The sequence below is a fragment of the Gymnodraco acuticeps genome, unplaced genomic scaffold (genome assembly GCF_902827175.1).
Source record: "Gymnodraco acuticeps unplaced genomic scaffold, fGymAcu1.1, whole genome shotgun sequence".
Classification (NCBI taxonomy): Eukaryota; Metazoa; Chordata; class Actinopteri; order Perciformes; family Bathydraconidae; genus Gymnodraco; species Gymnodraco acuticeps.
The window spans coordinates 255938-400116 of NW_022990463.1; the positions used below are offsets into that span (position 1 = coordinate 255938).

Consider the following 144179-nt stretch of genomic DNA (forward strand, 5'->3'; position numbering starts at 1 on the left):
CTACAGGGTGAAGGTGACCCTGGACGGCCCCAGCTGGCCCAACCCTGGCTTCATGTTCGTGGCCCTCTCTGGGGACAACGACAGCACCAAGGAGCACCAGCTTCATGTGTAAGCTCATTCTAACATGTGACGTCACTGATAGTGGTACAGTTGCAGAAATGGGCCTTCCTCTTGTCCAGGATGTTGAGTTTGTTTGACCAGGCCTGGGATCTTGAACAGCCAGTTCCTCTTATCAGACCATATGACTTTTTTTAGTATTGTTTTTACAATTACTAACACACATTTCTTTTTACTTTTGTAAAACCAAATCGTTTTCTTTCTTAACATTCAGTTAAAAAGTTACTCTATCACCCAACTAAAATGCACTACACTACAGGATCGACTGAAACAACTGAAACTTGACTTTAATTAAATGTATTATGTCAACACATTTCACTTGACTGTATTAGTTTAGTTAAAAGCAATAATGTTAGGTTGAACATATTTCAACTTAATATTATTGACTTCAACTAACTTAATGAACATTGTTGACATGATATATTTAATTAAAAAAATCGACCTTAGTTTTTCCGTGTAGACAGATAGGTAGAAACTTTATTTATCCCAATAGGGAAATGGTTTTGTCACAGCAGCATTTTGACACTCATTGTAAAAGAATTACACCATTTCTTAAAATAGAACAATATCTCTTCAAAATAGAATAAAATACAAATAAAATAAACATTAAAAGCAAATATAAACATATATGCAGTAAACAAAGACTTATATCCAGAAGGGTATCTAAGAATACACACTATAACATATACAGAATACATTAGATGACTCTCTAATAGACCAATCTACTAAAGGGAATGAGAGCACTGACAACATTTGTCTCCAACAGAACAAAACCAAGGGCTCTGAAAAGTGAAGCCAACATGGAAGAGCTTTACCTGCATCCCCTCTAATACCCAGCAGGGGGCGACTGCACTGGTTGCAATACAAAGTCTGATTTAGATCTAGTTTAAATATTTTTCAATAAAGCTTGATGATAATTGTATATAGTATGTTCCCATTTAGAGTTGAATACTGTAGTCTATAAAGCAGGGTATGCTTTTCGTCTTTTCCTCCCACAACACAACCCCTCTCAGAAGGTTTTCACTTGCGGAATGTTATTGGTGATATTTTGGTCGCCTAAAAATAATGTTTTGGTTGTACGGAGTTCCACCCTGTCGTGTCACAACGTGGTGACGGCAAAAATGACAAACCAGAGGCTTCAAATCTGTAGTCGCAAAACCGACAGGGTGTGTCAAGTGACTTTGTCTTCTTCTTTTATACAAAGCTCTATAATACTATTTTGTAGAACACAATGACTTCCACAATTAATAAGGACTAATCAGTCACGTTCTAATATGCTTCAATAGGCTTTTTGTATCGCCATTCTAACAAAGCATAATTCAACTATAAAACTATAATGCAGTACAAAACTCTGATCATGCCCTGACAGTCTTCTGCAGATATGTCCACACATCCACAAAGGGACAGACATCATGTGGACCGCGGTCCTAAACGTATCAACTATATGAGGGAAATAAGTACTCTGATGAGTTAAGGAGAGAAAAGTGGAAGGAGAAAGTGACCATCCCATCCTGGGATGAGCATTAAATGACTGTGACTGGGAGACACAAACAGTGTGCATCACATTGATTGAAGGCATCCTCCCTATGTACCACTTGTAGTTGTTTGTAATGGCAGCTAAGGTGATGGTGAGTGCTTATCCCGATGTCCAATTTTCCAAATGTTTGATATTGAGGTAATCCAAAAGTAACGGAATAAAATCAGGTAAGATTACTTTTTATACTCAGATTAGGTTACTGATAACATTTTCTTGCAAGTAACTGGTAGTTGAAACAGAAGACATTTTAAAAGTCTCCTCCCAACCCTGGTTACTGTACAGCAGCTCCACTGCCCCCTCTGTGATGGTGTTCCAGGAGATATATTTCAGAGTATGTTTTGATCTGTTGTGACCTCTCTTCAGGGGAGCGTTGGTGTCTGGGTGGACCTACGAGGTGCTGCTGGATGCTGAGTTGGATGTGGGGGTTGTCACAGAGGTGACGTTTCGCTGGTACAATCACATCTTTAACCCCGTGACACCCAGGTATGGTGCGTCCAAGGTGGAGCTGCAGAGAGGAAAAGACAACATGATGTAAGTCAGATTCTTCTATAAAAACCTTCAGGTGGCACTCCTCACACTTTGAGAGGAAACACACCTACACAGTGATATATTGTCAATCATCAGACATGTTATTGAAATGGTGGCTGTAAGGAGATGGTGATAAAGGCTGTATGTTGATTAGATTAATTTAGAGCTGTGTTATCTGGATGAATTAACGGCTGTCCTTAACCTACGTAAGCCTTTATGTCTTTTAACTGAATATTGCTATGCGGTACATAGAACATCACACACACACACACACACACACACACACACACACACACACACACATACACACACACACACACACACACACACACACACACACACACACACACACACACACACACACACACACACACACACACACACACACTGATGGCACAGAGGAAGCAAGTAAGTATCAAACTAGGGACCCTCCAATGAACGAACGAGTGCATCCACAGCTCATCAGACCAGAGAGAGGTTCAACTCTCAATTAACTCGACAGGAGGAATTCACTCAGACTGAACTGGATTAGAGTTACGTCAAATCTATCAAGACACAAATCACAATCTAATGTATCCATGTCTACCAGCTGGAGTCTACCCAAACAGAACTCATTGTTTTTTTAGAAACATGTCATCAATGTGAAATCAAGTTTATAAGCAATTCTCGTGAAATCAGGGAAATGTTACAGTACAGTAGTGGTGCTGGACTACATTATGTGTCATGGACTGCCTTTAGCCACTAGAGGGCAGCATGAGACTGTGTGTAAGGTTTTCCAGTACTGGTGGGGGGGAGAGTAAGGCAAGGCAAGTTTATTTATATAGCACTTTTCAACACAAGGCAATTCAAAGTGCTTTACAAAAAATGAAAGACATTAAGAAAATGGCATCTAAAATCAGTCATTAAAAAGAAAAGCTAATAAATTAAACATTAAAAGAAAAAATACATGGATAAAAGTTACAGTGCAGTCTAAGATATGAATAGTTCAATTAAACATTAAAAGAAAAAGTACATGGATCAAAGTTACAGTGCAGTTTAAGATATGAATAGCTCAATTAAAAGCAGCGACAAAAAGAAAAGTCTTCAGCCTGGATTTAAAAGTAGTCAGAGTTGCAGCAGACCTGCAGGTTTCTGGGAGTTTGTTCCAGATATTTGGAGCATAATAACTGAACGCTGCTTCTCCATGTTTAGTTCTGACTCTGGGGACAGAAAGCTGACCAGTCCCTGAAGACCTGAGAGATCTGGATGGTTCATAATTTAGCAGGAGGTCAGAAATGTATTTTGGGCCTAAACCATTCAGTGCTTTATAAACCAGCAGCAGTATTTTGAAATCTATTCTTTGACACACAGGAAGCCAGTGTAAAGACTTCAGAACAGGAGTGATGTGATCCACTTTCTTAGTGTTAGTGAGGACTCGAGCAGCGGCGTTCTGAATCAGCTGCAGCTTTCTAATAGATTTTTTAGTGAGACCTGTGAAGACACCATTGCAGTAGTCGAGTCTACTGAAGATAAAAGCATGGACAAGTTTTTCCAAATCCTGCTGTGACATTAGTCTTTTAATCCTAGATATATTCTTTAGGTGATAGTAGGCTGATTTAGTAACAGTTTTAATGTGACTGTTGAAACTCAGGTCAGAGTCCATGACTACACCTAGATTTCTGGCTTTATCTGTTGTTTTGAACATTGCAGACTGAAGCTCAGCGCTAACTTTTATACGTTCTGACTTGGCTCCAAAAACCATTACCTCAGTTTTATCTTTGTTTAATTGGAGAAAGTTCTGACACATCCAGTCATTGATTTGTTCAATGCACTTACTCAGTGTTTGAATTGGAGCATAGTCTCCTGGTGAAATTGTTACGTAAATTTGTGTGTCATCTGCATAGCTATGGTAACTTATTTTGTTGTTTTTCATTATCTGAGCCAGTGGTAGCATGTAGATGTTAAAGAGAAGAGGCCCCAAGATGGAGCCTTGAGGAACCCCACATGTCATATTTGTCAACTCAGATGTGTATTTACCTATAGAAACAAAGTTGTTTCTGTCCTTTAGGTAGGATTCAAACCAATTCAGAACTGTTTCTGAAAGTCCCACCCAGTTTTTCAGTCGGTCTAGTAATATGCTGTGGTCAACGCGATGTGTTGTGTCTTTCTCCTGTTTTGATTCCTCTTGCTGCTTGTCCTTGGCAGAGGGAACAGATTGATAATGCAGGCAGTTGAATATGTTAGAGATAAACAATTTCACTCCTGACTTGTTCAGGCAAACTCCATTTGCCTTGAAAAGATGTCTGCGATCCCATAAAAAGTTAAAATTGTCAATAAAATGAACAGAATGGTCAGTACAGGCCGTTGAAAGCCAGGTGTTCAGTGCAAACAATCTGCTGAATCTCTCCACTCCTCTTCTGACTGGCGGTAGAGGGCCACTGATGAACACCTCTGCATTTAGAGAGCTGGCAGTTTCCAACAAACATTTAAAGTCTTCTTTCAGCACTTCTGACTGTTGTTTCACAACATTATTTGTTCCAATGTGCAGTACCACATTCTTCACAGTCGGATGTTCAGCCCCAATATGCAGGATCTTCTCAGCCAAGTCAGAGACCACATCCTTGGGAAAACAGAGTACTTTGGTGTTGTTCTTATTACACAGACCTTTTACATCTCTTACAGCAGAGTCACCCACAATCAGAGTTTCAGGGCCAGTCGTTAGCTTTCCCTCTAGCCTTTTACTTTTGGATTAGCTATTGGTCCTTACCCTGCTGTGTGAAGAGGACAGGTTATCCCGGTCATCAGAAAGGGATCTCCGGTTCTGTGTCAGCGGAGCGTATCTGTTCTGGATTGGCACACTTGGTGGTTTAGGAGGATTTTTTGTAGTTCTCCCTTTAGCAGCTGTACACTGCTGTTTCCTAGTATGAATAGGGGTTGAAGATGCGCTCTTCCTGGGTGATAACAATGCAGGCCAGCCGGTCGCATCACAGATTTCAGAGCGCTGGGCTCTGCATGTTATCCGTCCTCCCAAATCCCATGGAAATGATTTACTCTTAGGCTTTGCACCCAGAGAGTTCCAGGGAGGACTACCACTTGTAGATTTATTACCCGGTACACAGCCTTCCTGTTCCTTGGAATCCTTGTAGCTGCTAATTAGCTGTGAGTTAGCATACCCTTCTCCATTATTTTGCAACACTGGTAAAGTGGTGTCATTCCCATGACATAGTCCATTCACTTCCACGTTAACTTCCAACCGTTGCATTTTCATTTCCAACACAGCCATCTTCTGTATAAGTTTGTGGAAGTCATCTGTAGAGAACGGAGGCATTTTGCTACCAACTAGCTTAAGCTAAATAGCATGCAGTAGCCTACCAGGCTTTAGCTGTTGCTAGGCCACGCTACTGTAAGACTGAGGTCGTCGTAAAAATGTTGAAATATGGCTGAAACCCTACGTCTATTTACGAAGATGAACTGTCCCAGTGATAAGTTAATGTCCAGGAGCCGCTGCTCGAAGTTTTCAGAGAATAAGAATAGGAAAATCAGCATAAAAAGTAAGCAGAGGCAGGAGCAAGCAGAAAAGCGTCTGCACTGTAAGAAAGAAAGATAGTCACACACACACACACACACACACACACACACACACACACACACACACACACACACACACACACACACACACACACACACATACACACACACACACACACACACACACTGATGGCACAGAGGAAGCAAGTAAGTATCAAACTAGGGACCCTCCAATGAACGAACGAGTGCATCCACAGCTCATCAGACCAGAGAGAGGTTCAACTCTCAATTAACTCGACAGGAGGAATTCACTCAGACTGAACTGGATTAGAGTTACGTCATATCTATCAAGACACAAATCACAATCTAATGTATCCATGTCTACCAGCTGGAGTCTACCCAAACAGAACTCATTGTTTTTTTAAAAACATGTCATCAATGTGAAATCAAGTTTATAAGCAATTCTCGTGAAATCAGGGAAATGTTACAGTACAGTAGTGGTGCTGGACTACATTATGTGTCATGGACTGCCTTTAGCCACTAGAGGGCAGCATGAGACTGTGTGTAAGGTTTTCCAGTAGTGGTGGGGGGGAGAGTAGAGAAGATTTCTCCTCCATAGTCTTTACTTTCATATCCTTCCATTTATAAATAAATATATAGTGATGGCAAACAGATTTGACTTTGACTTTAAACTTCATATACAAACCAGATGTTTTTATCATTTTTGGAATTCTACGTTTTAATATAGTTTGCCTTGTCGGCCAAAACAGATTTCAAACAATCAGTGTTTACTAGGATTTTAAATTTGAGTAAGAGGAAATTCTGCTGTTTTGACATACTTATATGCAGTAGATTAAAATGGATACTTAAACCAATATATGTATTCACATAGTGTTCTATGCTGTTTCACTCACTCACTCTCTCTCTCTATCCTTCCTTCCTTCTTTGCTTCTTTACAGCGTCTCCTTCTGTGGTACGGAGAACGTGAAGGAGAACGCCGTTCAGCATGTGCTTCCATGCCAGGCCTAGGCTCTCTCAATAAAGACACGTTATACTCTGATACACTCAGACCTCTGCACGGCTCCTTCCTTTGTGCTGCTGTGCAGACTGTCATATTGTTCTATTGAGATCACACAATGAGGGAGCGGAGAGAGGCAGAGGATGGTGCAGATCGACTGGAACTCTTTGAAATAAAGAGACTCAAATGTTAACTGAGACCAAGTGGTCATGGGCCGATGTAAAAACCCAAACTAGTTTTCTTACAGCATATTTGTATTGAGATAAGATAAGATAAGTGGACCTTAATGAATCCCTGTATAGGGACATTCAGGTGTCATAGCCACAACAGAATAAGACAGAAACACAGATAGTACACATGGAATATATATACACGGGCATAATAAGAATACAAGTCAAATAAAAATTGAACAAACATGTATTAACAGTATAAATATAAATAAGAAAATGACTAACACAGTGACTCAAGTACTGTACTTCAGCATACATTTGAGTGTACTTTACCTCAGTATTTTTTTCCTCTTCTACTCCATTTTTCTACTTCACTACAAAACAAAGGGACATTTTGTACTTTGAGAAATGTAGTTACTAGGTACTTTATACATTGGTATTTTCTTACACACAACACTTGTGTAACAATGCCATCCAACATTATATTAAAATACCTAAAACAATACAACTACAAATGAATTTGCAGCAATTTTGCACACTTTTTGTGTACTTTTTTGTTAAGAAACATTTCACAGTTTCAACCTCTCAAAAATGAGACTGAAAAATTTGAATATTTTGGATTTTATTTGAATCATTTAAAGTTCTTTCTGCATTCAATAATTTGACTCCTAATACCTAAGTACATGTTCCTCTTCAGACTTAAATATCTTTACTTACGTACTATTCTCAATGCCGTGTAATGGACTGTTTTTACAGTAAGGTATTAGTACTTTTACTTGAAGGATCTGAATTATTTTTCCACCACTGCTGAGTGGGTCCTGCTTTACCTCCATCAGCAACACCATGTGGGACAGAACTCTGCAGGGTGTCCAAACTATGGCCTGAGGGCCAACTGTGGCCTGTGGTCAGTAGGGTCAGATGGAGGCTGTGTTTTTCATATATTTAATTATCAAGCAAAACATTTACCTACTTTTGATTGATTTTGCAAACTTATCACTTCACTTATGAGGCGATATACCTCACCTCTAGTGAGGGGCCCCACCCTTTGTGTGTTTTTCTGTATGTGGCCCTCTGTGAAAAATGTTGGACACCCCTATTAGACGAACATACAAAGAGACAGAAAGCCACCACACAGATGGCGCATTTCCACTACATCGCGGAGCTCGCTTTAAGCGTGCCGTGCCCGCGCCGTTTTTGGTTGCGTTTCCACTAGGGGTAGTTCCGGCTAGCGGGTACTATTTCACAGTTTTTCTGGCCCCATAAAATCGAGGTTCTTTCCGGGCCAACAACCAGGCTGAGTATGCTAAACTAGAGAGATAATCGCTTGCAAGGGGGATACCAAACTACAACAAAATGAACATATTTCACCGTGATTTAATACTAATACACGTTTCTAAATGATGCCGAACTGCATTGTGGGAGCGTTGCTTCACTTTGCTCGCGTTGCTTGCTTCAAAAGCAGAGCAATGTTCTACGTTTGAAGCTTCAACGGAAGCGTCAGCCAATCGAAACATATGCCAGTACAAGCTCTAGCCCAGGGGTGGCCAACCCGCGGCTCTCGAGCCGCATGCGGCTCTTTGCCTAGTTTCATGCGGCTCTTCAGTTCATATCGAATTTTATATGTGTGAGTTTGGGAGAGAGACGCTGACTCCTTACTAGTGTTGCACGGTGTACCGATACTTGAAAGGTATACCGCGATACCCTGCCGTTAAAAACGTTACGATTCCTCCGTTTCATTAGTATCGGTACTTTAAGAATGACGGGGAAAAGTACTCCGGTGAGAAAGCGCCGTTTTAATAAGAGCCGTGTGTGTTCAGCGCTCTGCTTCCACTCCCTGCAGCCGTGCCTGCAGTCCCTCCCCTCTCAAGCACGCTCTAAGTGCCTCCCCTCTCTCGTGCACGCGCTAGCTGCCAGAGCATGTGAGAAAACGAGAAGCATGGCTGCAAGTGGGAGTGCAACTGCCGCTGCGCCTCGGCTTGTTGACAAAAAAGACACCAGGAGCGAAATTTGGAAGTATTTGAGCCATATCTCTGACAGTGAGGGCAAGCCTACGGACACCACGAGGCCTGTCTGTAAGACATTTATTAATTGTATTTAATATGAATTCTTGTCATTTATTTTATTTATTGTTCTCATTGTTTAAACGTTTGTGTTATGGTTATGGTTCTGGTGTGAAATAAAGCACAATAATTACATTTAAGACCGTTTCCCTTTTTTTAAGAAAATATCGAAAAAGAATCGGAATCGCAATTCTTGACTTGGTATCAAAACCAAAATGTTGGTATCGTGACAACACTAGCTACTCCTGACAGTTAAACCTGATATTTAGTAGGTCTGTTAAGTATTGAATGCTGATAATTCTGACGTAATTTGGCCGCTCAAAGTTGTTTGGGCTCGGATAAAATCGCTCCGTTACTTTCGTCCCGTGTTATGTATGTTGTGTATGTGTGGTGTCAGTGTGAGAGGATGACAGCGCGTATAATTTTGATGTGGCCCAAGAGCCAATCACAATAATACCTGCGATGCAGTGAACCAATCACCTTTGAGGGGGGGGGGAAACCTATCGTTGATTAAACATTATCCAGTGTTTCCCCTGCCATTGTGTTGGAGGGGCGCTGCGCCCCGCCAACAGAGCCCCGCGCCCCCCTGAAATTCAAGGTGTTTAAAAAATATATATATATACTTTTAAAAATATATATATATATAGCACCAAATTGCAAATAATCTATAACTACTGTCACTTTTCACATTGAACATGTGCTCTTTTATTAAATAAACTAAACGCTTTCATTTTAAGTTGTGGGTTTAGTGTTTTTGACCCTAAGAAACACTGATGCATTAATCAATAACAATAGTCCACAGCTCCTCTCTCTGCTCCAGAGGATTTAAAAAAAATATATCCCAATGCCACAAAAATGCATCAGTGACGTGGTTGAAATCTTGTCTCCAGAAAACAAAAAACTGAAACAAGCGGTATCAGTGACTGTGTGTTTGATGTGGCTCTTTGCAACATAGAAAAAATGTGGCTCTTAACCTCTGACTGGTTGGCCACCCCTGCTCTAGCCAATCAAACCACTGCTTGTGTGTCCGGGGCGGGAGATTCAGGTGATTGGTTGTTGGTCTAGCTTCAGACATGCCAGCCGGCAAGTGTCAACCATGGCGTCAACGCACGCCATCGTGTGTAGGGGCTGTATGGAAACGCAGCATAAAGTGAGCCGGTCCTAACAAGGCCTAGCCATACCGAGCGAGGCCCTGTAGTGGAAATGTTCCAAGAGATGCCCAGAGACTCAGAAGGCTGCAGAGATCTGTGAGCTCGGACAGAGGGCATTTGAGTGTAAGCCTACAATCTACATTCATCATTATTAAATGAGAACTCACATAAATCACTTTAAACCAATCCCTGACAACTTCATTGCTAATTATAGTCCCCCATTATGTCAGTGTTACTACTGTCACTTTAACAAGAGCAGCAGAGGATACTTCACATGTCCAACTGTTAGCCTCTTTCCTCTGCACAAAGCTAACTGTTCCTCTCTGCCACAGCCTGTCAGGACAAGCAGAGGGTAAATATTACCCTTGTTAATGATGAGAGACATCAGGCTCCGTCTGTACGAACACAAATCAACATGGATGACATGTTGAGATCACTGCGTCTGCAGAAAGACCAGGACTAAATCATGTCTAATGTGTCAAATATATCTGTAATTCCAAAAGGCCTCTACATGTACGTGTGTGTGTGTGGGTGGGTGTGTGTGTGGGTGTTTATGTGTGTGTGTGTGTGTGTGTGTGGGGGGGGGGGTGTGTGTGGGTGTTTGTGTGCGTGTGTGTAAAGGCAAAGCACTTATTAATCTGTCCTTGGCCTTTCGCTGGCTTATGAAGTCCTGATTGTGTGTCATTGTTTTGGCTTCATTTATTTGAACACACACCCCATAATCACGCTCGCAAATATACGGCTTTAAAAAGACGAGCTGCCATTTTCATCATGGCTCTAACAAAGTGCATTTGAAATCTCTCTGACTTCCCCTGAGCTGAGGCATCAGGGCTCACACAATACCAATCAGAAGAGAAATCTCTCGGCTTCAAAGCTTCAAGCTTGACTACATTAATAATATTAATAAAACAGCAAATTGAATGTGTGGGCTGAGAGGTGGGGGGAGAAAGTGTCTTGAAATCCTCTAAAGACAGCCGTCTTTGTCTCTGACTCTTGTTTCTCTTTTCATTATTGGCTCATTGAAAGTGAAGGCTAATGACAAAATAGCGGGCTAATTCCTGTAATTATGTGTGTTTGTCAAAGGAAATGTGCGAATGACAGCGCTTCTCCTTCTTCTGATCTTTAAGCCAGTAGCTTTGGGGGTGGCATTGTTACTAACAAAGCATTTAAAGACAGGTCATGAATTAGTGAGGTATACATGTAGGTGGCAGCAGAAACACAGCTCCCCGGGGAAAGCTTGAAAAACAAACTTAACCTCTGACCTTTAGCTTCATTGTATTATAGTCAATAATAGTTGTGCATGAACACATGTAAAATATTTACATGCCTATCACAAAGTTGAGGCAAAAGCTGGAAATGAATGAAGGACACAACACAAATGTTACATTATGGGATAGAACAAAAGAGAGCTGAGAGCAGCGGAGGGAACCGGCTCAGGGTTCCGAGGGGTCTATTGTTCCGTGTCTCTCTGAAGCTGCACAGGAAGACGCTTTAGTCTGTTTGACCTCCATAGGAAAACTATTTCGAATACCACAATATTTTTAACCTTCATAATAAATTGATTCAGCAATAATGTGAGAGTAAACAAAAGAATGCATTATAGTGAGCATAGAGGTTGGATAGAGGCTGATGGTGCAGGCTTTTTAGAAAACAGCTGATACTCAGTTTGTGATTCCATAAATGCTTGAGTTTCTGGATTATTTGTAGTAACCCAATTATTGAGTTGGTCACAGCAGCTACCCAGTGTCTGTTTGTGTCTCATTTAAGAATTGCCAACATCCAAGGACCAGTTAGAACAAAACTTTCCAAAAGCTTATGTGTCTTAATTTGGAGAGACAAACCAATTCTCTAACACTGAGAGATATTTGAGTGTTTATTTCATATGCACCCTTTATTCATTGCATTTTGAACATTTTGGTTACAACGCTCAATGATTTCTTGGATTTCATCAGAGGTGGAATAAGTGATTTAAGCAATACGAAATTGTAAAAATACTCATGTAAAAGTCCTGCATTGAAAATCTTAAGTAAAAGTACAAAGGTATCGGCCTCAAAATATACTAGAGTACTCGTGTGCGCGATGGCTCATCTCATAATCGTAATTTAAATGACTGCATTATGATTATGTATGCATTAATGTGTCTATAACAGCTGGTCAATGTATTTGATCTACTTTATATTCCGCTGCTGAGTATCTTCACTTATAATGTAGTGTTTTATATGTAGTTTTCATTATTATATGTCGTTTTTTAATTAGATAATAATTTAAATCTGTAAAGTAAGTAAAGTTTTCAGATAAATGTAGTGAAGTAAAAAGTACAAGTATCATTAAATGAAAATAATCAGTACAATTACCTCAAAATATAACTTAAGTAAATGGAATCACCTAAAAATATCCACCACTGGATGAAACAGATGGAATGGATCATTAAAAAATGTAATGCAGCACAGTGCTACAGGGTCCAGTCCGGACTCAGGAAGGCTCTTTGGAGCGCCCTGAGTTTAACTAATTAATTCATTGAATTAGCATCGATATTTCAAAAAGCGTTTGCAGAGAGAAAAGCACAAACAAGCCTAAAACAATATGGCAGACATCGGGACGACTACAAATATTGCATATCTGCCGGCAGATGTTCTGAAGGAGTATTGTAAAGGAGGCAAGTGTTGAGATCAAAGCAGAAATAGCTAACCAACATGAAATAGGATGTAGTACAGTCATCTTGTGGCCCAGGTCACATTCAGTCCATGAATGGAGACATGTACTTTAGTTTCCAGTGATTCTGTCAGCTGATTATGTAAATACTGAAGTGTTTATCTGGTTCAGATTAGAGAGAATAAGGTACATATTCACAAACATGCATACAGACGAGCAAAGTAGCAGTGAGTTGCACAGTCTCTTATTTGATTCTGTCATTAGATATCATTATTTAAATCCCCTAGGGATTTGAATGCTGTATGTGAAGTATATATTTTTGAAATGCTCATTAACATATCCATGCATGCACAAAGTCTGTTTATGGTTGCTGGCTGTGCAGTTTCCATTTATTTCCATGGAGTGAGTTTATTGTTAGTAAACCTGGATGTCATATCTGAATCTACCCTGACACACACACTTCTTAACAAGCATGAACACCATTCAATACACAGAGCTGCAGTGAGCTGCTCTCACCATATTCAACAGAAGGAGAACACACACAAAGTTTATGTGGAGTATACTGCTGTTTTAAATAGTCAACACCAGACTCAATGTGTGTGTGTGCGTGTGTGCGCGTGTGTGTGCATGTTAAGTGTTCAGGAGTACCTTTACACCTGAACACTTAAGAAGGTTACACAAATATTCAATTCAAACAAACAAATTCTAATGAGCTTACATTCTGTCTGTTTTTAACCAAGTGAAGCTTTAACAAGTACAAAGAGTGTCAAGCCCCCTGTTATCGTCCCATGATTTCATTGGTTAGTCATGTAGCTCTGAACCCTGCCATTAACTGGAAGAGAGCACACATGTGGGAGGGCAGCCGAGCCGGGGACTAAAGTGCCACTTGGAGAGTTTGGGTCCCTCCAGATTGCCGTAGCAACTATTCTACTTCATAGCTATTTGAGGGAAACCAACCACACCTATTCAACCCTCTCACCCTGTTTCCACCGTCCCCTTCCCCTAACCCCCCCCCCCCCCACACACACACCACACACACACACACACACACACACACACACACACACACACACACACACACACACACACACACACACACACACACACACACACACACACACACACACACACACACACACACACACACACACACACAACCTTGCCCTGTAAAGGGTTGAGTGGCTCTCTACTGCCACTTCTGTAAGAATAATACACTCACAGCGTAAATGTATTCTGGTTACTGAATAAGTGCCTGTGTTTAGTTTCATACTCACCTGGGTGAATCACTGGTGGGGGAGTTTTCGGGGAACTAAATGAAAAATCCTGTGTTTCTTGGTAAAGTGTTTCTATATGGGAGCAAGCTTGATAACACAATATAAACTACTAAGGGAAAGTGTATTTTCCCCCGAAGCTTTGCAGTTGAGTCACAAATGTACCGGCACCTTATATGGTAACCTCTCAAAAAACAACGTAATGTCCTGCTCAACACTGTCTAATTGAACAACTATATATAGGTAGAAATAAACAGAGGACCAGATAACCTGTAATTCTACACCTCATTCTTACTAACACACTGCTAGCCACCACTACTAATGCTAGATGCTATCATTGTAAAAAAGAAGATCAAAGTGGTGACTGCTAATTTACAAAGAGGCAAAATCATTAAAATGATGTTTTCAATCTGCTGTGATGTTGAACAGATCAGTTAACAATGCAGTCATTTGTTTTCCAAAAGGGAAAACATTTCCAAAATGGCTGCCAAATGAACATCAAAGAAGATCTCCTAAAATGTAATAATGAGTTAAAAAAAGAAGAAGTAAAATAGATGGGTTAGACCCATATAAAGCCAATGCTAAGACTTTTATTATAAAACAAATTAGTAATCGACTCTTTTCCTGCTCATCTGCTCGCCTGACTCCACTTGGTGGCAGTGTTGCTTCACAAGACTTCTCATAACACAGCCCAGCTTTTCTCTAAGGGACCGAAGTGAAAATGTAATAATTGTGTGTAAACCCAGCATTAATTATGACCATCTCAACAAAAGTGGACCGCCATCTTTACTACATTTAAATATAGCAATAAACTTCCTCTGAGGTCATGGTTTCAGTCATTATATTATATAGTTTCTGAACCTGTAGAGAACACATTCTGCATTTGGTGAAGTACATACATTTCATCCTGTAGGTTTATCCAATGTTTGAATTATAATCATACTACAAACTCAGAGGAAATTAGCAGAATAAAGACTACCAACAGAATGTTCTTTGAAATACACATACTTTATTGGTGACAGTCTGACAGTGATTACATGGCATTGATCAAAAGACACCCATTACAGTAATAGTTGTCTTTTGATCAAATGTTTTTTTTTTTTAATTGCAAGAGAAGAAGACATTTGAGTAAGTGAAGATAAATGCATCATCAATAAAGGAAATAAAGAACAAAGTGTACATTTGTTGTGTTTCAGAGTGGCTGAGATGATCCTAACTAAAGCTCAATCATTCTAGCAGTAATATTATAGTGTATTTTAAATAGTATTAAGCAGATACCTTTACATGATTCAAGCTGGCTAGGCTGCAAACTCAGATTACATCCTGAACCACTCAGACTGACCAATCCAACAACTGACATCTCAGCCGAAGTGTCACGTGCCGCTGAGAGTAGAAGGCTAATGTCCACTAAATATGTCTTCATATAATGTTATCATAGTTTTAATTTGAAAACTGCTACATATCAGAATCCTGTGCATTATACTCAAGGTTTCACACATAACATTGTAATTATCTACTCAAAGAATCAATAAAACATGGTGTTATTATAACCTTCTGGTTCATATCCATCCTTTGTGAGTAGAGAGTTGTGTAGAGGAATACAAGCTTATGAGATCAGTTCAGATCAGTAAAGTATGTGAGGTGCTGCTCTACTGTCAGTTCAGAGCATTAGCATGGATTAGCATTAGCTCAGAAAACAGAAGCAGCAGCAGAGTATTATACACAGCACAGCCACGCTCCAACCTGTGACAGGGCTGATAAGCACACAAGTTATTATATAACACTACAATCATCATCATCATCATCTTCATCACAGTGCCGAACCTTGATTTTGTGTATTAGTAGCAAACAACTTATTGTTGGTAGCTTGTTGCTGTTTAGTCATTCCTATGCGACACATGCGACACGTGCATGCAGAAAGAGAGCCGGATAGCATCCCGAGCGACTTTGTACATTGAAAATGAAAAGCGAGACAAGCTTTGATTCACAGTTAAAATGGAAAACCTGTCTTTAAGATCGTACTATTTAGAAACCAAGATCCCAGAAACACTAAATGTCAAAATTACTAATAAACCTGCTGGTTAATGACTGAAACATTACTCGGCCTTTTTCTGGAGCAAAACCGAAGAAACATCCACAGGTTTATTCTTCTTCCAGTTTTTATCACGGTGATACTTTGCCTCTTTACGGGATGTTTTGTTTCTAGCTCCAAGCTAATAAGCTAGCTTAGAGACTTGTGCAAGTCTTGTGAACACCTGTCTCTTGAGTTGTGTGAGGATGTGGTGACGCTCATGGTCAGGTACACACATCAAAGTCATGAACTGGAAGTGTCCAACTGTAACACAGCAGGAAGAAGGTGCAGCGTTCTGTACAGAATAAATGTAACTATGAAAGCTAACGCTAACGTAGCTACTCTGATGTTTAGCCTACTGTGACCTTCACACATGAATTTGCACAGTTGCAGTAGCAGACTTTTTTGACAATGGTGACCTAAATTGAGGAAGCTATAATATAAGCTGTTGTAGTTTCCGTGTATCGAATTAATCAAATTGATGAAACACCAATAGAGCATTTTCCCATGAATAAACCTAGCAACAACCATGATGTCACTACATCACCAGGCTTCATCTTTCTACCAATGCTGTTTTAATACAGGAAAAGGAACTTCCATCCTGTGAAGTGTTAGGGTGAATGTTGAACATTTAGATGTGGCAAAGTCCTTTCACAGATTTACAATCAGTGCGATGCTCAGTGATTACATCTGAAGTCACATATACAGTATATAAAGCTGAGTGATGAAAGGATGCTGATGGGATGCAGTGTATGCACTGATGGGGTGAGTCAATCTTGACATCACAATTATTATACTAGGCACTCTTTTACTTAAGACTTTAATAAGTAAACCTTTCATGATCATCTGGAAATGTGGCTCTTCACTGGATTATTGCTGACTATGCTTCAGTCTTTAACAAAGAAAACAATTTCTAAATGAAATGGCTTAATTGTATTTCTTCAAAGAATATGTAATAATTATGATCCTACAGTTCAGCGGGTGAGATGTAAAGGGGACCGGACACAGACTCTGCTACCATTTCAAGACTGAAATGCTTTAAGGACGGAGGTATTCAAGTTTATTTTGTGTTTGCGAAAAAAAAGCGCACATCCACTCTCACTTTAAACAGAGCATCCAACCTGCTGCGCCTCATGCTATGGAGAAAAACAATTTGAGATGTGAAAGCACACACAAACACACACACACACACGGTTCTAAAGCTGCAGAATAAACGCTAAAAATCTGTACAATATTTAAATACTGTATTTACACAGAAATAAACACACTTCATTTCTTGTCTCAGCTGGCCTGCATCTTTGTGCAGAACAATAATCTATTAGTCAGAAGCATAAACAAATAAAGGCAACAGTTATGCGCATTGATGGCTGTACTTGCTATTCAGATTGAGCTTGCAGCACATTTCACATTCTAGGATTCAGATTTGACTGTGGATCATTTTAATGGAACATACTGGTGGTTTTGCATGATTTGGCTGATTGGCTAAATTCAGATATACTAAGCATTGCCAGTGATTGTCAAAAGTAAGCCATAAGATTTACATTGACTTCCCATGTTATACCAGGCCGGGTTTTTACCTTTACAGTACATATGGTAATACTTCAGTGCTGACAAATGGTTCTGGTCTCTCAATTAGTAAAATACATACTGATATGTTCTCCTAATGTTGCTGTAAAAACAACAAAGCTGTAGATGTTTATCTGTTAAATAACCAATATATCCACAAAGGCTATCTGTAAACAAATGTTAAGCAAATACACAAATCAGAATTAACGCTAATGTTGCTTCAATTCTCCTGGATGTGAATTCTAACCCTTTTGGCTTCTGTTTTAACAGCTTGTTTTGCTGCCCATGAATTGCCAATAAGCCCTATGGTTGGTCCCTTCTTCATCTAGGGACGATTTGTTTCATACAGTCATACAGAGTTCTTTATATGAACACGCTAAATAAGCTAATGGTTCAGCCTGATGTTTTTGTCGAGGGTTTCTATACTTTAGTGAACCTGCTTACAGCACTACCATAAAGTGAATCCATCTCCTTTACTGCAATACACAGGAATGAGAGGGAAAGGTCAAACAAAAGAGTATGCTTTGGAAAACACTGGCAGCACTGTGACATGTGACAGTTTACTCTGTCAAAAGAGCTGAATCATGCAAAACCATGATGACATGTTATTCGTTTACAGATATACATTGATCTGCTGTAATCTGAAGCAAAGAAGATGCAATCTGAATGTGTATCCACTATAGGCGCATTCACACCGCAGTACTTTTCCCACAAAGGTTCATGAGAACTTAGTTCATGAGAACTCTTTTGTTCTCATGAACAGATAGCGTTCACACACCGGAATAAGTTCCTGGGGAAGGATTAGGCAAATGACGCCGCTGACGTCCCCGGAGTTGGGGACTGGCTTCAGTAGAAGCTGCTGGGACTCCCAGCAGCTTCTACTGAAGCCTTCCGAGTAAATCGCCAGAACGCCGACACCTCCTCATCTCCGCCGCTCCCATGTTTTATTTTGTGTTGACATAAGTTAGTCTCTCTACGTTTCTGCGCTGGGCTAATGCTAATAATGCTAATAATGCTAATGCAAGGATAATAAAATGGCGGCTTCACAAAACTTTTGGGAGTTTTACGGGGCGTGGTTTGCAATCCGCCCAGCCAATCAGACATAGGAACCTTTTTCTCCCACTAAAGTACCTGCTCGCTAGCAGGGATGGAAAAGGGGGTGAAAAAGCTTCTGATTAACTAATTTTAGTTCCGGCTCTTTTTGGTGTGAACGCGACATTTTGGAACTATATCGGAACTAAAGTGGGAAAAGTACTGCGGTGTGAACGCGGCTTATGATAGTGTAGAATATTATACCGTATGTTGTGTTTTTCTGGGGTTGTATAGAGCGATGATTTCAAAAGCTGTCCTGTTACACGTTATGTCTGAGAGGTGATACGCCTTTATCTTCCTTGTGAAGAGCTCTTCAACCTGATTCATCACAGAGCAGCCTCAGCATGGGGTACACAGGTACGTATGTTATGAGTGTGTGAACACCATAAGGCTCCTCAGCTCACACACTGCACTCTCTTTTCTTTCTGGTTGTAAAATGAATTCTACTGCTGAAGGCCTGCCCGGGTTAAAGGTAAACTTTAACACTTTTATTCAAACCATCTACCAACCACACTTAACCTCTGAGTGACGCAGCCTTGAGATTCACTAACCTTTCCATCAAACATCCCCAGTTTATGTGTTTAAATGTATGTATGTGTGTGTGGGTGTATATGTGTGTGTATATTTGAACAGATCCTAAATATTTGGGAACATGAGCTCTCGTTCCCTTCTTAATGGCTTAGGAAGTCAATGCTAGCTTTGACGGTGCGTCCGGTGGACACGTCCACGGCCATGGCTCGGATCTCTGTGTCTCCAAACTGCATGAGCGTTTGGATCTCGCGGCGTGGCGCCGTGCTCTCTGTTCCGCTCACATCCAGGCGAAGTGTCCCACACTTCCTTACGCCGGGCTCGCTGATGAAGCCCACCTTCTCCTTCTCGGAGCAGTAGACGTGGATGACGATGACTTGCTGGGAGGGCTTGGCGGGGGTGTAGCTCCTCTTCACCAGCTCCCCCAGTGCCACCGACTGGTCGGCGGCGATGAAGGTGTCGAGGACGTCGGTGCACCAGCGCGTGCCGTCCTTCACCAGCAGCTTCTCTGGAGGGTGCTTGCCCTCCACGAAGCGGTTGAGGACGCCTACCCCGTATGTGAGGGGGGAGCGGCGCACTTTGATGATGCTGGGGTCCAGGCCGAACAGCACGGCCCCTTTCAGAATGGTGAGGCCCACGTCATGGGGGATGATGATGCGGCTGCGGCCCTGCAACATGTCCTGGACAGCCTGCTGCAGCAGGAGGGACTCAGCAAAGCCCCCCACCAGGAACAGGAACTTAATGTCGCTCACCTCCGGCTTCTCAAACAGCTCCGCTGGAGGAGGAGACAGAAACTCAATGAAGGAAACAACTGACTGTTATAGCAAGGAACACATGTGCCATCAGCCACTACTGGTTGAAGTTTATGTGCAACATTTACTGTGGGATATTTATACTGTCTTTTCAATTAGCTTATTTGTTCAAATGGATCTCCGATTTTCTCTACCGACATTACAGCTGTGTGTCAGCTGACCACAGATCAGATCAGTCATTATTCATTCAAATGACCTGCGTAGTCTCTCCCAGCATACACGCGGTTTGATTGGCTAGCGCTTGTACTGTCAAATTTGCATACGCGGGATTTGATTGGCTGATGCCAAGCATCGAGCCTCAAAAGTTGAACAATGTTCAACTTTTGAGGCTCGATGCTTTTGATGCCGATAGATGCTCGTGATGCTTGCAAAGCCATGCCATGCTCCCCACAATGCAGTTCGGCGAAGTTTAAAAATCTTCTACGTCACCCCATTCAAATGAATGGGCGAAGCGTTGAAAGCATTTTTCGATGCCTGTAGTGTAGACGGGCCGTTAGCCCCACCATGAAAAATGATGTTAAAGTAAGCAAAATAAAGTCCGTCAACTCGTGCGGAGTAAATTGCACAGACAGCAGTTAGTAAGATTGATTTCAGTAGCCACTTGTCTGGAAATACCGAAGACCAGAAACGGTTTTGAAAACTTTTGTCACGTAGTGATCGTCTTCTCAATAGAACATCTTTGATAATGTCTTCTGGCCAATCAGAATCAAGATAACGGCGTGGTGTTGTTGCAGGAAGTCCCGACGGAGAATACTTTTGCTGTAGTACAGGGGTGCAAATAACTGGTACGCAGGTTATGTGCGTAATCTGAAATGAGTACCGTCACTTGTGTCACAAAGCGCATTTGCGTACCGACGTACTTGTGAAGCTTTTCCAGAAGGCGGTTAGATCACCGGACGACAGAGTCGGTCTCCGTGTGCACAGACAGGGCTGCTGTTAACGTCGGTCTGTACAACGGAATTGTGCCAAAACTACGCCAACCGGCTGCGGAGGGAGACTCCCCCCCTTCACTGGAGAACTGCGCTAAAACAGCTGATCACAGCGTTCACACTCTGTGGTCACGAAGTACTCCACTAGCCGCCTAGCCGACTTTCCTGAAGTACTCCCCCGTTGATAGAAATCAACACGTAATGAATTAAGACCCCACGGTTTGATGATTGATAGGTGTGTGGGCTGTCTTTCATTTTGACACGCAGAAAAATGTTATAATAAACATAGATACTGTATGTTAAATGGATATATCCGCCTTCTTTCATTTATCTTTCCATTCCCACAACAATATGCATAAATAAATGGCATATTTTGGACATAGTTCGAATGGTGATTAATCGTTTGACAGCCCTAATATATATATATATATATATATATATATATATATATATATATAATGTCTATCCTTTACATTCTTCCAAATCCTTACTAACGTTATACCAGCTAGGCCTATGTTTTACTTCAAGAAAATCAGAACTTATAGCAGAATATATTTAATTCACACAGGACTAAACAAAAATAATTCATTTCATATACTTTTTATTTATTGAATTAGAAAAATGCTATATCTTGATGTCTTTAGCATCCTTTTTTAATGCTAAATTGTTTCTTAAAAATACTTATTTTTATTATCCTTATACTTTGCAACTTGTTTTTTTAGATGGTTTATGTTTGCACAGTGAGATACCAAAGCAAATTCCTTGTGTGTGTAAACATACTTTTTATTTTTTTATTCTGATATATATCTTTATCAGGATCAGGATATGAGGTTTTTCCATATCTCTAAAGCATATTGTATTAGTTACTTGCACAACTTAAAGTGGACCTATCATGCTATATTTGAAACATATATTGTAGGGCCATACCTATATAAAGTATATAAATATATATATTTTTTCAAAATACCAAACAGATCCTGCATTTTAGCAATGCCTCATTTCGCTCTATTTGCTCTTTCCAGCCCTGTTTTTGCAGGGGGCTGATTCTGTGAGCTGCAGCGGACCACACCCCCCTGCAGGAGAGGGGAGTTGCCAGTTACTTTGGCATTAGGGCAGGGATATCTAGATACTTTCCAAGGTTTGACATAATGAATTGTGCTACTTTTAAAGCAAGCAACGATGTTTTCAAATCTGTAATCAAAAAGCTCCTCAAAAACGCTATCGAAGCAGTTCCTGCCGTTGCTACGTTAGTTCAAACAGTAACAACGGACTATTTTTCTTAGCGGATGCATGTCAATTTAAATCAATACAACTATTTTTTAAATCAATAAAATAATTTTCTAAATCCATAAAAGCATTTAAATTAATATTGGGAGTCATGTCGTTACTTTGTCGAGAATGTAATAAGCGGGATAATGTGCACATTGCACATTGCATAATGTGCCTTCATGCCGATCTAGATCCTTCCGCTTCGCGTCGGGCTCCTGATCAGCCTGTCGGTGTTCTTTTCCCCATAATGACCGCGTCGCTGCACATTAGCCCTTACATATGATTATATAGAGTCATTATTCATTTGTTTTAAAGCAGGAGGCGCAAACGCTTGCCTCGGGGTGGGAGAAAAAGAGCCACAGCGGAGAATAAACAGAAGGGCAACCATGGCAACCATGCAAGGGAAGTCTTCTTCACTGCTTTTGTGGCAGACTACAGCGCCACCTACAGGCCTGGCATATCTACTACAGCGTCTCCAGCGCTTTCGAGCAGCAATGGCCGGCCGTGGCCCAACCTCTCCCTGATAGGTGGAGAATTGACCAATAGCCGTAGTGCCACTTTACTGACGTCAGTAAAGTGTTCAAATCTGGATCAGTCTGTATCAGATCCGTTGCAGACACTTTTTAAGAGATTTGGGTATGGAGGAAAATAGAGAGGGTTGTGTTTTCTGACACTTGGTGAGTTCCCTGGAACACCGGGGACACATGTTCATGAATCAAAGACGTACAAAAGTGCATTTTGCATGATAGGTCCCCTTTAAGAGTGAAGACACTATGAATACCAGCCTTAGATGTGGAAATCCTATTAATCAAAGCATGACATACAGTTTGTTTGACCACAATAGTGTGTGTTTGTGTGTGTGTGTTGAGTGCAGCTTACTGAGATGTTGGATGATGTGGTCTATGGTGGGCTTGAACAGGGAGTTCATGGCGTCTGGATTCATCCTCAGCATCCCCTGAGACGACCATTTGACAAAATCCACACTGAGAGAGGAAGTGACAGTATTTGAATATATGAACGAAATCTGCAGATAGGGCTCTATTAAAATGATAATGACAACATATTTAAAATAACAATATGTAACAATAAGGCAAATGTTTTGCATAGTTGTATATGAAAATAAAAATATGATAACATAGTTTACACTTACAATCTGCTTAGAATCTTAACATAATCATTTTAAATGATAGCCCAATGTTCATATCTAAACTGACACTAAACCACTAAGATATCAACAATGCTTTCTCACGATGGCTCAGTATCTGACATCTCTAATGATAATGTGCACTGTTCATTTTTCATCGTGAGATATTTGAACGATGATGTGTGTGTCCAATAATAAATCTATAGTGTCCGTCTGCTGTGATCCCATGTGTGTGATTCCTGTACAGTATGTGCATTAGGTTGTGTGTTCCACAGTTGAAGTTGGCACTTCCTGTTAGACATCATAGGAGCCTGGGGCTCAGTGGGCTCCAGTTTCAGACGTATAAATATCTTATAATGTCCCTCACTGTGGGATTATTACCATCCACACAGACAGGAGATAGGCCCATTAAATGGAGACTCCATGCTGGTCCCACAGGTCAGTCGTTACAGAACTCTAAGGCCTGGAAGCCCATTTATTACTTTCTGTCTAACACTAAGTACTAATTGTGTGTCATTATGGCAAAATGGATGCTTTTAATCTTGCTTTTAAATGTATCTCTCCAGCAACCATGGACAGTATATAAGAAGTGATAATGTCACATTTTGGAAACAGAAGTGACACATGAGGGTGGAACTCAGTACAATTGAATATAACATATTATAATTAACTATGATGAAGTGAAAACTCACTGTGGAAGTGTCAAAGTCAAAAGATGATTCCACACACTGTGGTAGCAACCTGTCAATAACTAGGTAACCCCGCCCTAAAGCAAATCTTGGTTTATCCTCAATTTGACTCTAAATAAGACCCTCATATACAAAACCATCATTATGCTGTGTGAAAGATGCACACTGTGATCTCATCAGGCCTTCTTTATGATCCAGACAGATCAGCTGTGGGTTGAAATAACGATAGTGCTCCATCTTACTATACTGATCTATTTAATATGTCAGGGACAGGGGCCTCATTTATAACGCCGTGCGTAGGATTCACATGGGAAGGTTGCTTACGTAGTAGAAATCCAAAAAATAGGTACAGAAATGTTCCGACATTTTCCGATTCACCAAACATTGCGTACCGGCGAGGAAAGTGCGTACGGCACTTCCTACGCCGGTTTCCCTTTATAAATCACAATCGACTCGAAATGCGGTGCAGCTTTTGCGGGCTTCACGTAACGCCCATATTTGCCTATAAATAGTCAAAGAAACGCCCATTCATTCATTTTGACTGACTTTCTGAAGAAGATCGCAGGAAATGACGAAAGAACAGCTAAAAAAGACATCTCACACCGTGTCAGATTCTGGTTATTTTGGGGAGGTCGAGATACATCATATTGTTTGGTGGATGCCGTTTGAACCAGAGTAGCAGCATGGAGGTCGGATCGTCACCAAAATAAATAAATAAGTGGTCTGAAAAAAGTTAATGACAACAAAAATACACATAGCCTTCCTCAGGCAGTGTGTTTGTACCGGGGACAGGAGACCCCCCCTTGACAGGAGACACCCCCTTGATGAGAGACTGTAAGAAGTGATCGGGGAATCCCTCCGGAGTGGAGTCATGACGACTGGATCTGAATTATGTTTTCGTATTTGGTGGTTTGTGTCCCAGCTGTCGATCAGCTTTGCGCAGCGTCTCCACTGCAGCCTGTGCATCTCAACCCCCCCGCAGCAACTCTATATCCACCAGTTAAAGGAAATACAACTAATGTGTTGTGTTATATTTGCTGTACAATTTACCACTTATGGTGTTCTTAGTTTCCATACCTCCTGTGTTTTACGAGCGACTTATCAAGTCTTGGCAAACGGCATAAAACATGATTAAACATGGTAGTATATAAAATCATGCACGTATCTACAACCTATAGAAATGCAAAACGGCGTCAGTTTAAAGTAATTCTGTCCTCCTGCTTACCGCATCATTTATGAGAAAACATTTCATAACATTAACACAACATATTCGAGGTGGTTTTAAATAACATATCCGTATTTATTTATTTCTCCAAGTTATGTGTTTGTGTGCACTGAGGAGTCGCAAACAGGCGTTTGTTAAATCATTTTAAGATTGGCTTTAATCAATGTTTGAAAATGAATTCTTCATATATGATAAATGAGAGGTAACATTTTATTGATGGTATTATTTCCACATATTTCTCTCCATTCTTCCTTCTGCCAACGCGGTGTCGCAGTTTCTCGTCTCTCCCGTGTTTGTGCTTAGTGTGTACGCATGGGTTAGAGTTTGCGTGGAGGACCGCACGTTTTCTCGTCAAGTTAGTATTTTATAAATCGCAAACAGTGCGTATAAACTGGCGTACGCCATTTTTTGAGCGTATATCCCTTTATAAATGAGGCCCCAGGTCTCTGGTTTCTGGTGTGTACTCACTTGCTTTTGCGCAGGGCATGTTCCACGCTGTGGCCCCTGAACTTCTTATAGTAGTCGATGAAGGAGAAGGGCAGGTTGATGTTGAGTGGGTTGGTTCTCTCGGGGGCCGCCGCCCTCTTCCGGGACTCAAACGCGATCATCAGGTCCACCCAGGCTGCTGGTCTCTTGATCTTAAATTGGTCGATGAAATCCTGGCCAAAGATCTTACACAGCAGCTTCTCAAATTCATAATCAATGCCAATGGAGCCATAGGGACCGCCTGGGAAGAGAGGGGTCCTGTGAGACTGTGACTCAGTACAATAGAAGCATAAAAAACACACCATGATTTTCTCACATCTCCAATATTGTATCACCTGCTGGTCTCAGGCAAGAAAGACTGTGCTCAAACTGGTTCAGATTCTTTTCAAACAAGCCTTAAACCTTTTTGATAAGACATCATTAAAACACATTAACTGCGATATATTGTCCAAATACAATCTCCTCAGCTTTGACAATCTCATTCTGTTCTTAAAAATTCGATTGGAATTTAATACCACCACACCACCTTTGAGAAGCTTTTCCACGTCCGCTCTGAACATATGGGGAGAACCTCACGATCTGCTCTAAACGCAGATGTATCCCTCTGCCTTTCACAATCAGTTTTCTCATTTACGGCCATCATTGATTTTGGGAAACCAGTCTTGCCAACATTACTTTACTGTAATTTGAGATTTTAAATGAATGGTAAAATGATATTTCTATTGGCAAATGTACTAGTATTTATATTTGATATGTCTGTGTTTGATGTCTGTTATGTGTGTTCCTTCAGGAACTGCTTTTATCTATTATCTAGCTTTTAGCATCTCTTCTATTTTAAAGATGAATGTATTTGTATGCATGGTCCTTGTTCAATAAAGATATATAATAGACCAGATGGAGTGGTCTTACCTGAGGCCTTATAGAGCTCCTTCAGATGTCCCTCTGGGAGACGGATCTGATGGACAGTCAGGTCCACGGTTCCTCCTCCACAGTCCACCACCACGTAACGGTCTCCTGCACAGAGGGGGGGTGCAGTCAGTCATGTGCATCAATGCTTCTCATCTAACAGCTCCCTCGCTGCCTCTGATCTACTCTGTACGCCAGGGGTGCCCAACCAGTCGATCGATCGCGGGGAAATTCACAGTCGATCGCGAGATGTGTCTAAAAATAGAACAACAATATTCTGTTTTATCGTTAATGTCCTATAACATAATCTTCCCGTGCCAGAATAATGCACTTGAACGCATCAAAGCTTTGTGATTGGCCGGCGTGACCCCATGGGTTGGGGCGTGGCTGGTGGGCAGTGGGCACTATTTCGCTGACATTGTCCGTGTCAACAGGAGTGACAGTCCGCACACACACAAGACCGCAATTACGGCAGAAGCAAAAAAGCCCAAAATATATAATTTTCACTCCGAGTGGGAGGATGATTATTTTTGTATCTATTCCAATTCAAAGTCCATCTGTCTCATCTGCAATGCGAGCGTGGCTTTATCGAAGAAGGGTAATTTAGGAGCGGCATTTCAAAACAGTGCACAAACGCTACGAGACGGAATTCCCTCCTAATTCTGCCCTACGCTCCCAAAAGGGGAGGGGCCTGAAAGCACAGCTAAATGCACAGCAGTCCATTTTCACCAGGCCCAACAACAAGAGCAAGGCTGCTACCAGAGCATCTTATCGTGTCAGTCACGTTCTTGAGAAACACATGAAGTCTTTCGAAGACGGCGAAGTTGTGTAAGAAGCATTCCTGGAGACTGCTGACGCGCTTTTTGGGGACAGTAAAAATAACAGTAGCATTTCAAAAGGTTTTTGATATAATAAAAACTCAAGTTGGATACCGTTATTAATCAGCTGTAAGTTTTAGTTTGTTTGAACTTATTCATTATAATTATTGTACAAAATGGTATAAGAATGCAAACTTAAATTGATTATAGTCTATTATCAATTCAGGTTAAGAAACTAGTGTTGCTTGCATCCTATTTTAAAGGCATTTATTTTTATAATCTACTAAAATGCAACAAAAAAGGGTTTGATTCTATTAATGTTGTCTTTTTTATTGCACTTTGGCAGCAGATTCCTGTGTAGCTTCAGATCTGAGTTGTCTTATTAGTAAGCCTCATTTATACTTTTGTAGCAACACTATTTTTATATAATGGCAAAGAAAGGATTCAGAGTCTTTTCTTTTTTTCCCTGTGTCATATGTGGCAGCACTGTTCATTGTTTCTTGAAAACATTACCTACTGTAGTGACGTGTGAATAAACTCCAACTCTGTATCAACAACACTGTTGTGAAACTTCAGTTAAATACTTGTATGTGTGTAGATTAGAAAGAGGTAAGATAAAGGATCTGCAGTATTTTATGAAGTATTCATCGTACAAAGGTCAGTTTTATACAAGTAGAAGTGTGTATTTACCTGGTAGTAGGCTGTCAGTAATGGCTACGCCTCTCTATTTGGACTGGTAGATCTCGGCAGACTGGCAACTTTAAAAGTAGCTCTCGGTTCAAAAAAGGTTGGGCACCCCTGCTGTACGCTGTTTTCAGGAACATTCTCAGGAGAGTTGGACGAGACTCTGTGTGTCTCTGCAGCTGGTTGAACCTCAGAGCCCTGCGTCCTCTCTGGGGCTGCAGTGTGAGCAGCACAGTGCAGGAGGTAATGACACAGACTCTTAAGGGGCTTTAGCTAAGACAAGATGGTGGGCAGTTTGGACATGATTTATGCAGTCAAACTACATGTAACAGAAATGCAGCTAAATGCGGGGAGTCAAGTAGTACGAGTTACATCTGTATTTAACCAAAATAAATCTCTTTCACTGAAAGGATCTAAGGGATTTTTTGTTATTATAATTGTATTACTGAAATTAGGAAAAAGGGTCTTTGGTAATGTATGCTGCTTCTTTCAGCTGAGTGGGCGGGCCATTGAGCGTGTAACTGACAGCAGAGCGAGCATGCAGGTAGAAAGGAAAACAAGTTCAGCTAAGACGTTAAAGTCAGTGTGGAGAGAAACTCAGCAGACTAATGTTGACAGTCAAAGTTGAGCACTGTAATCATAACCAATGGCAGGCGCAATGAAGAGAAACCCAGCATGAACTAAACTGTAGTTTGTCATCCAGGACTTTAGAAGTAAAGAAAGCAACACACTTTTAAAAATGATGACCTTCAGCGCCTTTCTGTAACAATTACATTTTCTCCAGATTATTACAGTTCCTCAAAAAAACAAAATGCTCTATTTCAGTAATATCTAAAGTTAGTACCTAAAAATAAGGATTGGCAGCAAAGGAAACAGCAACAGTGTTAACCCTAGAGGAAAGGAAGATGGAAAGAGGTGCAAAAGGAGAAAAGACTCTACCTTCTTCCAGCTCCGCCCAGAGCTCCCCTATGACATTCTCCACCATAAAGGTGCGGCTCTGCCGGTTGCGCCGCACATGCTCCTTCGCTGCTTGTTAACAGAGAGAAAGAAGGTTCTGGTGAGTGTGAGGAAGCTCTGCAGTGAGAGGCTGTGGGGCTCAGGTACAGGAGTGTATGAGGCAAGCAGCAAGCTGAGGTGCACAAGTATCACACTGTGAGCTACTCTCATACTATAATTACTTATTAAAACCATAATGCATACTTTCAAGATCAGCTAAATCATTACAATTAGAAAAAGATCACTTGGCTGTTCAGTACATACAATTGCAACACATACATATGTATAGATATAGAGAACATTAGTGCTCACAGTGTTACCATGCAGTGAAACAAAAAACACTTTAACTCAAGGAAAGTCAACTTCACCTAAATCAGTTCATTATTACGGAAGAGCATTAGGGCCACATGAGAAAATGTTTTAGGGATGTGACCAAAAGCAGCAGGAAGACCTGACAGGAGTTCATGTCAGAGGGACACTTCCCCCTACACAGAGGAAACAATACAGGGACTCTCACAGCTCTGCAGAGGGCATTAGAGAGGGGCATGTTGTTCCAGAGGCAGAAGGACATGAGGTCAATGACCCATCAGTCAATCACATTTATTTATACAGGCCAATATCACAAGGTACACATTCGTGTTGGGAGGCTTTAAAGTATGTTCAGCACACAGCATCCTCTGTCCTTAAAACCCTTCAGAAGGAAAACTCCCCTTGAAATCCCCCAACTAGTATGGACATGTGGGAGACACCTCGTTGGAGAAGTGGAGATACTCTGAGATATCTCCACTTCAGCAGACATTAAAAAGCTTCTTTTATATCTTCTTTTGGAGAAAGAGATATGCTTTACATCAGATCTGTTGTTGATGTTTACAGCAACCTGTCACTAATACTATTCTTGTGTTCCTTCTTTTATTTCTGATCTGAAATCTCAGATGGTTACCATGAATTACATGGCAGTGAAAAGGCAAACAGATCAAGCTACATGTACTGCACTGACTGGAGACCACTGTACATCAGCTGTAACAGAGCACCTGATCCATGACTAATGTTCCACACTCTGATTTCTCTCACCAGCACTCCTGCTACAGTATATCGTGAGTGGGATGTACGGACAGATGTACAGACTGACTCAGAATGACTTTATGCCTCTGTCCTCTGCATGCCAGCGGGGAGACCTAACACACACAGACTCAACACAGCCCAACAGTCAGCTGGGGGACATTAAGGCCAGTAACAAAGTCAGAGATGTGAAGTATTAATAATGTAAGAAACACTTTTTTGTGTAGGATAACTTGTAAAACTTGTAAAAGAAGCCAAATCAAGCTCAAATGTGAAGGTTGGAAATAGACATAAAGTCATGCATTTTGTGTCTGAATTAAAAAAGATAGCATGTTTACCATGACCTGGAGAAACTATGGATGGAACAGCATTCAACAGGAGAAAGAAATGTTACATGGTCAGTACTTGGGCTTCCAAACTGTAAGAATGCACACATTCAGAACAATCTGCAGGACAGATGTGAGCATGTTCTAATGATTTATGAAGCTTCATGGGTGAGACATTCTGTGTGAAAGCATCATGTGTTCAGATAGTCAGCACCACCTAATGTACCTTGGGTTATTACGCCCCCCACATTCTCAGTGGGGCTGCAGCCGTTCTGGGTGGTGTTGGTGCCCAGGTCCACCATCTGGTGGAGGCGGAGCTTGCGGCAATAGATGGATGCTGCCTCGGGTTCCAAGGCGATGATCAGCTGCTCAGGGTTCTCACGGCTAACCAGACCAGACTACATAAGGGAGGAATACAGACAAGAGAAACACCTTTAACTTGTGAATGAACATACTATTGGGCTAAAATGCCCACAATACTGTCTGAAGGTGTTGTTAGAGCCACAATGAAGTCAAAGTTATACATTTTAGATTCATAATTTGATAAATGAATTAATGATGGAAAATGATTTATATTGCCATGGTGAATATCTTTTCATGAAATGATTGTTCATTTCAAATCGTAAATATGATCTGTTTCCTTGTACCTTCCAGTGTTTATTTAAGTGAGGTAATTGAGGACAGCCGCGGGCTCTGAGACCTGATGAGACGGGGAGCGGAACAGTTTTTCGACCGCAAATTGTGAACAGAAATTAGTTTTGCAAATTGGACTGCAAAGTATAGTTTATATAGGAAAGCATGCCGCCGAAATATTGATTTAGATTTGTTATTTTGAGACTATTTAAGTCAATACTTTTTTGTTAATAAATTACATTTTTTGACTGAAAACCTTCGGCTGCTTATTGCTTTGGATTGCGTGTCGTCAACCCCGCTCTATAGTGGCAAAAGGAAACCTTGGATGCCACTACAGGTGTGTATGCTTTGTTTAAGGCTTTTTTTTATTATTGTTTCTACAGCAACCACAAAACACAATAGTTGTTGATGTTATTATGTTAACGGGTAAAATATATTTACCGCAAATGACTCACATTTCTAAACTTGACCCCAACTTCCTCCCAGAACTCCAGTGTGGATTTTTACCAGTCTAATTACATGGCTAACACGGACAACACAATGACTGTGAACAAATGAAGTATTATTTGCACAAAGCACATCTTGGCTGATGTTCCCTAAGGTGCTAGCACCGCCAGTCAGTTTGGATCAGAGTGTTTGTCAGACTTCACTGGCAAAGTGCAACAAGGGCGAGTCTGTCAACAAAGTGACACCAGCTATGCTAACCAATGCTATTGCTAAATGTTTCTTCATAGGCACTATGGCATTCTGTTTCGTAGATATGCCTACTCACTGTAGAATTAATTTGGATGAGAAGTTAATTTACAAACACTTGTTACTGTTTCTGCTAATTAAGTGCCATTCATGACAATGATTCAAGAAATCATCAAAAACAAAGCTGAGATCTTCTTATAAAGTAAAAATCCCTTTGATGTATCCTAACAGCTTGTCAATCATTTTCCTTTTATGACACAACACATTTATTTGTTTTTACCTCCCCAAAATCCAAGAAAAATATTAGCATTTAAAACTATGTTAAACGCACACTGTTCATAGCTAACCGTACTGAATGTAAAACCGTGTAATTCTTAACTTTTACCCAGGATGGGTAACCCACTTTGTCCAATATGAAACCAGAATGAAAGTATTTGTCCCATAACTTTGTAACTCTTGCCGTTATGTTATATAAAACACCATTATACTTCTAGAACTAGCAGAGTTGATGTGTTGCTGTACAGCACCATATATGAGGAATACAATGTCATAAGATATGATCACAATTGCGGTTATGTTGGTTTTAGGGGTGGATTAAAAGAGAGAAGGGCTGTGGGTGGTGTCCCAGCCCCAGAGGGCTGATGGATGACGTGTCCTCCCTGAGCAGCCAATCAAATGATCCTTACTGCCTGATGCTGAGTCACTGCAGACACCCCTCCCCTCTTCACTGTGTCTCCACCTCTGTGTTTCACTCACATCCTCTGTCAGCTCATCCCTCCATCCTGCCTCCAGCGCGGCTTTTTAGCTTGCCTCTTTTTTATTTCTGCCCTCCTCTGCACCCACACCCTTCTCTTTCCCCCATTTTAGCTCACACACTAGGGATGTGAATAGGACAAAAGGATGATATCATCGGGGAAGAGAGTAGCAGAAACCAATAAGAGAAACGCTTAACAATCTATTGTCTATAACCAAAGTTCCCCTTAGCTCTGCCATAGTTGTGGGTTGTGACAAGGCTTGTTATAATAGTCAGGTTGTCATGTTTGGTACTATCAATACCAAAACCTAAACCTGGGTGCACTGACCCCAAGCTGTTCCCCAGCCAGAGACACTGCACTGAAGGGCTGGGCAGATCAAATGTTCTCTATCAAAAACAGAACTTGTCATTGGTTGTCCGGTGCCTTGCTCAAGGGCACCACGGCAGGACCCAGGAGGTGAACTGGGACCTCTCTAAGTAGCAGTCCACATTCCATATTTTAAGTCTGTTCGGGGACTTGAACCGGCGACCCCACAGCTCACAGTCCAAGCCCCAACTGACTGAATACTCATAAACACATGTGCAGTGAAGTATCGATTTATAAAAATGTTCTAATATTATAATCTTTATTTCACTGGAATTATTATATACATCTCAGTTTCCAAGAGAAAAACAAAAAGTATATTTGACTGCTCAGATTCATCAGTTAACATAATAATGCAGTGAAGGATGTACAATCCCCGCCTCAGACCACCACCAAGCTAAAAACAACCTTGGGTTGACTGGCTCTCTACTGCCACTTCTGTAAGAATAATACACTCACAGCGTAAATGTATTCTGCAGCTAACTGAGCTGAATATCTACTTGTATCAAACCACTTCTAATAATCTTTTGCCAGCCCTTTTTGCAGTGTTGTTGAAAGGCTACCTTCACAAAACTATAAATAAAATAAAAAGTATTTACAAACTAATTGTCTGGTCTAGCGTGCTGCAAAACTATCCACGTTACAACTTTCAATAGTTCTCCTTCCTCCTTTTCTCTCTCTCTATACTGACTGCCTCCCTGTGTCCTCTACCACAGTCTGAAGGTCACTGTATGTGGGCGTCACACAACAGTAAGCACGCACCTCTCTCTCTGCAGTGATGATTATCTAACACACATCATTGGAGCTAAAGTCAGATCCTTTGTGCAGCCATCCTCACTATATGGTTACAATATTGAGTCTGTAAACAGATGTCAAGTTACACAGGCATATAAAGCTTCTCTGCCTACCTTATATGCAGCCTCTCTCATGAACTGCTTTGCAGGCATTTTCCAGATGGCAGGAACAGTAATGACCCATCTCACATCATTGTTGTCAAACTCTCCACCTGTCTGATCACTCAGCTCCTGCGGCAGGAAAAGTAAACACAACCAACAGGTTAGCAAACAAGTGCTACACATCGCTTTTGATGCAGTACAAGTTCCCTGAGCTATTCAGCGTGACACAAAGTGCCCCCTGCAGTAGTTAGATTTAGCATGTCTGAATACTAGTAGCCTATATTACAAGATAAGTAATTATTAACTTCAGGGTTCATTCTGGGATTAAGCCCAAATGATACACACTATGTAGATTGTAGATATAAGAATATAACAAATATATGTTGTTTTGTATGTTTACAACAAATGATTCGGTAGTGAAGACAGAGGTGTGTTACCTTAATTGCTTGCTCCTTAAAGAAGGCCAATGCATATGCAAAGATATCAATAGCTTTCACTCGCTTCCCATTGGCTGCGTGGAGGTCTGTTTCTATGGACAGATTCTGAGTGCAGGAAGAAAACATCAACATTAGAGTTTAAAAAAGGACATGAAATCAGAACTTCAGCAGAAAAGTATATGCATATGAGGTCTGGAAATACATTTCATATATCCTCTTTGAGGATCGTACATATATGTGACATTGCTCAGCCAATTGTCAGACGGTGTCTTCCAAACAGTGTATCTCTGCAGCCAGCAGCCAGACGGCCATCAAATATTCATGGGATGATTCTTAATGGTTGACGGCGCTTTTCCACTGCAGGACCTAGCACGGCTTAGTGCTTGGTAGGCCAGGCTTACTTTATGCTGCGTTTCCATTACAGTTTAGTAGCTGGGGCAGTAACTATAGTAACGCAGTGTAGGCGGAGGGATGCTGCGTAAAACTGCCGTGACGTCATCTTCAATGCGAACCACAAAACCAAAACATCAGCCGTTAGCTGTTAGCACTCAGAGCTCACAGCTCCTCATATCTGATCAGAAACTAGACAAAAGTTAAACAAGTACAGACCACAGACTGCCTGTGTTATGGCGAATACAGTCGCTGGTTTATTTATGTCTGTAGGCCGTTGTTGTGAGTGTGGACGGTCAGAGCATATACAGCGTTAGCTTAGCCTGATTGATCCGATCTTCATTCAGAAAACACCGAGATGTACTAACCGTATGTTGTTACTTCGGCATCATTTTGAAATGTGTATTACAATTAAATCACGGTATGTTCATTTTGTTGTAGTTGTAGCCCCCTTGCCAGTGATTCTCTCCACCATTCAGCAGTCGAGAGTGTTTACGTCACTAGTTTAGCATATTCAGCCTGGTTGTTGGCCCGGTAAGAACCTCGATTTTGGAGGGCCAGAAAAAAGTGAAAAAGTAGCCCAGAGCCGGAACTACCCCTAGTGGAAAAGCAAAAAAAGCGGGTCGGGCTACGTGCTGCAGTGGAAAAGCACCATTAGTAACCCAGTAACCTTTCCTCTTTTTCCATTATTAAGGTTAAGTCTTTTGTCATTCTATACTTTTCTCATCATTAACAAACTTCATGAAAATATCAAATGTTTTACTGTATATCTCAATCGTTTCACTAACCTACATGTCTGTGACACTCAGAATTTACTAAGGATGTCAATCTTTAAATCAGCTCACACATAAACAGCAGGCCAGTGCAGTTCTTATCAAATGTAACTCAAACTGTATTAGAGCAGTTGTTATGACATCTTTTCAGTTTTTATATAATTTGAGTTTGTTTGGCAATGAATTAGTGTAAGTGGGATTAATATCAAATACATGACAGGGTTTGTTCATGGTAGTACAGGAACATGGGAAGAATAAGCTATGGATACACAGTACACAGTACTTGATAGTAGGATAAATGTATTGTTGGTTAGGTCTGTACATGGGGTTTGCTGTCAATTAAATAAATATTGAATATTGATATGATTGACCCTTCAGTTTCAACATTATAATACCATTGTTAGGATATATTTATGCTACGGGTAGGACGGATGGCTGATTATCAGTCATATCAACCCCCTCTTATATACTGAATGCTTGGTGATTCTCCATAGGTTTTTATGGGTGGAGCCTAAGCAGCATTAACAACATCAACACAACAACTTTAAATTAAAATATAGTGCAACTGCAGCTATAATTAGTTATTTTTAAAATGTAGATTGACATCAAATGAAAAATTAGCTGAACCTTTTTTTTTTACAGATTTGTACAGTAAACACTACTAGGACTGCAGAGACTTCCCAGTATGCATAGATGTCATTGTAAAACCTACATTTTATGTTCGAACATGTGTTTGATCCAGTGATAAATAAATCATCTGTCCATCTATTACAACACCACAGCAGACCAAGAGGCAGGAACCCTGGCACAACAGCCACTGGCATAAATAACAAACACAGCAAGAAGGAGGAACAGTTGGTGCAGCATCGACCTGGGGCAAGGTGATGAGGATGGGCTGTGATGGGACCGCTGCTTGGCATGCCTGACTGCTATTCCGTGTGTGTGAACAGTGTGTATGTGTCCTTACTGCAGTGGTGTGGAGCTTCATTTTGAATTTTTCCAGATAGAGCCACTGTTTGGACTCGCTGGGGTCCAGGTCATGGTAGAAGTCACGGGCAGCATAACCAAAGCTGTGGAACTTCCTGTCTGGAGTCAGCAGGATGGTGGTTGGAGTCTTCTGATTGGACACACCAGGGTCCCCGCCTTCCCAACGCCTGCGAGAAAGTCAGTTATTATTTATGTACCATAAATCTGTATTTCTGTTTTCCTGGTAGTCAAATAAAGACTTTTTGAACTGTAGGCAGCTTAACATTGTCATGAATAATCGTTAGGCTGTTGAAACCACCCAACTTCTGACCATCACATCACATATAAATAAGCATCTATTACGACTTATATGCAAAGTGCAAAGTGATTTCAGTTCATGCTTTCTGTAACATTCACAGTTTACCGCCTAGACCCAAATACAAGTGTTCACGAGAACACTTGTATTTGGGTCAAGGCGGTCATTACATTGTGTCAGGATAACCACGATCCTCTCTTGTAGGCTAATTGAGACACCACAGTATTTCTGGATAAATGGAGGTCAGCTATTATTAGTCATATGTTCCTTGGGAGAGGTGCATGATGGAAAGGCGGGGCCATCTCACTAAGAGCACCTGATGTGAAGAGGAACTCGTTTGGGAGATCTTGTAAAAAACTGGATGGAACTGCTAACAACTGGAATATCTCCTACATTTTCATCCAGAATAACAGTGACAGTCATGCTGCTGTCTGTTCTCGCTCTGCTTTGTGTAATCTGCCTCTAACTCTCTGTTGGTGTGTGTTTCTGCATCTCATGTTATTTTAGTCTGCTCAGTAAATGTGGGTATTACAACAATCATAATACTATATTGTCCTTTATGTTTTTTTATTTCAATCAACTGTAAACATATAATGTACAACTGCTGTTCTCTCACATACCAACATACAGGACGACAGCACAGGAAATAACTGTCTTTCTATGAGGAATATAGCTTTTCCTTTGTAAGAGGACAATTATTTCTTAATTTAAAAGTTACAGTCTTGCTTAAATAAATGGCATTATTTAAAAAATATTACTGATCTGTCCCTGACTGTGATTGGCAAATTGGAGAACAGATCTACACCCCGTATATAAAACGATATGTTTTATTTGATCTCCTCCATTACAGAGAGCTCAAGCACCATGCAACACATTGGCTACACTCACAAGACATTGTTTATCTACTTTCTTCGCACAATACTAATAATCCATATGAACAGATATGATTGCAGAATTTGTAGGCAACGTTAAAGATTTCTGGTTCCTGTCTGTAGTTCGATTAGCATTGCTTAATAGAGCAGTCTATGGTTAAATGCAGGTCCATCTGGAGAGCAACAAAAAAGGAAAGCATTGGCAGAAATGAAACCTCAGATCTCATTGGGTACTGACTGACGAGGATTTAGCTCTTTATGCCCTAACAATGAAATAATCCGGTTGTAGTCTGTCAACTCCAACTCCATTCTAAGATTAAAGATGTTAAGACGGCTGTGAGCAGTAAGCGGCGCACAGACAGGAAGTGTTGTACTGATTTCCACTGGCCCCTGCCTCCACAGGCTAAAAGCCACACTGTTATCCGGAGGGTTCTTAGATTGTAATATGCATAACTGCAGACAATTGGCCGTCTGCAAAACAAATGAATGCAATAAACTGTACTCAAACTACACACAGCAAAGCCGTACAGGTAGGTAACAGAACTCAGCACAGATTCTCCAGGACAATCATTCCTCTATTTTAAAAACACAACTTAATATTTGTGACGCTTAAAGGGTTTTGAAAGATGAAGAGCAGCTGGATGTATTGTGGGACAGACTTGATGGCATTACTCTTTTAATGGGACATTTGTTTAAATATTATGGCAGCCCTATCCTTTAGGTCAGAACACCAGCAACACGCCAGGCAGCCTGTCCAGATCAGGGTGGAAAGCAAACAACGCTTATACTGAATCATGCACCTCACTGAAGCATACACTGAGTAAAATGTGTCTTTTTCTATGAGAAGGCCAACTATAAAAAAAATGTACTCTGAAAAACTGAAACGTTTACTTTAATCAAATGTATTATGTCATCAAATGTCACATAACTGTATTCGCATAGTTGAAAGCAATAATATCAAGTTTAATACAACATATATTGCTTTCAACTACCCTAATACAGTTTTTATTTGTTGACATAATACACTTAAAGGTGGGGTATGTAATTTATTTCAGAAACACTTTTTGTTATATTCCGTGGAATGCTCTTAACATCCCGATAGCAATGAATACATTAAAATGTAAATGCTTTGACAATAAATAACACCGTAGCGCTGTAAAAAGCACGACCAATCATCTGAGCCGGCTAAAGTAACTGGATGGCCTACCTGCCTGTCAGCCTTCCATCTGTGCACACACTTATCTCGTGCCCTCATTGGTCATGTGCGCGTTCGTGTGTGTTGGAGGAGGGGCTCTGGAAGGAAGTGGCAGATTTTTTCCGGCTGTGTATTTTCAAATTCTAGTGATCTCGAGCTGGTTTCTCCAAAATGACCTACCCCACCTTTAATTAAAGTCAATGTTTCAGTGTTTTCAGTGTATTCAATGCAAATAATATCTGGAAGCTGCATCTCTGTGAGGTTTTGAGGAGATGAGGAGATGAGGAGATGAGGAGATGAGGAGCTGTGACGCCAGCAGGTTTCTGGATCATTTGTTTCCCTCACAACACGTGAGGCCAGCAGGTGAATGCTAATGTTCAGTATGAGGAATGTCTGGTACCAGCACCCAGAACACCCCCACCCGTCTGATACAGCTTTTCAAGGATTCCTTGCTGGAAACGTAAACCCTGACAGGATCCAGGACGCCTCGGTCCAGCTCTTGTTTTTGTAAGGATTCCAGCAGAGCAGCTGGATCTGTTTAACTGCACATCTAGTAACACTTAAAATATCTCATTCTGTTTCTTATGATAGTCAGAGACAATGACTGGTGTGAGAGGGAGTTCCTGAGGCAAAGTACCAAGTCCTGTGTGGGATATTAACTCTTTAAAGGTATTAAAGAATATAATACTTTTTAACTTACTTTTAAAATCACAAGATATAAGTGAGTTTCTGTTGGTTTGGATAAATATGGAACGTTTAAAGTATAAAAACAAATCGTATTAGTATTAGTAATTATGTTCTAAATCCCTACCCTTCCTATGTTTTGTAACTTAGTGACTTTTATGGTGGCTAACTCAAGTCCTCCTCAACACGTTTCGCAATGATGACGTTTGAGAAGAAAAACTAAATATAACACAGGCTCAATCAATGTTTTTTTCTTTTCTGAATGATGTAGATATCTTTAGGGGTTATCTCAAATAGAGCCTGGTGTTGACCCATGCCTGCTTTATTTGTTTGTAAGTGTATGTGCCTCCATTTCTTTTGAACTAAATCACTAAATCCCACAATGCAGCTCTAGAGCAGTGGTTCTCAAATTGGGGGGCGCAGAGGCATGCCATTTAAAAAAAAAAAAAAGATCATAATTAAAAAAATTATTGATTCGAAAATAATATGATGCAGTACAGTACTATTACGTCTGGGTCTTTGTGTTTCATTAAAGCTGGGCTCTGTGTGTGTGTGTGTGTGTGTGTGTGTGTGTGTGTGTGTGTGTGTGTGTGGTGTGTGTGTGTGTGTGTGTGTGTGTGTGGTGTGTGTGTGTGTGTGTGTGTGTGTGGAACGAGCCATTTTGTGTGAGAGAGAGAGAGAGAGAGAGAGAGAGAGAGAGAGAGAGAGAGAGAGAGAGAGAGAGAGAGAGAGAGAGAGAGAGAGAGAGAGAGAGAGAGAGAGAGTTTGTCCCCGGACCCCCCTATGTGAGGTCCACACACCACCTGTAAAAATAGCACTTTACCCCTGCTTACACCTATATGCCGTGAGCTGATTATCGAGCCTTCATTGTGACAGTCGCGGGTACACTGTGTATGTGCGTGTGGGGAGTGTTGCAGTAGAACATTCCACTGTAGCGACCGGTACATTAATGGGAAACCCTAGATGTTTGAGCACCCTCTATGAAACGTCAAGCTACCCCACAGCACCCCCAAAAGAAATCTCTGGCGCTGCCACTAAGCCTGACTATTTGTGTTGGGGGGCCCGACTTTTTTTTTCCTCCAAAGGGGGGGCCTGACAGAAAAAGTTTGAGAACCACTGCTCTAGAGAGAATGCCAAGAATGTGAAGAATCACACATGAGTCATTGAAGTAAACTCCTGTCAGCTGTTAACCCCTGTGGTGCTTGGCCCTGAGGGCTCATGCCACCCAGGGTCAGAGTTCAGCTTGTTTCACTAATAATGTATCATCCTAGAAGATGTTCTCACAAACCTAGGTTTCTGTGTGAATTCTCAGGCACACTGTACTCTAACTATAAATCTACCATCATTTAGTCCGCTTCTAGACGTGGTTTCTGTGCTCAAATGTTTTAATCAGATGTGCTCAACTATAACAGCAAGCACAAGGCTTTTAGTACAGCCTGCTGGTCGAGACACATTGTTAACACATGCACATTTTTAAAGTTACATTATGTAGTGTCATCTCTGCAAACCCAAAACACTGTTAGCAATGACAAGTCTATCATTTGGAATAGTTTTATTTATTTGAAATATGGTACCTAATACTTTTCTTAAATACCTTATGTTGAGTGATATCAGCATACTGTTTCAACAACCCATCTTTTAATAAAAAAAGGAATTCAAATGTGCCAACGCTTTTACTCTTTGGTTTGAATATGAGTTTGTGCTTGAATTAGGATATTTGAGATTAAAGGTCTAGTGATTTAAACAAGGTATTACAACATATTGATTTAAGTCCAGTTGCAAAGGATTTCAGATTTTGAAGATGGCGGGATGTGCACATGCTGATGCGGCTCCACCCCCACAGAGTGTCTGCACTGCAGTGCTGGCCTACCTCATGGTGTGAATGCATTCCGGCTCCTTAGTGAAGGCGTAAGCATAACCGCTGGACGTGGTGCCAAAGTCAATGGCTACCACCACCACGAAGGAGGGGCCCGACGGAACCTGGTCCGTGTCGTTCTGCTGCAGGAGGGGGTGGGGGGGGGGACAGGATGAGATGCTGATTCAAATTCAATTCTTAGGCTTTATTGTCATGTGCACAGTCTCTACAGTGTAGACACATGGCAATGCACATCTTTATGCCCAAGCTCCTCCAACAATGCACCAAAATATATACATGAAATAATAAAACACATCTAAAAAACAATAAAATAGTGCAAGACCAATGTGCAAGTAATGCAGATGAAGTAAACTATATACAAACAAATAAATTCAATAAGCTAAATAATGCAGAGAATGCTTTAAGTGACCAAGTAAACGCAGGAGTCTATATACATGTAAATATAATAACAAAGACAAGAACAGAATCTACAAATAAATATTGTACAGTGAAATAAAATACTGTTTATTGTAGTAATAAATAAATTGTAAGATGCAAAGAATGTCTCCAACAGCAGGGTCACACACACACACACACACACACACACACACACACACACACACACACACACACACACACACACACACACACACACACACACACCAATATAGGCTGTACTTCATGCATTCACATTCACAACACACATCAACAGCATCACGTCCAAAGCGGTCACTGAACAACATCGGATCAGGTCAATAATATCACTTATTGCTAAAGATCAAACCAGCATCCAGCACACACATGGACACACACAGAGCTCTGACATATTTACAGCTCATTCTGAGGCCTGGCTGTAGAGCTGCACAGTGATGGAGGATGTGTTCTGTGGCCTGTGTCCTATCACTGTTGAAGCTGCCCCCCCACTGGGGTGCTCTAACATTGCTATTTAAAGGAATGGTATGCTCATGACACTCATTTTTAAATAATTATCATCCGATAAAACAGACCAGTCTCTGCCAGTCTCTCTTTTTTTTTTTAATCCGATGACATTATCAGTGATTTTAAACTGATTAATTACCGAAATAACATCAACACTGTGGGCGGCGCTATTTTACCGGACGTGACGTAAACCATGCGTTTGGTTTCGAGGACACGTTGATGTTCATGTTATTTACTGTAGTTACTCTCTTCAAATATGCCTCATTGTATCGCGAAACATTGCCACAATTCTGATAGGAACAATCCACGGAATGCTCGGTTCCATCTGTTGCCAAAAGGTAAGCGTAGGAAGTACGTTCGGAGGCAGTGGCTAGCGAAATGTGGCCGGCCCGAACCGAAAGATCTACAGGCGCATGTATGCAGCGAACATTTCAAGTTTCCGGACGACTACTCTGAGAGTATGATAAAACATAACATGGGATTTATTGAACAACCATTACTTAATGGAGATGCAGTACCATCGGTCTTTCTGGTGTCATCACCGACCAGGACACCAGTTCGGCCAGTTGAGAAATCGCCCTCTGCAAGTGTGAAGCGACGGAGGACCAGAAGTAGTGCTCGGAGTAAGAATAAGGTATGTTATAGCGCATTTCCATTGCAGCGGGTAGCCCCGTTTAAACGTCCTTTATCGTCCAGGCCAGGCCAGTTTTTGGTGGCCTTTCCATATAGCGTAGTACCGGCTAGTGGGTATTTTCCCCCAGTTTTTCCGGCCCCATAAAATCGTGGTTCTAGGGCCAGGGACAACGAGGCTGAGTATGCTAAACTAGAGAGGGAATCGCTAGCAAGGGTGGTACTACATGCATACATATCTAGTAATCAAAATAATTGTATCTACTAAGTAGTACTAAGTAGGCTCGAACCTGTATGGCTGAATTCCCCCTTCCAATCTCTTCATTTTGCTCAAAACTTCTTCCTCGGCTGAAGAGTCCGAACTCAAATACTCCATGTTTACAAAGTGAACGCATGGATGACGTCACGACCATCACGTGACTACTGAAAATGGGCAAAATGGCAGCGGCCTGACGGAATATACAGGTTTTGATAAAAAAGAGCTATAAAATCATTATTTACCGGGGAATATCGCTGATTTCTTCAGGGTATGGTTTAAACATAATGTTTCACTAAATACTGAAGTTTTGATTAATTATCTAATGAGTGGAGCATTCCTTTAAGATACTTGAGCGAGTGAGGGGAAACAATGAATAATTGGTGGAACGAGCAGACAGACCAGACACTGTTGTTTTGATGCCATGGAAGGAAAGAAAGTCCTTTTGCCGTATTCACAAAATGCAATATGAGCCTCTAAAGACAGATATTGCATTAACCAAACTGTACCTCAACATACTATATTATCAGAAGAGGAACAGATTCAATGTGATTTAAAACATGTGAGCACATAATGCAAATAGACTGTAATGCAACACTATAACACCCCTGTTGTGCAACATTACTTATATTCAATATATATATATATGTATTTATACCGCTTTATAACTATTATTATTATTAATGGCTGCTATCCCTTAGTAAGACAATGTAACTACTGTAATACATCTTTAAACAACTGTGCAATATGAACTTCCACTTAAAATAATATCACTTTGCTGCTATCGCACTACTTTATACGTGCAACACATACTTTTTTAAATACTGTAACTGGTTGTGTATTTTGTAAATTGTAATTTGTGTATTATACACACAGAAAGCATGAGAAGAACAGAGAATAGACACTGATGTGATTAGAGAGTTACCTGAGTGTGTGAGGGAGACAGGGGGGTGATTCCAGGGTCCCCCATGCTCTTTGCTGGAGACGGATTAGCCATTTCTTCTGTAGAGGAAGAGAGAAAGATATTTATGTTACAATCTCACACTGTGCCTCTTATTCTTGTATGTTTCATCATTTATGTATGACTTAATTGTACTACTTTTACTTAACGAAACAGTAAAAAGATGAGGAGGAGCTCAAAAACAATCTGGAATCTGAAACCAATGGAAAATGATTGTCTTTGAATCAGGATGCTCTTATACTTCAGGCCAGGGCAATATATATATATGTTTAACAACAACTGAAAATAAATGTTCAGCCTGCCCATAAACTAGCTAGTTAGGGTTTGTTAAGTAAAGCCACACAGTTCCCAATGTTATTTAAAAGTTGTGTAATCCTGCAATCCATCCCAATGATCAGACTCTTCCTTTAGAGTTGGCACAATGGTAACTATCCTTTCTGGTGTCTTGGATATCATCAACACAGCCCAGTTAAAAAGTACAATGAACAAATAATTGAATATGAAGAGCATGAGTCGCTTTTGTTCTTCACTCCGGCCTTCTTTTGTTACGTTGGGCCAGCTAGCAGATGTGATGACCATATAACCATACTCTGTATTACCATGGTTACTGAAGGAACTCAACTCAAGCATGTTGTATAATTAGGCTGTATACAAAATGGTGGTATTTGAGTAATAAAGACCTCTGACCTTGGGACCTAACTCAACTGAAAGTCAATTTATCAGCTTGCTCATTTTAGCCTGAATGAAGCCCTGAAGCAGAAGAGATCAGCTACCTGTGAACCTTCCCACTCACAGGGAAGAGGTCAAAGGTCATGGACCAGGAGCAGGTGGACAGCTGGAGAAAGATCCAGAAGGACATTCTGATGCCATTTTAACATGCACAGGGGCTACCTTCTCACCAAATAACAACCACCTTCGTACCACTTCAGAAGGTCTCATGATCAGGACTGAGCAAACATCCACTGACCAACACCATCACCATCTAACGTTATGCTACTGCTGGTGCTATTATCAGGACAGTTTAGTTAACTATCACATATGACAAAGAAAAGAACAAATCATCTTATTTGATCATTTATTTTGATATTAAAAGGACTGAATACATTTACAACAATTGCAGTTGTAGGTCAATGTTTGGTTGATTCACTAATACATAAATGCACTAATCTCTACACACACTTCATATTACCACACAAACACGTAACAAGAGACTTCACATCGTGTGGAGATAAACGAACGCCCTCATTAAGGTGCTGTACTGGTATTGTGAGTTATGGTATATTCATGTACTTGAATATATTGACTAAACACACAGGAACAATTGGCAATATCTTTTTTCTCCACATTTTTCTGTTACTTCAGTAAGTATATCCAACCATTTTTAAATGTTCCTTTGTGCACTGAACATCAGAACTCAACAAATATTAAACATAATCTTACTGTCAAAGTACATATAGCAAAACCTTTGTGGGGAGAAAGCAGAAAGCATGGATAACATTTAACAGACACATTGCTGAGACTTGCCATATGTCTGTAACATCACCTGTGCCTATTTAATACTGAATACATCCTGTAGTTGATTAGCGGGGTTTAGAAATGCCAAGAAAGTAAATCTATGAAAAGAGCTGTGTGCAAAAAGTGCCAAGTTGAATTCAATGTGGGTGCAAAGCCGAACATGTGCTTTGGGGTTTGGGAGACATGAGCTTAGGTTTTGTTCTGTGAGTCTCACTAATAATCATTATGTGTCACTTGCTCATTTGTGTGAAACAATTAATCTGCTATCAGTATCTGAAATCAGCTCAAGACTTTGATTAAATGCTACAAACACACTTTGAATGAATGAAGCAGAGCAGAAATCCTCCTGGTTTGATCCTAATGAGCGCTTCCAATCAGTGGGTGGAGGGTCTCAGAGAGCATCAGCTCTGCCGTCTGATGCACCTGTCTCTAAACACAATGACATTTCAATAAGAGATTGTCTCCCCATTTGCTGCCATCCTTTTCATTAGTTGGACTTAATAGCCTCCACAGAAAGTGTTCTTTGAACACACAGAATAATAATACTCCCTCGACATATTGTAAGTGTCTGGCAGAATTGTCTCACCACAGGACATCAAGTTATCCATCCTTTTTTCCGCCTCGATCACCCTTTTCTCTTGTCCACCCCTACAGAGTGGATGAGTGGTCTGAAGACCCGTAATACACTTTTCCAGGCAATTACGGTGCAGAATTACAGACCACCTGTGGCTAGACTCCATCTAGAAGCCCACTCCCAGAACCACCTTTACAACCTTCCTTTTTATTCCTAACAATTGCCAGAAAAATCAAATCACAATTAGAGAAGTAAAGTGATTGCACGCTTGCAGCAGATAATATCTCAAGTGCTGTATTACACAGGTTCTGCTGCTATTGTGCTAGCTCCGTTTGTTTACCTCCATGCACTAAGACATTTAATCACAGAACAGGTAGATGTGCATTGTGAATGGACACTGTTTGTTTACAATTTTCATTCTTTCGACCCTACTATTAAATAAAATCTAAAAGTATCAAGATATACAGTAGTCACACCAATCAATAGTGAGTACAGTCACCGGTTTACAGCTGTGTGTAGAACCCTGACATTGTTGAAGATCCACACACACCCTGCTTCACTATGTAGTCATTTGCATGAAGTTCTAACCTAGCTTTTTCGTAAGGGTTAACCTGTTAACCGATACTAGAGATGTCCCAATCTGGTCACGTGATCGGGGATCGGAGCCGATCACGTGATTTTCAAAAGATCGGAATCGGGAGAAAAAAAATCGGGATTTTATTTTTATATATAAAATATTTTTATTTTAGTTAATGTTACAAAACTAAAATGACCATGTTCACGTCTTAAAGTCATCCTGAGGCCTTAGTTTTGGTTTAAAATGACACATCATCATGTATGTGTTGCTTCTTTTGGGCTTGTTTTCAGACCTGGTTATTCCTCTCAAATCTGGCAACAGAGTGGGCGCAGTGTCTAATAGTAGCAGCAAGCTAACGAGAGGCTACGTTCAGCTGGTGACTCGGGAGTCGGGACAGAGAAAATGTCAGGAGTTTGGAAGTATTATAAAATTGAAAGTGAAGGCAGTGTAACAGCCAGATGCAATGTTTGCAAGGCGGATACTTTTAAAAGGAAAGAGAAACTGCCAAAAACATAACAGCCAAGATAGCTGAATTCATCGCGTTGGATGACCAGCCGTTATCTGTTACCTTTTTTTTCTCTTAATGCATTGCATAAAGATCGGGAAAAATCGGTATCAGCAGATTGTCAAAATCAAATGATCGGAATCGGATCGAGAACAAAACAAGGTGATCGGGACATCCCTAACCGATACCTTACGCACATGTTTCAAAGAACGTCTCAACATGAGGAGATAACTGTTGTGTTTACTTATCACCACATGTTTGAAACCATTACTGTCGCTGACCATTTCTCTTTCACGGGCTTACTTTTATGTAACTGGTTACATTTGTAGTTATATTTCTTTATCATCACTGTACACAATACACTTTATTTTCTCCTTTTTCTTTTAATTTGTTGTCTTCTTCTATTTTAATGATATATTTTGCATTCTTTTTTTCCTTTCTCTTTATGTGTAAATATTACAGTAATATTTAAAGACCTATTATGAACTTTACTATAGGCTCTATGTCTTTTAAACATTTTGAATAGTATCCTGATGGCAGTGTTCATTATTAACCAATACTGCAGCAGCGATGAAGTCATCCAGGCTCCTGATTGGCTGAACATCATGTTTCACAGTGGAGGGGCATCATTAAAATTAAACAGGAAATGTTGTATTTCTCTAAAAACCAGCTGAACTCAAGTTGACATAGCAACGCTGACTGTGCCGCTGAAAGGATGGTAAGTCTCTATTTCTCTCCTCTCTGCAGGAGCAGTGACTTCCTGTTGGCCTCACATTCCATCTATCCCCAAACAACTGCTCCTCAGAGGCCCGAGCCACGAGAGCGTGTTGGTAAAATGATCAGGCACTTGACAAAAAAAAGTCAATTAGTCTAAGTACAACTGGAAACAGATTCCTTAGAGTTTAAAAGGCCCACATCAATAAAGAAGGTCACTCTCACTGAGGGTCTGCCTGATGAAGAGCAGCTAATCCAAAACATGCTTTTAGCTGCTCTCACGGGAGAGCAGTCACCAGAGCGGCAACTTTACCTGGACCTAACCCTACGCTTATCCCTACCGTTTCTGTTATCACTATTGTATTCACTTCCAGTTCACCTGACCCTTCAACTCCCCTCTGTCTGTCAGCAGGGCGCAGTGTAGAGTGCTGTGTTGTGTTTGTGTACCAGGAGCACATGTGAGGCGTGTTGCCCTGCCCTGATTTCCATTGCACATTACAAATATTGCAGCGAGCATTTGCTGCGTCAAGTTTTGAAGTGAAGCTACACCTGCGTGTGCTTTCTGTGGCTTGATCACTTCGATACAAAAAAGACATTCTACAAGTTTACCTTCATCTGGCTCGAATGCCTTACAGCTTTAAAGTGCAGCGATGCTATAATCCATCAAACTGTATATAGTTTAAATATTGTTAATGTTCAGAAAATTGTAAAGAAAGCTGCAGAGAATCTTTGGAAATCAGAGAAGATAATAGAAGGCTGTTTCAGAGGACAGTGGTGTCTAAGTCTGATGAAACACAGACAGAAACAAAGCGGTTCCCTACAATAGCAGCAGAGGAGCTCATTAAATTCACTGAGAGGCACAAACACAACACACTATCAAAGAGCCACATTCATAAAGGAAGAGTTTGAGAAGAGAATGTGCCGTTTCTTCTTCCCATGTGAGGTCCCATTCATCTGTGCCACGCAAAGAGAGACTCCCCCCACACACTCCTCTCTCCCCGGCCCACTGCATCCACTTGGCCATCAGCCCAGACACACAGTGCAGAGAACCAGTCTGACAACAGCTGCAGCCACCAACACACAGCATGTCACTTCTGAACACACACAGACCTGCACACACACTGTGAGGTAGATGACACGGGCCTTTGAGAATGAATGGAAACACATTTCTAAAATGAAGCTACAATTAGAGCTTTCAGATACTCAGCACCTTATGTTTAAACCTGTTTTGCTAAATGTCATATTGTCGTGCTGGATGAAGCATGTCAAACATGTTATGCTTGAACACATAGTGATGTTACTGTGCTACTTTCAGAGGCTGCCAGACACAGATGTACAGTAATAATGACTATGCTAGAACAAGTTCTCTGGCTCGACAGGTCAAATAATAGCAGTATATAAAACTTTATTTTAACGCAAAGGTTTATCATCTATCATTGGTTGATATCTATGTGTGTTTATATAATTGGTTGTCTTTATATTTGTCAGATCAAACTGTGTTTATTTGTGGGAAACAAAATCAAACCACCAGATTTTTTTTAAATGTTGAAGTTAAATGCATCAATCTGGTGCACTTTGAGAGCAACATTAAGAGATCTATGGATACATCTCCCAACACCCATATGAAACAGAACTGTAAGCAGATTTTCTTTTTCTTTGGTTGGTGATTGGCTAATGGTTACACAAGCCAAATCGTTATGACATCATAAAGTGGCCAAAATCGGATCAGCTCATTTTCAGACAGGTTTTTATATAAATGGATCCTCCTCTCCGCAGAATCAGGCCTCCTCACCATCCTCATCCTCTCGACCTTAGCGCAGCCTTCATCACAATCAGCCATCCTCCTCTCACGTTCCAGCACACAGTCGGCATAACTGGAACTGACCAATTCTTGTTCACCTCATATCTCTCAGACAGACATCAATACTAGCGCTGCTCGATTATGGCAAAAATCATAATCTCGATTATTTGGGTCAATAATTGCGATTATTAAATGCGATTATTCATTGACTTTGAAAACATCCATTTATTGTACTTTAAAACAAATACAAATAATAATTTGAACTTTTTAACTGTTGAATTATACGTTCAGGGTAATCAACTGAAAAACCAATACAAAATTAAATTAAATAAATTATACATTCATATCTACATTTAAATAAATAATATCAAAATAATAAATATCAATAAACAAGATCAACAAACATGTTGCAATGCACTGTCACAACCTGAAAACTCCTTAACATATAGCCAACATTTTGGTAAAACATATTCAACATATTCCACTCAGTTAAACATTAAAGGCTGGCCACCGTCAATAAATGTTGAACTACAATTTAAGACCAAATAAAAATGTGTTGGCCACCATGGAAAATGCTGCTCATGTCATCTCCATAAATAACTGCAAATCCTCCACGACCCCCGTCACTCATGGTGTCCCCCAGGGTTCAGTCCTCGGCCCCCTCCTCTCTATCCTGTGTACATCCTTCCCCTTGGTCATATTATCCGCCTTCATGGCATCCATTTCCACTGCTGGCCAATGACACTCAACCGTACCTCTCATCCAAGTCCATCACACCCACCACCCTCACTGCCTGCCCTAAATAACTTAAATTATGGATGCAAGAAAACTTCCTCCAACATTCTCACTCGGGAAAGCCCTCCCCAGCCACATCACAGTCAACCACAATTTCATCCTTTAAACAAGCCCTCAAAACCCACCTCGCCAGACTTGCTTTTCCCATGGAACTAAGACCCCCCACCTAATAACTCCGCCAATCAGGATTTTGATGTATCTGTTTTTTGGCGACTTAAATGTATTATTATTACTAATATTTTTATTTTGCTAAATGTTACACCAATGTTTAAACCCCCACAAGAAACGTGGGTATAATATTTGAACCCACACCTAATTCTTCCAAATCAAAAAAATCAAATCAATCAATCCATCAGTCTAACATTTCAGCTAGAGATCTAGAATAACTATGCCCTTTTGTTCACGCTTAAATATTTGTAATGTAAGTATTTTCTTCTTAGCCAAGAAGCCCTATCCCGCCTGCCACTCGTGTAAAACGCTGCAGCCAGGTGCATTACTAAACCCATTGTAGATCCAACATCACACTGATACTTGCCTCCCTTCATTGGTTCCCGATAAAGTAAAAAATACATTCACTTTGGCATTCTGGAACTGTCAGCCCTCTGTTAGTTGTTTCATTCTGTAAACCATACTGCTTCAAAAACAAGAAAATATGGTCTAATTTAAGCTGAAACTGAAGAGGATCTGTATTTTATGAAATCGACTCTACATTGTAAGACTATCATTCCATATTCTTAGGCTTAAGCAAACATGTGACAGATATAACACAGCCTGTCGAAAGCACATCTCCTGGTACTATGAATAATTGACTATCAAATTGATTAATCACACTAACAATCATACGTAAAGTGTAACTACTGATTGTCATTGCCATGCTAAATTTGATTTATACAATTATTTTTAAATGATCCAGCTCACTCAGACGGTCCAGTGAACTTTGAATGATGAAACATCTGCACTGCAGGGCAGGCAAGCATCTCTGCACTGCTCCAGTCACAGACAAACAGCAAGGCAGCAGAGTATTAGTGTCCTAACCACACTTTAAAAATATGCTATCATGTATGGATTTGCTCTTTGAAATGCTGTTAGTCCAGCCCATCTTGGCAGTTACTACAAGAAAATCCAAGAGGGAATAAAGCCTGCAGCTCAGATGGACTGAAACACCTGTAAATCCTCTCCATATATCTACCCATCTTCTACCACTTATACAGCTCTGGGACACAGTGGCAGAAGCTAATTAAAGCAGCTTAGATGTCCTTTTCCACATGTCCTCCAACTCCTCCAGGGGAATCCAGAAAAGCCTCCAGGCAGGGCTGGGACATTAGTTCCAAGTGTATTCCTCACAAAATGTTAATTATAATGTAATACAGGATGCAGTTGTTTTTTGGTTGGACAGTATATATATTTTTTACTTATTCTATGAAAAAATAAATACATTTAGCTCAATTTATTTTTCATGGGGTTTAGAGCAGAGCGACCCAAATGCAGACAGACAGCGGTTCAAACGAAAAAATACCTTTATTCAGTTAGCCAGGCGAAACAGAACAAACAAAACTATATTTGCCACTTCAAGATAAGACACAGAAGGATCTGACAACCACCAAGAGAAAACCAGAACTTGAATAAATATACTAATCCAAAAATAAAAAAATCCTTGGCTAATCACAAGCACAAGACACAGCTGGGGAGGGAAGGAAAAACACCACCAGGTGAACAGAATCCGGTAATCAAAGGGAGGGAAAACACAGACAGGAAGTAACAACAGACATGACGCAGGGGGTGAAGAATTTTCAAAATAAAACAGGAAACTGGTGTGACAGATCGTGACATAACATAGGGACGGATCCCAGACGTCCCACAATAAAGTCAAGAAAGTCCAGGAGGGCAGGTGTAGGGGGTCCGGTGGAGGGGGTCCAAAGGAGGGATTCGGTGTGGCAATGGGGCAGGGCAAGGGTGGAGCATGGGCAGAGGCCAGGGAGGGGAAGCTCAGGGTGGGGGGGAGACAGGGGCTGACTGGACATTATTCTCACTTCTTACCAGAGGTGGGACCAAGTCATTGTTTTGCAAGTCCGAGTCAAGTCTCAAGTCTTTGCGCTCAAGTCCAAGTCAAGTCTCAAGTCAGGATGGGCAAGTTCAAGTCAAGTCCAAGTCCTAAACTTTGACAAAACGAGTCTTCAACAAGTCATTATGTGCTTTTCACCAAATGTAATGACATTGATCAACAGAATAATACTTAATAATCAAACCGCTCTTTATTAGTCACAGTAATAAATGTAATAATCAATTTTCTCTCTGCTGGTAAAGTAACGTGTTTTTTTCTATTTTAAGAGGGATCAGTAAGGTAAGGCTACCGTGACGGTTTGATTCAGAAGGAGTTTAATGTATAACCACCATGGGGTCTAGAGCCTTCAGCCGCTCTGCACCCCGCCTCTGGAACTCCCTCCCACCTGACATCCGCAACACTGACTCTCTCCCCATTTTCAAATCACGCCTCAAAACATATCTCTTCACACTCGCATATCCACCCTGATCATTATCCATCACACATCCTCTGTTTTATTGATTTGATTTGTTGCATTGTCTTGTTTATGTTTCTTATACTGGTGTTAGGTATTGTGTATCTTGTTTTTTATGTGTTTGTACGGCGACCTTGAGAGATTTATTATTATTATTATTAAGATCTGAACTTCTCCCACCTCTGACAATAAATCCTGAGTGGTTACCAAAAGAAAAACCCTGCTCTGAAGGTTATTTTCATTTTACAAATCCTGCACTCAGCTTTGCTTCCTCCAACATAATTGAAAAGCAGCCAGATGCTGCTTCTTTTTTCGGTTTTCGCTCATTTCTGGACTTTTTCCGACGTGCTTGCATTTAAATCCGTCTCCCCGTCGCTCTGTGTAGCTGGCCTGTACCACGAGCGTCTGCCCCCCACCCTTCTTTCACATAATGGTATGATCCTAGTGTGTCCTCGCATATGATTGGCCGCATGGTGGCTCAGAAAAATAAAGTCCCGCCCCTGCCTGCATGGATTCACAGCAAGAGTAGGAGCGGCTGAAGATTCTGCTCCTCCCGACTGGAGTCTGCTCTTCTAGCGGCAGCTCGCGATCGGCGTGTTGGAGACCTCTGAATTAAATTATCAAGTCACCTCAAGTCAGAAGGCTCAAGTCCAAGTCAAGTCCTGAGTCATTGGTGTTCAAGTCCAAGTTGAGTCGCAAGTGTTTTGTGATTGTGTCAAGTCGAATCCAAAGTCATGAAATTGGTGACTCGAGTCTGACTCGAGTCCAAGTCATGTGACTCGAGTCCACACCTCTGCTTCTTACAGTACTTCTTTCAGCCCTCTTTGTTTTGGTCTAATCAACAACTGGAATCTGTGAGCCTTTTCCACAGGGAAACTTACTGTGAGATCTCAGTAAGCTGCTCAATACATGCCAAAAACAAACAGTAACATGTCTTTATATTTCTGGCTGTGGTGATCTAAAGGAGTACAGAAACAACATTTAATCTTTAAAGAGGACATATTCTGCTCATGTTCAGGTTCATAGTTGTATTTTGTGCTTCTACTGTGACAAAGTGCAGGTGTCTGCTGGTTGCAAACTTGTCTCACAGTTGAAATGTCAGAAGTGCTCTATATAAAGCTCAGAATAAACTCAACCTACTATCATAATCCTTTGTATCAGAAAGAAAGATGGAAAGATGGAGGTCCAGACCGATGATGGCTAAGGCCCCTGTGGTCAACTCTGTGAAGTGTCTTTGGGCAAGACACTGAACCCCATATTGCTTTTGGTGTCATAGCCAACAGCGTGTGAGTGTGTGTGAATGGTTATTACTCCTGATGAGCAGGTGGCAACTTTAATGACAGCCTCTTTCACTGTGTAAGAATGTGTGTGTGAATGGTTGAAAAAGTTGTAAAAGCTTTCAGAAAAGAAGAGCTCAGCTGGAATCTCCCACTGGGTTCACTGCTGGACTTGATGGATTCCCTCTGTGGGGAGACTACGGTAGTGTGTTCTATGTTCTTCAACTTGTAACCATTACAATGCTGCTAATGAAAGAGAAAGACACAGGCCTGTCCAAGACCTTTAGAAATGAGGACTGCATAAAATAATGCAAAGCTTCATCGCTGAAGTGGAGCCCAAAGTGATGGATTATCAGTAATCATTTTAAAGTTACACAGAGACATTGGATTAGCCGTTGTCATGCCCTTGAACACAACCTTTGATCACAAAACAGCAAAGGTAAGACATCATTATCATCATGGCTACGTAAAGTGAAGTTGTTTTCTTGCTCTTTCCTGGCTGCTAGTTCAATGAGTTTTGGTCGTACAGTGATGAGACTTATACCAATGGAATCTGTGCTGGAATCTCAGCTTTCATGTGATGTCATTTGTCCAGATGGCATGAAGTAGAAAAAAATCGCTTTTGCCAGTTATGTGCTAAAGTAGCCCTGTTAGCCCGTTTCGCTAAGTGTTGATTTAGACTCTTGGTTTTGGACTTCTGTTCCGTGTAGGTAAAATGGTTAACCCTCTGGAGTCAGTGGACGCGCAGGCGCTGGAAACGCTGGAAGAGTAGCTTTCCAGCGGTATCTCCTGTGAGACTGTAACCAGGGCACAGCAGCCAATATGGCCGCTCAAAGCAGCTTGACTTTACACTGTGTGGGATTGGTGGATTCGTGTGTCCGTCAAGGAAATCTCGGCCGGCAGCCATCATGGTCTGAAATGACCAATGGACATCGAGAAATCACTAAGGACCTACCCACCAAGTAAAAAAAACATAAACCACGTGTCTCCCATCAGTTTACGTCTGTGAGGAGAGAGAGAGAGACAGAGAAAACGGCTAAAAAAAACTTTACAGTTGCCGACTTCGCTAGAGATTTTTTTCGCTAGCAGGAATATGGAGCCTCAGAACCTGAAGTCTTCGACTCTTCTGAAGAAGAACAATACAAAGACAACAACAAGGATCCATTTGGACATGGGTAAGTGTACAGTAATAGTGTACTGGCAATGTGTGGGGAATACCGCGAAAATGAACAATAGGTTTATTGATATATATTTTTTATCGATAGTCATAAACTTTTTCTTGGGACAAAATAGACTCTCCATTAGCAAACGTTTACTCTGTGTTAACGTTATTTTGGTGTGTAAAAGTGAGATTACATGTGTAGAGGATTAAATTAATCATTTATTCATCTCACAACGGAGACATTTACAGTGGCTATGGACATGTTTTTGCCATCGATTATTTTGTCATACTGTTCTGTACAGATGAGGCTGTCATAGATTTATTTATATGTGTGCCTGTGATTATTTTACCGTCCTGTACAGATGAGACTTTGTAAACAGATGTAGCCTATGTACAGTGGGGCAAAACAGTTTATTCAGCCACCAATTGTGCAAGTTCTCCCACTTAAAAAGATGAGAGAGGCCTGTAATTTTCATAGGTACACTTCAACTATGAGAGACAGAATGGGGGGAAAGAATCCAGGAAATCACATTGTAGGATTTTTAATGAATTCATTGGTAAATTCCTCGGTAAAATAAGTATTTGGTCACCTACAAACAAACAAGATTTCTGGTTCTCACAGACCTGTAACTTCTTCTTTAAGAGCCTCCTCTGTCCTCCACTTGTTAACTGTATTAATGGCACCTGTTTGACTCGTTATCAGTATAAAAGACACCTTTTCACAACCGCAAACAGTCACACTCCAAACTCCACTATGGCCAAGACCAAAGAGCTGTCAAAGGACACCAGAAACAACATTGTAGACCTGCACCAGGCTGGGAAGACTGCATCTGCAATAGGTAAGCAGCTTGGTGTGAAGAAATCAACTGTGGGAGCAATTATTAGAAAATGGAAGACATACAAGACCACTGATAATCTCCCTCGATCTGGGGCTCCACGCAAGATCTCACCCCGTGGGGTCAAAATGATCACAAGAACGGTGAGCAAAAATCAGCCCGGGACTCTCGACCGGCCCACTTCGGTACCGCCGGCCCACCGCGGTACCGCAAGTAAATACCGCTAGTAAATTGTCGACGGGGAGGGGGGGGGGGTAGACAATTCACTAGCGGTAGACATTTCAGGGTAAATAATGTCTACCTCCGGGCTGGTGGACTTGTATTGTCACTGGCCCCACCATTGTAACCACTGGCCCGGAGCATTCGTCCAAAAAAGAATTCACTAATAATGAAGAAAATTAACACATTTGTTGCAATAGTAATGTATGCACTAACTACATTACTACTTGTACTACAACATTTTAATTATCAGTTCTTCCTCATTTTCCTCAATTGTTCATATTTGGTTTATTAAAATAATGATATTGTGGTCATTGTTAAAACATGTCTGCTATTATTATTATTTGTATAATGCACTTTCTGCCTTCCTGTCAGGCTATGTAATTGATTTGATTAGAACCTGAACCTTCATTATCCTAAATTGCTGGGACATTTCGCCAATACCTTTTTATATTGTCTACTCTTCACTTACTTGTCAGCATAGGTCGGCATTGAAGTACAGAGCCGACAGAAGACCTTGTTTATATTGGCATCATATTGACAGGTGCAGCCAGTGACGCGTCCTAAAACCAGGAAGTAAGCTGCTGGTTCCCTCGACAAGGGTTTTGGAAAATAGCTGGAAATAAGGTCTGTGGAAAACAAACCTGTTTGATAAATGCACGTTTTGTTCAGCCGGATAATCTCCACATTTCTACCCTACTTTTATATAATTTTCGAATCATAAATCTAATCGATAGATTATAAAAGGGTTTTAGGACGCGTCACTGAAGCCAACTCCATCGATCAAGCTGAAACTTTCTCTCCCTCTTCTTCTCATACTCCCTGTCACTCTCCTTTAACTCCTCCGGTGACTTTCTTTTATTTGAAGATTGTTTTTTGCCCGGCGCTTGGCCGGTTACCGCTGGTATTAAAAACATTTGGCGAATGGTTAGGTGGCGCGATATTCTGTAGTGAAGGAGCGCGCTCCGGCTCACGGGAGCCTGCTCCCGCTGTGCTCCGCAGCAAACAGCTGTTTGCTTTTCACCCAACAACAACGACAACCGACTCACTGAACGCTATGTTGTAGCGTTGATAAACGAAACAAGTTAACTAAATTGCTAGTCAAGATACCAATACTACAGGACAATTTTTTTTTTAAAGCAATATTTTTAGTGGCCCGAGCGGGCAAGTGGAAAGTACGTTATGCTGGCCCGGGGTGTCTAAATAGTGCTTCCGGGCCAGCGGGCCATTTAATGTCGAGCCCTGCCGGTTACCGGCCGGCCCACATCGTCCGACCGGCCCACTTCAGTACCGGCCCATCGGGATTCGTCCCGAACGTCCCGATGGCCAGTCCGCCCCTGTGTCCAGGCCCGTCTGAAGTTTGCTAGAGAGCATTTAGATGATCCAGAAGAGGATTTGGAGAATGTCATATGGTCAGATGAAACCAAAATATAACTTTTTGGTAAAAACTCAACTAGACGTGTTTGGAGGAGAAAGAATGCTGAGTTGCATCCAAAGAACACCATACCTACTGTGAAACATGGAAGTGGAAACATCATGCTTTGGGGCTGTTTTTCTGCAAAGGGACCAGGACGACTGATCCCTGTAAAGGAAAGAATGAATGGGGCCATTTATCGTGAGATTTTGAGTGACAACCTCCTTCCATCAGCAAGGGCATTGAAGATGAAACGTGGCCGGGTCTTTCAGCATGATAATGATCCCAAACACACCAAGGAGTGGCTTCGTAAGAAGCATTTCAAGGTCCTGGAGTGGCCTAGCCAGTCTCCAGATCTCAACCCCATAGAAAATCTTTGGAGGGAGTTGAAAGTCTGTGTTGCCCAGCGACAGCCCCAAAACATCACTGCTCTAGAGGAGATCTGCATGGAGGAATGGGCCAAAATACCAGCAACAGTGTGTGAAAACCTTGTGAAGACTTACAGAAAACGTTTGACCTCTGTCATTGCCAACAAAGGGTATATAATAAAGTATTGAGATGAACTTTTGTTATTGACCAAATTCCTTATTTTCCACCATAATTTGCAAATCAATTCTTTAAAAATCAGACAATGTGATTTTCTGGATTTCTTTTTCTCATTTTGTCTCTCATAGTTGAGGTATACCTAGGATGAAAATTACAGGCCTCTCTCATCTTTTTAAGTGGGAGAACTTGCACAATTGGTGGCTGACTAAATACTTTTTTGCCCCACTGTATATGTGTGTCTGTGATTTTATACTGAATGTAAAGTAACTGGAAATACCTGTGTGTGTGTGAGAGAGAGACTCCTGTCCAACCTCCCAAACTTTCTTTTTATCTGTGCATTGTTATTTGTGCTTGAGCAACATTTTACTTGAACTTTATTTCAATGAAATTAGTTGTAATTATTGTCCTACATTTTTATTTGTTTTACAGAGATGTTTCACAGCTGCCTGGGCCTAGTGGCTCGCGTTCATCCAGCAGCCAGAACATCCATCTGTGCCGGCCCCCAGGTCAAGATCTACCGTGGCTCAAGGGCCTTCACGAGAGCCATCACCACCAAGGACCAGCAGACCAGCATCACTACAGCTGCCTCCACCTCCATCTGCGGCTGCCACCAGGTCAAGATACACCTCAGCACAAAGGCTCAGCCATCACCTTCAACCCAGCCAGCAAGGAGGTCTTGTGGAGGTCTCGTATAGCACTTGTACACCCCACCTACACAGCAGCCCATGCACCATCACCCCCACCTATATACAGCAGCCAGACCCACTGTCTTGGAAGACAGACAAAGACCTTGACACTGTCTTGACATGTATAATGAATAGTTGGTTGAAAGTTCTGATGTTCAATATTGTAAATAGTGAGATTTTCCAGTTTCTTATATTTATAATAAATTGTTGGTTGAAAAAAAAGTTTGAATGCTCAATTTGTATTTGTACACATCATATGAACCTTGGTATGTAATATGAAGTCACTATTCAGTCCTAATGTATCTCAGTCCCTGCTGTGGTGAAAGTAGAGTGATAAACACCTATTTTACTCAAAATTCGAATTAAATATTTTTTATTTTAGACATGAATAACACTTTTATATACAGTGTAATTCAAATATTTAACTGCTTTTGTGATCCTAAGACTTTGGTAACCAAATCTAAAACATCAAAACAATTCGATCACATGAGTACATTTGTGTTTTCACAAGAGTTTTGAAGATTTTCCGAAAATCGGATTGTCAAATGTTAAGCTTTTGAGCTACTTATCTCATCAAACAGTGCTCTAAGGTGAGTAATTTGCATATATAGCAATACCAGAGATTTTCCTGAACATTTTGATATGTAACACATGGGGTGCCATGTTAGAAGAAATACATTTAAAAGGTGATTTAAGAAAACATCTAAAAATCGAGAAAATACCCTTAGACTGCAGAGGGTTAATATCGTCTGTTAGCTGAGTTTCTTCCCGTTAAGTGGGTATGCATCATTAAAAGGCTGTTTCTTGCAAGATGTTGCATCTGCCCCCGGGAGTCTCACAATAATAAGAGCGCTGTTAGGAGAGATGACGAGTGGCATTCACAGTGGCCAATCAGAGTGGTACTCAAACCGTATACGTCTCACGGGATGAGGGTTCCCAACCAACCAGAATTGTTTAAACTAAGAAAGTAGCGTAATTCATATACCGATAGCAGCACCGTTTGTCCACCGACTTAACGGTATACCGATACCGTCCAATCGGCTACCGGTAGTGACTTAGTACCCAGGGTTCTTACACCTTTTCCAAAGTCAAATTCAAGCACTTTTCAAGCATATTCAAGGTGCATTTTCAAGCTTTACAAGCAACTTACAGCTATTGTAAATTACATATTTATATACACATACTTATACTCAAATGATTATTTCCCTACCTCACATTAAATCTGATGTTCTTTATGCTATGAACAACCAAATGTGTGTTTCATAATAGCATTCTACACGAGGATGACAAATTAAAGAAAAGAAAACTAAGTTTAATATTTCAAAATGAGTGATCTGTACGTAGACTGGGCCTCCCATATAACCTGGCTGAGCCAATAGAAAACAATCAGCCAAATAACCTTTCAATACATTATTGATTACTATTTTTGAGGTACTTTTAGGTTGTCAGTAAACATAAGTCAGAGGTAAATAGTATACTTTTACTCTACTACATGTATCTAATACCTTTAGTTACTTCACAGATCTGGATGAATGATGTGAAATATAATCAAGTGTTAAATCAGAATTTAGTTCCACCTGGAGTAAATTTACCAGCTACCCTGCAGTATACAAAGTGATTAAAACTAGCTGCACCTTTACCAGCTTTGAGAACACTTTCATGACCAATCATTATAAAACATATCATATATATTATTCTGAAATGGACCAATCTGCACAATGACTGCACAATGACACTATATTTTGATGATAATACTTTCTACTTTTACTTGAGGAACATTTTTGAATGCAGGACTTTTACTGTAACAGAGTATTCCTACACTCTGGTACTTCTACTTTTAGTGAAGTACAAGATCTGAGTACTTCTACTTTTACTCAAGTACAACATCTGAGTACTTCTACTTTTACTCAAGTACAACATCTGAGTACTTCTACTTTCACTATAAGATCTGAGTACTTCTACTTTTACTCAAGTACAACATCTGAGTACTTATTCCACCTCTGGTAGCGTATTAGCCTGAATTGTAGCCACAAAATCATGCAGAGCTGCATAAAAATAGACTTACAAAGGTAACTAATATTTACAAATTTGTACAATGATTTGTAGGTAATTTTGACTACTCAAGACACCTGACTTATACATATTCAAAGGAAGACTGTGTTCATTCTACAATTACATGATGGGATTAAAGCAAAATGTAGTTTTACTTGTATAATACTAAACAAATATTTTATATAAAAGCCTGTTTCTAAAAGTATCAACCATAGCGACGTGGTAAAATCCTCAGTTTATAATTTAGAACAACATACTAACAAGCAGCAACGTGCAGTCAGGGGAGGCAGAGCCTCACCTGACATACTCCAATGTAATGGAAAAACAACTAAGGAAAAACAAAATAGTAATAATAATAAAATGTCTCCACTGATCTGTGTTGTAAATGTGATTTATGTATGATTCCAATCGCTTTTTATAGTCAAAATCAGCTAATTTGCCGAGCTCCGCTACAACTACGGGTAGCGATGAGGAGTGAGGCAGGGACGAGCTCTGCCTCTCGTAAGCCCACAGTAACTGGCTGGAGCGCGGGCACTAATTTAATGCGGGCACTTATTTTGTGAGCGCGCTCAAGCCAGTTACTGTGGGGTAAGGTGAGGCACAGATGAGATCTGCCTCACATCAGAATGCGTCACCCCACAGAAACTGGCTGGAAAGCGGGCCCTAAGCGCATGCCTGCACCATCTCACTGTATGTCACCAATGTAATGTTTGTAGATCCCTCTATTACATTTATCCTCGCCATCCATAGTCTCTAAATAACTTATTTCACATGATATTTAGGCTCGCTGGTCTCATCATACAACGGCAATGAAAAAAGCACCAGGGGAGGCAGCCATAACCTCTGCCGCACTTAAGGGGGCGCAAGTGAGCCCACAGGTTCTTGTTGCTACTGTTATTCTACGCAGAGACGGTACGTAAACAACAAACTAGACTTTTGAAACTAGAGGAAGATAAGGAGGACTTTTACAAACAGGTAATGGAGATTGTTGTCCAGAAGGATAGCATGGACTTCATCTTCAAGTCAAGGTAAGACCACAATTGTAATGAAAATGGGATCTTACTAAGAAAGAACAATCCAATATTTAGATTTTGGGTATCATTTTGTTGAACGGTCTCTTTAAAATGAATCGAAGCATCAGACTAAAAAAGCTTTTGAAAATAACCGAATATTTCGATTAAGGTCAAAATATAATATTTGTAAATCTGACTCTGACTCTGAAGCCTCACCAGCCTCACCAGCCATGAACCTCACCGCACGTCACTGCTATCAAGCTATGGTCTAATTACACAACCAAGTCTCACGGCATTTCGTGTTATAGTCACGAAATAAATGTAATCTATTGATTCGTGTTTATTTTCATATGTTTTCAAATAAACAAAGTATTGGCTTTCAGAATATTAAACTTGTTTCGGCAAATTCAGATGATAAATACAACTTTGAAGCTTTTAACGGCATAATTACAAGCAGAGAACGGAGTAATTTAACGTCACAGCAAGCATAACAACAGCCGGTGTTTCTTGCGCAAACGCAAAAATACACAAACACACACACACACACACACACTCGCAAGCTTCCCCCAGACCAGTAATACAAACGAAAATGTGTCTTCGAGTCAATGTGACTGATTTCGATAGAGCAAGTCACATTTGGTTTAGGCACGAAACATACTACCAGTAGAAATACATTGCTTTCAAAATCGCTCTGTGTCGAATCAATAGATTATATTTCGTGACTATAACACGAAATGCCGTGAGACTGGGTTGAATTACAACAGTGAGTGCTTTATCCTCTGAACACCACAGGATGGCGACTGTAACGCACATATTAACATAGGTACGCTCCTCTGAAATGATTGTCCCCAGCAATTATTATTATCCCTCATCGAGTTCGCTATTCAGCTTGCTAACGTTAGCTTAAACAAACGTAACATGCAACGTTAGCCTAATCTAAAATGCTCTACTACGGCGTACCTTTCATGTGGCTCGTCAGCGCAGACTCTCCCATCATTATTTTTTGCAAACTGTGCAGGAGGCTACTCGTGGGCTTGACCCTCGTCTTGGCCATGGCTTGCATTTGTCTTCTGCAACCTCCTGACACTGTCATCTATCACTCTCATCAGAATGCCCAGGTCACACGTAACAAAAGCACTTCCCGGTAGGGCTGAACGATATACCGTGTCATGGCGATAACCGCGATATGCGCATGCGCGATATTCACACCGCAGGGACGTGCGGTTTTATTCATTTTTTTTAAATGCTAACGCACTTTAGCACAGAATTCAAAAATAAAGATACCCTTATTACTTATCGAAACTGCACATACAATACATTCGATTAAAGCTGAGACTCCACAGATTATTTAAGTATAGTATCTAAGCGATCCGATCTCGCGACAGGGGAAGCAAACACAGACATCACAACACGTACCTTTTACGGAGCTTTTACGTGAGATTGTCTCACCGTAGCTGTCAATCTGATCAAAAGACGTGTTCAATGGCATTAAAACGAGAAAAAACGCGGCTGAATCGGTTGATCCATAGGTTAATAATGTATCTGTGGCTTTGAAGCAATTGTTTATAATCCATAATTCCATTTTTATGTAAAAATCGGAGCACAAAAGTTAGCTGCTAATGGTAGCCACCAGAGTGTATGCAGCTTCCGGTTTTGGCTACGCGGCACTCTCACTCCTTATTTGGTAATGTGTTTGTGTTAGACTGCTGCATAGCCAAGACCGGAAGCAGCAGCCACTCTGGTGGCTACCATTAGCAGCTAACTTTTGCTCTGCGATTTGTACATACAAATTGAATTATGGATTATAAATGAAATAATTTTTTTATACAGAGACGTTAAAAACCTATGGATTAACCAATTCAGCCGCGTTTTTTCTCGTTTTAATGCCATTGAACACGTCTTTTGATCAGATTGACAGCCACGGTGAGACGATCTCCCTAGAAGCTCCGTAAAAGGTACGTGTGGTGATGTCTGTGTTTGCTTCCCCTGTCGCGAATTCGGATGACTCAGTGATGATACTATATACCTAAATAATCTGTGGAACCTCAGCTTTAATCGGATATCTTGTATGTGCAGCTACGATAAGTAATAAGGGTACTTTTATCTTAAGTTCTGTGCCAAAGTCCGTTAGCATTTTTCGCTCAGGGGTCATTTAGATGCTTCTTATGAGACTTGTGTTTTGTTTTTGTAAAAATTGTTTGTATCGTCAGTTAGCTGAGATTATTCCCGTTAATCTGGTATAACACATTAATAGGTTCTTAAATATTAAGATCCCCTGAGACACAGTGTTGTGAAAAAAAAGTACCCGCCGGGACCTTGGGGCTTAACAGGTTAAAAAAAAACGCAATATATATCGCAGGGGAACAAAAAACCGCAATGTCAGTTTTTTTCAATATCGTGCAGCCCTACTTCCCGGTCACGCGCATAGCGCGGGAATGCCGGAGCGGAGCTGTTTTATGTAAAAGCGAAGCAATTAAGCGCGCTACGACTTCTTTATTTTCTTTTAATCTAAAAAGCGAAGTAAAGCATGTACAATTTCAAGCACTTTATCCCAAATTCAAGCACCATTCCCAAAATTCAAGCACTTTTCAAACCTTGAAAACACCTCGTACAATTTCAAGCATTTTCAAGGATTTCCAGCACCCGTACGAACCCTGAGTACCGGTTCTCGATACCCATCTGTTACGATCTCAGGCACTTAGGATGTTGGACCCAATTGCAGACAGGGAGACAGAGGTAAAGTATTGTAAGATACTTTATTTTTCCATGACTGGCAAAAATGAACAAAAAGGTAACCACCAAAACTCTAGTCGAGATGACAAAAAAACAGAGAACAAAAAATGAAGGCGCTCACGCAGTGAGGAATCAAAAACCTTTCATGAGTACCAGGAGCATAGACCTTACCATGACAATAGACAAGACGAACTGACACTGAACACTGGAAGACAGGGGAATTTAAACACAGGGTAACTAGACACAGGTGGGAACAATCAGAGGGTTTTCTCGAGTCACGAGAACATTCGTCAATTTGATCATAAATATTTGTAGAGTTGTATGTAGAGTTGTATGGTTTATACTGTTGTCGTTGTGCTTGGCTCGTGATAGGCTCGGTTGGGTGTGTGCGCAAGACGTGATTTTGTGGCTTGAGCATCTCGATCATTGCTGTGCAGACTGGCAATGAATGGCGTCATAATCACGTTAGATGTTGTATCCAGTACATTTCTGCTTTACTTTTGCTTACTTTTAGCTTTACTTTTTGCACTGTGGGAAGATGAGACGATCCATCACTATACTTTATATAAAGTTAATGCCCCTAGTGGATCACGAAATAATGCTACAACTCCTGAATACCATCAGTTGTGAAGGGCTTTTGTTAGCTACAAAGCTAGCAACAACAACAACTGCTCAAGCTTAAATGTCCCCTATTATGCTATTTTAGGCATATGTTATGGGTCTCAGATATATACAAATATATAAAAAAACATGTCTATGATGTGTTTTGCTCAAAATACCAAACAGATCACGCATTTTAGACATCCCTCAAATCCCTCTGTTTTAGCCCTTTTAGAGAACTGCTGATTCGGGGTCCTACGAGATGCTGCCATATTATGTTCCAAACCACTTCAAGGATTATTTCTGAAACAGTATGGAGCTCAAAGGCTTTTTCTCTTGCGGGTTTACTACAAGGCAGAGGTGGGAGTAAGTCATACATGTGCAAGTCATGAGCAAGTCTCAAGTCTTAACCTACAAGTCCCAAGTCACTATGGTAAGGCAAGGCAAGGCAAGGCAAGGCAATGTATTTGTATAGCACAATTCATACAGTAATGCAATTCAAAGTGCTTTACAGGATCAAACAGAGAAAACACAATACATTGAGAAGAAATACAAAACACACAAAATAGTTTATTAAAAGAAAGAAAACCATGTTTAACAGTTCAAAAATTAGAACATTTAAATTTGAAAAGCCATATTAAAAAGAAATGTTTTTAGACCTGATTTAAATGATTATAAAGTGCTAGCCATTCTCAGATGTTCTGGGAGTTTGTTCCATCTATTAGGAGCATAGATGCAGAAGGCTGCTTTCCCACGCTTTGATCTCACAAATGGAACAGTGAGCTGGCCTCCGCCTGAAGACCTAAGGGGTCTGCTGGGTTTGTACCACTGAAGGAGGTCCTTGATATATTTGGGTCCTAGCCCGTTTAGTGCTTTATATGTGTGCATTAAAATCTTAAAATCAATTATCTCACTAACTGGAAGCCAATGCAGCGATCTCAGCACTGGAGTGATGTGATCTGTTTTCTTTGTCCGGGTTAAGATTCTGGCAGCAGCATTTTGAATTAGTTGAAGTTTACGGAGTGATTTTTTTGTGAGGCCTGTGAAGATGCTGTTGCAGTAGTCAAGCTTGCTAAAAACAAATGCATGGACAAGTTTTTCAAGGTCTTGCTTGGACATAAGGTATTTAATACGCGAGATATTTTTTAGATGGTAGTAGGCTGATCTGTTGATTGCCCTGATGTGGCTGTTAAAATTGAGGTCAGAGTCTAAAATTATACCTATGTTTCTTGCTTGACTTTTCGGTTCGAGTAATAGTGATTCCAGGTGTGCAGAGACTTTAATTCTTTCTTCTTTGGTTCCAAAAACAATTACTTCGTTTTTTTTTGTGTTGAGCTGTAAGAAATTACGGCACATCCAGTCATGTATTTGTTTTAGACATGTGATCAATAAAGGTAGGACCGTATTCATCTATGGAAAGTGATATGTAGATTTGGGTGTCATCCGCGTAATTATGATAAGAAATGTTGTTATTTCTAATTATTTGAGCCGCATGTACAAATTGAATAGAAGGGGCCCGAGGATCGACCCCTGGGGAACTCCACAAGTCATTTTGGTTCTGTCCGATGTACAGCTACCAATTGAAACAAAATACTCTCGGTTTTCAACATAGGATGTAAACCATTTTAGGACATTCCCAGACAGACCCACCCATTTCTCTAGTCTTTCTATTAAAATGTTGTGATCTACGGTGTCAAACGCCGCACTGAGGTCTAATAGAACTAAAACTGTGGATTTCCCACAATCGGTATTACAATGAATGTCATTTAAAATCTTTAATAAAACCGTCTCTGTGCTATGACGAGACCTAAAACCAGATTGGAAGGTGTCTAAAATGTTATTGGAGGTAAAAAAAACGGTTAAGTTGAAGGTAGACAACCTTTTCAATTATTTTTGCTTTAAAATGGTAAATTTGAAATTGGCCCGTAATTACTGATTGTCAGTGTATCGAGGGTGTTCTTTTTTAGCAGTGGCTTAATAACTGCAGTTTTTAAGCCCTTAGGGAAGTCACCTGAATGGAGCGACATGTTCACAATCTGCAGTACATCTGAGGCAATATAGCAATAGACATTTTTAAAGAAGTTTGTCGGAAGACTATCAAGACTACATGTAGTTGTTTTTAGATGGAATATAACGTCTTCAAGTGTTTTATGGCTGACTGGAACAAACTCTGACATGTTTGCTTCATTAATTATTTATCCTTGCAATGGGAACATAGGAATTGTAACACGGAATTGAGGAATTGATATCTTGCCTGATCTTTAAGATATTTTCTGTGAAGAATAAAGCAAACTCATTACATTTCTGAGTGGAGATTAATTCAGGGGCTATTTCCATTCTGCGGTTAGTTAACCTATCAATAGTGGAAAATAATAAAGGAGAGTTATTAATATTTTTGTTGATAAGATCAGAGAAAAATTATTGTCTAGCTTTCTTCAGTTCAAGACCGTAGGTGAATAGTTTTTCTTTGTAAATATCATGATGTATCTTGAGTTTTGTTTTCCGCCATCTGCGTTCAGCTTTCCGGCATTCTGTTTTTTTAAGTTTCACTGATGGCGAATTTTTCCATGGTGCTTTCTCTTTTCCAAAGATTGTTTTAACTTTCACGGGCGCAATGGCATCAATGATATTCGTCAGTTTTGCGTTAAATGTATCCACCAGATTACTAACAGGGTTTGGTGTGGGAGCCGGCGCGGCTAAAATGGCTTGGATAAATGATGTACAGATATTTTCATTTATATACCTTCTCAAAGTTACATCTGACCTAGTGTGGATCACATCAGTGACAGACATCTCAAAGGAGATACAGTAATGGTCAGAGAGAGCGACATCAGAAACAAACACTTTACAGATATCGAGACCTTTGGACATAAGTAAATCCAGTGTATGGCCTTTAGAATGAGTGGGCCCTGAGACATGCTGAGTCAGACCAAAATTCTCCACATTATGGAGCAATTCTCTAGCATTTTTATCATTGGTGTTATCCACGTGAATGTTAAAATCTCCAGCAATAATTAATGAGTTAAAATCAATACATATGACAGAAAGCAGCTGTGTGAACTCATCTAGAAAGTTTGCTGAGTATCGGGGGGGCCTGTCTATGGTTATTAATACAACACGTGATGAAGATTTCAGTATTATTGCAAGATATTCGAAAGTGGTGAATGTTCCAAACGATATTTTCTTGCAATTTAGAACATCCTTGTACAAGGAAGCCACTCCACCACCTTTCTTCTCAGCTCTGACCTCACTCATAAAGCTGTAATTAGGTGGTGCTGTTTCAATAAGAACTGCAGCACTATTGTTTGTATCTAGCCAAGTTTCAGTAAGAAACATAAAATCTACTTGCTGTTCTATTATAAGATCATTGATTACAAATGACTTACCCGCTAAGGACCTAACATTGAGTAAGGCCAAATTAATTGTATTCTCTCTATTTTTAGGTGAGGAAGCCACTGTATCACCATCAGTACAGGGAGCTTTGACTATTTTTACAACTGGACTGATCACTCTCGCACCACGACAGTTGTTATTACAGCAAGGGCGTGACCGCCGGTCAGTGATTCTGACCGGGATGTCGCTCGGCATTAAAGTGGGAGCTGAAATACGCACAGGTTGGGGTATAGTTGTAGGGGACCCACCAAGCCACAAGGGGGAGCTAGTGTGGTTTGTAGGGGAAACAGTGGCTTGAAATGACACCGCCGGAAAGGGGGGTGTGTGAACGTGGAGCGCGAAAAGTCAGGGAGACGTCTGAACAGCGGCTAACATGCAGCCACCCAGGATTCCATCAGTGCCGAAGAGTGCGGGTCGGTCCCAGAATAGATTAAAATTGTCAATAAAACCTAAATTGTGAGCTCTGCAGGCAGATTGGAAACAAGTGTGGAGGCTGAGGATCCTACTGAACCGCCCTGCTCCGCGGGCCAGTGTTGGGATCGGACCTGAGATAAAAAACGACTTTTCACAAACCCGTAAAAGAATAAAAAGTTTCTTAAAATCTTTTTTTGTCGGCTCCGACTGCTGGCGGGCTGTGTCATTTGACCCAACGTGGACAATTAGTCGATTGACAGAGGACAGAAGTGAGTGCAGCAGCCCCGGAAGTTTCTCCAGGATAACCGGAACTGAGGCTCCAGGGAAGCAGTGCGTGGCCGCGTTGAAGAATCTGATGTTTCTAATTATGGAATCCCCGATTATCAATGTTGTTGGGGCGAAAAGGGGACGAGGTGGTGCCAGAGATCGAGGATGTGGAGACCGAGCAGGAGAGTGTTGTGGTGAGACAGCAACAGCTGGGCTGGGAGAGGATTTCCCCGCCGGCTCAGGGCCCGGAAAACTTCCCGAGTGTCTCAGCACGGCCTCTCTGAGGAGTCTACGACGTGAAGAGGTCGCCGGACGGGATGAGGGACGCCGAGTTGACTTCACAGTGGTCTGGGAAGAAGCACAAACACTGTCGGCTGCTGGCGCAGAAGTTGCAGTGTCGGCAGGGTGCAGATCTGGACTAGTCAGTGCCGCAGGAGCATCAGCTGGATGGACTGGATCATCTGGACGGGTCAGTGCCGCGGGAGCATCAGCTGGATGGACCGGATCGTCAGACAGGGCCGTGAAGCGGTTCTGAAGGCGTAGGCGAGGCGGTGAAGTCTCCCCATTCAATAAGCTCCTGCGCACCACCTCAGACCACGACTGCTGATGGCCAGGTGTCGAGGAGTCGGAAGGCCGTGGACAGGTGGAAGGATCCCACAGAACAGTGTCATGGATAGTTGTACTGAACGAGGCAAGCTGATTAGACTGCACCAATGCCACCTCCATGAGACTGGACACGAGAGTCTTTTTCTTTCAGCTCGTCAGAAAGTCGTCGGATGTCCTTCTTAAGGTCTGTTATATGATTATTAGCTCTTTGAAATAGCACATAATCCTTAGGGTGTTTTGATGGCATTCTTGAGTGTAAAAGGTTAGGGCAATTACTAGAGGTGTGGATTCGAGTCACCAATTTGATGACTTGAAACTCGACTTGACAAAATCACAAAACACTTGCGACTCGACTTGGACTTGAACACCAATGACTCGGGACTTGACTTGGACTCGAGCCTTCTGACTTGAGGTGACTTGATAATTTAATTCAGGGGTCTCCAACACGCCGATCGCGAGATGCCGCTAGAAGAGCAGACTCCCGTCGGGGAGAGCAGAATCTCCAGCCGCTCCTACTCTTGCTGAGAATCCTTGCAGGCAGGGGCGGGACTTTATTTAGCTGGACCACCATGCGGCCAATCATATGCGAGGACACACTAGGATCATACCATTATGTGAAAGAAGGGTGGGGGGCACAGCAGGTGTAGTGGTACAGGCCAGCTGCACAGAGCGACGGGGAGACGGATTTAAATTCAAGCGCGTCGGAAAAAGTCAAGAAATGAGCGAAAACCCCAAAAAAGAAGCAGCATCTGGCTGCTTTTCAATGATATTGGAGAAAGCAAAGCTGAGTGCAGGATTTGTAAAATGAAAATAACCTTCAGAGAAGGTTTTTGGTAACCACTCAGGATTTATTATCAGAGGTGGGAGAAGTTCAGATCTTGTACTTGAGTAAAAGTACCAGAGTGTAGGAATACTTGGTTACAATAAAAAGTCCTGCATTCCAAATGTTACTCAAGTAAAAGTAGAAAAGTATTAGCATCAAAATATAGTTAAAGTACCACCTGCAGAGGGATCTAGATGCAGGTGTTCTTTATAGAGACCGCCTCGCTGCACATTATCCCTTGCATAAAGATAGATTGTGGGTCCCTTACAACATGTTGTACACAGTGGAAATAAACATTCTGGTTACCTCAACATCAGGGATCTTATCAATTAAACTCCTTCTGAATCAAACCGTCACGGTAGCCTTACCTTACTGATCCCTCTTCAAATAGAAAAAATCACGTTACTTTACCAGCAGAGAGAAAATTGATTATTAAATTATGAATGTGACTAATAAAGAGCGGATTGATTATTAAGTATTATTCTGTTGATCGATGTCATTAGATTTGGTGAAAAACACATAATAACTTGTTTAAGACTCGTTTTGTCAAAGTTTAGGACTTGGACGTGACTTGAACTTGCCCATCCTGACTTGAGACTTGACTTGGACTTGAGCGCAAAGACTTGAGACTTGACTCGGACTTGAGCGCAAAGACTTGAGACTTGACTCGGACTTGAGCGCAAAGACTTGAGACTTGACTCGGACTTGCAAAACAATGACTTGGTCCCACCTCTGGCAATTACTGTCCCATGCACCAATGCCAAACTGCGTCAATATGTATACATATAAGCAGGGGTGGCTAAATGTTTGTAAGCAGGAGAGCTAGATGCTAACAGGTAGTGGGAACCTGTAAAAAATGCGACTGTCCGATCCAGAGTGGTGAGAGTCAAGCAAGTCAATTCAAGTCATTGCTCAGGTCAAGCAAGTCACAAGTCAAGTCATATGAAATTCTGATGAATAACCCCAGTTTCCGCATTTAAATCAGTTAAAATATTGTGGTTGTGAAAAGTTTATTTTATTTTCAACATAAACAGCAATGCAGAGTGGGGCACTGAAATTATAACCCTATAAGTTCTAAAAGGACTCTAAAGTGTTAACAGGAGTACAACACAAATATTTGTACATCAACATGTTAAAGTAGACCTATCATGGCTATATTGGAAAAATATATTGTAGGGCCATACATACAAAACATGTCTGTGAAGTTTTTTTTTCAAAATAGCAAACAGATCACCCATTGTAGCAATGCCTCTTACTGCTCAAACCCCTCTTTTGCAGCCCTGTTATGCCCCTTTCACACCAACGCGTTTTCAGCTCCGACTCGGAGCTGGAGCCTGAAAAGTACCGTTTTTTCCTGTTCATATGTTACGACCCGCCTCACTACTCAATAGTAGTGGCTCGTGAGGCAGTCCGCAACATAACAGAAAAGTACACACACGTAGGCACTAAACTGTAATCGTACATTTATTGCCACAATACTTAATCATTCCACTGGAGGACAGGTAAAACAAACAAACAGACGGAGGGGACTTGGGCCAACCACACCACGGGCCGTAGGATCCAGAGCCTTCCTCCGCTACCCAAAATCCAACAGACCTAACGGGAGAAATAAAGCCGCGAAAACCTAATCCTAACACGTCCTCCAGGAAACACCACAAAAAGGCAAAAGAGCTCTGACACAGCAGAGACATCCGGAGTAGTGATCGGCCTCCTCCTTCTCTTTCAGCCTCCTCTTTTATGTTCGGCTGATTGGCAACTGGGAACACCTGGGCCAAGCTTGGCTGAGTGACAACTGGGAACACCTGGGGAAGGTGGAGCCAGGTGTACCTGCACAGCAGAGAGAACAAAGAGGACAACAAAAGGGGGGGAGTACGTAACACCCCCACCATGAGTTAGTGATTTTTTATTTTTTTTTAAAACAAAACAATCACAACAATCAACCTTAGTTGACAGACGTGCTCACCACCACTCATTCCACACACCAGACAGGTTAACAACACACAATAACTGCTATATTATAAGCGCGACAATGCATCAGCCAACACATTATCCTTGCCACGAATGTGTTTGACCTCAACATTGAAGGCTTGCATGAAAATACTCCACCGCATCAACCTTTGATTTGTGTTACGCATTCTCTGCAGAAACACAAGGGGGTTGTGATCGGTGAAAATAGTGACAGGATTGTTTGATGACCCCACGTACCTCAAAATGGTTCAAAGCCAGAACCATAGCCAGTGCCTCCTTTTCAATGATGGAATACACCCGCTGGTGTCGATTGAATTTCTTTGAGAAGTATGACACCGGCTCCTCCACTTCACGATCAGCTCCAATACGTCTGCACGCTGCGCATCAGGCAAGTGTGCCAAATGAGACTCCATATTGGCCAGAGTCTCCGCAGCGATCGGGGCCTCCGAGGTGACAGGGGTGTCACTTTTAGCACTGGACAGCGCCTCTACACAGGCAGCGACAGGGTTATGATTAGCCCCAGGGCTTATCGTACCTGATTTCCCACCCTCACGCCATGATGGAGGATCCCTGACCGGTCTGTCCAATCCCGTAGCCGTAAAACTGTCGCGGGTGACTGCCACCGCATTCACTCCCGGCTTAACGAGCACTCTGCCACCGGCTAAATCATTCCCCAAGACCAAATCTACCCCTTCAATGGGAAGACATGGCCGAACCCCGACAGCTACCGGACCTGTGACCAGATCTGACTCAAGATGAATATTATGCAATGGCGAACCCACACACTGCATACCAAACCCCCTCACAAGAACATCTGAACCCACAGCAGACTCCTCCGAGAGGGGCAACACACCAGTCACGATAAAAGATTGTGATGCCGCTGTATCCCTCAAAATTGTCACTGGAATCCTGTTGTCCTTCCCAAGCGAAGACACTACTCCCTGCATAAGAAACGGAGCAAACACTTCCAGTTCTGACTTGAGTGGTCCCGGTCGAGAAGTATTGACAAAGGCTACTGTCTTTACATGCTTATTTTCATCCCGCAAAACATAGCAATTCGCAACAATATGACCTCTTTTTTTGCAGTGATGACACACTGGCCTATCCGTAGATCCCCAATTCACCTCTCCCGGTTTTTCCTCAGCAACTCTTGGCCTGCTGGACTGCCATGGCACTTTAGTGAACACTGGGGTTTCTCTGATATTATTGTCCACAAACCCGGCCTGTGCCCTAGTCCTCTATAGACAGTCTTGTGAGTAAGCACATATTCATCAGCCAAAACCGCAGCATCAAACAGTTTCACCGGTTTTTGCTCATTGAGGTATGTGGCTACTGTCAATCCGGTTCACTTCCAGCTCCAAACAATTGTCGGTCTAGAGGCAAGAGCTTCGGAGCTAAGAGGCGGCGTCGCTTACGTCTCTCTTACGTCGAGGCGGGGGCAGGGGCAGATTTGTCGTTGATGCTGAAGACCACAAATAAATCTTGCATTTCGCATGTGATGTTTGTAAAGTTCCAAGTAAAGTCGTCCCTTGTAAAGTCGTCCGATGCCTTCCATGTCGTTTCGTAAGAGGATAACCAAAGCGAACAGCGCTTCAATACAATCGGCCATTGTTGTTGTTGTCGATGTGAGGGATTTCCGCACGGTTTGGATTTTATGAAGCAGGCACGTAAACGGTGACGTCATGACGCAGCAGCGGCAGCTCTGGGCGGTGTGAACAGAGCGGGAGCAGAAAAGGGAAACCGGAGCTGAACTAGAAAAGCTCCCGCTCGGAGCTGAACTAGAAAAGCTCCCGCTCGGAGCTGAACTAGAAAAGCTCCCGCTCGGAGCTAGAAAGGGAAAAGCGCTGGTGTGAAAGCCGCATTAGAGAAACGCAGATATTGGGTCCTTAGTTTGAAAAAAAATAAGAAGAGGAGGCGGAGCTAATGCCTGATCAGAATTCTACCGGAGATAAAGTTAAATTCGGTTGTGATAAAACGCCATCCTGTTTAAACCACATCAAGGATTATTTCTGAAATAGCATGGAGCTCCAATGCTTTTTCTCTTGCAGGTTTATCACAAGGTGCTTTTTAAAACACATGTGCTCTACACAGTACAGGTTAGCTCTGAGTGTTAGCGAGGCTTGCTAATGTAAACAAAGACAAGATTACGTCCAAAACACGTCAGGCATTGTTTCTGATAGCAACTTTCTGTGGGTCCGCCAACGTCACAGCGGATGGACACGTCACAGCGGATGGAATCTGTATCCGCTCGTTGTACACCAGTTTTTAAAAGATTTGAGTACAGAGGAAAAGAGAGAGGGTTTTATTTTCTGACGCTGCGTGAGTTCCCCGACGCACCGGGGACACATATTTATGTATAAAATACATCACAAAGTGCATTTTGCACGATAGGTCCCCTTTAAGCCTTCTGCCCCTGTCTGTCTAAGGTGCTCCCATATGACACTGTCATTGTTTTCCTAACTGTGTCATTTTCATTTCATTTCATTGTTTATTTGATTCAGGACAATGCACATTGATGAACATTTTAAAGAAAATAATGCTTTCAAATGTAAATTAGCCGGATTTGAGCTTTGAGCTCATTTCCATCTGTAGTCCCGTCACATACAACATTTATGAACATGAGTTATATACATGGCAAAATAAATACATGATATGCAGAAAGAGCATGAGCAGCATACAAGCATTAACCACATGGCAGTACAGTGTAGCAGCTACGATATGTAAAGTGCAAGAGAAGATAAAAGTGCTACTAAAGAGCAAGAGGAGATACCCCTGTGTTAAAGTGCATTTAGCGGTGATTACACGTCTGGTTGTTTCTCAACCATTGTTTGAGTCGACCTTTAAAGCTATTGAGAGTGGGACAATCCCGTATCTCAGCTGGGAGGCTATTCCAGAATGAGCTGCCTTTAATGGAGAGGACATTTTGTCCAAAAGTGGTCCGTCTGGTGGACTTCACAGTGTCCTCTGGTTTCTGACCTAGTGCAGCGTCAGTGTGTTTTTTGTGGATGAATTCCCCTAAGGGGGGGGGGGGGGGGGGCAGTCCATGTAAACATTTATAAAAAAAAACACATACTTTTAAAAGACTTAAAATTGTCAAAACTCAAGAAATTGTGTTTTTCAAGGATGGTACAGTGGTGGAATGAATATGGCTTTCTGTCAAACACCTTGATAGCTCTCTTGTACAGCTGTTCTATTGGTTTGAGTGTGTCTGTGCACAAAGACATATTGCATCAAAGCCAATACAACGGAATAGTGTACCAGGGCGCATGATATGTGTGTGTGTGTGTGTGTGTGTGTGTGTGTGTGTGTGTGTGTGTGTGTGTGTGTGTGTGTGTGTGTGTGTGTGTGTGTGTGTGTGTGTGTGTGTGTGTGTGTGTGTGTGTGTGTGTGTGTGTGTGTGTGTGTGTGTGTGTGTGTGTGTGTGTGTGTGTGTGTGTGTGTGTGTGTGTGTGTGTGTGTGTGTGTGTGTGTGTGTGTGTGTGTGTGTGTGTGTGTGTGTGTGTGTGTGGACAGTGCAACGTTAAGATTAAACGAATGTATTTCATTTGGGAACACCCACATATACATATGGAGTTGGCCAGATGTGTGTAAATTACTGTTCATGGTCATTTGAAAACAAATGCCATTGTCGGACACACACAACCACAGCGAACACACACACAGAGCAGGGCACAAACACACACCCATCATGCGCCTTAATGACCGGACATCTCCTTCATAAAACGAGTAATAGGGGGATTAATCGGGCAGTTCGATGTGTGTGTGTGTGTGTGTGTGTGTGTGTGTGTGTGTGTGTGTGTGTGTGTGTGGTTAACACGTAGCAGCCTGCGATCGCTCTTTAGCTGTTCTAATGAAAGTAAACACAGTGAAGGCGTTGCGTAAAAGGCACAGCTCTTTGCGCGCTGGTGCTGCACTTCTCAGAGGCGGAGTTACACGTCCCGCTGCCTCCTGGTGCTGTAGCGATTTCATGAAGTGAATGAGAGTCAGAGTTTGAAATATATCTAAAATAATGTATGCACTGCCATTTCTCAACATAAACATTACAGTCTGCAATGAAACGGTTGTCTCCTGTGTGCTCCACTTCCTACTTGGCGCTCTGGTAACTTTGCGAACGAGATACAGCATCTTTTTTTTTCATTGCCCTTTAGGGGCTCCGTACGATACAAAAACAAATACAAATAGTTAATTTAAAAAATGTAAGTCCTTTCGAGTCATCTGTCTCAAGTCAAGTCAAGTCGATTCCACATGAAAGTTGCCAGACTGAGATTTTTATAAAGACCCAATTGGGGCATTTTCATTGCAACAAAGACCTTTGTATAAAACAATGAACAGAGCAGTCTGACAGAGAGACAGAGCGAGTTCCTGGAGAGGGCAGAGCGTTTCGGTCACTCTGAGGAAATGCTTTAAAACCCTGCTGAACAATGGCTTTCCTTCCTGCCTGCCTGAAATGGAAAACCTGATAATAGAAAAAGCTCTGCTCAGTCCCTCATTACTGTGTAGACAGTTCACTTAACCCAAAGTAGAACAGAGCAGATTGGTACTGCGCGGTCATCCACGTCAACATGTCCTTATCTGTAGTGATCAACACATATGAAATAGTTGAGTTTTGGTATGTGTCCAGTGTTTTTAAATCGAATCACATACCTTTCAGATCTGATTCTGCAGCCATGCTTTTCTCTGGGTGTGTGCATATTTAAAGAGCAATGAATTATTCAACAGTGAGAAAGTATTCATAGCTTCACATTTTAAGGAGACATATCTCTACAAGCTGACTTGCATTTTCTTTTTTTAAGCATTTGATTTTGATTTTCTAATAACTCAGGAGGCTGCTGTATAAAAAACTTCAGATTCTACAAAGGTATTGAATTGACGGTTTAGAATGTGTCTGTGTCAATGCTTCACATTGGTTAGTATAGTTAGAGGTGCATCTGCAGGTTTATTTGGTCATGTGGCTTTCAGTCAGCAATATTAGGCAATTTCCAACAGTGATTTGTATTTTCAATATCTTGGGATTGTACACAAATATCTACTGTCTGTTGGTAGTAATACAATGGTGTTTAAATCTAACATTAACACAGATTGTGCCCTCCAATTGCCACTTGTGAGCTCCTGTTTGCCTGCATCTAAGATATAACTTGTATTGTTTAAAGTGAGTAAGTGGTGTATAGTACTAAGAAATGTCCAAAAGTAGCCTACTTCTTCACATGTTTTTTTTCTCCAAATGAGTGCTGTTTCCTCCCGCTTTCCCGGCTCCTATCTGATGGCCTGTGTGTAGCCCCTCCCCCATCCTGTAGCTCCCACTCCTCCATAGACACCCCCCCCCCCACCACACACATGTCTGAGACATGACACAATGCTTACACTGCCTGCAGTTCCTTTTCCTCTTAACACTCTGAGCCATGGCTTATTTATATGCTGTTTGCTTTGGTCAGCTGGGGGCAGTGATTAGGTCACTCATGACATTATTTTCTTTAATATGAAATATACATATATGGTGTTTGGTGTAAAATACAGTTTTATGTCAATGTGTTTGTAAATTACTAAAAGCCTTGCAGAGCTCTTTTTACCAGATGACTGAACTGATCTGAATAAACTAGTTACCAGTCCGTGACTTTCCAACCTTTAGCCTACCTACAAATTAAGTAAGACAAATGGTCTGTTCATTCAAAAATAACTCCTATTTAACCCTTTTTCCACTCTTAACAAAAAATGGCCAATGCAAAATCTATGAACCCCAAATTAATTAAAATATATATTTATGTTATTAGATAATGTCAATAAAAGGCCGTGGAAGTTGTGAGAATATGCAACTACACAACAGGATTGAATTGCTATATCATAGTTAGATGATACACTTTTATATCCCAACAGACTGAAACTCTAAATTACCATCAGCTCTTTACATGGGCAAACATGAGGTGCCTGTGCAGTTGACGTTGGCGTCTTGGTGCAGACTACAGAGCCTCTGTGTAATTTAATTACTTTCGTAATATAAGACCCCGGCCACACGAGGACGAAAACGGCTAAACGCATAGGATTAACGCAAACGCAAACAAGCTTCCGTCCACACGCAATAGTCATCCGGATAGTGTCTGTCCACACGAGACCGCTCCGTTTAGCTCCAACCGCTGGAGAAGCTGCAGTACATATGCAGGAGCCTGTACGTGGCGCTGTAACTTCCTCCACAAAAGCAGCGAAGAAGCATGGTTGTCATGGTTGCCCTTCTGTTTATTCTCCGCGGTGGGGGCCGAGGGAACCGGGCAGAGTTTTTCGCCAGTCAACGTGTATTAAAGTTTAAATCTTCCGACAAAATTATAAAAGTGCCGGTCAAAGGTCTTCTTTGTTATTTATTGAGCTTTAAAACAAATGAATAACGACTCTATATAATAATAAAATACACGGAGCCTCTCTTTTTCCACCCTCTCTTCGGACAGGGCCAGTGTCTGTTTCATGCAGCAGCTGATCCAGTAATGAGTGACCCGGCCGACAGTAAAAATAAACATATTTATAACTAGTTTAGGTAGTTTGAGAGGTGTCTCCGTCCTGTCAGATTAGACTTCACTCGCGTTTATGTCCATATCGAGAGAAAGATAAATAATCTGAATTCAGTGTGCAGTTTACTTTGACGCGGGGGTGAGCAGCAGAGGTGGGGAGAGGCGGGGCTATTGCGCAATCATTATCAGAAAATGATCGCTGAAGCTGCAGTACATATCCACAAAAGCAGCGAGTAAGATCCCCCCCGGATGTGTAAGTCTGCTGTAGATGTTGCACAAAGAACTGTAGCATGGTCAGTAGCGTCCGGAGCACGATAGCAACTCTGCGATCCGCCATTGTTGTTGTTGTTGGTGGCGAAACACATCAGCAATGGCGCGGGGTACGCGGAGGTGAGCAGCAGAGGTGGGGAGAGGTGGGGCTATTGCGCAATCATTATCAGAAAATGATCGTATAGGGCGCACACACGGAGCTGTTTGACCCCCCAGAGCGTTGCGTATGCCGTTCTATCCACCTTGGGACCCGTTATCGTTTCCTCAGTCGTTTAGTGCCGTATGCGGTCGTCCTCGTGTGGCCGAATGGTCTATATGACACTAAACAGTAACGCAAACGGCCGTTTTCGTCCTCGTGTGGCCGGGGCATAAGTGTAGACGAGAGACAGGAAGACATACAGTGGACCATATACACATCTACATTTGAGATAAAGCCCAAAAACTACAACCTGCTGAAACTACTAACATTTGTAAGCCACTTTACAGAGTCCCAAGGTTATAATAAGTTAGGCTTGTCAACTATATGGAAAAGTTAATGGCCAGGGTGTTAAATCCCCAACACCCACAACCGAATATCACTTATCTGACACCCCACCCTTCCCCCACACAATGCACACACTGATGTCAACAGCATGCAGAAGACACTTCATCTACTGAACAGTTATGTAAATGAAGTACCTTTTGTACCTTTTCTGAGAGCCTAACTATTTTGGTTGCAGCTGAACTTGATTTGCAGCAGCAGGGAGTAAACAAGTTATTTTCAACAGAGAAAGTAATAGTTTTATTTATACAAGTCGTTCCTAATAAAAAAAAAATGCAGAATCACTGTTATTGTGAGGATTACAACATCCTTGCCTCACTGTTAACTGTTCCCATGAAACCCATAGCTCAGGTCACCCTTTCCAATATAAGGGCCTAGCCACACGGAGATGGTAGCGGAGTTTTGATTGATTTGAGATTGCTGCTGTTTTTCACCTGCCTGTAAGTGGTGCTGTACTTCCGCCACAAAATACACCAAAAGCAGCGAAGAAGACTTCACGAACATGCATGGTTGCCCTTCTGTTGATCCTCCACGGTGGATTTAGCAGCAGAGGTGGGGAGAGGCAGGGCTCTGGCTCTTTTTCTCCCTCCCCGAGGCAAGCGTGTGCTCCTGCTGTAAATCTCCCCGGTAGTCCACCAGCAGATGAAAAACACCCACCTCTCCGCCTCTTCCAAGGGACGAGGGAACCGTGCGGCAGAGTTTGTCAATGTCAATGCTTTTTCCAGAAATGCAAGGAAAATATCCCCCACAACAACAATGGCGGACAGCAATGGAGCTGTGCTCATGTTGCTTTTACCAGCCAGATTGAATTGAAGAACGATGTCTCCAACTTTATACTCTTCTTCACAGTTTCATGGATAATTGTTTGCCACTCTGGTTGAGCTGCATTTGCCCAACTCCACGTTGCGTAACATTAACCATTAGGCATTTTAATGACTTACCATAAATACTTTGAATGAGTATTTACTTGTTTCTATCTTTGTGTCATAGGCGGTTTATCCCTTACTATGATCTACCATTTGATAGTCTAATAAGACCACTTGCATATTCCACTGATTGCTGGTATAAAGAATAACAGAACGCCAAAAACGCCCAATGATAGTGAACAGGCTTTCATTAAAAGTAGGGGAAAAAAACAAATAATATTTCCCATGTATGCCAGGTTCATTATCTTGACGCTGCTGCTTCCTGTAACAATGTTCTACTCTTAGTCTTATTGCCACGTACTAGTGGTGTAACGGTATACGTATTCGTACCGAAAATATTCGGTATGGGCCATTCGGTTCGGTACACGTGTGTACAGAAGTGTACCGAACGAATATAACGTTAAACGTAAACAATTGAGAACGTGAAAAACTTTTTGGAAGTAATCTCAGGTGCTGCGTCGCAGCGTTCGAGTAGCATGTTCCTGCAGCCCATGCTCCGGGGCTTCAGGAACGCAGCGTTCAGTGTAATTTCAACGCGTCATAGAGCGACCAAGTCATTTAATTGGACGAGAGGCATACTATGAGAGCTGGTCACAGGGATGCGTTCAAATGTAGTCAGTAATTTGAGGAACTGTCGAAATGGCGAACGCAGATAGAGTTGAGCTCGAAAATCCTCCAGCATCATTGAAATCTCCGGTTTGGGAACATTTTGATTTCGCAGTTACGAACAAGGATGAAGGACAAAGACAGGTGGACCGAACCAAAGCTGTTTGTCGGCATTGTTAAACTAAAATTGGTTACGCGGCTGGCAATACATTAAACTTGCACACTCATTTGAAAAGGCATCACCGAATGTGAATATCACCGGTACCAAAAGAAAAAAGACTGAAGTGCAAACCCAACTCCCACTAGCATGTAAGCCTCCACCACTCGCAAGAAGTTCAGACCGAGCCAAAGCTATTACAAACGCCAAATATCCTTATGTTGCCATGTTAGCAAAGCGCTACCTGGCTGTATCTGCTACCTGTCCCTAGAGAGAGGGTGTTCTCCACAGCAGGAGACATTGTTAGTGCCAGCAGATCTGCCCTTTCAGCAAGCAATGTGGACAAGTTCATCTTTCTTTAAACAACATGAAAATACAATGACAAGCAAGTCCTAATGTCAAACTGGCTGCTTAGGTGCAGTAAAGTTCAAATACAGATTATTTCAGTTCATCCAAATGCTGCACCTTAATGTTCATTTTATTATATTTTGTATTTATTTGAGTGAATACATTATCCACAGTTTAATAATAATTAAAAATATATATATATGTTATGTTTTGTGATAATTTTTGTGAAGTGTTACACCCCTAGAGCAGTGGTTCCCAAACGGTGTGCCGTGAGGCAAGTCCGGGTGTGCCGTGGGACTTTGTGACAACCATACATTATTATTGCAATATACAACTACACAATAATAATTATTTAATTTTTAATTTACTATATCAGTACTTTGTAGGTTTATATGTACGTAATCTGCGCGTCTTGCGCGTCCACATCTCCACGTGCAGTGCTGCATAAACATGGCTGAGTCAGCGATAACTCTCGAGGGGTGGAGGTATGCCCATTACTTTGAGTTCGTCCGAAGAATAGACAGGAATGTGACGGTGAGGTGCAAACTGTGTCCAGGCCAGAAGCTGTTATCCACTGCTGTAAACACCACGTGGCCAAACCTCAACAAACACCTGCAAAGAACACATGCTAAGGTGAAGCTACCGCACACGCTATTTGTTGTTTGTTTATATCACGCAGTCTGTTCTTCTTCTCTGTCTTCCGGTTGTTGCCTGTTTTGAATGACAAATACACACTACCGCCGCCTGCTGGTAAGGAAAGTTATTGCCACTCACGCATGCGCAATTCGTACGTGCTCGAGTAAAGTAACGAGTAAAGTAACGAGTTACTTTATGTAGATAGTAACAAAGTAATGTAATATATTACTTTTTTAAAAAGTAATATGTAATATATTACATTTTTTTAGTAACGACCCCATCTCTGGAGTTGGCGTTCTCTACTCTGGTTTACATGAAGAACAACAGGAGGTCACGGCTCTCTGTTGAACAGGACTTGCGAGTGGCCCTCTCCTCAGTGCCACCAAGGATTAAAAAATTCTGCGCGCCCCGACAGGCACATGTATCTCACTAATTTGTAAGTCGGCAAAATATTTACAATAGCACGTTTCAATGCTGATTGCTGAAATGTTACATTTATAATGTGTAGTTCAGGACCATGCAATGCAGCTTCCTTGCATTGACAGTTCTCGGTGCTGAATTTCTGCTGAGTTTCCTTTGCCTCATTTTTTATCTTGTGACCTGTCTGGTTTAAATGAGTGTGTTGCTGCTTTGATGAAGCCTAATTTGATAAAGTTTCAAATTAATTTCTGAAATATTTCGTTAATAAATATTTCATGAGTAATATAGTTGTCTTTGTCACATTTTATTTGGCATTAGTAAATAATTATGCACATTTACAGATATTTTACATGATATGAGTGATAACACGTGTTATAAGGGCTATTTTGCACAATAGGTGTGCCTTGAGATTTGTACTTGTCCTTTGGTGTGCCTTGGGCACAAAAAGTTTGGGAACCACTGCCCAAAAGTCATTCAAGCTAGCTGCACCTTTACCAGCTTTGAGAACACTTTTTTTGTATTCTTACACTCTGGTACTTCTAGTACAAGACCTGAGTACTTCTACTTTTACTGTCGCTACTTTAACTATATTTTTTATGATAATACTTTTGTACTTTTATTTGAGGAACATTTTTGATTGCAGGATTGTTCCTACATTCTGGTACTTCTACTTTTACTCAAGTACAAGACCTGAGCACTTCTACTTTTACTCAAGTACAATATTTGAGTACTTATACTTTTACTCAAGTACAATATCTGTGTACTTCTACTTTTACTCTAGTACAAGATCTGAGTACTTCTACTTTTAATCAAGTACAATATCTGAGTACTTCTACTTTTACTCTAGTACAAGATCTGAGTACTTCTACTTTTACTCAAGTACAAGTTCTATATTTATACCACCTCCGTTTATAGCCTATGAAAAAAACTATTAGAACACTAAGGCTATAGCTAACGGCCCACCCAGTTTACTCATTGGCCCACCCTGAGAAAGCTTCGGTGTCATTTTAATTGTTTTATTATTAAAAAAAATGTATTCACCCATTGAGAATATCCAAGCATTCAAAGTTAAATTCAAGTGAACAAATATCGAGTTTAATTAATGTTGTATGTGTTTTGTCCTCTGAACCGAACTCATGTATGGTAAAAACTGATTGTTGGTTCCGGCACGCGACATACTGTAATAACGTGAGAGAGGCAGAGAGCTGCCTGCTAAATAAATGATGGCTCAAAGTTCACTAATGAACTTTGGTTTTTTTTAAAAAGCCAGACTCCAAGAAGAGCCCCCACTGCCCTTATCTAGCAGCGATCTATACGATCATGTTCTGATAACGATGAAATAGCCCCGCCTCCCTCTCCCCACCTCTCCTGCTGCTGGGCTGTCAGAAGAAAACAAATGTTAACGGAAACTCTGCCGCACGGTTCCCTCGTCCCTTGGAAGAGGCGGAGAGGTGGGTGTTTTTCATCTGCTGGTGGACAGTCCGGAGAGATATACACAGGGTTGGGTTGTACGGAATTAGTGTTGTCACGATACCAACATTTTGGTTTCGATACCGATACCAAGTCAAGAATTGCGATTCCGATTCTTTTTCGATACTTTTCTTAAAAAAAGGGAAACAGTCTTAAATGTAATTATTGTGCTTTATTTCACACCAGAACCATAACCATAACACACACTTTTAAACAATGAGAACAATAAACAAAATAAATGACAAGAATTCGTATTAAATCAAATTAAGCATCATCTCAAACAACTTTTTTGTTTTATAAAATATAATTTGTTTTATATTATATTAACATGTAATAGTACAGTAATATAAATAATTATTGACAAAATGTATATTGCAGATGTTAGCCACATTGGTAAGTTAGCAAAAAGATAGCCATATTAGACAGTTATCATTGCCATTAATTGCCTCGTCAAACTACGAAAACGTTCGTTTGTCACAAAATAAATTACACTTGTTTGACTTAGATCTGAGGGCATGGGCTTGAGCATGATGTAATTATGTTATCTATCACGAGTCTGCTGGATCTCTGGATCTGCTGCCTGCTATATGTTACGGCTCTGAGTCCTCGTAGGCTACTGGTCTCTCTCGATCATTGACCTGGATTCACGGATCCCGCGATTTTTCCGGCTCTAAATTAAGTTTCAGTGTAGACTTCTAACAAAATGGTCATGTTGTGCAACAGTCTCCTGTAATAATATCTGCATTTCCAATAAGGATCTTACTTGGAAACTCGTTTATTTTGAACATGGCACACAAAAAGAAACAAATGATAGAAAATTGCAAAACAGTTAGAATATATAAAATGTAATTATACAATTATTATTATTATTATTATTATTATTATTATTAAATGAAAACACAATTGTGCAAAATTAGCTTAAGTACAGGAACATATTAAAATAACTATATACATATAATGCAAAACACTTATTTTTTTAAATGTACACACACACACATGTTTTATTAAAGCAAAAGACACTGTGTAGCGGAGGTTAATGTAACGTTAGTTTAATATGCTGGTTAAATGCAACAACTTTTCGGTTTCACCGGTAGGATTTCTACGGTCTTGGTCATGCTGACTCATATGACTCAAATGACTCGTATGATCCGGATCTCTTCAATGATTGACTCAGAAGACTCCGAGTCCATAAAATGATCCGGATTTGCCATCTCTAACGCTCTGGCAGCTGGCGCGTGGCCGCGTGCACGAGAGAGGGGAGGGACTTAGAACGTGCTTGAGAGGGGCGGGACTGCAGGCACGGCTGCAGGGAGTGGAAGCAGAGCGCTGAACACACACGGCTCTTATTAAAACGGCGCTTTCTCACCGGAGTACTTTTCCCCGTCATTCTTAAAGTACCGATACTAATAAAATGGAGGAGTCGTACCGTTTTTAACGGCAGGGTATCGCGGTACCTTTCAAGTATCGGTACACCGTGCAACACTATACGGAATACATGTAATGGCGTTACGTAATCAGAATACAAAAAACAAGTGTATTCAGCTGGCGGTATTTGAAAAACGAGTAATCTGATTAGTTACTTTCGTAAACCTGAAGTGAATACATTTTGGAATACTTATTGGAATTATTGGTGGAAAAGTTTCTTCACAAAATGCAATATTCATTACCGGCAGAACTGTGTGCACACTGCACGGTGCTGCTGCATGTCTGTGAGCGAGAGAGAGATGCATTCACTAGGCTTGTTTGAGACGCATTGCGGCTCGCCTCAAAAGTAGACGAGAATAGCCGATCGCAGCCGGGGGAGGTCTCAAAAAGCTCAAGTCTGACAGCACGGAGTCGGCTTCGTCTTCTTCTTCTTTTTCTCTCGGTTTTTTGGCGGATTGCAAACAACTTTAAGGTGCATACCGCCACCTCCGGAGTCGGCTTGACTCGGTTTGCATTTATAAAGAATGCACACGTGTTTAATCGTTAATGTCAGATATGTAGCCTACTAAGTAAATACATTTGTTCCTGCTCAAGATTAGATTCAACTTTATTGTTATTGCACATATTACAGGTACTGAGACAACGAAATGCAGTTTAGCTTCTAACCAGGTGCAACAAGCAGTAAAGTGAAAAGTAATGTACACAATCTACAGAATAAAATATAGAATGAATATAAATATATATATATATACAGTGCAATAATAATTTCATGCTAAATGAAGCTCTGTTGGATATCACTAGATCCTGTTACAGCGTAATATAAGTACATAACGATTGATGTGTACATTAGCATCATTACTAGCTAGCCGCTAGCTGCTAACTGCCGCCTCGTTCATATCAAATCCATGATAACAACAATCCATTACCATGCTGTCATGAACGCGCGGTGCTGTTACGTGTACGCAAATTGACGTGCTTGATGTGAACGAGCATTTTGGTTAAAGTTGCGCATGCTCTATGAGTGCACATACGGGTACTTCTCAGGCATGCTGGGTAATCTGTGACGTTTCACTCTCAAAAGTTGGGCCATTTTATCATCATGCGCTAATGAGCAGCTCTCATAGGAATGAATGAGGCCCCGCCTCCCACGCTGTATCCAGTTCTTATTATACATCCATGGTCGTTTCCCATCAAGCATTTCGCTTCCGCAGCCTGTGGAGAGGAAATGTGCCGCCTCGCCGCGCCTCGCTCTCAAGGCTGCGGGCGTCTTTGTCCCGCGAGATTTCAACGTCTCATGTAGGCGAGCCTCCAGAGCAAGTCGGACAAAATGTCTAACCATCATGCAACGCACTAGCAAGACGTTGATCGCAACTGCGCAGGTCTCGCTTGTCTCAAACAAGCCTACTGTGTCTGTGAGGCCCCGCCCCCACACGCAGATGAGAGAGAGAGATATCTCTTTTAAAATATATTGAAAGTTAGAAACGGAGATGGTTAGATAAAATGTGCAAGATAACGTTTATGTAGCATTTCTTTATTGTCGAAATGATGACATTTATAACGGGATCAAATCAAAGTGAATGGCCTGCTGCAGATGCTGCTGAATGCATGGGGCAAGTGACTGGAAAAAGTTTTAAAAGTTATTACATCGTTTCAGATAATAATAATAAATAATAATGATAATTCATTCTACTTGTGACCCGCTCTATCGAAATCAGTCGGAAGTCGCAACGGCTCATTTAAAAATAAACGTGGATGTACGTAAAAAAAATATTTGTTTGGGTGTTTTGTTTGATTTTAAACAAACAAAGTCTTGGCTTTCAGAATATGAAACTTTTATTTCCAAAATCACACGATAAATACATTTTTGAAGCTTGTAAAGGGACGAAGACAGGCACCTCTCACTCGCAATCTGCTCTTCCGCAGCACCGCCCCCCTCCCTCCGGCTGAAATTATGAATGTAAGGGTGCCGACGACAGGTGTTCTTACTTTTATGTAGCTGACGGAGAATTTTTACTTTACACGACACTGTTCAACACTTAATTCTGCTTCACTCTTTAACTAAACAACCGCGGATGTCTTGAAAGACTCTTTCGCTAAAGATTTTGAAGACATCCGCATTCTTGTGACACGTAAATAATATGCTTCCTGTGTTTTGGTGCGGACTGCGTTCACGCAATGAACCACTCCAGAGTTCGCAAGCAAGCGTTCCGAGAGCACCTATTTTAGCGGGCCAGAGTCCGGTTGTTTAGTTCACTTCAGAGGTCTCGGATTGTGTTCACACCGACCCAAATGAACCGCACCAAGCGGTTAAACGCACCAGGGTTCGATTCAACCAGACTATACAAGGCAGGTGTGAACGCACCCTAAGAGTATAGTGATCATAGATTACGGCAGGGTCCGTTACAGTTTGTTTTCATCTGATTTCAATTAAACAAAGTCTTGGCTTTCAGAATATTAAACTTGTTTCGGCAAATTCAGATGATAAATACAACTTTGAAGCTTGTAACAGCATAATTACAAGCAGAGAACGGAGTAACTTAACGTCACAGCAGGCATAACAACAGCCGGTGTTTCTCGTGAGTGTTTTCCCCGGGAAACAAACGCAATACACACAAACGCAAAATTACACAAACACACACACACACGTATACACACACACTCGCGAGCTTCCCCTCCAAACGAAAATATCTTCCTTCCGTAGTATTTTGATCATTTGCTCCACTAATAATCAATCAGATCGATGGATTCCAGAGAAGAGGAAACTTTAAAGGCCTTTTTCTCAAAATGATGACTCGGTGACAGTCATTATATAATGTGACATATTTCGCTTAATATTTGGAGTACAAAAACAATCCTGATATCATTAGAAAGTTAGGAATATCCTCTTTCCAACAGTGTATACAACTCAAAATGTGTCTTCGGGTCAATGCGACTGATTTCGATAGAGCAGGTCACATTTAGGGGCGCCTTTCAAAGCACCCAAGGACACCTTACAATTCATAACATATTCTAAGGAAAGGTTTTAAGACAGTGCAAAGAATGCAGTCCGGGTGATGTTTTGTGTGGTGCAGATGAGAGAGCTGTCCAGAATGACACCAAGATGTTGTGTTTGTGCTCTTGATAAGCCATTAAAACAGTAAAATATGTGTCTCCTGTTCACCAAAACATACCCATCTGTTATGGAAAAAGAAGGTATTCCAAAAGTATTCTAAAAGTAATCTGCCACCGGTACCGGCGGGGATTGTTGTTAGCTTCTGATGCGCAGAAGAAAAATCTGGCCCACCCTAAAGTACATTTCTGCTTACGCTACTGAGTTAGCTGGCTCAACGATAATATTGCGACAGAAAAACTTTTCAGTGCACATCACGCTCTGCCGCCCCGACAGGGAGCTCTGCTGCCCCGACAGGGAGCTCTGCTCTGAACACCTGAACGGCCCGTTCTAACAGCTGAACAGCTGTTAGAGCGGTCCAGTCTGTGCCACAGTGACTCCGGACCACACAGTTAATATTAACGAACGCACACGTAGGTAATGTGGCTGCTGAAGCTAGACCTTATTATACATCCATGAGCAGAGCCGACAGGCAGGAAGACTCGAGCACACAGCTTGCGCTTCATTATAATATATAAAAAAAGAACACCATGCGTGTCATGATGGCACATAACAGCTCACGGCCGCAGATTACTCCAGGTCCCAGACCCCCCCCATACCCCAAAACATATTTTTATTGCAGATCTACATGAATCACACAAACGACCTATTTTGGATTCAAAATGGCGAATTTCACCGAAAGGTGACAAGTTTGCATCCCTGAGTACAGTACAGTTCAAGTACAGATTATTTCAGTTCATCGAAATGCTGCACCTTAATGTTTATTTTATTATATTTTGCATTTGAGTGAATATTCAGTTTAATAATAATTAAAAACCCAAAACAAATATTTTATGTTTTGTGAGTACTAGTTGGCCTACATTAACGTTCAAATACAGATTATTTCAGTTCATCGAAATGCTGCACCTTAATGTTTCTTTTATTATATTTTGTATTTATTTGATTGAATACATTATTCACAGTTTAATAATAATTAAAAACCCCCAAAAAATATTTCATGTTTTGTGATAATTTTTTCTGCTGTACCGAAAACGTACCGAACCGTGACCTAAAAACCGAGGTACGTACCGAACCGAAATGTTTGTGAACCGTTACACCCCTACCACGTACTGTTGTTGCTCAGGTTAATCTTGTACCAGACTCTGACGTACCCTTGGTGTTGGTGCTGTGCGACAAGATAGTTAAGGCTGGACTAGAACTGGTTTGGGTGGAAAGTTCGAAATCGAGCACTGGTACTGAAGCAGCCCTGGAAACACCTCGTTTGAAAAGGGTAAGACTGTGACTAAGACTGTGAAGTGCACAGACTGCACAGAATAATGTGTCTGAGTAGAATCCCTTCTTAGTTTGTAGAGAGACTACGTCCACTGTCCTCCTTAAATTTAGTTTATCAAAATAACTTTTCAGAAACACCGTTTATAACATTCTCGAAAGTCCGACAGGAAAAATCCTACTGAGGTTTTGCTCCATCTCCAAATCACTAATGACTCTTATCAAACATAGTAAAAAGTAGAGACCAATTATCAGTGATCAGTCAGGCAAAAATGTGTCAAATGTGTGCTTCAGAATGTATTCTCTGTGTTTGCTTGTGCTTGTAGACACAGACAGCTGTGTGGGTCATAGGTGATATTAAAAGTATATCAATTACCAAAATGCACATCCTGTACAAGTATACATGTTCCGTTACAACCTGAGCAAGCAGATGTCATACTGTGTAAACTGAATGGCATACACATTAACACTGTAAAGTGTTTTCTGATCAGCCTCCAACATCAGGCAAACATTATTTAAATAAGCCTTCTTGGTCCATATTCCAGCGAGGAATGCTTTTTTTATTGTCTAAGTTAGCTGAGTGGTTTTACAACTGTTTTCAAGTCGCAGTGTTGACTCCCTGCACTGCTCCACACCGCAGCCTGCAGAGGGAGCAGGACGCCTGTAGTCTGAGCAGGACTAGTGACTAAGGGAAAAATGCTTTGTCAGCTAAGAGCAACACCTTACTGAGACCAGAGATGAAATGAGACAACATTTGGATACTAATGACATTAGGAGCTATCCCTGACATGGATTGCTATTATCTAAAGCAAAATGGATGCTAAGTCACTGGACATCTGAACAGTCGCCTAAAGAGCAGATATCGAAATATGACTCTGCCTTCACTGCAGTGGGTGAAAGACATGATTTGGCAGAGTCATATCTCACTCTGACCTTACACCATCATTTCTGTTAGCCTGATTTCAGAACATAAAAAGGTATTACTATGGCAACAGGCACTGAGGAACTGGCCTTGGTATTGCACATAATTACTAAACTCTGCATGATAATGATGAAATGTACGGTCTGCAAAAAAAATGCAGCTGTAATCACTTCCATCAAGAGCCCCGGTGCTCTAATGTTGAGGTTAAGACCGGCCCTTTTCATCAACACAATGGAAGAGCACAGTGAAGAAGAAATATATGTTACAGGTGACATTACTCATCATCCCAAACATAGCAGGCGTATAGTGTGCAGGTGAAGCAAGTGGTGTGGCACTTCTTTATTAAATATTATGAATATGTCTTTATTATCAGGCTATGTTCCACAATCATTCAAAGTAGCAGTGATAAAACCGCTTCTTAAAAAGCACAACCTCGATCCAGAGGTTTTAGCCAACTATAGACCTATTTCTAATCTTCCGTTCCTCTCAACAATTCTTGAGAAAGCGGTCGCAAAACAGCTGTGTGATTACTTAAAAAACAATGATTTATTTGAAGATTTTCAGTCTGGCTTTAGAACACATCATAGCACAGAGACAGCTCTGGTTAAAGTCACAAATGACATTCTAATAGCTTCTGACAAGGGACATGTCTCTATTCTTGTTTTGCTCGATCTCAGTGCTGCATTTGATACTATCGACCATGATATCCTATTGCAAAGATTAGAGCACTTAGTTGTGTCACGATCACAGGTACAGATCAGAACCCAATAGCACGACTCAGATACAACCAGTGTATAGCAATGTTCAGTTTATTCAGGTCAGAGACAGGCAGGGTCAAAACCAGGAAATCCGTCAGACAGGCAACCAAAACCAGACAGGGAGCAGGCAGGAGCTCGGGATCCGTAAACAGGCAGGCAGGGATCAAAAACCGGGCAGGACAAACATCTAGGCTAGAGCACAACACTCACTGGAGAGCTTGGCGGAAACGACAAGACAATCTGGCAAAGGACAAGTGATAGTGAGGTGGTATAAATAATGTGGAGTGATGAGGGAATGAGTAACAGGTGAGGGGAAGGGCTGGGGAGACCAGTTGAGGGAAGTGAGCTGATTACAAGGGCCTGGAGGAAGGCGGGATCTGAAATGACAGGAGAGTTTAGATGAGCCACCAAACAGACAAAAGAAGTGTCTAACTTGTGACAAGTTGGCATACAGGGAACTGCTTTAGGCTGGTTTAGGTCCTATCTATCTGAACGCTCTCAGTTTGTACGTGTCAACGATGAATCTTCCATGCAAACCAAAGTTAGCCATGGAGTGCCACAGGGCTCACTGCTCAGTTCTCGGACCTATTTTGTTCACATTATATATGCTTCCGTTAGGCAATATTATAAGGAATCATTCTGTAAACTTTCATTGTTATGCGGATGATACTCAACTATATTTATCAATCAAGCCTGATGAAATTAATCATCTAAATAAAATTCAAGACTGCCTCAAGGACTTAAAAACGTGGATGACCTTACATTTGTTGTTGTTAAACACGACCAAAACTGAAGTTATTGTACTTGGCCCGAAGAATCTACGAAACAAATTATCTAAAGATATACTAACTATGGATGGCATTAATTTGGCCTCCAGTGAGACTGTAAGGAATCTTGGTGTTATATTTGATCAGGATTTATCCTTTAACGCCCACATAAAATCAATTTCAAGGACCGCCTACTTCCATCTACGTAACATTGCAAAAATCAGGCATATCTTGCCTCAAAACGATGCAGAGAAACTAGTCCATGCATTTGTTACTTCAAGGCTGATTATTGTAACTCTTTATTATCAGGGTGTACCAAGAAGTCAGTCAAGTCGCTTCAGCTGATTCAAAATGCTGCAGCTCGTGTACTAACCAGAGTTAGGAAAAGGGACCACATTACTCCTGTTCTGGCTGCCTTACACTGGCTCCCTATAGAACACAGGATAGAATTTAAAATTCTTCTTCTCGCCTACAAAGCCCTTAATGGGCAGGCGCCATCTTACCTTAAAGAACTCATTATACCCTACTGTCCTACTAGGGCATTGCGTTCCAAGAATGCAGGGTTGTTGGTTGTTCCTAGAGTCTCTAAAAGTACAATGGGAGCCAGAGCCTTTTCTTATCAAGCTCCACATTTGTGGAATCAGCTTCCAGTTTGTGTTCGGGCGGCAGACACCCTATCCGTTTTTAAGAGTGCGCTTAAGACCTTCCTTTTGATAAAGCTTATAGTTAGGGCTGATTAGATTCAGCCCCTAGTTTTGCTGATATAGGCTTAGTTTGTCGGGGGACATCTTACTTCTTCCTTCTCTCTGTCTATACCTGTGTACTCTCATGTTCCGATTAACCCAGCTTCCCCAAATTTCTTTCTTTTTGGTGTCTATAATCCGGAGTCATGGATGATCCTGCGCTCCTCTGTCCTGGATCGCGAGCCCTGGATCTTGAGTCGTGGCTGTGGTCCTGGATCATAGGTCCTGGATGGATATCCTCGTGGATTCATCTTCCTATTATACACACATGCATTTCCAAACATTTGGACTACCTATGTTGCAAATGTATTATCTTTTCAATTTACACACGGCATCTATTGCACGTCTGTCCGTCCTGGGAGAGGGATCCCTCCTCTGTTGCTCTCCCTGAGGTTTCTTCCATGTTCCCCTTTAAACTGTGGGTTTTCTCCGGAAGTTTTTCCTTGTACGATGTGAGGGTCTAAGGACAGAGGGTGTCGTATTGTCATACTGATATTCTGTACACACTGTGAAGACCACTGAGACAAATGTAACATTTGTGATATTGGGCTATATAAATAAACATTGATTGATTGAAATGACTTGCTATGACGCGTTGAACCCAATGTGAGCAAATTACTCTGAATGCTGCGACGCAGCACCTGAGATTACTACCAAGAAGTTGTTCACGTTCTCAATTTTTTACGTTTAACGTTATATTCGTTCGGTACACCGAACATAGTTTTGCATCTAGGCTCAGGCCTCATCACTCAACACATTTACATAGAGTGATGATTAAATAACGAACACCCCGAGCCTACAGGTGGATGCTCGGGTGGTGGTGGGCCAGGCGAGCAGCAGCATTAGCGGCAGAGGCAGGCAGACTGGCAGATTAAATAGAGTGGCAGGTTTAGCAGAATGTGTTTGGTTGGATGAAAGAGGGACGAGAAGTGTCACCTGTAAATGTGTCATTGGTGCTCGAGTTGACTGCCTGAACTAGCCTGCATGCTTCGCCCCGTTTGTGTTATGTTACGCACAAAATGATTGTCCAAACACATTTTGGCTCTTTCTAGAGTTTGACATGGACCATAGAGTGTTAAGGCCATGTGTCTACAAGGAGTATTTTCTGTCAGGGCGCTGGGAAGAGCCTCCTTTAAGCATTTCATCGAAAACCTACTCCAAGCATTAATGTTTCTATTTCTAACAACATCTTAAACAAAGTATCACCGCTTTTGTGTGACAGACTAGGATCGCCCATTTCCTTTTTATAATGTATTTGTTCTAAAAGTTCAAAACTATAGCAGCAACATTCAGATTCTGCCCTGCCGATCTGCTCACACAAATGGGCTTTACCGGTCTTTGCTATGATAGTTTCTGTCTGAAGGCCAAAGACAAGGCCCTCCAACTTCTGCAGTGTCAACAGCTCTTTCATGTTTGATTTTCAACTCGAAGCGCTCCCCGCACAGAAATGACCGAACACTCCATAAAACAGCGTTGGGTGACGCACCTATTGTCGAGGCGGCCGCTCTCTCCTTATTTGCGACATTTAAAAAAGACACTGATTTTAACAAAGTCACTATGTGGACACAGGGGGCCCTGAGCCACCAAATCAATAAGAGCAAATATTGAACACAGGGCCTCTTTCATTCTCCAAGAACTGCTGTGAAATAAAAAAGACAAACACAGATGAAGGTGCTGTTCACACAGGAACGAAACGGGTTCTATCTGCTACTTTTCTTTTTCTTATAGCCCGTTCGTTCACATGAGGCCGTAACGGAACTGTGGAAACGGACCCCTAAAACGATAACGGGTCCCAAGGTGGATAGATCTGCGGACGGAACGCTCTGGGGGGCCAAACGGCTCCATGTGTACGTCCTATACGATCATTTTCCTGATAACGATGAAGCCATAGCCCCGCCTCTCCCCACCTCTGCTGCTCACTGCTGTAGCATGACAGTAGATACTGCTACTGACCATGATAGAGATGTTAGTGCAAAATCTACAGCTCCTCTACCACAACCATCAGCAACAAGTGGACATGGAGAACTACATGTTGCTAAACTCACCGCAGAGAATAAACAGAAGGGCAACCAGGCAACCATGGCAACAATGCTCGGGGGTCTTCTTCGCTGCTTTTGGTGTATTTTGTGGCGGAAGTACAGCGCCACTTACAGGCCCCGCATATGTACTACAACGTCTCCAGCAGGTCGAGCGGTCTTGTGTGAAGTAACACGTTTATTGAGCCGTGTCCGTGTGAACGGAATACTTTTTTGATATCGAATTTGGTTCGTTTGCGTTTCGTTTGCGTTCCCGTGTAAATGGGGCCTAAGTCGCTGACTACCCAAGTAAATAACATTAGACACAGAAACACGCCATATTGGCTTTAGAGATGTTAAGTCTAATGTGATCAGTCAAGCTCAGTGTCACACCCTTAGCATATGACATCTGGCGCTGATTGTTTCCATTTATCATGTGTAACATCCTGCTGAAAGTCAATGCAGTGTGGTGTCACCACAGGGGAGATGGGCCACAGTTAGGATCATCAGCATGGGAATACTCAAGTAATTGCATCAAAAGTTTCTCTTTTATCCTATGCTTGAACAAAAAACGGTTTGCATACTAAAAAAGAACACAAAGCACAATGAGAAAGGACCAAGTCACACCAAAACAGTTTTATTTAAATTGACCAGGCTTGACTGACTCTAAAGCAGGCATCCTCAAAGTCCGGACTCTGGTCCGGATCCGGACCGAACCACAACTGTCTCTGGACTCTGAGCAAATTATACTTTTCATATGTATTATCTGTATTATCTGTGTTATCTGTGAGACATCGCCACAACGCAACGAGTCAAAATGATCCGCTATGTCCATAGACTGCAAACAGCGCTCTGCATGTCCTGTTCCACTGTCTGTGTGTGTCTGTCAACGCATCGGTCCAATCACATTCAGCATCCCGTCAGCGTTTTTCCCCCCCAAACAATCTGTGAATCAGAGGCACAGTAGGGCGGGTCTTCACGGAATACGGGTGGTAAAAATGTGTCTCGTCTCTTTCAACCTGTCTGAGTCAGAGCGAGAGTTTAAAAAAAAAATTCAGAGCGAGAGTTAACAGCTCATCTAGTTCCATCTGTACTGTAGCTAGTAGCCTAGTTTCACCTATTGACACCAACTGACACCCTAAAAATAGGCCTTGCCTTGCCAGCTGCCACCCCAGTTGACAGCTTTGTTTTGAAAGAAAAGTTGTGGCTCATCGGACATTTATGAGAGAAAGTCTCTAATGTCCGAGTGCAAGTGAATGCAGCACAAGATGCACGTCATGTAACCCCTCCCCCGGTCCTGGTGCGAGCGTGGACATATGATTGGCGGCGATTTCATTTGAACGGGATGGCGCAAAACGAGAAGCATTTGGACCCAAGCACTGAAGGGATGAGGTATTTGCGGTCTGACAGAGAAGAGACTGTCAGTTTGGCTGTACTCAGCATTGAATCAAAACGCACTAAAGCTGTTGATCTTAATACGTTTGTGAGGCGTTTTGCTGAACAAAATGGTAATCGCCGCATTCAGCTGTAATAGACATGTCAACTTGATGCTCTGCTCACGGATGAGCATACAAAACTATTAAGATGAGGACCTTACGTGTGTAAATATATTTTTTTCTTTGAGGGGGTCTGCCCCCAAAAAACTGTTTTAAGTCCTGAGAAAGTCAAATAAGACGGTGTGTAAAACTACACTGCCCAGCCAAAAAAAAGTAACCACTTTGATTTACAGTTTTTCTCAATTGCTAAACCGACTATTTAGAATCAAAATTCATTTCTTCAAAACAAGAACATAGCCATCTAAACAGAAACACACTTGCCATAACTCTGAATATCTTTTGCAAAATGCACTTACATGACAAAACTGAAAATACTGGTCACAAAAAAGAATAAGTCGATCGAAACAGAACAAATTGTCCTCTAATGAGACAAATGTGTTTTCATAACTGAAACTCCGGTCACCATAATAACACATTCTACCATAACAATATACATTTCTTGCAAAGTGCTCTAAGGCACTCAAAACTAAAAATACCCCTTCCAAAACCAGATACCTTCTCCAAAAACAAACATTTGTCAGCTCATTAGAAGACTATTTGAACAGTCATTACTAAGTGGCACACTAAATACTGACTACAATCATCAATACACAAACCTCAAGCTATCGATATTGGAAACTGAACGGAAAACTGACAAGTTGGGAGAAACAAACTTACATATAGGAAAAACAGTATGTTACTATGTCATTGTTTTTATTGTCTCATTTTCAGAAGAGCACCGTAACAGAAACAAAAGATGAATAGCAATACACTGGAAAAAAAATAACATGGGTAAATGATGTAAATCAGCAGTAAAGCAGAGAATGAGATCTATATAGCTTTACTGATCTGCTCTTTGGCGTCTGTCTGGCCACATAGCCTCATCTACGTCACAGCGTATGTCTTCCTTTGCAAGGCAGCGTGGGAAATATCTCCTTGCGTGTCGACACCACCCTTGACAGGATTCCGCAGAGATGTCCCGACAGCCAGCATTCATTGCATCCAACAGGGGCATTCTGTCATGAGGATGATGGTCATAAACCTTCCATCTCCAGGCAGAGAAGAACTCCTCAATGGGGTTTAGAAATGGGGAGTATGGAGGGAGGAACTCCATGGCCATGTGTGGATGAGCCTCAAACCATGCCCTCACGTCACGAGAGTGGTGGAATGCCACATTGTCCCATATGACCACGTGAACCTCTTCTTTTTCTGACTCACCTTTACTCACCGCTGGGTCACCAGACCCTCCTTCCACCAACACACTTACCTCCTTTTCCCCTCTCTCTCCAAGTGAGGTTCTTACCCTCATTACCTCTGCCCGCCCTACCACCTGTCCTCTGGACCCTATCCCTTCAAACCTCCTTCAGACTATCGCTCCTGATATTCTACCGTTTCTCACCCATTTCATCAACACTTCTCTAACTTCTGGTCACTTTCCAAACAGTCTCAAGGAGGCAAGAGTAAACCCTCTCCTAAAGAAACCCACTCTCAACCCGTCTGATGTTATAAACTACAGGCCTGTCTCTCTCCTCCCGTTCCTGTCTAAATCACTTGAACGCGCTGTCTTTAAACAACTCTCCTGTTATCTCAATCAGAACAACCTTCTGGATCCGCACCAGTCTGGTTTCAAGGCAGGTCAGTCCACAGAAACTGCTCTCATTGCTGTCACGGAGGAACTGCACACTGCCAAAACTGCATCCCTCTCCTCTGTCATCATCCTGTTGGACCTGTCTGCTGCATTCGACACGGTGAATCATCAGATCCTCCTTCGCACTCTCCAAAAACTTGGAGTTTCAGGCTCTGCACTTTCCCTCCTCACCTCATACCTGAAAGACCGTACCTACAGGGTGACTTGGAGAGGGTCTGAGTCCGACCCTTGTCAATTAACTACAGGGGTCCCTCAGGGCTCTGTTCTTGGTCCCCTCCTCTTCTCCCTGTACACAAACTCGCTCGGATCAGTCATTAGCCCGCATGGTTTTTCTTACCACTGCTACGCTGATGACACCCAATTAATTCTGTCCTTTCCCCGCTCAGAGACCCAGGTCGTCGCAAGCATCTCTGCTTGTCTAGCTGACATCTCTCAGTGGATGTCTGCTCATCACCTCAAACTCAACCTTGACAAGACTGAGCTGCTCTTCCTTCCGGGAAAAGATTGTCCCACTCTTGACCTAACAATCAACATCGGCACCTCAGTTGTTTCCCCGACTCAGACTGCAAGGAATCTGGGTGTGACCCTAGATAACAACCTGTCCTTCACTGCAAACATCGCTGCTACAACCCGTTGCTGCAGATACACGCTTTACAAACATCAGGAGGATACGTCCCCAGCTGACACAGAAAGCGACGCAGGTTCTGGTCCAGGCTCTCGTCATCTCACGCCTAGACTACTGCAACTCCCTCCTGGCTGGTCTACCTGCATGTGCCATCCGACCTCTGCAGCTCATCCAGAATGCAGCGGCTCGTCTGGTCTTCAACCTTCCAAAATGTTCCCACACTACTCCGCTCCTACGCTCGCTTCACTGGCTTCCGGTAACTGCTAGAATCCACTTCAAGACACTGGTACTTGCTTACCATGCTGCGAATGGATCTGGCCCTTCGTACATCCAGGACATGGTTAAACCGTACACCCCAGCGCGTGCACTACGCTCTGCATCAGCCAAACGACTCGCTGCGCCCTCGCTGCGAGGGGGACCCAAGTTCCCAACGGCGAAAAACACGTGGGTTTGCTGTCCTGGCTCCAGGATGGTGGAATGAGCTCCCCATTGACATCAGGACGGCAGATAGCTTGCACATCTTCCGGCGCAAACTGAAAACTCATCTCTTTCGACTCCACTTCGAGCGATAGAACTATTAACGAAGCACTTTTATACTAATAAAGGACTGGCTTTTCTAAAGCCAGTTGAGTAGCACTTGAAATGTTTTTGCTCTATGAAACCTGATGTACTTATATGATTCTGTTTTCTTCAAGTTGTATTTTGTTGGTCGAACGCACTTATTGTAAGTCGCTTTGGATAAAAGCGTCAGCTAAATGCAATGTAATGAACCGACTTCACTTGATCCCTCTCTTCTGGTGGCACAAGTCGGTCATACAGGGCATCCAGGAACGCAAGGACACGTTGCGTGTTATATGCTCCCATTACAGGGATGTGAGCAAGGACGCCTTGTGTCGAGATAGCCGCACACATTGTTATGTTTCCTCCCCTTTGGCCTGGAACAAAGACTGTTGCTCTTTGCCCAATAAGGTTCCTCCCACGTCTCCTCACTTTGGAGAGGTTGAAGCCTGCTTCATCCACATATACAAACACATGTGGTAATGCATTGCCTTCCAGCTCCATCATTCGCTAAAGAAAATGAAACAAACAGAGGACCGTTTTACATTACTGTAAGCAGTCCGACATACTAAAAATATAGGCAAGCCATCACTGTGATTGAGGTCAACTCCTTCACACGGTCAGAGTTGCGTTCAAAAGGAACCTTATAGATCTGTTTCATTCTGAGGTGGTGCCTCTTTAACACCCAGTCAATGGTTGCAACACTTATAGATGGAATGTTACTGAAGACATCCTGGTCTGCAATTATTCTGGCCTGAATCTCCCTTAAGCGGATTTCATTGTTGGCCACAACCATATCAACAATGGCAGACTCTTGTTCTGGAGTAAAGGCCTTTCCTCTGCCACCAGAGCGGGGTGCTCTTTCAGTTCTATCAATACATATTTGAGAATGTTATGTACTGTAATATAAAAACAGTGATCGAAACCTACATAAAAATAGAAATGCATGAAGTGCTGTAAAAAAGGGTTACAGTAGCTTACCTATTTTCGTGCCTGAAGATCCTAATAATGGATGCCACTGTTGATCTCCGTATATTGGGCTGAACCCTTTGGCCAGCCTCACTGAGGGACATGCCATGGTTTATGACGTGGTCCACAATAGTTGCACGGGTGTTGTCCGAAACTACTGTTCGCATTGGTCCCCTTTCAACTCTTCCACCACGCATACGTACAGCCCTCCCTCTTCCTCTGTGAACATCAGGGTTCCCTCTTTCTCTCTGAACATCAGCCCTCCCTCTTCCTCTGTGAACATCAGGGTTCCCTCTTCCTCTCTGAACATCAGCCCTCCCTCTTCCTCTGTGAACAACAGGGTTCCCTCTTCCTCTCTGAACAACAGGGTTCCCTCTTCCTCTCTGAACAACAGGGTTCCCTCTTCCTCTCTGAACATCAGCCCTCCCTCTTCCTCGCTGAACAACAGGGTTCCTTCTTCCTCTCAGAGCTCCTCTACCTACTCGATCAGCCATTTTGTTCACACAAACATCTTACTGAAGTGAGGGAGGTCTTTTATAGGATTCTCACTAATTACAATTACTATAGGAAAGTCATTGATATCAGCTAACAGTAACATCATTACTGTAAGGTATACAGTACATTCCATGCAGTTACCTTTTTCAATGGGGTGATTGTCTGATAACAAGTGTTAATATTTTGCACATCAAGTGTCAATTAGTGTAGCTATGGTCTAAGTTTATGAGGAGTAAGTGTTATCCACTGTGAGAAGATTATTTTTTTTGTAGACATGAGTTACACAAAATATTTTTGATGTTTGTAGAGAATTGTAACTTCAGTTAGAGAATTGTGTGATCGGTTTTGTAAAACACTGCTTAGCATCTGCATTTTGTGTGATATCAATGATAAATGGTATACTGTTGTAGAGAAATGGTTTTCTGTTTCGATGGCTGTGCTGTTGGTTTGATGAAAGGAATTTTGATTCTAAATAGTGGATAACCCTAACCACTTTGATTTAACTAGGCCAGTAGGTAAGGGCATTCCAGTGGATAATAACTGAAGTATAAAATAATGCATGACTGAAGTGATGGAGACCATGTTGAAGGCAAACAAAAAGAGGAAATAACAGGTAAAATCAAGCAAATCCCCCTCTCAGATTCCACAGAAACATAAATACTGGCTGGTGATTTGATTAATCAGCTTTGTGATGGAATAAAAAATGCACAGTGCATTTCCTTAGCTGTGGGTGAGTCCACTGACACCACTGACAATGCTCAGTTGCTGGAGTTTGTGAGTTTTTATGATGAGGCAAAGGGGGAGTTTGTTGAAGATGTGTTGGGCCTGACGAACCTCAGTGGACACACAAGGGGGCAAGACATTTATAAAGCAATAATGGGAATGCTGAACGAAAGAGGGTGCAGCTGCCTTTATTCATAACTGTGCAGCTCTTACACTGCGACTCTGAGGGATCAAGCACAGACACAATAACAATGAAAACTGCTGCATATAGATTATTTTTGTTTTTGCAACCTCGTGTTAAGAATCTTGTTGCAATTGTTTAAAAGTTTGAATGACCGTAATAAACGGACCTTTGTCTTATTGAAACATTTATTTTGGACCTTTAAGATTTGTATTTGAGTACCCCTGCTCTAAAGGGTGACACTTATTTAATGACACACACACCATGTATACATCACTTCAGGGGACATTACATTGACTTAAATGCATTTCCTGGAGACTTATCCTATCCGTGGCGATTCAAGCACTTTGAATCGCCACGTGCTGAAAAGTGCTATATAAATAAAATTGCCTTGCCTTAACCATAACCAACACATGCCTTACCCTTACCCTAAACCTAACCAAGTCTTCACCCTAAAATTAACAATTCCCCTCATGGGGACCTCCATTTTGTCCCCATAAGGGAGGCGAGTCCCCACACGTGACTGTGTAAACAGATTTAGGTCCCCACAAGTATAGTAATGCTAGGCCACTGTGAAGCTGACCGTTGAGCGGCCCGACCAAGCAAGGAGGCAGAGGCAGAGAATTCAAATATAACCCGGTGTGGGCATTTATTCATCGCTGTGGTACAGGATACACAGCCTCAATATTGCTGCCCAGGTGAACACAGTCACCAGCCACAAGGATCTCACCCACACTACCAGCCTTCACCAAACAGGAAACACAGAGCCTAAATACACACCCACTAATCAGCAATTAGACACAGCTGAGGGGGGAGGAGACAACACAGGACACCAGGTGAACATAATCAGGAGTAACAGAAAGAACGGGAGGGGGAACACTTTTCAAAATAAAAGACGTGCAATATACAAAGCCCAAAGCCGTCAGTCCACAGTGACGAAGCCATCTTCGTCACATTTCCTCCTTCCTCTCCCGAAAGAGAACAGTACCTTATTCCTGCGACACTTATTGATCTTGGCCATTTTGCTCTCCTCCATGTGTCTCCACTCCGCCCGGTGTTTCTGCTTCACCTTGTGCCGCATGGTTTCCTCAGAGGAGGGCGTGAAGTCGGAAGGAAGCTTCCCTTTCTTCCTCAACTCTTTCTCCCGCTCCTTCGCGATGGCCTCCGTCAGGTTCTCCACGTACGCCGCCTTCTCCGCCTGCAGCGTCTTCATCACCTGCTTCTCCACCTGAGTCTGAGCGGCTGACAGGGCCTCTGCATGAGCCTGAGCCCTTATCTCCTCCAGCTGTTGCTGCATGACGCGCTCTCTCTCCCGACGGATCCCCTCGGCCATTTTCACCCGCTCCTCCTCCGCTAGAAAAGCATCTTCCTCGTCTTTAATTTTCTTCTCCTCTGCAAGTTTCTTCTCCTGCAGGTGTATCAGACAAGCCTCCTCCACTAAGCGCATCTCCTCTTCCTGCCTCTGCAACCTGAGCTGCTCCTCTTTCTCTTCCATCAGGGAAACCTGTTCCTGTATCCGTGAAAACGGCTGCTCCATGTTCCTCAAACGACACTCCTCCCACTTGAATCTGGCTGTCTCATACTGCAGGAATGACTTCATCATCTCCCTTAGTTCCTCCATCGTTTTCACCTCCTCACTTGGTCAATCCCACTTCTGACACCAAATGTGAAGCTGACCGTTGAGCGGCCCGACCAAGCAAGGAGGCAGAAGCAGAGAATTCAAATATAACCCGGTGTGGGCATTTATTCATCGCTGTGGTACAGGATACACAACCTCAATATTGCTGCCCAGGTGAACACAGTCACCAGCCACAAGGATCTCACCCACACTACCAGCCTCCACCAAACAGGAAACACAGAGCCTAAATACACACCCACTAATCAGCAATTAGACACAGGTGAGGGGGGAGGAGACAACACAGGGCACCAGGTGAACATAATCAGGAGTAACAGAAAGAAGGGGAGGGGGAACACTTTTCAAAATAAAAGACATGTGCAATATACAAAGCCCGAAGCCGTCAGTCCACAGTGACAAAGCCATCTTCGTCACAGCCACACACACACAAACATCTCATCAGTGTGATTATGATCACATCTTATCTTCAAACATGTATGAAGCTCTGCCTTCACAGCTAGGTGATATTAGCATCCAGGTAACAGTGCTGTGGCATGCTGCAGTCTCTATGGCACTCTGTTAAGGCCCTGACACACCTACCCGATTTTGGGAGTCAGAGGCCGTCAGAGGCAGTCGGGCATTCGCGGCGCCCTACTCAGGTTGGTGTGTCCCACACCGTCGTTGCTTTACGGCACATTTTCACACCTCCCGCGGCCTATTCAACATGTTGAATCGGCCAAAGAAAGTCGGCCAAAGAAATCACTCTGATTGGCTGTTGCCTCTTTTGAATGACGAATACACACTACCGCTGCCTGCTGGTAAGGACAGTTATTGACACTCGTCGACTGAAGTCTTTGCGGTGTGTTCGTAGGCGGGCGGTGTAGGCGGGCGGTGTAGGCGGGCGGCGTAACCGACGCAGGCGACGTAGCGGACGTAAAAGTCGGGACGCCTTCGGTACGCATTCTTTTGTCTCAGGTTGGTGTGTAGCAGCCTTTAGTTACATTACATAACAGAGGAGCGCTGCCAAGCCCCCGGAAAAGTTAGTCCTAGTATCTCTTGAAGGAAAATAACTCCATATGAAAGCATGTTATTTAAAGCACGAACATGTGATTTCAAACAAATCACGAAACTATAGAAATAATCTGCATTTGGCAAGTGAGTCCCCTGTCAGCATTTAACATGTCCTACTTTTTGAGGATGGTGCAAACTGCTCACTATCACCTCCACAGTGGATTGTGATATGGAGTCATGGAGAAACGTGTTAACACTGTTAAAATGCAGTATTAAAGTTTAAATCTTCCGGACAAAAGTGCCGGCCCTTTGTTATTTATTGAGCTTTAAAACAAATGAATAACGACTCAATATAATAATATAACAATAAAAAACGGAGCCTCTCTTTTCCTCCCCCTCTTCTGAGAGCCCAGCAGCTGATCTCTGAGCACGCCCCCCTCTCCTGCAGGGGGGCGTGGTCAGCTGCAGCTCATTTGCATTAAAGCTACATCACAGAATCAGCCCTTGCAAAAACAGGGCTGGAATAGAGCAAATAGAGCGAAATGAGGGGTGGCTAAAATGCCTGATCTGTTTGGTATTTTGAAAAAAAAACTTCACAGACATGTTTATATAGGTATGGCCCTACAATATAGAACAAGTAGAAATACTACAGTGTAAAAACGTTGTTTCAAGTAAAAATCCTGCATACAAAATCTTAGTTGAGTAGAAATCTAAAAAGTATTGGAATCAAATTATACTTATTGTACAAAAGTAAAAGTACTTGTCCCATTATAAAATGATATTTATTAATATACTTGACTATAGAGATGTCCCGATGTGATCGGGGATTGGAGCCGATCACGTGATTTTTAAAAGATCGGAATCAGGAGAAAAAGATCGGGGATCGGGAATCCTTTTTTTTTTTACAAAACTAAAATGACCATGTTCACGTCTTAAAGTCATCCTGAGGCCTTAGTTTTGGTTTAAAATTACACAACATCATGTATGTGTTGCTTCTTTTGGGCTTGTTTTCAGACCTGGTTGCTTATTTCTCTCAAATCTGGCAATAGAGTGGGCAGGGTGCAGTGTCTAATAGTAGCAGTAAGCTAACGAGAGGCTACGTTCAGCTGGTGACTCGGGAGTCGGGACAGAGAAAATGTCAGGAGTTTGGAAGTATTATAAAATTGAAAGCGAAGGAAGTGTAACAGCCAGATGCAATGTTTGCAAGAAGGAGGTTCCGCGTGGTGGAAAGAACAGAGCTACGTTCAACAAGACCAATCTGATACGCCACCTGAGAAACAAACACCACCAACAACAACACGGCGAGTACACTAGGGCTGTACCCGAATATCCGAATATCCGTTCGTTGGAGTACTATTCGGGTTTCAATTTCGTTATTCGGAAATTCGTTTTGTTTGTTTTTTCATTTTTTCCCCCGTTTTTTTTCCAAATTGAATTTATTGAAATCTCCAATATCAACGTCAGAGCTTGTGCCTCTTCGGGGGGTGCTAACACTTAACCATAAACGTTATCGTTTACTTTCTCCGTCTTTATATGTAGATATTACATTTCTCCGTTAATCTCCGTCACGTTGTTTCCAAAGCAACAACAACTTCCTGTCAACAGCGCTACCTCTCCTTCAAAAATAAAAACATGTCCATAAATAGGAAGCCAAGTCAAATTACACTTAAGACATATACAACTAGGGTTGGGTATTGTTTGAATTTCCACGATTCTGATTCCGATTCCGATTCTACTTTTCGATTCCGGTTCTTAACGGTTCTCAATTCCGATTCTTTGAGGGGCAGTGTAAAAAAATGATAAATGCTTCTTCCACCAAAACAATTACATGTATTCGAGAAACTTTTACACAGGTTAGTTTACAGTAATATTCACATTAATCAGTCTGTTTATATTCACTGCTATGTAACTGTAACCTGAGAACCACTGAAGCTACAACAGTGCAACAGTCCAACTTTTAAAGAACAGTTCTTGTTGAGAAAAAACAAGCATATCTGCCTTCTCAGGCATTACCGGGAAGAAATGTTTGAACATTTTAAAGTAAAATGCTTCAATCTGGTGCACTTTAAGCAGAATGACTAGAGACTAGATCTAGGGGGTACAACTGTAAACACCCATATGAAAAAGATCGGTTTACATTTTAATAATTAAATAAGTATGTGAACATAACCAATAACCTACCATAGCCAATAACAAATACATGTAACGTATTTTATTTTTGTTGTTCATTCATATCTTATTTTACTATTTTATTTATGCATATTTTTGTATCTCTCCAGTTTAAAACGATATGTCTGGTTTACTGTCCTATAGTATACATTGGAATGATTTCAAACCTGTTTTAACCCAATAATTATAAAGGAGTGCCTTGGAAATATGTGTTTACATAAATTGTGATCAAAACGTTTGAGACCCACTGAGATAACTTAGACTAAAGTGAACTATCTAAACACTCAAGAGTCCTTTACCTCACTGAGCTGTAGTTATCAGCCTCTCAGTCTGACTGGAGAGGACACTCCCTCCACATCATTGTAGAAACATCTTCTTCTTCCGTTAGAGCAGCTAGCACCCTCCCTTTCTCCCTCGCTCGCTCCCACGCTCACTCGCACGTTGGCTGTGAGCTGCGGGTGCCAGATAAGCCAACATCCCCCATTTTCATCACTTACAGCGCCCATCGTACAGGGCAAATGAAAACCGGGATAAAAGGGTGTTACATTTACTTAATTATGAATGTTGTTACATCAAGGCCGAAAATTAGGATGAGCCCCAACGGTCAAAACATTTATTTTTTCCTCCCAGAGCTGTCAGCGCAGCACCTCCACAGATCTGGCGCCCGAGGCGAACATCTATAACGCCAGTGCGACGGGCCGGTCCTGGTCTCAGGTTACGCCGGCTGTAGGAAGTGTAGGTACAAGGGTACAACGCTACATTTCCCGCCCCGCCGCAGTCATACAGTAGGCTACGGAGAGCGGCGAGAAACATTTCCTCAGGCATCGAAAAGTGGAACCGAAATTCACATTTCTAAATGATGCCGTTGGAATCGAAATGTTGGAACCGGTTCCGAACCGGAACCGGTTCTCGGTACCCAACCCTATATACAACTGCAACGAAAGTAACAAACACAATGCGATATCCTTTTCAATTTCAAAGAACACAAATTGGGTTACATTAACAAATAACTATAAAACAACAATACTGTAGAATAACAAAATGAATGCCGTGAATACACCGAAATACACGTGTTGAAGTGGTTCGCTGCTGATTACTATTGAATTGTGTTACTCCAGTAAGATGGAAATATAATACTTTGTTTATTCATGTTATGTTAAGCTGCTGTTGTTCATTGCATTATTACTAGTCTTAAGGCTAGAATTCTGCACTAAGCCACTTTTTTTTAATTATTATTATTTGTGACTGAATGTGAACTTTTTCCAGTAGTTATTTTTGTTTTGTTACTGCACTATCTGCACTCAATTTGTTTACATGGTTATTTTGTGGTGGACCACTGATAAGCTTTATTTTTGTTTTGATCCAATTCTGCACAACTGAACTGATCCAATGCTGCTGTGAAAAAAAGAAGCTATATCCATGTTGGATAGAATGGATAGTTGGGTACTGTCATTTAAATAAAAAAATAACCTTAAGGGACAACTTGAATGCTTTTTTCCTTTTTTTTCTCTTAATGCATTGCATAAAGATCGGATCGGGAAAAATCGGTATCGGCAAATTGTCAAAATCAAATGATCGGAATCGGATCTGGAGCAAAAAAGGTGATCGGGACATCCCTACTTGACTATTATCCTTCATGCATTGATGTGTTCACAGGGCTCGACATTATAAATGGCCCGCTGGCCTGGAAGCACTATTTAGACACCCCGGGCCAGCATAACGTACTTTCCACTTGCCCGCTCGGGCCACCAAAAATATTGTTTAAAAAAAAAAGTTTCCTGTGGTATTGGTATTTTGACTAGCAATTTTGTTAAATTGTTTCGTTTATTAACGCTACAACATAGCGTTGCCTGAGTCGCTTGTCGTTGTTGGGTGAAAAGCAAACAGCTGTTTGCTGCGGAGCGCAGCGCGAGCAGGCTCCCGTGAGCGGGAGCGCGCTCCTTCACTACAGACTATCGCGCCACCTAACCATTCGCCAACATTTTTTTAATACCAGCGGTAACCGGCCAAGCGCCGTGCAAAAAACAATCTTCAAATAAAAGAAAGTCACCGGAGGAGTTCAAGGAGAGTGACAGGGAGCATGAGAAGAACGTTTCAGCCAGCTTGATCGATGAAGTTGGCTTCTAGTGGTGCAGTGACGCGTCCTAAAACCCTTTTATAATCTATCGATTAGATTTATGATTCGAAAATTATAAAAGTAGGGTAGACATGTGGAGATTATCCGGCTGAACAAAACGTGCATTTATCAAACAGGTTTGTTTTCCACAGACCTTATTTCCAGCTATTTTCCAAAACCCTGTGGAGAAATCCCATTGCTTTTTGTCGAGGGAACCAGCAGCTTACTTCCTGGTTTTATGACGAGTCACTGGCTGCACCTCTCAATATGATGCCAGTATAAACAAGGTCTTCTGTCGGCTCTGTACATCAATGCCGACCTATTCTGACAAGTAAGTGAAGAGTAGAAAATATAAAGGTATAATAATAATACTCATAATAATAGCAGACATTTTTTAACAATGACCACAATATCATTATTTTAATAAACCAAATATGAACAATTGAGGAAAATGAGGAAGAACTGATTGTTCAAATGTTGTAGTGCAAGTAGTAATGTAGTTAGTGCATAAATTACTATTGCAACAAATGTGTTAATTTTCTTCATTATTAGTCGATTTTTTTTGGACGAATGCTCCGGGCCAGTGGTTACAATGGTGGGGCCAGTGACAATACAATTCTACCGGCCCGGAGGGCCAGTGGCTTTTTACCCTTAATGTCTACCCCTGGTTCATCACACGTGGTAAAGGTGGAGAAAATAGAAATACAATTATATATATATATATATATATATATAGGGTGAATTGCCCTAATGTGGGACATTTTTTGCATTTCAGACTTCGGGAATATATTGCGATATGAAGCCGATACAATAAATCAACATCAAGTACCATTCTGAAATCCCCAGGATGTGTCCTAATCAAATCAAAAGAGAAAATGCAGATATTACACTCATAAAAGAAATGGTAGACATATAAGTACTCTTAGTGCCAAGTTGTCTCAGACAATCTGCATTTCCTAATGTGGGACAGTTCTGTGCAAAATGTGGGACTGACCTATTGTAATTATTTCTTAACTTAGGCTATTTTTTACAATGTGTGTTGGAAGGATTTATTAAATTACTATGAATATTTGGGCTTAAATTAATTGCCATCTCTTAAACTCAGACATGTATCCCTAACATTATCCCTGACTTTGTCATACCATTTTAACAGAGATGCAGCCACCCCCAATTATTTAATATGATTTGCCATTCACCTTTAATATCTAAAATAATGCATTAGAAGACTAAAACCCTGTAAATAACCATTGCTCTTGCACAATCCATGCCCCTTTTAGACCTGTCCCACATTAGGCAAATCATACTGTCCCACTTTGCGAAACATGTTTCCTAAAGTGGGACGATGGAACATTTGATTGAAATAAAAAATATAGAGTATATTTACACCATATTATAATATGTTCTGATGAACAAACATATCATAAACACATCCTGATAAAAACTTGCAAGATTGTTTTATTTATACGAAATTTAAAACCTTAACATTACATTTGTCAAAACATTATGTCATTGACCTTTGGGTGATCATCACACAGGGTACTTCCTGTTTGAAGGTTTTTCCACCCTCATCTTTGATTGGACATTTGAGAAGTCATGTGATTTTGATCGCATGACATCACAGTTTGTGTTAACCCGTAGTTTCATTGACTCTCATTTGTTTGCGGAAGACCTATACCCATTTGAGCTTAGGTGTCCCACATTAGGGCGTGTCCCACATTAGGGCAACTCACCCTAACCTATATTTTGAATTAGCTAGTGATCCTATTCTGGAAAGTAACTATTTACAAATGTTGTCAAATAAATGTAGGAGTAAAAAGTACAATTTTGGCTTCCAAAATGTAATAGTATGGAAATGGCTGGATATAAGTAAAGTACAAACAACCCAAAATCGTACTAAAGTACAGTGCTTGAGTTAACATACTTAATTTCATTACAACACTGCGTATTTGCAATCGATCTTACATAATCATAATGAATAGACAAGCGAGCAATCTTCCAAATGAGTTCTTCTGACTGGCATTGCAGTACATAATGTGTCTACAGCAAACTGAAGAAATCTCAGGGCCATCTTCTATCTATACATGGAGCAAACAAGGATATTTGAAACCGTTATTGCCTTTGAACGCTCCTCAGAGCAGTGCTCTGGTCAGGCAGCAGCACGGCAGTGTGTGTGTGTGTGTGGGGGGGGGGGGGGGGGGCGGCACTGCGTTACCTGAGGACATGGTGCAGACTTTTTGCTGCATTGAGTCACAACTCCGGTGGGACGGGCGGGTCACGTGACCGAACTCTGCACCGTTATGGAGGATCAAAGTGATCTGATCTGCAGCCAGCTGATAACCAGTCCAAACACACAGCCCAGCCCGGCGTCAGTGAACACAAGCCAGAGATAAACGTGTAATATCGCCATGCTTTTCTGGGTAGTGCAGGCCGAGGGGGGGCGAGGTGCTAACGGTACACTGCGGCTGCCCTTGGAGAACCAATGCTGGGCTTGGTAGCTCACACAGCCCCCCTACACAACGACTGCTGTGTCACAATTGAATTTTAACTCAGTATTCAACAAAATCATGAGTCAACAGTCTTCAGAAATCACCAGCGTGCTTGTGCACGCGCCCTGCAGCCCGCCACAAAATATGCAAACGTGCGCGTGCAGTGATTGAGACTACAAAAGACAGTTTGAAGCAAACACAGTGGTATTTATTTACCTGTTAATATCTTCTCCGCCGCCGTTTCTTTCTCACTCATCTTCTCCCGCAGTTTCTCCTCCTCCCGAGCCTTCTCCCCGATACAGCTACACCAAGCAATGGTCCTGCTTCACCGAAGCACCGGACAGAGGGGGAACTTCAGCACGAACAGCCTCCACGCGGATAACTCGATGTCCCCTTCAGCCCCTCTCAGCCTGGCCGCTTCCTGTTAAATGGAAAAGCCGTTAAAACGCACATGGAGGGGATTTGAGGTCTGGAGGTTTTGAAATGGGGGGGGGCACTGGGCAGTGCCTTCGCAGAGAGGATGTTGGACGGGTTGGACCCCAGACTGTTGCTTGCTGCTCTGTCCGCCCCTCCCACCTCTCTCACGGATGTCCTGGCCAGGAATCCTCCTGCTAACCGCCTGACACACACACACACACACACACACACACACACACACACACACACACACACACACACACACACACACACACACACACACAGTATTAGCAGATATCATATAATAAAATACAGTGTCAAAACTAAAACTACTCATTATCCAAAGTGGCTTGTGTCACATGACAAGCCCATGAAAACAATGTATGGGACATTTTCTTGATGAATGTCTGTTTAGAGCCCACGCCTCTATGTTAGAGAAACAAATACAAATTACAAAACTAAACCGTATATAAAGACATATGCAGGGCATAGTCCTTAAACGCTGTCAATCCAAATATTTCAAATTGTTTGTAAAGAGAAATATATAGATTTTGCAGGAACTGACTGGGTGAAATCATCCATCGGTCGACCAGGGATTTGAGTGTGAGTCATCCACATGGAGTATTGTTAGGTTTTTATGTATTTGCTTATTTTCCTCATTTGCTTATTTAGATCCAACATTGACATGATGGCAGTATCAACTTGTGGTCAGCTAGTCAATCTTTTTGTATTTTTGTAATGTTGGGGCTTTTGGATTTTCTGTCAACTGGTTTGTGCGGAAAATATGGGAAAATGCACAACTACAGCACAAGATCAACTGATATGATGAAGCCCTCAAGGTGACACGTCATGTGGAATTCCTTTCTTCATGTCATTTTAACATAACATAGAGTAGAAACCCCCAAAGTGTGAACAAAATATCCTGTATCTTTTTCTGCATCTCCATCTGTCAGAAAATGTATTTAACAACAAGCTAGTCAGACTTGCAGCTGTGTATGACAGGTATGTGTATGGATCTATGAAGAAAACTGGATACAGTGATAAGGGGGGGGGGGGGGTCATATGAAGTCATAGAAGTCTGACTGCTGATTAAACATAAAGTTACCTTGATCTGTTGCCTCTAAATACTGGCTATGTGCTAGTGCTGGAAAGTTAATGTACCTTGAGCTGACTTTCAAATGTTTTTTTCCCAATGTAAGTCTACAGACAAAAGTATTTTAAGGTAAATGGCATCACAGGGCTGACCCGAAAGTCTTTGGCCACTAAAAAAAATAGCTTGTGTGGCTGATCTTCCAAGGGACCAGCAAATCCATTACTTTTACTGTTGTTAGTTGCAAGAACAAACAGAATAGTCTTCATGTTCCCTCATTATCTGAGGATAGCCAGACTCAGTGAAATTGACATTTATTTTTTACTGAAATCAGCCATTGGAAAACATTTTTCAAGGACTCGTTCGAAGCAGGATTTACTTCAAAACCAAAGCTCAAGGAGGATTGATTTATTTGTATTTAACCTTTATTTAACCAGGAGAAGTCTCCTTGAGAATGAACATCTATTTGACTAGATACAGTAGTCCAGTCAGTAAGATAGCAGCACAGCTAGACACTAGCTTTCCCTAACCCCACCTGAAACTCTTCTGTCATTCCTGCCATTTTTATCTTGTTTTACTGTGTATTGCCCATGATACAACTTAACTTTCATTGACTGTAAATACTAAGTGTTTTTTCTCTTTGATTTGCCTGTCATAGGTCACTTCCAGGAGCCTGACATTAAACAGATCTGTGCTGTGCAGTAACGCACAATGCACACATTGAGCTGCTGGGCTGGGCACAGCTAACTGTTCATCTGAGGGTGAACCCAATGATGCGTTAAAGGTCACCTATTATGCAAAATCCAATTGTTCATGTCTTTTATACATAAACATGTGTCCCCTCTTCTTCATGTCTCTTCTACATAAACATGTGTCCCCTCTGTGTAAAGAGATTCTGAACGTTTCAGGAAAAAAGATTCTCTCTCTTTTTGTCCTGATCCATTTATATAAAAACCTGTCTGAAAATGAGCTGATCAGATTCTGGTCACTTTATGATGTCATAACGATGTTTTGGCTTGTGTAACCATTAGCCAATCACCAACCAAGGTAACCCCCCCACCTTATCGCCTGAATATCCTCCTAGAGCACCATTGTTTTCTTTTTAACCAAATCTCTCACATGCCCCTTCGGAACCAGTTTCACAACAACAACAATGGGGGACTGCGCTGGGTCGATGATCGTGTTACTTTTAACCATACGAAACCAGATTAAATTAAATAACTACTTCTCCCAGGGCCGTATCCAGGATTTGCTAAATACCGAGGTCCAAACATGCTAGGGGGGTTCGGGGGTATACCCCCCCTGAGATTTTTGGGATTTTCATGATCTAGTTAGGTGCTTTTTAAGTCCTGTGGGGGGTCACAAATTGGATAATCTCTCTCCTTTCCATAACCTGCAGCCTCTCTTCCATCTTCTTGAGTCTCTCTGTCTTCTTCCTGTTCATTACTCTCTCTACTCTTTCTCTTTGTTCAATCTCTCCCTCGTTGTTCACTTGTTGCTCCTCCTCACTTGTCGCTCCTGCCAGTGAATTAAAAGCAATTCAGCAATTTAGTTCATTTCACTTGTTTGTTTGCATTATTTTTTTTATTTAAATCTGTTTTGTTTGATTCTCAAAAGAGAACAAAGATGTAAGAAAATTGTGTGATTTTATACAATTGTATGTTATGACATCATACCTGCAATAGATATATGTTGTTTTAAAATTATGCCTATTGTAAATGAAGACTATTGTTATAGATAAATAGATAGATAGATAGGGTTAGGTTAGGGTTAGGGTAACCCTAATCCCTACCCCTACAAATAAAGTTATACAATAATATATCTTCAATGTTTTACTCAAATTGAAATGAAAGAAAAGCATTACAATGTTTATTAAAAGGTCATCCTTCTGACATTGGATGAATGTAATTAACTTTAGTTTATTCACGCAATTTAAACCAAAGTATAGCCTATAGCTGCAATATAAGTTAGTGTGCATGTTGTCGGATGTCCACTGACTAACGTAAAGCGTTCACACAGGATCTGCTGGTCATATGATGTCCTGTGAGGAACAGGAACACAAGCAGCCCACCAATCTCGATCCCTCCGCTTCGCGTCGGATCCTGATCAGCCTGTCGGTGTTCTTTTCCCCATAATGACCGCGTCGCTGCACATTATCCCTTACATAGAAGCTGTTTCTAAAACAAGGAGAGGGAGAGCTCTCTCCTGTCAGACTGAGAGAGATAACGTCAGCTCAGTGACATAGGCGGCGCGTGAGGCTCAAGTTTGGGAAGGCTAAATAACTTTTTTTTCATCTTACGCTGCCCGCCTCCGGCATCTATATAAAAGAGATCAACTCAGTGAAAGCACCGCCTGCTGACCGATCAGAGCTCAGTGTGCGGAGTTTAAATCTATCAAGTCATATTACAGGAAAAAGGAAATGCAGTTTAAACTGCCGTATGCAGAGAAGACGCCGACGTGTCGCACTTATCATTCATATCACACTGACATCACATCATCAATCAGATCATCGATCTCACATCGATATCACAATATTTCCTTATCTGAGTCAGCTTCTCGAGCCGTATCTGGCCGTGCAACACTTAGTTACATTGTCACATATACTGTATGCAGACGTATTATTTTAAGCAACACATTAAGTTGACGAAACACTCAACTCAAATGTAATAAAGTCAGATCCCCTCGTGTTTTAGATGGGGCAGTATCATAAAACTGTTGTACGCTTTCAAACACTCGGTAGTTTATTTTTTAACGAGTTGTTCTGTATTCTCCTTGCAGGTGCAACTATGTGGCTTGTATCCTGGATTATATGTTTAAGTCATGGATGTTTAAAGTTCATATTTGTCTAATATTAGTTTACTTTTCATTAATGAAGTATGATGTTGCGCTGTCAGTACACTTGTCCCTGTTTGTGATTGGTCAAATGTAGCTAACCCCGCCCCTTTCACGTGAACGCGTTCTCAGCTGGAGAGAGAAACCCCGGCTTGATTTACCAAGTTGATAAGGGGTGGGCGATACCACAAAATCTGGATTCGATCCGATACCAAGTATTTCAGGGCCAGTATCGCCGATACCGATATCGATACCGATACTTTTTTAAATGAAAAGCGTCTTATGTACTTTCATATAGGGGAGAGCTGCATGCAGTGGCGTAGCTGTGGGTGGGCCGAGGTGGGCCTGGGCCCACCCACATGCACGTCTGGCCCACCCACAGCCAATCAGCGCTGCATAGCGCAGAGCCGGGAAGCCCAGCAGGAAGTGTCACAAACTGCAGTTCATCTAGTGGCCGACAGGGGATGGATGCAAAAAGGAGCAATTCCCATAGACCCCCATGTTAAAATGCCCAACTTTACAGCAGAAATAAACATGTTTCTAGCCTGGATCCAATCAAACTTATTCTGGATATAGTTAGATTCCACCTTCATGACAATGGAATAGGGAGTGCATTTTTTTACCGTGAGTTTTTATAGTAAGTAAAGTAACTTTTGTCGTGAGTGAATGAAAGTATTATTTCTTCTTGAGGTCTGCAGTTTAGCGTGTACACATTTGCTGAATATGAAAACACTCAGTGTGTGCCCACTGTGCGACTGTCAAGGATCAAACAACCTGTGGCCCCCGATATATGTCGTATGTATTATTGCTACACAAACATTACATTGCAGTTTAAGTGTCGCCAACTCCGTTTCTAATATGCAAAAAGACAGCAAAATGCATCTGATTATTTTAGTATTTTAGATCTTTCCAATCCAGACAAGAGAGATCTCTCTCCCCCGTCTGTGTGCGAGGGGGTAGGGCAGTTTACACACACGCAGCTGCTACATGCAGCAACACACACACACTGCGGAGATGGCGGAGAGAACGCGCTCCGAGGTGTGGTTAAACTATAGCCGTGTCGATGTGGACAATACTCGTTACCAAAAGTGGAATAAGAGTTTAGCATGTAAGGGCGGTAACACGAGCAATTTGTCAAAACATCTTGCCACCACATTCAGACGGAGAAATGCACCGGGTTCCACTGTCTTTCTAGTAGCGCTGTAGCCCCGTCCACGAGTAACGTTTCCACGTCAGGTGTTATGTATGCTAGCATTAACACACGGAGTTTACTACATTATACAAACATGGGTTAATGATTAGATGTAACTGAGTTATTTATTTTGTTAAAGTTTCAGCTATTTTGTTTACAGTTCTGTCATCAGATTATTTAATACGATTTGTTAAAACATTGTTGTTTCTTTTGATGTGAAATATTATGTATTTAATTTAAATAAAAAGCAATGTTAGTTTTGTTCACAATTTGTTTAGTTAGTTTACCTTATTTTTTTCTCCAAAAGAACCGATAAAAGTACTGTTAAAGGACCGGGTTGATAAGCGCTATCAATAAAAGTAGTAGTACCGTTAAAACCTTAACGATACCCATCCCTATGTGGATGTCAGTTTTACACACATTCTGAGGCTGCCGTGCCTATGTTTTTTGTTTTCACTGCTAATTTATGCTTATGTTCTATTAGTGCATTAAAAAAATCATTAAAATCATTAATGAAGTTTCAGCTCAGACCCCACGCTTAATATGTCTCCCCCTGGCCCACCTACATTTATCCAGGCCCACCCACACAATAATTCCTGGCTACGCCAGTGGCTGCATGACATGATTTTTGAGCTGAAATCATCATAAATAGACTAAATCTGAATTCATTTTCATGAATAAAGACAGGACAGTTTTTATAGACAAATACACGTTTTACTTTTGCAAATTTAAAGTGCAAACATGAAAAATAACAATACAAAGTGGCCAAAGTAGCGAACTGTCTTCTTGCACACATCACAGTTCGCTAAGTTTTAATTGCCAGTTGTGAAATTGCTCCACACAACGCTGCTCTTTCTCTCAGCCATCATGCGCGTGTGTGTGTTGCACTCGCGAGTCGCTGGCTGCTGCTGTCCTGCCCTGCTGGCTGCTGTCAGTCAGCTTGATAATCGGCGTTCAGGCAGGGAGCCTCGAGGAGAAGAGGACAGCAGTGGAGAGAGAAGAAAAGAGCATATACTTGTGTTCGTCTGCACATAGTTTTTTGAAGAAATTGACGAGTAGAGGAGACCAGAAAAAAAGTATAACAGTATCGATCCTATTGGCTCTAGTATCGATATTTTGAAACGTAACGTAATATCGGAAGTATCGATATTTTGGGATCGATCCGCCCACCCCTAATAACCAGCGCCGTAGGACCACTTAGCGAGATCTCGTTTGTTAGGGTTAGTTAGTTAGTTAGTTTTTCCGTTTTAAATCAAAAACGAAAAAACGAAAAAAGGCTGGTATTTTCGTTTTTTGGCTTTTGGTTCAAACGAAAAATCAAACTAACAAAACGTACACGGACCGTTAAGATAACTCAAACGTATCCAGGGTATGTTGAACTGGCTTCGTACAGGCAGGGCCGGCCCTTCCCACTGGCGAACTAGGCGGTCGCCTAGTTCGCCAGATCTGGAGGGGCGCTGCGCTGGGAGGAAAAAAAAGGAATACCATTTTTTGTATTATTCTGCCTAATTTAATGCCCTTGATGTAATACGTTTACATGAATAATTGAATAAAGTAAACACCCTTTGCACCCCGGGCCGGCGGCAACATTTTGCATTTGCCCTGTACGATGTAAAAAAAACTAAAAACATTTTTAAATTAAAAAAAGAAAGTTCTTTTTTTTTGTTGCCTAAATCCTACCGTCCCACATTTGTAAGTGTTCAGGCCCAGCCCAGTGGGGTGTGGCCCACTGGGCTGGGCCGTTTTGATAGGCTACCTTTGTTCTATCTATCAGTTTCAATTTCACACATCAGGCCCGTAGCAGCTGTCACTGCGCAGTGAACGATCAGGAGTGAGTGACTGAGAGACCTAGCTGGCAGTTGCTTTCAGATGGATAAACAAGCTCCAAAGCGTAAAGGCATTTTGTATAGTTTGTGTATACAGTATACACAGTATTGTAGCGAGCCCTGGGTTCAGAGGGAGGGGCTTGCAATGGTGGAGGGGGATGAGGGGGGGGGGGGGGGGGGTGGAGTGGCTGTACGGCTAAGGGGGAAGTGACGTCTGACTCAGAGGTCGCGCGGCTGTGGAGAAGAACGTGTTGCCCACATTCTGTTACTGAGTTTAGGCTAGTTAGCTAGCAGGTTTATTGTTTTAGGTGCAGTCACTTTTGCCTCCACTTGCTGTTCAAATAAATGTTGAAAGAAAAAGTAAATCTGTTTACGGTTCTGTTTTATATGGGTGTTGAAGAAGAAGAAGAAGAAGAAGAAGAAGAAGAAGAAGAAGAAGAAGAAGAAGAAGAAGAAGAAGAAGTGAGGGGGGAAGGGGGATGTCCGGTGCCTTGCTCAAGGGCACCACAGCAGGGCAGGAGGTGAACTGGGACCTCTCCAAGTAGAAGTCCACACTACAAATGTAGGTCTGGTTGGGGACTTGAACCCGGCGACCCATACGGCTCACAGTCCAAGCCCCTACTGACTGCCATAGATTTAGTCCCTAATGTTGCTCTCAAAGTGCACCAGATTGATGCATTTAACTTCAACATTTAAAAAAAATTGTCCCATGGGAGCTTGCCCCCGGACCCCCCTAGAGGAGGTGAGGTCCACCACCTGCCCACACCCCCTGTTAAATTGTCTCACCCACATTGAGGATGCTTCCTACGCCCATGTTTTATTCCATGTGTCAAGTCAGGCAAATTGGGTCAAAATGTTATTGCATCAATGATCTGTTAACATTAAAATCACTAAATATATGCTGTAACTATTTTGCTCTAGGCAACTCAAGGGCTCAGGTAATGTGATTACTATATGAATAATTGTCCAAATTAACATAAAATGCATAGGGTTTTTTGTTAAGTAACATACTTTCGTCGCCGGCCGGCCGATACATGCCGTGCATTAATTGGGCCTGTCTGTCAATTAATCCCCGGGCCACTTTTTCCCCCCAGTCCGCCCCTGCTTCAGGGCCAACGGGAAGGAAACGGAAAAAAGAACAGGAGGAATCGAAAGTCAAAGACAGAGGTACGTCGGCTTGTGTAAAAAAGAAAAAAGTCAGTATGTACTGTACCGTTAGACATTTTATTTTAAGCTAGCTAGCTAGCTAGCTAAGGAGGTAGCCTGTCCATGATACAGCTTTGATGCCATGCTAGCCGCGAGCCTCTGATACAGAATGATAAATACAAATGATTTAAAGTTTTTATTTATGTGTTATTATTCTTATATAATCTTTTTGTAAATAATATAATACTTTTCTATTGTGATAGCTGTACATTTATCCTCCAATAGTGTTTAATTTGTCAGATAGTTTATTTTCACGGTCAACTTGTGTGTATATAAATATATATATATATTTATTTTTCTGTTTATTTTCTATTATATTTTAGAATTTGTTTATTTTCTGCTCTTTTTAATGTCTAATTATTGTGCAATGCTTTGTTTTATATGCTTCTGTAACGAAATAATGTTAATGTTAGCCAGAAGAAAGCTATCTGGATAACTGCTCCTTTGTATAAAGTGAGGCTGACCAACCAATATGGGCATGTAATAATAATAATAATCCTTATATTTATTATAGCGCTTTATCAAAGACTCTCAAAGCGCTTTACAAATACACATTACACATACAGATCATACATGTAATGGTCATCTACTATGGACAATACCCACAGGAGCAAATTCGGGTGAAGTGTCTTGCCCAAGGACACAACGGCCTGACGCAGTGCATGTGCTATTATTTACATTACATGTCATTTGTTAGACGCTTTTATCCAAAGCGAGTTACATACATTCAGTACTGTGGACAATCCCCACAGGAGCAATTTGGGGTGAAGTGTCTCAGGGACACAACGACATGCTGACTGCAGTGGGACTCGAACTTGCTACCCCCCTGATTCAAAGTCCAGACCTAACTTTTATATAGGCCAGTTGTGAACTTGCATACAGCTGAGGCAGATTGCAGCAGTTATTTTTGCCTGACTGTAAGTATGTTTTTGCTTGTAATGTGCTAATATCTACCCTATAATTTTCCAGCTGCACTTGAGAAATACCTCAAAAAGCCCCCAGTTGCTGGAGAAGGAACATCTGATCTCCCATGTACATCACACTCTGAAGAATGTAAGTTTTGCCACACATGTGTATCCAAATATGTGGGTGGCCCTCAGGATCGCTGTCACTATTCCAGTGACAGTTGCTGCTGGGGAGAGGAGCTTCTCCAAATTGAAGCTCATTAAAACATACCTGAGGTCGTCAATGGCTCAAGAACACCTCAATGGATTAGCTTTAATAAGCATCAATCGCGAGGTTTCGGGGCAAATATTATTTGACGATACAATCAATGAATTTGCAGCAAGGAAGTCCAGACGTGTCCGACTTTAAGGATGTGGACTAATTAAAGGACACAATAACATAGCAGAGACTTGTTGTTCTGATTGCCTGTTTCATTTGATTTATAGTGTGTGTAATGTTGTTCATTATCTTAATTTATTTGCAATAACCTCAGTTGTAAGAGCTCCGTTGGCTATATTTGTGTCCACGTTTGCACTTTCTTTTCTTAAAGTTTTAAAAGAAGCTACTTTTGTTTGATGAGTGATTTTCATTTAATAACTACAATATTAATAATAAGGATAACATAAATAAATATGTTACATTTATTTGTTATTGGCTGTGGGTTATTGGTTATGTTCACATACTTATTTGGTTATTAAAATGTAAACCGATCTTTTTCATATGGGTGTTTTAGAGTTGTACCTCCTATCAGGTCTCTAGTAATTGTGTGCTCAAAGTGCACCAGATTGAAGCATTTTACTTTAAAATGTTAAAAAAAATCTTTCCGGGGGGGCATACCCCCGGACCCCCTAGAGGATGAGACATCCACCCCCCAATTAAAACATGTTCATACAATAATGAATACATTTGAAACCTTTATGTATATTACCTATGTCAATACGTTTCTGTTTTTGTAGTGTATTGGTCTTTTGTAGAGATTTTTCATTTAGTCTTTATATATTCTATTGTGTATTGCTTGGAGGGGAGGGGCACCAAATCATAATCTCGCCTAGGGCACCAAAATGTCTAGGGCCGGCCCTGCGTACAGGGCACAGGTGGCTGCATACAGTAGCAGTGCTAATGTCAAAGACACACACATTAGACATTATATTTTTATTTTACCAGGATGCAGTTACACAAATATTTGGGAAGGCTTAGCCTTCCCTAGCCTACAGCAACCGCCGCCCTTGCTCAGTGAGGTAAGGGACTCTCTGTTTAGATAGTTAACTTTAGTCTAGTTATCTCAGTGGGTCTCCAACGGTTTGGTCACCATTTATGAGAGTAAATGAAAAACAGTTATGAAATACTATATGACAGTAAAACAAGAATACAGTTTAAAAGGTGAGAGATTTGTAAAATATCTATAAAGAAAATCTGTTTCCGTTTCATATGGATGTTGAGAGATGTATCCATAGATCTCTTAATGTTGCTCTCAAAATGCACCAGGTTGATGTTTTATCTTTAAAAAATATTCCCGGGGGAGCATGACCCGGACCCCCCTAGAGGAGGTGAGGACCCCCCCCCCCCCCACACACTTAAAAAATAGCACTTTACCTCTGCTTACACCTATGTGCCATTTTATATGCTGTGAGCTGATTATCGACCCTTCATTGTAAGAGTCGCGGGTACACTGTGTATGTGCGTATTCCACTGTAGAACCCGGTACATTAATGGGAAACCCTAGTTTGTACATGTTCAATACATTTGTAACAATGTACACATGAACGTTTCTTTTTTCAGTTCACCAAAAAAAAAAATCTCACTCCAAGCTGAACTCAAATGTTGGCAGCCCTGATTTATTATGTTAAAACACATTTTACACCTCACCTTGTTGCCCCATGAATTATGCTCTGGGAATAGGCTACATATTATTTAAGAAATATAATTGACCATTGTTAAATCTCATACATTTGTGCCTGACTATACGATGTATTACAGCAGGCTAGCACGTTATACTTTCAAACCCATGCACGTACTATGTGGCCTAACTTAAATCCCAAAGCATTAAACTCCATTTGGCCGAGTTCAAAGTGAATAAAAAAATATATCCTCTACATCGGTGACGATTTATTCATATTCTATGTACCCATCTATGTTTACCTTTAGCTAGCGGCTAAGCTAGTGGGACGTGTTAGAAATTAAAATCAATGTTTTATGGCATAATGTACCTTAAACATACCGTCAGTTTAAATGCTATTTTATTCTGGAAAAAAACGGAAGTTCTCAATACCAAGCTTTTATTCTGAAAATCCTTTATGACGACATCCGGGACTACCGTCCATTAGTATCATTAAAGTGGCTATTGCCGCCGTTAACATGTATTACATATAAAGTTATGAAAGAGATAAGGAGGAGAAAAGGCATGTGGAAGTAAGCAATGCATGTAAAATGTCAAAATCCTCTGTTTAACGCGATATCGGACACAGAAGAACGAGGGGGGAAGTCCCCTACGTCACTACAGCTCACAGAGAGGAGGAGCGAACTGCCAGCAAGCGGGAAAGACGAAGGCTTGTGAGCTCTCTTTTTCACGGCCACCACCAGGGAGAGGAAGCTGCAGCCTTTCTCTCCTGACTGAACAATATCCTGTTTGTAACATTACCGCGCCATATTTTTAATTAAAGTAACCATTTGAACCTTCTCAGAGACTCCATTTAGTCTCCTTTTAAAGCTTCTCTCCTGGACGCGAGAATAACGAACACAGCATAACAATTGGAATGACCCCGACGTGATCTCGTGCCACCAGGAGAGCAGTTGCAGTTTTCAAAGGAGTTTGAGCAATGCGGGCAGACATACACTCGGGCCCAATACAGAAAGGTAAAGAAGTACCTGTTTATTCAAAATCTTCAATAGATTACATAGTGAACAATAGGAGTGTGTGTCTGTCTGGTAAATTGGACTCCTGAGAAAGACTGCCTAAATTAATGTTAAAACAACCACATTTATAACAATAAGAATCATATAACACGTGGCGTTGCTTTGTCACAAGCAGGTGAGTTCAAATTACTTATTTTTCTTACATCTAACCCTGCATGCTATTCGTTTGTCTGTTATTACATGTCGGTTTGAGGCCAATCACTTCAATAAGTGTCTCTTGTTACGTTTTAAGTTAACGTAAATGGTTTAGACCATTAAACAGTTTGGGACTGTTTGAGGCAAGGACACAGCCACAGTAGGAAGCTGAGGTTATTGAAGTGAGTGTTTGTGTAAAAGACAGTTGGAGGCTGTTTTAAAAAAAAAGTCCTTTTTCGAGGAAAAAGCCTGAAAAGTTTGAAGCTTTCAGTGGTTATTCTTTTCTGTTTTCAAACAGACATTGCGTGTGGATTACATTTCATTTCATTTCAAACCTTTATTTAGACAGATAGGTCCCTTGAGATCATGGATCTCTTTTACAAGGGAGACCTGCATCAATTTAGTTCCACATGAAACATAAAAACAACATAAAAACAAACAATAGAGGACATCATATTTACATATTCACCAACACTTACAAACACCCATAGTGCCAGAAAGCATCTCGTGCAGACGTGCCTTAAAAACATTCAGAGAAATAAAATTGCTCAATTTCAATTTGGACTGTAGGCTATTCCAAGCAAGTGGAGCTGCGCACATAAAAGCTGTCTTACCTAAGACAGTCCTTACTCTTGTTACATCTAACAAGACTACATCCTGCGATCTCAGACAATAGCTGCTTGCAACTTTCTGCTTTACCAGAGAACAGATGTAATACGGGAGTTTGCCCAACATAGCTTTATAAATAAAAGTGTACCAGTGACTGAGCCTCCGTACAGAGAGTGATGGTAAACCTGCCTTGGTATACAGTGTACAGTGATGTGTAAGCGCTTTACAATTTGTGACAAATCTCAGAGCACTGTGATACGCAGCATCCAATTTGCTCAGGTAATTGGCAGGTGCATTCATGTACAACAAATCACCATAGTCCAGCACAGGTAAAAAGGTCACAGTGACTAGCCTTTTCCTGGCCTCAAGCGAGAAACAGGACTTGTTTCTAAAAAAGAACCCTAGCCTAACCCTCAGTTTTTTAAGCAGGTTATTGACATGAAGTTTAAAAGAGAGACAATCATCAAGCCAGATACCAAGGTATTTGTAACAGGCAACAACTTCAAGTTTTATTCCTTGCGTAGTTACAATATCTAAAACAGGCTCTGGTGTCTTTTTTGCTTTTGAAAAGAGCATTACCTTGGTTTTATCCACATTTAAAAGAAGCTTTAATTCAGAGAGCTGAGTCTGAATAGTGTCAAAAACAGCCTGTAATTTAACAACAGCCTCTTTAATGGAGGGACCTGCACAATACATCACAGTATCATCCGCATAAAAATGTAAAGTAGCTTCATCCACATTATCACCTACGCTGTTAATATATATGGAGAATAAAAGTGGTCCTAAAACAGAACCTTGTGGTACACCATTAGCAATGTTTAACCACTCAGAAGACAGTCCATCAAAATGAACACATTGGGACCTTTCAGAGAGGTAGTTCACAAACCAACCCACTGCATGGCTGGATATGCCAATACTGAGTAGCCTCTGCTTTAAAATGCGATGATCAACGGTGTCAAACGCTTTGGAAAGGTCAATAAACAGAGCTGCACAACTGCTTATTATCCAAAATACTAGTAATGTCATTTACCACTTTCATTGTCGCAATGATGGTGCTGTGTCTCTTTCTGAAGCCTGACTGATGTCTAGACAGGATATCATTTATACATAAAAACTCCTTTACTTGTTCACTCACAAGTCGTTCGAGCACCTTAGCCAGAACTGACAATTTGGAGATTGGCCTAAAGTTATTTAAAATAGTTGCCTCCCCTCCTTTCAGTAAAGGCAAGACATAAGCAGACTTCCATACTTTTGGAATTGTATTTGTGCTGAGGGAGAGCTTAAAAAGAGAAGTAAGAGGTGGAGCAATACAATCTGCAGCTATCTTTAAAAAGAAAGGTTCTAAGTTGTCCAGGCCAGCCGGTTTCCTAGGATCTAACTTGGATAATGCTTCATGAACAATACCAATAGTTAAAGGAGTAAAACTGAAAGGGTTTTCCAGACCACATTGTTCAGAGTCAAGGATTGGAGCGTTCACAGAAGCAGAAGAACAGTCAGTGACAGAATCAAACAGAGAGCCACAAGACACAAAATGCTTATTAAAGCAATTTAGCATAGTAGCCCTGTCTGATATAATGCCAGATGCTGTGGTGAGGCACGGAGGTAGCTCATTTGGGATATCACCCGTGGAAATCGATTTTATGGCTTTCCAAAATTTCCTAGGATTATTCAGGTTTTCTGTGGTAACTGACAAATAGTACTTTGATTTAGCACTTTTTATTTGAGATGTGAAGCTATTTCTTAGCTGTCTAAAGCGTAGCCATTCTACCTCTGAGCCTGATTTCCTAGCCTTAGCCCAAGCATTATTTCTCTCATGAAGTAGACTGGACAGCTCAGCAGAAAACCAGGGATTGTTTCGTCCCTTCACTCTAAATTTACGCAGAGGTGCATGTCTATCTATAATTTTCATAAAACCAAGATAAAAATAAGACCATGCAGTTTCTACATCAGCACACAGATTGATTTTACCCCAATCAAAATCAAACAGATCATGTAAAAAACCCTGCTCCACAAAGTGTTTTTTGTCTCTCTTTGTGATGATACGTGGTTTAACCTTTTGGACCTTAGTGTCCCTAATTGTGGCTACAACACAGTGGTCACTCACATCATTAGCAAATACTCCCACAGATGAGTATTTATGTGGAACATTTGTTAAAATTAGATCAATTAAGGAGGATTTATTTGGGGACTTAATATTTGGGCGAGTAGGACTGTCTATAATCTGGGTAAAATTGAAAGAGGTACAAAGGTTTTTTAAATCCTCTGACACAGAAGTTAACCAGTCCCAATTAAAATCACCAAGCAGCACTATTTCCTTGTAGGAAAGTTGTGATAACAGTTTTGCCAATGACGATAAAGAGTCCTTGACAGCTGAGGGGGGTCTGTAGCAGCCCACCACCATGCCCTGTTGACCCTTTGTTACCTCAATATTCACGGCTAAAAATTCTAGCTGTTTACTAACAGATTTGGAAACCATATTAGTTACACAAAACTTATTTTTCACATAAATGGCAACGCCACCACCTTTTTTAGGCTGGTCAGTACGATATACACTGTAACCATTTATGTAAATGTCAGAGGCCAAAATGGATTTATCTAGCCACGTTTCTGATAAGACAATGACATCAGCATCAGTCGAACTCGCCCAAATACGGACAAAATCTAATTTAGGTAACAGACTACGCACATTTAAATGAATTAAACCTAGCCCAGATCTAGATATAAAATCAGCAGGAGTAGCTATTTGACTAATACTGCTAGGTGGACCTGGATTTGGCTGTACATTTCCTGATAGTAACAACAATAAAAATACCAAGCACCTTTTCCTCTTAATGAACACACATACATTGTCAGCTGTTCTAGAGTCACCAGCAAACTTCGCGAAAGTGAGATTAGAGTTTAAAAAACAATTCTGAAGGACCATCGTGGCAGGCATGTGAGAAAGACAAACATTTTCCGAAATGAATGTCCGTGACAGTGCAACCAGCAATTGTTTGTGCAACACCTCCGAAACTGTACAGGGGATGTCCACTGCGGGCGGCAGAACATACCCGAATCCAGTAGATTTTTCAGGATGACTAGCGATCTTCTCCTTGTCCAGCACAGCCAAAAAAAGGCACAGCAGAAACACGACACCCGCCATTCTCCCAGTCCAGCACAACAGTATCCACGCTGTTCCCGGAGCAAGAACCACACCAGGACTGCAGCAAGAACCAGGCAGGGAGGCAGCAGCGTAGAAACTCTCCAGGTTTCTCCGCAGTATCTCAGATCAGGCCTTCGCACCCGTAGAAGCAGAAACAGGCAGGAGCAGGCCTTCACACCGGAACCAAGACAGGTGGATGACACACCTCACCACCAGCTCGACTCTTTCCAAACCTCAGAGCTCTGTCTGTTTTGCCATGGTATCCTGGCTGGCACCTGCGGGCCGCAGATGGGCGGAGTAGTTTCGGGCGACGAAGACTGCTGCTCCGGGGGCGAGGGCGGCGAGTCAGGCGGGAGTAAGCTAGTTACTGTTTGTACCGCGTGTATATGCCGGTGCTTGTAACTCCTGTTGTCCTCCTCGTGTCGAGCTGTAAAATGGCGTCTGGCAGTCGGACTTCATACTTGGACTTTCACACCTTCACCTGTCTGCAGCTGTGGTGTTTTTTTACGACGAGAAATGCGACATTCGTGCGTTAGATAGACGATATTCTTCTGATTGTATTTGGATAGCGTCCCATTTTGTCCCATTATAGCGTGTTTAAACAAAAGAGATAACCATACTGGCTCTTAATGTAAAAAAATTACGAAGAATGGGTTTGAGGTCTATGACGTAAGGGTATGATGCCCATTTATCATTGTAAACTACATAGAAATGTTATTATCTTAAACTACAGTGTTGGTTTGTGTTGTACTTTTTAGATTACAACATACCTCACCAGTGGTTCCTTTTGTTACAATAAAGATCACCCCGCCATTATTTAAACAAGCCAGTGAGAGCCAAGTGGTGTATTTTCAAATCCCTTTGTTCTTCAGGTTGGGGTTTTGGAAAATCAGTTGCCATCTTGTTTTCACCACATATTGACAAACAAACACAGGGCAATCGCCATTTCGTGAAATGCAAATTCAAAGCACTCCTTTGTTTGTTCTTATGCAGCTGGTTTCACTCCAAAGAGGCATTTTCCTGACCTCCATCTTGTGAAGAACGAATCATACTTCTTGTCACAGTTGGAACTAGAAGGCTAAATCAGGTTTTGGATATTGAAGGGAAGGATTGTTGTATTTTCTAAAACTCCAAACTGAGTTTTGAAGTATTTAACCAAAACTCAGTTTGGAGTTAAATACTCAAATAGGCTGATTTTTTAAGTATTCTTGTTTGCAAATGTGTTTTGGCGGTTTTTGAAGTATTCCTGTTTGCAAATGTGTTTTGTCGGTTTTGTGCTGTATTGTTTAACCATATTGTAATTTTCTTCCCATTTTTAAGGCAAGGCAAGGCAAGGCATGTTTATTTATATAGCACCTTTCAGCCCCAGGCAATTCAAGGTGCTTTACAAAAATGAAAGACATTCAGACAAAGGCATTTAAAAACAGTAAAAGATAATAAAATAAACATTAAAAGAAAAACAAAAAATGAAAGACATTAAGAAAATGGCATTTAAAATCAGTCATTAAAAAGAAAAGCTAATAAAATAAACATTAAAAGATAAAAGTTACAATGCAATCTAAGATATGAATAGTTCAATTCTTTCGGTTCTTGATTTTTAATGTATTCACAGAACCTCCCTTTGGAAATCCAAACATTTCCGTCCCGATTGTTAATTTAGACTGATTGTTTTCACCATGTTATGCTCGCATGACATCCACAATCGGACCCTCAGGAGGGTGTACTTTCCCCCTACTCTGCTTTGCGTTCCATAACAAAGTCTATAAGTGTTACCTGAACACCCCGTGTTACCAAAACACTACTTTTCACCCGTCGGTGATGTGATACTTGTTCCTCAGTACAAATCACCCAAAAACTGATCGTAAACCCTGGCTACGACGGATATCCAAAATATCCTAGTTTCGAGCAGTCCCTCTCACAAAAGTCATGAAGTTTAATTACGTTTCACCATGTTTTGCTCGCATGACATCCACAATCGGACCCTCAGGAGGGTGTACTAGTCCCCTACTCTGCTTTGCGTTCCATAACAAAGTCTTTAAGTGTTACCAAAACACTATTTTTCACCCGTCGGTGATGTGATACTTGTTCCTCAGTACAAATCACCCAAAAACTGATCGTAAACCCTGGCTACGACGGATATCCCAAATATCCTACTTTCGAGCAGTCCCTCTCATAAATGTCATGGAGTTTAATTACGTTTAAATTTAAAACATTAAAAGAAAAAATACATGGATAAAAGTTACAGTGCAGTCTAAGATATGAATAGTTCAATTAAAAGCAGCGACAAAAAGAAAAGTCTTCAGCCTGGATTTAAAAGTAGTCAGAGTTGCAGCGGACCTGCAGGTTTCTGGGAGTTTGTTGCAGATATTTGGAGCATAATAACTGAACGCTGCTTTACCATGTTTAGTTCTGACTCTGGGGACAGAAAGCTGACCAGTCCCTGAAGACCTGAGAGATCTGGATGGTTCATAATTTAGCAGGAGGTCAGAAATGTAATTTGGGCCTAAACCATTCAGTGCTTTATAAACCAGCAGCAGTATTTTTGAAATATATTCTTTGACACACAGGAAGCCAGTGTAAAGACTTCAGAACAGGAGTGATGTGATCCACTTTCTTAGTGTTAGTGAGGACTCGAGCAGCGGCGTTCTGAATCAGCTGCAGCTTCCTAATAGATTTTTTAGTGAGACCTGTGAAGAGTCGAGTCTACTGAAGATAAAAGCATGGACAAGTTTTTCCAAATCCTGCTGTGACATTAGTCTTTTAATCCTATATATATTCTTTAGGTGATAGTAGGCTGATTTAGTAACTGTTTTAATGTGACTGTTGAAACTCAGGTCAGAGTCCATGACTACACCTAGATTTCTGGCTTTATCTGTTGTTTTGAACATTGCAGACTGAAGCTCAGCGCTAACTTTTATACGTTCTGACTTTGCTCCAAAAACCATTACCTCAGTTTTATCTTTGTTTAATTGGAGAAAGTTCTGACACATCCAGTCATTGATTTATTCAATGCACGTACTCAGTGTTTGAATTGGAGCATAGTCCCCTGGTGAAATTGTTACGTAGATTTGTGTGTCATCTGCATAGCTATGGTAACATATTTTGTTGTTTTTCATTATCTGAGCCAGTGGTAGCATGTAGATGTTAAAGAGAAGAGGCCCCAAGATGGAGCCTTGAGGAACCCCACATGTCATATTTGTCAACTCAGATGTGTATTTACCTATAGAAACAAAGTTGTTTCTGTCCTTTAGGTAGGATTCAAACCAATTTAGAACTGTTTCTGAAAGTCCCACCCAGTTTTCCAGTCGGTCTAGTAATATGCTGTGGTCAACAGTGTCAAACGCAGCACTGAGATCTAATAATACTAACACTGAAGTTCTGCCACTGTCTGTGTTTAAGTGGATGTCATTAAAGACCTTTACAAGAGCAGTCTCAGTGCTGTGGTTTGGACGAAAGCCTGACTGGAACACATCGAAACAGTTATTTAAATGCAAGAAATTACTCAACTGTTGAAAAACAACTTTTTCAATGATTTTACCTAGAAATGGCAGGTTTGATACGGGCCTGTAATTGTTCATTACTGAAGCATCTAGATTATTCTTTTTTAAGAGCGGTTTAATGACTGCAGTTTTCAGGGCCTGTGGAAAAATACCTGAGTGAAGAGATTTGTTTACTATATGAAGTAGATCTGAGGCCATGCAAGGCAAAACATCTTTGAAAAATCCTGTTGGAATAATATCAAGGCAGCAGGAGGAGGATTTCAGAAGTTGTATAATGTCCTCTAGGTTTTTATCATTAATCTGATGGAATTGTGTCATGGTGTTTGAATTGATATTAGGTGGACACAGAGACAACACATTTGCTGTTCCTGATGCAGAGGCACTGACTGCTTGTCTGATTTTCTGAATTTTGTCAGTGAAAAAGGAGGCAAAATCATTGCACGCCCTGGTGGATAGAAATTCAGAGGCTACTGACACTGGGGGGTTAGTTAGTCTGTCGACGGTAGCAAACAAGGCACGTGCGTTGTTTTTTGTTTTTGGTAATGATGTCAGAGAAGAACGATTGTCGTGCGTTTTTTCAATTCCAAATTATAAAGGCCAAGTCTCTCTTTATAGATTTCAAAGTGAACCTGGAGATTTGTTTTTCACCACCTGCGTTCAGCTTTTCGACATTCTCTTTTTTCTGTTTTCACGGTCATGGCCTTTCTCCATGGATATATTTTCTTGCCAGACACTTCCTTTACCTTAGTTGGAGCAATGGCATCTATAACATTTTTAATTCTTCAATTAAAATGATCTACTAGCTCATTTACTGAGATGTTAGCAGGGGCAAGTGTGGAAGAAAAATTCTGAGTAAACATTTCCCTAGTATTTTCAGTTAAATATCGCTTTGTGGTTACCTCTTTTTGAACATTTTTGTGAACAGAAATAGAGCTCTCAAAGAAAACACAGGAATGGTCAGAGAGTGCAACATCAGTCACCACAACCTGAGAGATATTCAGACCCTTTGAGATAATTAAGTCCAGAGTGTCACTGTGCCCCTTATTGTGCGTGGGCTCCGTCACATGCTGAGTCAGTCCATAGCTATCAAGAACACAAAACAGTTATTTTGCCCCTCTGTCCTGGGGGTTGTCAACATGGATGTTAAAATCACCAACAATGACTAGACGGTCAAAGTCAATACACACTATAGACAGCAGTTCAGTAAAGTCATCAAAAAAGCTTGCACAGTATTTGGGTGGTCTATAGATATTTAGGAACAGAGCTCGAGAGGAGCATTTCAGCTGAAGGGCCACATATTCAAAAGAATCAAAGTTTCCATACAATGTCTTCCTGCATTGAAGGGAATCATTGAACAGAATAGCAACTCCACCCCCTTTCTTAGGCATTCTTTCCTGACTCATAAAACTAAAGTTGGGAGGGGTTGATTTGATAAGAACAGCTGCACTGTTATTTTGTTCAATCCAAGTTTCTGTTAAAAACATAAAATCGAGATTGTGCTCAGTGATAAAATCATTGATTAAAAATGTTTTTCCTGCCAAAGACCTGACATTTAATAAAGCTAGTTTAAGTTTGTTAAACACACTATCAGTCATGTTTTTTGTAACAAGCTGTGGCTGACATGGAATCAATGCTAAATTAGATAAACTCACACAAACGTTTGAGCGCTTCCTGTTTCTAAAATGATTCACCGCTCTTAATCTATTACCTATCAACACAGATATCGGCAAAGCTATAGGCAGGCAGGGCCTCGGCATGTCCTGGAAATAGTTGAGAGTGCCATACGCCCTTGAGCCTGGACCCAGTACATATCAGTAAGAGTTTGTTGCGTTTTGTACACACACATCCTTATCAGGAGACGGGGGAGATGGTGCGGGGGTAAAGGACATGCTGCCAGCCCTGAGTATCGCCTTAGTTTGGTCTTTGAAATCCAGGAAGGAATCGGTGCCAACCCTCTGTATCTCCTTCATGTGTTCAACAATCTCCAGGAGGGTGGGCGAAGGTGAAAGGGTGAACGGAGTATCCTCAAAGGCGTTGACAGGGGGGGGGGGGGGTGACGGGCAGTGGAGACTCCTCCATGTGTCTCATAGGTCTCCCATAATCAGAAAATTCCTCAGGCGGGTGCAGTGATAATTCTTCAGGGTTTTCTGCGCGATGTGTTGTGTCTTTCTCCTGTTTTGATTCCTCTTGCCGCTTGTCCTTGGCAGAGGGAACAGATTGATGACGCAGGCAGTTGAATATATTAGAGATAAACAATTTCACTCCTGACTTGTTCAGGCAAACTCCATTTGCCTTGAAAAGATGTCTGCGATCCCAGAAAAAGTTAAAATTGTCAATAAAATGGACAGAATGGTCAGTACAGACAGTTGAAAGCCAGGTGTTCAGTGCAAACAATCTGCTGAATCTCTCCACTCCTCTTCTGACTGGCGGTAGAGGGCCACTGATGAACACCTCTGCATTTAGACAGCTGGCAGTTTCCAACAAACATTTAAAGTCTTCTTTCAGCACTTCTGACTCTTGTTTCACAACATCATTTGTTCCAATGTGCAGTACCACATTCTTCACAGTCGGATGTTCAGCCCCAATATGCAGGATCTTCTCAGCCAAGTCAGAGACCACATCCTTGGGAAAACAGAGTACTTTGGTGTTGTTCTTATTACACAGACCGTTTACATCTCTTACAGCAGAGTCACCCACAATCAGAGTTTCAGGCCCAGTCGTTAGCTTTCCCTCTAGCCTTTTACTTTTGGAGTAGCTATTGGTCCTTACCCTGCTGTGTGAAGAGGACAGGTTATCCAGGTCATCAGAAAGGGATCTCCGGTTCTCGGTCAGTGGAGCGTATCTGTTCTGGATTGGCACACTTGGTGGTTTAGGAGGATTGTTTGTAATTCTCCCTTTAGCAGCTGTCCACTGCTGTTTCCTAGTATGAATAGGGGTTGAAGAGGGGCTCTTCCTGGCTGATAACAATGCAGGCCAGCCGGTCGCATCACAGATTTCAGAGCGCTGGGCTCTGCCTGTTATCCGTCCTCCCAAATCCCATGGAAATGATTTACTCTTAGGCTTTGCACCCAGAGAGTTCCAGGGAGGACTACCACTTGTAGATTTATTACCCAGTACACAGCCCTCCTGTTCCTTGGAATCCTTGTAGCTGCTAACTAGCTGTGAGTTAGCATACCCTTCTCCATTATTTTGCAACACTGGTAAAGTGGTGTCATTCCCACAACATAGTCCATTCACTTCCACGTTAACTTCCAACCGTTGCATTTTCATTTCCAACACAGCTATCTTCTGTATAAGTTTGTGGATGTCATCTGTAGAGAACGGAGGCATTTTTCTACCAACTAGCTTAAGCTAAATAGCATACAGTAGCCTACCAGGCTTTAGCTGTTGCTAGGCCACGCTACTGTAAGACTGAGGTCGTCGTAAAAATGTTGAAATATGGCTGAAACCCTCCGTCTATTTACGAAGATGAACTGTCCCAGTGATAAGTTAATGTCCAGGAGCCGCTGCTCGAAGTTTTCAGAGAATAAGAATAGGAAAATCAGCATAAAAAGTAAGCAGAGGCAGGAGCAAGTAGAAAAGCGTCTGCACTGTAAGAAAGATAAGCAAGTGTTTAAGATATTTTTAAGGAAAATAAGCTACTTGTTAAATAGAGCTTCGTTTTGTAACAACTATCCCTAGTGGATAGAGCTGGAAATTACAGCGCACTCTGCTGGTAGCACAGTATTATTACATAGATAGAGGAAACACCTTAGGGAAAGATACAAAGAATTCTGAAGTTTAATTTTAAGTGTTATAAATGAACACATGCTTCATCCAGAGATAGAATTGCAAGTAGTTTCTAATTATAAGAAACTTTACATGATAGTATTTCAAACAAGACTGTAGAATATTCAAACACAAATGTATTGAACACAAGTTATGACATGTGCATAATTCCATACACTTCAGTACACACTAGATTTAGATTTGTGCCATATTTCTATTTTATATTTCAAATTCAAAACCATACACTGTACAATTTTTATTTATTTTTAACATTTCTGATTCTAACATTTGCATAATTTTTATTTATTAAATTACTTTATTAATATTTTCCAAAAAACTTAAATCATTAAAAAAAAAAAATCTATAATTTAAACAAATATTTAAAACTTTTAAAAAAACAAAAAAAACCCAGATTTAAAGTTAAGTTCGGATGACATAGGATATTACTTATCAGGAACGAAGGTGCTAGTCAGAGGATTGGTGCTTCATCTTTGATAACTTAATAATTCAATTCACCTATTTAAGAAACATGTCACCAAAAGACACCGTAGCTTGTAGGAACAAGACAAGGATAAGGGAGGGGAAGAACCAGGGCAGACACCTCAAACAGTTAAATCTCAGATTGTGCCAGAGAATCAGATGCAGAACCAACAACCAGGAGGTTTCCAAGGAGGCACAGGCAGAAGACGTTTACGGTTTGAGGGATGTTACCATTGCAGCCAAATGGGCCATTGGACCAGAGATTGCCCGCAACTACTAAGGCAACACCCACCACATGCACCAAACAACGGCCCTCCATGCAGATACCCCAGGGGAGGTTTCCATGATGACAACGGAGGCAGGGGGTCGCAGAGATGTCAAAGACGAACAGGGGTGCCAAACATGACCCAAATGCCACTGACACCCTGGTATCAACCACAACAATGAGGAAGCTCAGAGGGCCAGACCACCAGGTGATGCATCGTCAGCCCAAGGGTATTTTGAAATCCAGCTACATTGAGCCACATCTGTCACCACAGGAGGGAGAGGTTTAATGTTATTTAAAAAATCGAGAGTAGCATATTGCATTTACACATAAAGCATCCACAGAGTAGTAGAAGATTAAAACATAGTAGAACATTTCAGACTATTTTTGTAATTATGAGAAGGATAGAGATTACGAGTGATGTTGTTCCCCCACACAGAAAACTATTGTGTCCACACAGCTAGTGAGGTCAAGACGATGGGGTTCCACCCAAAATATGAAGACGGAAACCTAGTACTCGCCCAAGACGGAGGATCCTTACCAAGTCCTCCTGTTTACACCGACTACAGTTCAAGGGGCGGCGATACACCTGACGTGGAGCTGTTGAGACCTAAAAACAGAAACTCGATTCTGCTGTGGTGAAGTCTGGCTACAAAGTCCGATAGGGTCGCTTGTCTCAAACCAGTGAAGAAGTCAACAAGAACCCAGCAGAACTAGAGAGTGACTGTTAGCGGGAGAACAGAGACGGAGCAACGGAGACTGGCCCAACATTTTCCAGCCAGTACATAGATAGACCCCGTCAGAAGACCGGGGCTGTGTTTAAAGGGGAACTTCATTTATTGTTAGTGGAAGTGTAGTTTTTTTTAGTCAAACAATTATGTGATTTATGGAGTCAGATTACATTTTTCTCATAAACAACATTTTATAATCGGTCTGAAGTATCTGTTTTAAGGCAATGAGCTGCAGATTAAATAACATAACACTGATTGTGAGCTTGGATGAAGAAGTTGTAGGGTTTTTACAACAGTTTCAAGAATCAGTTTTTATTTATTTATTCTTGAGTAACTTTACTGATTTAAGGCAATATCTCTTTTTGAGTGAGGGGCAGCAGCCCTTCATGCATGTCACCCTCTGTGAAAATAGTTCGTATTTTCCCTCTAGTTTAGAGAAATATTATTTTATCATATCTTTGTTCAGCAGTATCAAACAATCCTCTAATCCTAGAATTATTGAGACGCATTAGCGACACCAGGGGTATTGTTTTTCGCAGCAACAATGATGCATAATACCAGGACAAAAGCCATTATTGCAACAAGTAAACCATTTTTTGTGCTAATGGCAGATTTTAGTGAATATGTTTTTATACCATCAGAAAACCATACATCATACGATATTTGTTGTACGCCTTATGGGTACACGGAGAAGTCATATTTATTTAATGCAACGTTATGGGTTTTACATGTCCTGTTCAGAATAGGGTAATCATTGCAATATTAATTGAGCATGTTATGCTCAAAGGAGGGAGTGTCATGATTATACAGATATGTTGATTTCAGTGACGTTGTAGTTAATAAATAATAACATGTAGTTAATATTACTGTAGGTCTCATAACGACAAAAGGTATGCCGAAGCTTGGGCCTCCTCCAAGGAGGGAGTGGTCCAGTTTTAGATATTAGACGAATAGAAGTAATGAATATGTCAGAACTCTGAGTAATATTATCCAAGTTTTGTCTACACAGGCTAGGAAAGCTACAGAGATACCAGACGAGACACCAGAAGAGACTCCTGTTCGGCCAGGTGATTGGGTGAGGGTGAAAGTTCACATAAGACAGTGAGCTGATCCCCGGTGGACGGAACAGTGAGAAGTTGTAATGAACTTCACACGCGCTCCAGTTTAAAGGTAAAGAAAAAGGAGCAAATTGACACCACCTCACACATTGTCACCCTTCATTGGCAACTTCCAGAACATTATTGGGAGTTAGGACTGATTTGGCAGAGCTGGAACAAAACAATAAATAGAAATAAGATAAAGATAGAAACAGCTCAAAAGACGAATTGTCTATAGATTTTTTTAGATTGTACACTAAAGTGAAAACCTATTTTTTGTTTTACATCTGAAAAAGAGTCCAATTATTGTATACGTTATTATAGTACTCATTATTTAAATTCTGTAACTGACACAACCATGGAGAAAATAGAGATGATGTCAAGAACAAAGCCAAACCAATTGTGGGGTCCCCTAGGGATAAGAGTCAGAATAGCATTGTTGATTGTGCTCATTACACTTGGCACCTTTCTGGTTGGATGGGGAGTACAATATCAAGTAAGACATGGATCCATTAGTCCACTCATAGATAATGCCCACATCACTAACAAAACTCCAGCTGTGTTTCAGAGACTTTCACTCATCCCCAGAGCCAAAAGATCAGCTGAGCAACAAGAGGAGGAGTTAGAAATACTCGGTCCCAAAGGTGAGGCGGTTACAATCAAGATGATTCACCCCCCATATATGCAGTTCTTGTATCAAATGATGATGGGTTTAAGTGATCGGATATGTAAGTGATGGGGATTTACAGATTAGGGGAATATCCAAATACACTGGATCCTTGTTTTAGTCTGTACCAGAAACACCCCCTGCTAAGTTTATGGACAACCGACCGGTGACCTGAGCATAATTATTGAAAATGATTACAGTAGAAACAGGCTACTAACCCACAAGTACAGCTTTGTACGTACAAACTCTATGAACAAAATTCCCCAGCAGATTGTGGCGACATTGCAGATATGTCCAGTCACAGAAGTTACTTATGTTCTAAATAACAGTGAGATTTAAAGTGATGGAGAAAATATGGGGACGTTTTTTTATAGTGTGTGAAATATGTGGTGCTTGAAACATGTAGGTATTTCAATTTATGGAAGAAGATGGTTTCCTGAAAGAGTTATTTGGAGTAGCCATGTTACAGTGGGTGAAAGCAATGTTTAGGGATATGGCACAACCATTAGTAGACATTAATTGGGTTTAGATGACATTTAACATCTAAGACAGATAGTAAGATTAGGAAAATAGAGTGGAAAGGATTGGATTTATTTTACCTCTGTGTGTTAGAATTAACTATAGGTAATGCGTCCCGAGATCTCTCTCTCTCTCTCTCTCTCTGCCTGTCAGAATGCTACAACCCCATCTTCCAAGACAAATGACCTCACCACAGGAGACTCCTCCTCCTCCATCGAACAGACAGAGACAGAGGCGCGGGAAGGTATTTTGAGTGGGGGTGCTGAGGTCCTGGACTCCAGTGAACGCTATTATGGGCACTATAGAGCACGCACAAAAGCACTCCCCACACGCAAACACACAGTACACCCGCGACTGTTACAATGAAGGCTCGATAATCAGCTCACGGCATATAGGCAGGGGTAAAGTGCTATTTTTTACGAGTGGGGAGCGGACCTCACCTCCTCTAGGGGGTTCCGGGGGCATGCTCCCCCGGGAAGATTTTTTTTAAATAATGAAGTTAAAAGCATCAATCTGGTGCACTTTGAGAGCAACATTAAGAGATCTATGGATACATCTCTCAACACCCAGATGAAACACAACTGTAAGCAGATGTTCTTTTTCTTTATGGATATTTTACAAATCACTCCCCTTTCAAACTGTATTCTTGTTTTACTGACATATAGTATTTCATAACTGTTTTTCCTTTATTCTCTTATTTTTTTTATAACTATAATGATCATATGAAGATGTGCTGCGGAAATAATCTTTTGAATAATTTGTGACCAAACCGTTTGAGACCCACTGAGTTAACTTAGACTAAAGTTAACTATCTAAACACTCAGAGTCCTTTAGCTCACCTGAGCCTCTCAGTCTGAGAGGAGAGCTCTCCTCCAGCTTGTTGCGGAACCAACAGCTCTGTATGTCCGTTAGTGCAGCTAGCTAACCAGATGCTAACAACACGGTCCCTGCTGCTGGCACCGGTCCCTCTCTCTCTCACACACACACACACACACACACACACACACACACACACACACACACACACACACACACACACACACACACACACACACACACACACACACACACACACACACACACACACACACACACACACACACACACACACACACACACACCACACACACACGAGCTTGAATGACACAAGCACACTTTTATTTCCATGCAACTCTCTGATTGGTCTGGTGTCTTGCCTCTGTTGCATTCACTGAACACGGGAAATTACAGTCCTGTCGTCCTCTCGAGTGTCTTGATGAGGTTCACGTAAAGCACGGTTAATGTATTATATTATGGAGGTAGAATTGTCCGGTGCTACAGAAACAACATTCGGGGCAGGCCAAAATATTATTTTACCAACAATGTGGAATTTATTGGCTACATATTACACAGATTATGCACAGCGGGAGCAGCAATAACCGTCAAATAATAATTCAGACAGGGGAGCTCCGCACCCCCTGCCTGCCGCTAGGGGGTGCTGCAGCGCCCTCAGCACCCCCCTTCCCGCGCCCATGGACAGAGAAACCGAGCCGAACCAACAACGACCTGAGGCATCCAGAACTATCTCCACCTGAGGCATCCAGAACCAAACCAGCATGCTGACAAAGAGGCAAACTCTCATCGGTCCCTCAGAACGGAGGAGAGGACAGAACCAGAGGAGTTGGCATGGGCCAGCAGAACGTGAGGGGGTCGTGGCTTGACAACCAGAGGGGGAGAGAAGGAAAACGGGAGTGAGTGAGTTTACACATAAACACACTGAGGGTAGAACATATTATTCAATCTTTTCATCATATAAACAAATTATTCTTTAAGAGATTCTTATTCATGTGTGAATTTGGGGAAGATTTCATTTGATACAATATAGATCTACAGTTTAAAGGGATAGTTTTAATAACCACTCTATAAAGGCAGACAAATCTTTATTTGAATGGAACATGTTAAAGGTAGAGCTAGAACCAAGCCAAAGAAAGTATTCCAATCTAGAGTATTGATTTCACCATTGTAGCATGGATATTACCATAGGATAACTGTTAAGGTGGAAACAACATTTGTTTGTCGTCCAAGATGTAGAGTTTTAAAAAGACACTAGGCAAAGAGCGATTGCAAATTTTAATTCTGAAAAACTAGTATAATTGGGAGTAATACATGCGGGGCCTTGGATCACTCATTTTAATGGTGCATATTGGTCGCTCAACCCACCCTGCAGATGTTTTAAATCTTACTTGCAGCTTCAGAGGGAGCGCACGGCACCAGAGTGTGAGTTTTAAAAGACAAGTGCCACCTAATGCTCATCCATTTAATCAGTGATGACCTGACATTTAGAGATGTTATTTAAAAGGAGAAACATGAGACGGCTGGGGGGGGAATGCACGGAGGCGAGTAGACGTGTGTCCTGATAGCTCCGAGATTAGTGACTTCAAAATACTTTCCCATTGTGCAGTTTGGCTCACTAATAGTATGCAACAACTCATAAGGTACTTATAAATTACTCTAGCTCAATTATTTTGATTTTTAACCGGCCAAAATGACTACTATTCGATCTAAACAAGACCTCGCAAAAGGAGGCCTCAAACCCTCACTCCTTCCTGACTCGGCTAACGCTGCTACTGTTGACGCTGCTGGGGACACCCTAGATGCCTCGCTGCTACAGTCAATGATGGAATCTCTCAAGAATGACATATTCAGGAAAATGGATGCATCGGCCGCGAGTCTGCACTCTGAAATATTGTCTGTGAGACAAGAACTGAAGAGCTCAGTTGAACCACTTCAGCGCGCAGCAGAGGCACACAAAGCCACGATCCGAGATCTGGAGCAAGCTGCCACTGACCACAACACTCGGATAGACAAGCTGGAAGGTACAGTTGACGTGCTAACTTCACAAGTGAAACGCTTGGATGACAAATGTGAGGATCTTGAGGGCAGGTCGCGGAGGAATCATTTGCGTGTGATGGGTATTCCGGAGGGACTGGAGGGAGCCCGTGTGTTACGTTCCCTCTTGGATAGGGGTACAAAAGGAAAACAACACGACCAGTTTGGAATTGGTAATTGTTACCGGTGGTTTATTTGTAACCAAAAATGATAAACCTAAAATGTACACAAACAGTTTGACACCAACAAAGGGCCAAACTGTTACTGGTTTAACAAAAGGCGAACTCCAAAAGAGAGTTGACACCATATTATACAAAAGAAGAAAGTACCTCACTTCTAAAGTGGAACAAAACACTAAACAAAATGAGAAGGTGTGGGAACACAGCTGTTGCTGATCAACAGGTGCTAATCACCTGGGTCTAGTGCTGCGTACCGGTACGCCGAACCGGTACTGGACTTGTAAAAGTTTCGGTTCAAGTCCGGTTAAAAACCGGAACGTCGGGAACCGGTACTTGGACTCGCAAAAAAACTAGCACTTACGTATATTCTGGTGTCTGTGGTTATTTAAACATTCCCTGATCAACGTTATTCAGCGTCAATAAATGAGTGCTAATCCCAGTGTGCTCAGTGTACAAACATCACATGTCATTTCACCTTCGATTCACGGTTTGAAAACGTAGCATTTCGCCACATGCTAATGCTAACCGGAAGTGAAGCATTTTCAGAATACAAGTATTACGTTAATAGTGTGAACTTCCGGTTTTTTCAGAATAAAACTGATTTAAATTAAATAGTGTATTTAATTCAAAATTAATAATGTACACATGTAGAGTTGTAGAAAATACATGGTGTACAGACAGTACAGTACACTGACTGTACAGTCACTACAATGTAGTCTATACTGTATAGTAGGTGTGTAACAGTGTAATGCGTATAGTCTACTACTCTACACTCTACCTTTCAGCAACGTTTTAGGGATTTAGGCTCAGTCAGCTCAGGGACTGTTTGGTTACTTTAGTTTGGTAAATGAAATAAATGTTTGAACTTTGTAGTAGTTGCTGTCATAAGTCATTTGTAGACTAAGTGGCAAAAAGTGTTTTTTTTTACATTTGTACTTTGTAGAGAAATGTAGACACAAGTTGGAAGGGAGCACAATAAACCTGATGAGTTTGAATTTGAGTTGATTATGAGTTAAAGTTATGAGTTAAAGTTCAATTGATAATTAGCTCACAATAAGTTCACTTTAGTTACTCACACAACTTGACAAGCCATGGGTTCAGGTCCGGACTTATAAGTCCGGACCTGAACCTGAACCTCTGGACTTGAGTCCGGACCTGAACCTGAATGTGAGTCCAGGTACGCAGCACTACGTCTAAGCAATACTTCCACAAATGCTGATCTACAGGCGCTAAGCTAACCTGGGTCTAAGCCGTGTCACAATGTCAATAATCCTAAATGCTGTTCTACAGGAGCTAAGCAACCTGGATCTAAGCAATACACACACACAAACCCTATACTAAACACAGAACACTACGACACACTGCTAATCAGTGTGCTCGCACAGAAACCCTACTGAACACACTGCTAGGCAATCTAACGAGGAACAGAATACACACTGCTAGGCAGTCTAAGGCAGTGGTTCCCAAACGGTGTGCCGTGAGGCAAGTCCGGGTGTGCCGTGGGATTTTGTGACAACCATACGTTATTATTGCAATATACAACTACACAAAAATAATTAA

The 144179-nt window shown here is 41.5% G+C and overlaps 3 protein-coding genes across 6 annotated transcripts in view; 1 reads left to right on the forward strand and 2 right to left on the reverse strand.

The window, feature by feature from the left end:
• The window catches only part of LOC117552598 (inactive pancreatic lipase-related protein 1-like), a 17983-nt gene extending 11226 nt beyond the window's left edge, over positions 1–6757 (forward strand). Inside the window, exons 10-12 of the mRNA XM_034226188.1 lie at positions 1–108; positions 2018–2185; positions 6649–6757. The exon at positions 1–108 is cut by the window's left edge and continues 7 nt beyond it. Of these exons, the coding sequence (XP_034082079.1) occupies positions 1–108; positions 2018–2185; positions 6649–6718 (346 nt within the window). The 3' untranslated portion in view covers positions 6719–6757. The remainder of the gene's footprint in view (positions 109–2017; positions 2186–6648) is intronic.
• An 8243-nt stretch (positions 6758–15000) lies between these two features.
• On the reverse strand, positions 15001–112838 carry hspa12a (heat shock protein 12A). 4 transcript variants are annotated; one of them, XM_034226180.1, is made up of 13 exons: positions 112455–112838; positions 44190–44266; positions 41455–41582; positions 36519–36705; positions 34389–34493; positions 33964–34080; positions 30838–31009; positions 30624–30638; positions 29170–29256; positions 26732–26836; positions 25805–26063; positions 23158–23261; positions 15001–20043 (listed from the first exon to the last, which is right to left on the reverse strand). In XM_034226180.1, the coding sequence occupies exons 1-13, from the start codon at positions 112492–112494 to the stop codon at positions 19412–19414; spliced, it is 2028 nt and encodes a 675-aa protein (XP_034082071.1). In that variant the 5' UTR covers positions 112495–112838; the 3' UTR covers positions 15001–19411. The 4 variants fall into 4 exon arrangements, with proteins under 4 accessions (XP_034082071.1, XP_034082070.1, XP_034082073.1 ...); XM_034226179.1 differs by having other exon boundaries at positions 29170–29259; XM_034226182.1 differs by lacking the exon at positions 30624–30638 and having other exon boundaries at positions 112455–112837.
• LOC117552593 (FMRFamide-related neuropeptides-like) lies at positions 100605–102417 on the reverse strand. The gene is made up of 2 exons (XM_034226183.1): positions 101455–102417; positions 100605–101342 (listed from the first exon to the last, which is right to left on the reverse strand). The coding sequence occupies exons 1-2, from the start codon at positions 101934–101936 to the stop codon at positions 101042–101044; spliced, it is 783 nt and encodes a 260-aa protein (XP_034082074.1). The 5' UTR covers positions 101937–102417; the 3' UTR covers positions 100605–101041.
• Positions 112839–144179: the final 31341 nt, after the last annotated feature.

Coding starts and splice junctions, on each gene's coding strand:
- LOC117552593 (XM_034226183.1), bottom strand. CDS start 101,936: ATGGCTGATCGAGTAGGTAGAGGAGCTCTGAGAGGAAGAAGGAACCCT. Junction 101,343..101,454: donor ATCTTCAGGCACGAAAATAG/GTAAGCTACTGT, acceptor ATGTATTGATAG/AACTGAAAGAGCACCCCGCT.
- hspa12a (XM_034226179.1), bottom strand. CDS start 112,494: ATGAGTGAGAAAGAAACGGCGGCGGAGAAGATATTAACAG. Junction 36,706..41,454: donor GAATGCATTCACACCATGAG/GTAGGCCAGCAC, acceptor ACTTTCTCGCAG/GCGTTGGGAAGGCGGGGACC. Junction 23,262..25,804: donor CATGCCCTGCGCAAAAGCAA/GTGAGTACACAC, acceptor TTCCTCTCTCAG/TGTGGATTTTGTCAAATGGT.